This window comes from Chenopodium quinoa, unplaced genomic scaffold (genome assembly GCF_001683475.1).
Source record: "Chenopodium quinoa cultivar QQ74 unplaced genomic scaffold, ASM168347v1, whole genome shotgun sequence".
Classification (NCBI taxonomy): Eukaryota; Viridiplantae; Streptophyta; class Magnoliopsida; order Caryophyllales; family Amaranthaceae; genus Chenopodium; species Chenopodium quinoa.
Window position 1 is genome coordinate 775,006 of NW_018744718.1, and position 110,147 is coordinate 885,152.

General features: G+C 33.9%; 15 protein-coding genes across 17 annotated transcripts; 10 read left to right on the forward strand and 5 right to left on the reverse strand.

Moving 5' to 3' along the window:
- The first annotated feature begins 2,419 nt into the window (after nucleotides 1-2,419).
- Nucleotides 2,420-12,714, forward strand: LOC110703231 (pre-mRNA-processing-splicing factor 8A-like). Its single transcript, XM_021881001.1, has 12 exons — nucleotides 2,420-3,070; nucleotides 3,866-3,989; nucleotides 4,270-4,753; nucleotides 5,387-5,870; nucleotides 5,973-9,876; nucleotides 9,965-10,219; nucleotides 10,326-10,799; nucleotides 10,956-11,117; nucleotides 11,245-11,442; nucleotides 11,588-11,866; nucleotides 11,954-12,196; nucleotides 12,307-12,714. The coding sequence occupies exons 1-12, from the start codon at nucleotides 2,796-2,798 to the stop codon at nucleotides 12,496-12,498; spliced, it is 7,074 nt and encodes a 2,357-aa protein (XP_021736693.1). The 5' UTR covers nucleotides 2,420-2,795; the 3' UTR covers nucleotides 12,499-12,714.
- Nucleotides 12,715-13,230: 516 nt separating this feature from the next.
- On the forward strand, nucleotides 13,231-15,129 carry LOC110703083 (F-box/LRR-repeat protein At4g14103-like). Its single transcript, XM_021880840.1, has 3 exons — nucleotides 13,231-14,283; nucleotides 14,552-14,716; nucleotides 14,812-15,129. The coding sequence occupies exons 1-3, from the start codon at nucleotides 13,231-13,233 to the stop codon at nucleotides 15,127-15,129; spliced, it is 1,536 nt and encodes a 511-aa protein (XP_021736532.1).
- Nucleotides 15,130-15,562: 433 nt separating this feature from the next.
- LOC110703232 (PTI1-like tyrosine-protein kinase At3g15890) lies at nucleotides 15,563-21,493 on the reverse strand. The gene is made up of 4 exons (XM_021881002.1): nucleotides 21,372-21,493; nucleotides 19,886-20,033; nucleotides 16,874-17,136; nucleotides 15,563-16,767 (listed from the first exon to the last, which is right to left on the reverse strand). The coding sequence occupies exons 1-4, from the start codon at nucleotides 21,413-21,415 to the stop codon at nucleotides 15,996-15,998; spliced, it is 1,227 nt and encodes a 408-aa protein (XP_021736694.1). The 5' UTR covers nucleotides 21,416-21,493; the 3' UTR covers nucleotides 15,563-15,995.
- A 2,411-nt stretch (nucleotides 21,494-23,904) lies between these two features.
- LOC110703154 (protein TOO MANY MOUTHS-like) lies at nucleotides 23,905-25,945 on the reverse strand. The gene has a single exon (XM_021880898.1). It carries the CDS (start codon nucleotides 25,518-25,520, stop codon nucleotides 24,036-24,038), a length of 1,485 nt encoding a protein of 494 aa, XP_021736590.1. The 5' UTR covers nucleotides 25,521-25,945; the 3' UTR covers nucleotides 23,905-24,035.
- Nucleotides 25,946-27,250: 1,305 nt separating this feature from the next.
- On the forward strand, nucleotides 27,251-38,644 carry LOC110703234 (ATP-dependent DNA helicase Q-like 4A). Of its 2 annotated transcripts, none has more exons than XM_021881003.1 (26): nucleotides 27,251-27,671; nucleotides 27,782-27,851; nucleotides 27,942-28,103; nucleotides 29,441-29,489; nucleotides 29,971-30,396; nucleotides 30,814-30,987; nucleotides 31,158-31,285; nucleotides 31,453-31,903; nucleotides 31,983-32,114; nucleotides 32,322-32,408; nucleotides 33,334-33,461; nucleotides 33,710-33,830; nucleotides 33,923-34,074; nucleotides 34,197-34,332; nucleotides 34,607-34,730; nucleotides 34,808-34,878; nucleotides 35,396-35,464; nucleotides 35,612-35,740; nucleotides 35,844-36,002; nucleotides 36,085-36,165; nucleotides 36,274-36,435; nucleotides 36,575-36,630; nucleotides 36,962-37,097; nucleotides 37,202-37,296; nucleotides 37,573-37,650; nucleotides 38,026-38,644. In XM_021881003.1, the coding sequence occupies exons 2-26, from the start codon at nucleotides 27,847-27,849 to the stop codon at nucleotides 38,408-38,410; spliced, it is 3,696 nt and encodes a 1,231-aa protein (XP_021736695.1). In that variant the 5' UTR covers nucleotides 27,251-27,671; nucleotides 27,782-27,846; the 3' UTR covers nucleotides 38,411-38,644. The 2 variants fall into 2 exon arrangements, with proteins under 2 accessions (XP_021736695.1, XP_021736696.1); XM_021881004.1 differs by having other exon boundaries at nucleotides 27,785-27,851.
- Nucleotides 38,645-41,325: 2,681 nt separating this feature from the next.
- On the forward strand, nucleotides 41,326-44,072 carry LOC110703235 (SNF1-related protein kinase regulatory subunit gamma-like PV42a). The gene is made up of 3 exons (XM_021881005.1): nucleotides 41,326-41,935; nucleotides 42,953-43,307; nucleotides 43,473-44,072. Exons 1-3 carry the CDS (start codon nucleotides 41,484-41,486, stop codon nucleotides 43,809-43,811), a joined length of 1,146 nt encoding a protein of 381 aa, XP_021736697.1. The 5' UTR covers nucleotides 41,326-41,483; the 3' UTR covers nucleotides 43,812-44,072.
- A 105-nt stretch (nucleotides 44,073-44,177) lies between these two features.
- Nucleotides 44,178-48,434, reverse strand: LOC110703236 (protein KRTCAP2 homolog). Its single transcript, XM_021881007.1, has 5 exons — nucleotides 48,328-48,434; nucleotides 47,520-47,679; nucleotides 47,337-47,388; nucleotides 46,764-46,830; nucleotides 44,178-44,590 (listed from the first exon to the last, which is right to left on the reverse strand). The coding sequence occupies exons 2-5, from the start codon at nucleotides 47,673-47,675 to the stop codon at nucleotides 44,500-44,502; spliced, it is 366 nt and encodes a 121-aa protein (XP_021736699.1). The 5' UTR covers nucleotides 47,676-47,679; nucleotides 48,328-48,434; the 3' UTR covers nucleotides 44,178-44,499.
- Nucleotides 48,435-49,360: 926 nt separating this feature from the next.
- On the forward strand, nucleotides 49,361-53,047 carry LOC110703238 (phosphatidylcholine:diacylglycerol cholinephosphotransferase 1-like). Its single transcript, XM_021881009.1, is given in 4 exon segments — nucleotides 49,361-49,837; nucleotides 49,839-50,069; nucleotides 50,979-51,116; nucleotides 52,499-53,047. Coding segments are annotated over 4 exon segments (828 nt in total). The 5' UTR covers nucleotides 49,361-49,699; the 3' UTR covers nucleotides 52,820-53,047.
- A 318-nt stretch (nucleotides 53,048-53,365) lies between these two features.
- On the reverse strand, nucleotides 53,366-56,153 carry LOC110703237. The gene is made up of 8 exons (XM_021881008.1): nucleotides 55,916-56,153; nucleotides 55,616-55,751; nucleotides 55,373-55,457; nucleotides 55,213-55,291; nucleotides 55,013-55,126; nucleotides 54,805-54,917; nucleotides 53,781-53,891; nucleotides 53,366-53,664 (listed from the first exon to the last, which is right to left on the reverse strand). The coding sequence occupies exons 1-8, from the start codon at nucleotides 56,001-56,003 to the stop codon at nucleotides 53,539-53,541; spliced, it is 852 nt and encodes a 283-aa protein (XP_021736700.1). The 5' UTR covers nucleotides 56,004-56,153; the 3' UTR covers nucleotides 53,366-53,538.
- A 3,799-nt stretch (nucleotides 56,154-59,952) lies between these two features.
- LOC110703239 (palmitoyl-monogalactosyldiacylglycerol delta-7 desaturase, chloroplastic-like) lies at nucleotides 59,953-63,560 on the forward strand. The gene is made up of 5 exons (XM_021881010.1): nucleotides 59,953-60,584; nucleotides 60,804-60,944; nucleotides 62,114-62,254; nucleotides 62,880-62,986; nucleotides 63,123-63,560. The coding sequence occupies exons 1-5, from the start codon at nucleotides 60,120-60,122 to the stop codon at nucleotides 63,334-63,336; spliced, it is 1,068 nt and encodes a 355-aa protein (XP_021736702.1). The 5' UTR covers nucleotides 59,953-60,119; the 3' UTR covers nucleotides 63,337-63,560.
- Nucleotides 63,561-65,779: 2,219 nt separating this feature from the next.
- LOC110703240 (palmitoyl-monogalactosyldiacylglycerol delta-7 desaturase, chloroplastic-like) lies at nucleotides 65,780-68,384 on the forward strand. Its single transcript, XM_021881011.1, has 5 exons — nucleotides 65,780-66,337; nucleotides 66,613-66,753; nucleotides 67,214-67,354; nucleotides 67,916-68,022; nucleotides 68,145-68,384. The coding sequence occupies exons 1-5, from the start codon at nucleotides 65,780-65,782 to the stop codon at nucleotides 68,350-68,352; spliced, it is 1,155 nt and encodes a 384-aa protein (XP_021736703.1). The 3' UTR covers nucleotides 68,353-68,384.
- Nucleotides 68,385-76,582: 8,198 nt separating this feature from the next.
- LOC110703241 (pseudo histidine-containing phosphotransfer protein 6-like) lies at nucleotides 76,583-80,696 on the forward strand. The gene is made up of 5 exons (XM_021881012.1): nucleotides 76,583-77,231; nucleotides 77,416-77,546; nucleotides 78,417-78,560; nucleotides 78,758-78,830; nucleotides 79,770-80,696. The coding sequence occupies exons 1-5, from the start codon at nucleotides 77,163-77,165 to the stop codon at nucleotides 79,839-79,841; spliced, it is 489 nt and encodes a 162-aa protein (XP_021736704.1). The 5' UTR covers nucleotides 76,583-77,162; the 3' UTR covers nucleotides 79,842-80,696.
- Nucleotides 80,697-92,206: 11,510 nt separating this feature from the next.
- LOC110703242 (protein LURP-one-related 12-like) lies at nucleotides 92,207-95,261 on the forward strand. Its single transcript, XM_021881013.1, has 2 exons — nucleotides 92,207-92,609; nucleotides 94,286-95,261. The coding sequence occupies exons 1-2, from the start codon at nucleotides 92,394-92,396 to the stop codon at nucleotides 94,700-94,702; spliced, it is 633 nt and encodes a 210-aa protein (XP_021736705.1). The 5' UTR covers nucleotides 92,207-92,393; the 3' UTR covers nucleotides 94,703-95,261.
- Nucleotides 95,262-101,932: 6,671 nt separating this feature from the next.
- LOC110703155 (glucan endo-1,3-beta-glucosidase 14-like) lies at nucleotides 101,933-104,242 on the reverse strand. Of its 2 annotated transcripts, XM_021880900.1 has the most exons (3): nucleotides 103,997-104,242; nucleotides 102,663-103,684; nucleotides 101,933-102,245 (listed from the first exon to the last, which is right to left on the reverse strand). In XM_021880900.1, exons 1-3 carry the CDS (start codon nucleotides 104,091-104,093, stop codon nucleotides 102,156-102,158), a joined length of 1,209 nt encoding a protein of 402 aa, XP_021736592.1. In that variant the 5' UTR covers nucleotides 104,094-104,242; the 3' UTR covers nucleotides 101,933-102,155. The 2 variants fall into 2 exon arrangements, with proteins under 2 accessions (XP_021736592.1, XP_021736591.1); XM_021880899.1 differs by lacking the exon at nucleotides 101,933-102,245 and having other exon boundaries at nucleotides 102,382-103,684.
- Nucleotides 104,243-106,882: 2,640 nt separating this feature from the next.
- On the forward strand, nucleotides 106,883-109,354 carry LOC110703084 (G-type lectin S-receptor-like serine/threonine-protein kinase SD2-5). The gene has a single exon (XM_021880841.1). It carries the CDS (start codon nucleotides 106,883-106,885, stop codon nucleotides 109,352-109,354), a length of 2,472 nt encoding a protein of 823 aa, XP_021736533.1.
- The last annotated feature ends 793 nt before the right edge of the window (nucleotides 109,355-110,147 follow it).

A 110,147-nucleotide genomic window follows, 5' to 3' on the forward strand; every position in this document is an offset into this window, starting at 1 on the left:
CAAAGATCACTAATCCGTAGTTAGAAATCACTAATTAATCAGTTCAGTTCAGTTCAGTTCAGCTGAGTTCAGTCAATCGGAACAGGTTCATAGTATAGAAAATACAATAAAATAAACAGAGTAAAAATTACATCACTTTGACTTTATAGGTTATTCATATATAAATGTTGACTAAATAACAATGAAAATGAATATTAAATTGTGTTGTTGAATTGTAACACATAGTGATATTATACCAACAATATTTAGTTTGTGAACTCTTTATGTGAAATTAAAACTTAAATAATTTATGTTAAACTAGTATTGAATTATTGATAGCAGCTATTTTTTGTCTCTAACTGATATATTAGCTCTACAGATAGTCAAGTTGAATGGATAGAAATACCAAAAACATTCTTCTTTATGTAAGTTTCTCTATCATTAGTTCATTACCATGCCACAAGATATACAATCCTTAATTTTATCATCGAGGAAATTTGCACATATTTAATCTAACAAACAATATTTAAAGAGTGAAAAACCATTTTGGGACATTGTAAAATGAAGATAATTTGTTGAACTTTGAAGTAATATAATAGATGAGAGAAAGGATGGATCTAGGTATTTTATGTAGGCCGAACCAATTTTTGTAAAGCTTAAGTAATTGTTTGATAAATGTACTTAATGTTTGATTTTTATGACAAAGTATAAGAAAGATTAAAAGATTAGTAAAAAAAAAGAAATAAAAGGGGGGGGGGGGGGGCTAGCTGGCCAAGCTGGTTTCAAACTCGTAACAAACAATCTATTAGATGTGAGCAATAACCAAGTCAACCAAGTTACATTCCCTTTTATTAGTACGCAACTTAAATTTGTTATACTTCCTCCATTCTTTTATTATTGCACCACTTGCTTTTTTAGCAAGTTTCATAAATATTGCACCATTTCCTGTTTAGGAAAAAAATTATTTGTGTTCACACTACAAATACCCAACATACCCTTGCCTTTTCACACTTATTTTTTAGTTTATCAATATGTCACGTGGACAATTTTGTATTTTTTACCTTTCTCTCTCTTACTTTTTTCCACTATCAAAATATTTGTACTCAATTCCTATGGTGCAATAATAAAAAAAACGGAGGAAGTATGTTTTTTGGATCGGGGGGGGGGCGGTGGCTTGGGTTGGCCACCCCCTGAATTCGTCTCTGGATGAGAGAGGGGGGAGAAACTTATAAAAATTTATTCAATCCATTGAAAAATGTCTACGTATACAATATGATCCCATGACCATTAGATCATTCCCAACATAAATCCATTATTCTTATGACTCCACCAATAGAAACTAATCATGTAGGATATCAATATGTCATATTCCTATACATTAGGATGTACCACTAACAATTTGAAGCAAATACTCCAAGATAGTTTGATTTCTACAATTCCTCTTCTCAAGGTTCAATTGTCTTTTTTAATTTTTTTTATGCTTCGCTTATCCTATGATTTTACGATTTTTATCCCTTTAATTCCGAACTTATGGAGTATAGCATGATGTGATGGTTTTATAAATAAGATTAATAGTTTCTTTGACTTTTCTATTTATCAAATAAGATCCAAGAATAAGTCAAGTGAAAATCTAACAAATTAAAGGTTAAAACATATACAAATGGAGACATGTAACAAATGCTACATTGCACCTAAATTTTTTCACTGGAATTACAAAGATGTAGTTGAAGTGTACGCACCAAACTACTTCTCACTTGTTAATCAACATCCCGGGGTTATCATTAATGTAGTTAATTTATACTTCGTATTTGGCTTTTAATCATGTGACAAAATACCATGCTTAATGTTAGACATCCAAGTTGAATTTTGCATGTTTGCAGTGTATTTCATTACTCAGTAGTTTTGCATTTTCTTACAACATTTTCCTCCATTTCATTTAGGTTGTTTAAAGTTTACAATATCAAGCACGATTTTGATTCAAATTTGTTGACAAAACATGGGTGCAAGTTGTGGCATAACTTAAAACCGTCAAGTTTTGTACAATATTATTACATGGCAACATTAATATAGTAATAAATCATCATTCTTCACAATTATAATACCAGGTAATCATGATTTGAAGTCATAATATTCATAAACTCTATGCTCATTATCCTTGAGCTCACATCACACATCACATATATTTCAATTTTCAAATACTCATATATGCTCAACTAGTGCACACCCTACCAAAATATGAGTTTCAACGAATCACGAACTAGAGCTCTCAACTCGAGTCTACAATTAGTTAAAGTCGGGGCTAATTAGTTGAGGTCATATCATGTAATGCACCGTATTAACTCATTGTGCATTTATGAATTAGTTGTACTCCGTATAAAAATAACACATCATTACTTTAGTTAATCATCGCAGGTTGAGTCGTGCTAGTTTTCATTACAGAGTAACTCTAATCGTGACACTCCATGACCACCATCCTCGGCCCAACCCATCTCCTTTTAGCCCATATCAACGCCATTTCTCGAACACACACAAAGGTCGGTTTCTTGCTCATTCTACCGCCTTTCACTCTTCCTACTTATATTCTTCACTCTCCTCACTCACATCCTGTTACTTAATTTCTCTCCTCGAGAGAAAAAAAAAAAAAAAAAAGCAAAAATATCTTCCCTCTTATTTCTCCATTTTTACAATAAACCCTAACTCAAATTATCCCCAATTCATCTCTCTTTTCACCCCCAATTTCTCAATCTTCGTACTTTTCTCTCTCTTAGGGTTTTAAAATTTGCATCTGCTGAGGGTTTAGGGTTTTTGCGTGTGCGATGTGGAACGGGAACAATCCCATGGCGCCACCGCCGGCGCCGGGAACTTCGATTCCACCTCCGCCGGCGATGCAACCGTCGTATACAGTGCTGCAGCCGCCTCTGCAGCAGCCGCAGCAGCAGGAATCGGCGGAGGAAGCTGAGGCGAGGTTGGAGGAGAAGGCGAGGAAGTGGATGCAGCTTAATTCGAAGCGGTATGGCGATAAGCGGAAGTTCGGGTTTGTTGAGACGCAGAAGGAGGATATGCCGCCTGAGCATGTTCGGAAGATTATTCGGTGAGTTTCGATTGTTTCGAATTTATAGTGAGTTTGATTGTTTAGGTTTTGGTTGTAGTTTGTATTAGTATTTGTATGGTGATTATGATTATATGAATGTACTTAAGATGGAAAGAGGAATGGTAGTTGCTGTGTTTGGGGATTGCTGAGATCTTGTGGATTGGGTGTTGTGCTGCAATCGAGTCGAGTTTTGGCTGAGTAGTGGAATGCTCGATTAATTGATTTTGATATGAGTAGAGTTTTAGCTGAGCTATGAAATTCATAGGCTCAGATTTGTTCATTTGCTATTGCAAAACTTGATTGTTTTCAGGTTATTTAAATATTGGTTGAGTATGCTCTAAATTAAAGTTTTTATTAATTATATTTGTGAAATTGAAATTGGCACATTGAGGAGTTTTATTGTATTTAAAATGTTGCAAATATAAATGTGGATATCATATTATGTTTTTATGCTAAATACGAGTAATGTAGTAGAGTCTACTGGGAACATAATTCAGTGGAGCAGAGAAGCATTGGATGTCACCGTATCGGAGCTCAGCTTGTTTGCTTAAAGAGCTTGATTTTTTTTTGTTCATAAACAATCCATATTATGTTCCCGAGTCTTTATAGCTTCTACAGTAAAACTTTGGCTCATTTGCAGTCTCAACGAGCTAGGAGTGGGTTATATTAGGTGTGGGTTAAGAATCTTATAATGGTCGTCAGTTGTTGTCGTTGAATAATGTTCTGTTTCTCTAGGATTTTTGTTTTTTTTTTTTTAGTATTTGCTAAAATGGAGGTTTTGCTCCCTTGTTTCAGAGATCATGGTGATATGTCTTCTAAGAAATTCCGCCATGATAAACGTGTGTACCTTGGGGCTTTGAAGTTTGTTCCCCATGCTGTCTACAAGCTTCTTGAGAACATGCCAATGCCTTGGGAACAGGTAATTATATAACATTTTCAGCCATTTTGTAGCTTATTCATCTTTTCAATAAAGGGAATTTAGGACTGTTAATGGGTTGAATGAATATTAAGAAATATATCTGGGATACTTTTTACACTAGCTATAATATGTGTAAATTTTATGATGAGGGATCAATGATTTATAATGAATGTGATTTGAGCTTCTCTTGAAAAAGGCACGTTTGCTCTTAGCATTCTTGTTTATATGCATATTAATGGGATATCTGCTTGAAATTGACCCTTTATTTATTTGTTTTTAGGTCCGTGATGTCAAAGTTCTTTACCATATAACTGGAGCCATCACATTTGTAAATGAAATACCATGGGTGGTTGAACCAATCTATCTGGCTCAGTGGGGTACGATGTGGATTATGATGAGAAGAGAAAAGAGAGATCGACGGCATTTTAAACGAATGAGGTTTCCCCCTTTTGATGATGAGGAGCCTCCATTGGATTATGCTGATAATGTTTTAGATGTGGATCCACTGGAACCAATCCAACTAGAATTAGATGAAGAAGAAGATTCTGCTGTTTATACATGGTTCTATGACCATAAACCTCTTGTGAAGACAAAGCTTATCAATGGGCCAAGTTATAGAAGATGGCATCTTTCACTGCCAATTATGGCAACTCTTTATAGGTTTGCTGGACAATTGCTGTCTGACATGGTTGACAGGAATTACTTTTATTTGTTTGACATGGAATCATTTTTCACTGCAAAGGCACTGAACATGTGCATACCTGGTATGTCATAGCTATCACTTTTAATTTATTTGTATTCTTTGATTTCTGTAATTTCAAAAGTTTGTGTCTGTAATATAGCTATATCAGACTTTTTCTAATCCCATATGCTCCACATATATGGTAATTTGGTAAGATACTGATTCTGGTGGAATATATTTTACCATTTTTAAGCTTATAGTTATATCCTATGATAAGTTTTGAATAAACCAATGAGAAATGTTTTATATGGGACTAAGGCTTGGATTGATTGATTGAAGAAGAAATGTTTTGAGAATTTGTAAGGCCTGATAAATTTTTCGCTGGGGGGAGGGCTTGACGGGGTGGTGTGGTGTTATTTGGCCATTAAGTTTAGCACTGAGCAATGTCCAACAGCTCAAGTCCATGTTTGCCTTAAAGTTCGTTAAGGTGATTAGGGGAAACCATTTTGACTTCATGGAGTGCTTTTTGAAGCACGTTTGAACTCTAGCTCCGAGTCATGTAGCAATGTTGGCATGTCCTGTAAACAACTTTATTTTTTTATTGCACCACTATTCTATTGGACTGATGTTCATTGTTTTACTGCATGTGCTTTTGTCGTAGAAGTGTCAATAGTTATGTATTGTTTGTAATGAGTTTGCTTTTACACAATTGCAGGAGGCCCAAAGTTTGAGCCCCTGTATCGTGACATGGAGAAAGGAGATGAAGACTGGAATGAGTTCAATGACATCAACAAACTCATTATCCGGTCACCTCTTCGAACAGAATATCGGATTGCATTTCCACATCTGTACAATAATAGGCCTAGGAAAGTCAGGCTTTGTGTATACCACACTCCAATGGTGATGTATATAAAATCTGAGGATCCTGATCTTCCAGCATTTTATTATGATCCACTGATTCATCCTATTACCTCGTCTCATAAAGACCGACGTGATAAAAAAGTTTATGAAGAGGATGATGACGATTTTGAGCTGCCTGAAGGTGTTGAACCATTGCTTGGTGACACCCAATTGTACACCGACACAACGGCAGCTGGAATCTCATTGCTGTGTGCTCCACGACCGTTCAATATGAGGTCTGGTCGTACTCGACGTGCTGAAGATATACCACTGGTTTCAGAGTGGTACAAGGAGCATTGGTAAGCGAGCCTGTAACTCCTTTTTTGCTGCAGTTTCTTTAGCTTACTAATGTATGTCCTTTGTATTAAATGCTCACTCCTGACAAATTTTGTCTTTTGCAGCCCTCCTTCATATCCTGTGAAGGTTCGAGTCAGCTATCAGAAGTTGTTGAAATGTTTTGTGCTGAACGAGTTGCATCACAGGCCACCAAAAGCTCAGAAGAAGAAACATCTTTTCAGATCTCTTGCAGCTACTAAGTTTTTCCAGAGTACTGAACTGGATTGGGTTGAAGTTGGCCTCCAGGTCTGCAGGCAAGGTTACAACATGCTAAACTTGCTTATTCACAGGAAAAATCTGAACTATCTGCATCTGGATTATAATTTCAATCTGAAGCCAGTTAAGACACTTACTACCAAGGAGCGTAAGAAGTCGCGATTTGGTAATGCGTTTCATTTGTGTCGTGAAATTCTCCGTTTGACGAAACTTGTGGTTGATGCCAATGTTCAGTTCCGTTTGGGTAATGTGGATGCTTTTCAACTTGCTGATGGCCTGCAATACATATTTTCACATGTTGGACAATTGACTGGAATGTACCGTTATAAATATAGGCTCATGAGGCAGATTAGAATGTGCAAGGATCTGAAGCATTTAATTTATTACCGTTTCAACACTGGACCGGTTGGGAAGGGACCTGGATGTGGCTTCTGGGCACCAATGTGGAGGGTCTGGCTCTTCTTCCTTCGTGGTATAGTGCCGTTGCTGGAGAGGTGGTTGGGTAATCTACTTGCTAGACAATTTGAAGGTCGGCATTCTAAAGGAGTGGCAAAGACAGTTACCAAGCAACGTGTTGAAAGTCACTTTGACTTGGAGCTTCGAGCTGCTGTTATGCATGATGTCCTTGATGCTATGCCAGAGGGTATTAAGCAAAATAAGGCGAGAACCATCTTGCAGCATCTCAGTGAAGCTTGGCGTTGTTGGAAAGCAAATATCCCCTGGAAGGTTCCAGGATTGCCTGTTCCCATTGAAAATATGATCCTGCGTTATGTGAAAGCGAAAGCGGATTGGTGGACTAATGTTGCTCATTATAACCGTGAACGTATCAGAAGAGGAGCTACAGTTGATAAAACAGTTTGTCGTAAGAATCTTGGGAGGTTGACTCGTTTGTGGTTAAAAGCAGAGCAGGAACGCCAGCACAATTATCTGAAGGATGGGCCTTATGTTACACCTGAAGAAGCTGTGGCTATCTACACTACCACTGTGCATTGGCTAGAGTCAAGGAAGTTCTCCCCAATTCCGTTCCCACCCTTGTCATATAAGCATGACACCAAGCTTCTTATCCTTGCCTTGGAGAGGTTGAAGGAATCATACAGTGTTGCTGTCAGATTAAATCAACAGCAAAGAGAAGAATTAGGTCTGATTGAACAGGCTTATGATAACCCTCATGAGGCATTATCTAGAATTAAACGTCACTTGCTCACACAGCGGGCTTTTAAAGAAGTTGGCATTGAATTTATGGATCTATATAGCTATCTCATTCCTGTGTATGAGATTGAGCCACTTGAAAAAATTACAGATGCTTATCTTGATCAATATCTGTGGTATGAGGGGGACAAGAGGCACTTGTTCCCAAATTGGGTGAAGCCTGCAGATACTGAGCCACCTCCTCTCTTGGTGTATAAGTGGTGCCAAGGAATTAATAACCTGCAAGGTATATGGGATACAAGTGATGGACAATGTGTGGTGATGTTGCAGACCAAATTTGAGAAGTTCTTTGAGAAGATTGATTTGACTATGCTCAACAGACTTCTGCGGTTGATTCTGGATCACAACATTGCTGATTATGTTACTGCAAAGAATAATGTGGTTTTGTCTTACAAGGATATGAGTCACACCAACTCTTATGGGCTGATACGGGGTCTTCAGTTTGCCTCATTTGTTGTACAATACTATGGCCTTGTGCTTGATCTTCTTCTTCTGGGTTTGACCAGAGGTAGTGAAATTGCTGGTCCACCCCAAATGCCTAATGAGTTCATGACCTTTTGGGATACAAAGGTTGAAACCAGGCATCCTATTCGGCTGTATTCTCGTTATATTGATAAGGTGCATATATTACTCTGGTTTACTCATGAAGAGGCCCGAGATCTGATCCAGCGGTACCTTACTGAGCATCCTGACCCCAATAATGAGAATATGGTTGGATACAATAACAAAAAGTGTTGGCCCAGAGATGCTCGCATGAGGCTCATGAAACATGATGTCAACTTGGGTAGAAGTGTTTTCTGGGACATGAAAAATCGTCTACCACGGAGTATCACTACTTTAGAATGGGAGAATAGTTTTGTTTCGGTCTACAGCAAGGACAACCCCAATCTGCTATTCAGCATGTGTGGATTTGAGGTGCGGATAATGCCTAAGATTAGAATGACACAAGAAGCATTTAGTAACACCAAAGATGGGGTTTGGAACTTGCAAAATGAGCAGACCAAAGAGCGAACTGCTGTTGCTTTCTTAAGGGTTGATGATGAACATATGAAAGTCTTTGAGAATCGGGTGCGGCAGATTCTTATGTCTTCTGGCTCTACGACATTCACGAAAATAGTCAACAAATGGAACACTGCCCTTATCGGTCTCATGACTTACTTCCGTGAGGCGACTGTACATACTCAAGAGCTCTTAGACTTGCTGGTGAAGTGTGAGAACAAAATCCAAACTCGTATTAAGATTGGATTGAACTCCAAAATGCCTAGCAGGTTTCCTCCTGTCATCTTCTACACTCCAAAGGAAATCGGAGGGCTTGGAATGCTGTCAATGGGTCACATCTTGATTCCACAGAGTGACCTACGTTACAGTAGACAAACCGATGTGGGTGTAACCCACTTCAGGAGTGGTATGAGCCATGAAGAGGACCAGCTGATTCCGAATCTCTACCGATACATACAGCCGTGGGAGAGCGAGTTCATTGATTCGCAGCGTGTTTGGGCTGAGTATGCATTGAAGAGGCAAGAAGCACAGTCGCAGAATCGGCGTTTAACCCTGGAGGATCTGGAAGATTCTTGGGATCGTGGAATACCTCGAATAAATACCTTGTTTCAAAAGGATCGTCATACTTTAGCATATGATAAAGGTTGGAGAGTTCGTACTGATTTCAAGCAATATCAGGTTTTGAAGCAAAATCCTTTCTGGTGGACGCATCAGAGGCACGATGGAAAACTTTGGAACTTGAACAATTACAGAACTGATGTCATTCAGGCTCTAGGGGGAGTGGAAGGTATTCTGGAGCATACTCTGTTTAAGGGAACATACTTTCCAACATGGGAGGGTCTCTTCTGGGAGAAGGCATCTGGTTTTGAGGAGTCCATGAAGTATAAGAAGCTGACTAATGCACAACGATCTGGTTTGAACCAGATTCCCAATCGTAGATTTACACTCTGGTGGTCTCCTACAATAAATCGTGCTAATGTCTATGTGGGTTTCCAAGTTCAGCTTGATCTGACTGGAATTTTTATGCATGGAAAGATTCCAACTTTGAAGATATCTTTGATTCAGATATTCCGTGCACATTTATGGCAAAAGATCCATGAAAGTGTTGTCATGGATCTTTGTCAAGTTCTGGATCAGGAGCTAGATGCTTTAGAAATTGAGACGGTTCAGAAGGAGACAATCCATCCCAGAAAAAGTTATAAAATGAACAGTAGTTGTGCAGATATACTTCTGTTTGCTGCTCATAGGTGGCCGATGTCGAAACCCAGTTTGGTGGCAGAGACAAAAGATGTATTTGACCAGAAGGCAAGCAATAAATATTGGGTAGATGTGCAGCTTCGTTGGGGTGATTATGACTCTCATGATATTGAGCGATATACCCGAGCAAAGTTCTTGGACTACACAACTGATAACATGTCCATTTATCCATCGCCCATGGGAGTTATGATTGCTCTTGATTTGGCTTACAACTTGCATTCGGCTTTTGGTAACTGGTTCCCTGGTTCTAAACCTCTGATTGCACAAGCTATGAACAAGATCATGAAGGTTTGCACTTGCTATAATTTTTATTTGTGTATATTAGCATTTACTGTGAACCTTTTTGGAATTGTCTGATGATATTTTTTGTGTGCAGTCAAACCCCGCACTTTATGTCCTGAGAGAGCGTATAAGGAAGGGTCTTCAGCTGTACTCTTCTGAACCTACTGAGCCTTATCTGTCTTCCCAGAATTACGGGGAGATATTTAGTAATCAGATTATATGGTTTGTTGATGATACTAATGTCTATCGTGTGACAATTCATAAAACATTTGAAGGAAATCTTACCACAAAACCCATCAATGGTGCTATATTCATATTTAATCCCCGGACTGGACAGCTATTTTTGAAGGTAAGACCTGGCCCAGTGATTTTAATTATATCTACATCACTTGGCTTTATTTCGCTTTGCCTTTTCTTGCATCTGAGATTTTAACACTCTGTTGATCTCTTGGCAGGTTATTCACACTAGTGTATGGGCTGGACAGAAGCGTCTAGGTCAGCTGGCCAAGTGGAAAACAGCTGAAGAAGTTGCGGCCCTTGTCCGGTCTTTACCTGTTGAAGAACAGCCAAAGCAAATTATTGTGACCCGTAAAGGAATGTTGGATCCTTTGGAGGTCCATTTGCTTGATTTTCCCAATATAGTTATCAAAGGAAGTGAACTGCAACTTCCTTTCCAGGCTTGCTTAAAGATTGAGAAATTTGGTGATCTCATCTTAAAGGCTACAGAACCACAAATGGTTCTGTTCAACATATATGATGATTGGTTGAAAAGCATTTCATCATATACTGCTTTCTCTCGGCTTATCCTCATACTCCGGGCACTTCATGTCAACAATGAGAAGGCAAAGATGTTGCTGAAACCTGACAGGACTGTGGTCACTGAACCTCATCATATTTGGCCTTCTCTCACTGATGATCAATGGATGAAGGTACTTTGCTGAAATGATCCCTTTGATTATTGCATTTAGTATCTAGGAAAGTGCTTGCAAATTGTCACAGTTTGTTCAATCTTCATATGAGTTGTATACTTGTATGCAATTGCTCAAGTTAGCATGCAACTAAGTCCAATTTATCAATTTATGCAGGTTGAAGTTGCTTTGAGAGACCTCATACTTTCTGACTATGCCAAGAAGAACAATGTGAACACCTCGGCATTGACGCAGTCTGAAATACGTGATATCATCCTTGGGGCAGAGATTACCCCTCCGTCTCAGCAGAGACAGCAGATTGCTGAGATTGAGAAGCAGGTGTGTATACTGGTTTTGTTCCGTGTAGTTTCCATTAAAATCTGCCTGTCCCTCCCCCTTGTCTTCTACATTATAATATTTCTTAAATATTTTTTCTAATGTGCCCCTTCACTGATTCATTCTCCAGGCAAAGGCCTCTAGTCAATTGACAGCGGTTACAACAAAGACTTCCAATGTGCATGGTGAGGAATTAATTGTCACTACCACAAGTCCTTATGAGCAGGCAGCATTTAGCTCTAAGACTGATTGGCGTGTCAGAGCGATATCTGCAACAAATCTCTATCTGCGTGTGAATCATATTTATGTAAACTCGGAGGATATAAAGGTTAGTGTCCTTTTTCCTTATCCCATCTTCAGCCAAATAAATAGATGTATGCTTCTTTCTTTCAACCTGTGCTTGCACATCTGCACGTGGTTTGCTATTTTTGGATATGATCTGTGTTGACCAACCTGTTCTTTTTTCAAAATAGGAAACGGGATATACATATATCATGCCAAAGAACATTCTGAAGAAGTTCATATGCATAGCAGATCTGAGGACCCAGATTGCAGGTTACTTGTATGGTGTAAGCCCCCCAGATAATCCTCAGGTTAAAGAGATTCGCTGTGTTGCAATGCCACCACAATGGGGAACTCATCAACAGGTCAATCTTCCTTCTCAATTGCCTGAGCATGATTTCTTGAATGATTTGGAACCTTTGGGGTGGATGCATACACAGCCAAACGAACTTCCTCAGCTATCACCTCAGGTACTCTAATATTCGTAGGTTTCATCCCACGTAACATTATTTTTCTAAATTCCCAATTCTTATAACCTGACCCATTATCAAATGCAGGATGTAACTAGTCATGCTCGTATTTTGGAGAGCAACAAGCAGTGGGATGGGGAGCAGTGTATCATTCTTACTTGCAGTTTTACTCCTGGTTCTTGTTCACTGACTGCCTACAAGCTTACCCCGTCAGGATATGAGTGGGGACGTGCAAATAAAGATAATGGCTGCAATCCCCATGGCTATCTACCTACTCATTATGAGAAGGTTCAGATGCTGCTAAGTGATCGGTTCCTCGGCTTCTATATGGTAAGCTCTTGATAAGTTTGAAAAATCTTATTATAAGCAGATTGTTTTAATTGAATTCCTGTTAAGATTATTTTTTATGGTGCTTATTCTTTGAATCACTCTTTTTTCAGACTCCTGATACTGGTCCTTGGAACTATAATTTCATGGGGGTTAAGCACACCCCTAGCATGAAATACGGAATCAAGCTTGGGACTCCTAAAGAGTATTACCATGAAGAGCACCGCCCTACACACTACTTAGAGTTCAGCAACATGGAGGACGCTGATATTGCAGAAGGAGATAGAGAGGACACCTTTACTTAATTCTTCGCATTTACCCTCCAGAGTTAGTATGAGTTAGTTCACCATTTGTTTTGACAACTTTCTCTAGTATTAGCCCTTCAGACTTGTACCGTTTTGTTGAATACATGTAAAATACAGCATTTGTAGCACTTCTTGACTGGTTATAGTAGCTGTACATAAATGAATACGGAAAATTTTGAATTTGGTTTATAACCATATTTATGTTCGTATGGGAAATGAGGTGATATTCTCAAATTAAACAACTATAAAGTCCAAACAACAATCTTTTAGCAACAAGTGAAATTAGGCAATCAGGTACATTACATACAGTACTAAAAAAATAGAGTACTATTCCGGTACTACTAGAGCTCAGCTGGAAAACCAATATAAAATCTAAAATAAACTCAGGCACCAAAATCTATCAAGTTGCTTGTAAGAAATTAAAACTATGAGATATATACAATATCGGAAAATATATGTGTGATATATTTTCCATATTGATATTATCATTAGAATGTACAAGTATATCTTTTAGAAAGATGGTTTCTTATCTTATGATGTTAGGTTTTGTATAAATACTTTAATAATAACTCTTCCTTCAGAAAGGCAGTTGCTTTTATACAAATTCTTGCTAGCTTCGACCTTTTGGTATCGAGTTAGGTGGTAACAGAATTGCAATGCAATGGCTGTATGATCTGATATAATCATTTATTTATCGAGAGCAGGAATCGCTGCTCTTGAGGGTGAAGGTGCATGGATTGGAGCTTGAAACCATGTACTGCAACTTATACTACTGTGTGGGATGTCCAAAACCACAATGATAGAAAATCGTTGGTAGATAGGCTCACTTGTTTGCCTGATGAATTGTTAAATCAGATCCTCTCTTTGCTTCCCGCTAAGGATGCTGCTGCTACTTCCGTCTTGTCTAGGAGATTGAGGCGTGTTTTCTCATTAATTACGTGCCTTGACTTCAATGTTTCACCTATATCACTTTGTTTGCAACATCCTAATGCAATTCAACGTTTCCCCACTTTCGTGAGCTTTGTTGATGATGTACTCCAAGCACACCAATCGCGGTATCTCACCAAGTTTAGACTTAAAGTCAGCAGCGGGGACTTTGATAAAGTGTTCTTTGATGGTTGCTATTTTGGTAAGTGTAAGCAAGGTTGTCTCCCTGACTTAAAATCTGCGCGACTTAATGCGTGGATCTCTTATCCATTGACCCTTTGTGGCCTTAGGGAGCTTGACCTCTGTATTCTGGTGAGCGAACCTGGTGATTCTCAGCTACCTCCAGCTATTTTCACATGTGAAACGTTGGAAGTGCTGAAGCTTGAGTTCAACATTGGCCTTGATCATGTTTATAACATGCCATCTTACCGTCTTCCAAACTTGAAATTACTTCTCTTGTTCGCGTCTTTTATTTCTGTTGATAGATTCCTGCCGAGGCTAGTTTCAAGTTGCCCTGTACTTGAAGACCTTACATTCAAAGCCTTTACGAACTATGTCTACATCACAGATATTAGGTCGACTTCCCTTAGAAGAATGTGTTTAAGTATGCCTAAATGTGATGCTTTTGATGAACATAACACTGACTTGGTGATTATCGATACTCCCAGCCTGGAGTACCTTGATTACCGCGATAATTTAGCAATGTGTTACTACATCCGAGTAATGCATTGTCTTGTTGAAGCAGTTCTGGTGGTAACACAGTGCTTAGAATTTGGTGAATCTTTTCCGCAAATGATTGGCCTCATCAGACCTTTTTCTTATGTTCAACGTTTGTCGTTGCAAGGCCTTATATTGTGGGTATGACTCACTCTCTAATTTTTTCTTAGTTTTGTTGTGAAAGAAGAATGTACTACCTCGGTTAATTTTTGTTGCAACGAGGAATTTTTTATGTCTCCTAAATACTACCTCCGGTCCAATTTACTCGCAACAAGGGAATTTTTTATGTCTCACAAATAATACCCCTTTGTTACGAGTAAATTGAACTGGAGGTAGTAATAACCCTTTGTTGCAACTAAAAATTAACGGAAATGGTAGAATTAACCAGTTGGCTTACCTGTGGTTGTAGGAGTTAGACTCGGTGGATGAAAAGGTCTTAAAGGATCAGCTGCCGGTGTTTCCTAATCTGAAACATCTAGAGCTGAATGTTGCTGCTCGAAACAACTACTGGAATAAACTGTTGTTACCCTTTCTCAACTGTTCACCTGTATTAGAAGTTCTTGATTTTTCAGAGGTTTGTGGTTATAGTATTATGACTATTGTATCTTACTCTAAATGAGGTTTTTTTTTTACAAGAAATTAATTTTGTTATTGTTGTTTATGTTGTAGGGGTTCACTAAGGATTATGATGCCAGATTCGTTTCATCTAACAAAGAGGAACTGGAGTTGGAAAGAGAGTTTTATAGTACTGATCATGAAGTCCCTCTTTGTTGCAGGTTTCATCTCAGAAAAATACTGGTAAGGAAATACTATGGTTTAGAACGTGAAGTTGGAATGATCCAGTTTCTCCTAAGGCATGCAATAGTTTTGGAGGAACTGGTCATATGTTTAGCAGGAGATCCGATTCCAGATCAGATGTTGGTCGAGAACACATTGAAGAATTTACCCAAAGCTTCACTCACCTGTTCGATTCAAGTATTATGTTAATAGCTAATATACTACCTCCGTTACAGCTTATGTGCAACGATTTGACATAAATCAGAGAGGGAAAATGTCTAATTGTTGCACATAACCTATAACAGAGGTAAAATTATAAATTAGTTATATCACTTTTGTTATTAGTTAATAAACTCTTTTGGTTTTAGTTAATAAACTTTCTCTATCTCTCTTCCATCACATGAATTCACCTCTTTTTTTAAAAAAAAAATTGTTTATTTATTTATTTTTTATTTATTCTTTCTATCTCTATCATCTCCAAAAACTTGTCTAGAAGTTCGCTATTTGCAAAGTGATATAACTTTTTTTTAAAATGAAGTATGAGACATTTTGTTAGAATAAAACAAATGAGCAAAGTTGAGAAAAAGTGAGCAAAAACCATTTATACCAGAGTTGAGAAAAGTGAGCAAATGCAAATCACAAATTGGACATTCAAAAACACATTTATACCACAATTGAGAAAAAGTGAGCAAAAACAAAAATTGACACTCAGAAAAAATATTAACAAAGCTCATATACAGTTAGACTCAAAGTTTCTATCTCACCCCCAAAGACAAACACGCAGGATTAGTGTTGAAAGCTCCAGCACACGAAAGAAAAGAAGAGAGGAAGGCCCGAGAAGGATGAAGGAAAATGCATCAGGCAAACCCGTACAATAAGAGTATTAAACCAGAACAAAGATCTACGGCACAAACATACCTAGAGCATCAATATATCAACCCAGAGTAAAGCTACTATACTAGCAACCAGAAGTTGTGCTACTACTTTCTGTCAAGAGAGCCATATTCAACACCGTAGTCTGTTAAACACAAACTTTTGATGACATGACACCATGTATACTCACTCTAAAAGTTCCCTCAGCGCTCCTGTGCACTTTCGGATCCAGAATCAGATATTTTATATTCCGGTTTAGGAGTATCATCTTTCTCCTCTGATATAGACTCTGCAACTTTAAATTCTGATTTAGAAGCAACATCTTTCTCCTCTTGTACAGCTTCTGCAACTTTAGATTCAGTTTTAGGAGTATCGTCTTTCTTCTCTGATATAGAGTCTGTGTTATCTTCTTTAATCTCGTCCTTATCATCAGCAGATTTCCAACTATTAAACAGCTTGTTTTCTAGATTGGCTAATTTTTCTTTGGCTTCTCCCTTCAAAAGTTCCACCACCTCGAGCATCGTTGGTCTTCTCTCAGGCTTTTTGTGAGCACACACCAGAGCAACCACAATCAATCTTTTCAGCTCATCTTTAACAAAATTTCCATTCAGTTTCGGGTCTGCTAGTTCTCTGAAATTCTCCTCACGGGCCAATGGAAGAGCCCAGTCAGTGATTGAGCGGTTTGATGTCAAGTTCAGCTTCTGAAGAGCTCTTCTGCCACTTGCAATTTCCAGCAGCAAAATTCCATAGCTATATACATCACAACTCTCTGATGCCTTCCCTAACATGGCATATTCAGGGGCTAAGTATCCAAGTGTGCCCTTCACCCTTGTGGTTACATGCGTTGCACCATCCGGAATAAATTTGGCAAACCCAAAATCAGCAACTTTTGCCTGAAAATCAGAGTCTAGCAAAACATTGCTAGCTTTAATGTCTCGGTGGATTATATGTGGTGTTGCATGATTGTGCAAGTATCTGCAATAAGCCAAGCGTGAGGTTTCCTTAAAGAGAGGAAATCAGGGGAAAGGAGGACAGAATAGGACAATAGACATTAGTTTGAATAAACAATCGAGTGACATACACAATTGCCTCCGCAGATCCAATGGCAATGTTCATTCTTCTTTTCCAATCAATAAGACATTCTGCAGAATGCTGTCCATGCAAATGGGATAATACACTTGAATTAGGCATAAAATCATACACAATGAGTCGCTCTTGTCCTTCAGCACAATAGCCGCGCAGAGTCAGCAAATTTTTATGTCGTATTCTTGCTAAAACTTCAATCTCAACAACAAACTCCAATTCTGCTTTATCACTCCAAACTTTCAACCTTTTAACCGCAATCTGCAAACAACAATCATCACTCAGTAATATTGTAGTTATACTTTAGAAGTAAGGACAAAAGAACAGGCAGCAGAACCAACTAAATACAAGCCGCCAAGTAAATAAGAAGTCTCCCGCCATGTTAGATTGTTAGCTGTTATAAATGTTGAGTATAAATATTAAATTGAATCTAATCAACAGTATAGAAGAAAAATATACAAAGTATATGATAGGATAAAAATTGCACTCACTAACCAAAGAGGACAATAAACAGGGAAAAGTAAATAAAAAAAATTAAAAAAAAAGGGGGGGGGGGGGACAATATCTTTAGGACAGAGGGAGTACAAACATAAATGTGTTATATAAAACTATAAACATGACTCTCTAAACATGCCTGGAATCTGACAAGAGATCCCAATATTGATGTGATCAAACAACTGCAGCGTCAAAAAAAATTTAAAAACACCTATACTAGGTTGCAGCGACCATAGATAATAGGAAGAGTAAAAAAGCGGCATTGAAGCAACTCGTCAATTTTAGCTCATGTCTGACAACATGAGCAAGTTATTGCAATATATCTGTTTTCATATTAAAAGCATGACTTCATTTTTCTCATATCAAGCTTCAATAACTCAGTGAAGATAATTTTATTTTTCTAAGTGGATTAAAAGTTCGGGCTTCAGACAGTCATTCCAACACCTGCATCTTCAGGTTGGAATGACACATCAGGCCATATTATCAACATAACATCCATCAGCCACCGAAGTAGGTCCTCAAGTTAGCATGGTTGCTAAACAATACTATTTCCAGAACATCTTAAGTTCCTAATTCATAAGAATTTTGATTCAATGAAAAAGCTACACTACATACTGCTTTCCACACAGGAGACGTTTAAATTCTAATTCTAGAGTAATATCACTAACAAGTGACAACATCATATGAAACAGTACAAGTCTCCAACCTGCAATCTTCCATTAGTTACCTATTCTGACACACTGCCATGCCTGCTAGCCTATTAGTTATGGCCCCAAAACAAATTCATGGTCATGTAGGCAACACTGTAGAATTATTACCAAATTCCAAACTATGCAATTAGAAGATCAGGTGACTTATCTCACATTGAAAGAATGGGATGACTGTGCACTGTGTCTGCTTCATTAAGAGACACACTAAAATGGCTAGCAGATTTGATACTACAGCGTAGGCCCAATGACAGAAGGGGACTAAGTTTTGCAAAAACCATATATTTTATTCCAAGAGCATAGAGCACTAGACACTTGACCCATTATTCCAGCGTGGACCAAGTTCTCATATCTTCCAGCCTACAATTAAATATTCTCATGGAATTCTGCATTCAATCAACCTATGCAGAGTGCAGAGTGAATCATCCCCTAAACATACACAACAGTTCATCAGCATTCTCTACGGTAAGATTGTGCACAAGTAATCATTCCAAAGATTTTCATATTTATGTTTGATAATGCAGAAAATAATTCTCTCATTCAAATCTCAAACTAGCACAATTGCAAGACACTTTTCTTTAAAAGCTTCCTTTTATAATTATAATTTTCACCAAAAATGAGAACCAAATTCTGCACTGCCATTGAGCTCAAATAACCAGATAAGTGATTCTGTAAGTATAAGCAAGCAAAATGCTTACATATGAATTATTTGGTCTAAACAAAACTGATGAAAAAGTGAAAAAAAAATATTAATAAATGGCAAGTGGAGTACAATGGCTTTTGGATGGGCTTGAGAAAATTGAAAATTAGCCTGATTTGTGGAAAATATTCTATAGGAAGAAGTGAAAGACTTTCATGTTCTTCTGAATAACTCTGCAGCATCCTAGTGAAAAAGCACAGAAAAGCATACCATTCCATTTTTCCCAAAATATTCCACTAAAGACGAGGTGGTGTTGCTTATGGTTCTTCCCTCCTCAAATTCCCAAACCATTGAACTAACCCACTGTCTACACATTTAACCCAGAAACTCATTTCAAAGACCTGATTTCATACTAGTAAAGAGTCTAAAGACTACGAAAGCAGAAAGAGGGAGATTTGAGTGACTATATTTACTCGAGGGAAGAAACATAGAGTTTGTGACACTTTACATGTATATAATCATGAATACGTTTTCCCGCAGCCCGGATTGAGCATCACAAGACCAAGTCCTTCTTGTTTTAATGGAAAAATCACAAGAAAATGCACTGTCCAACATGCCAATTGAAACTGTCAACTACTAATTCTCTAGTTAGAAAGCCACCATGCCACCTTTCTTTCAATTTTAGTACACTTCATAGCTGTATGCTTTTCAAATAGAAGCAATATGAAAGTTTTCATACACACAGGGTTTTTTTTACCACCTTTCCTAATCATTCCCTTACATCACCCCAATATACAAGAGACAATCAGGTCAATTACTAACAAAATGTTGAATGATGCTGCAGGCTTGCAGCAGTAACAGGGGTTGGGCAGTAAGGCCTTATATAACATGGCTTATACAAGTATATTTTAGGTTTATAAATAAACTCACAAGACAGACTTTTAGACTGAAACACCAAAGCCAATAAGGGTTCAGTACAACCGGGTGCTAGCTAGCAATTTCAAAAACAAGACTGAAAACTAAAAATATTTAAACTTATATGCCAATATAACAGAATGCTGTAGGCTAAGTAACACTAGTAGATAGACTACCACAAATTCAACTCAAAACATCCCATTTGTGTTCTCAGCAAAGGAGCATAAGAGAAACTAGCAAAGTTCTTCAATACCTGTGAACCATCCCATAGCTGACCCCAGTACACACTTCCAAATCCACCCTCTCCAAGTTTATTGTCATAGTTAAAATTGTTTGTAGCTGCGTGCAATTCCTTTAAAGAAAATATCCTCCATGCTGCCTTATTTTCTTCCTTCTTTTTCCTGCAAAAGTTTTTACACCAGCATTTAACATTCAACGCCATTGCAAGCAGAAAACAAGCACAAGTATTTTTGGATAATACACTTTCAAGGGGCAGGGGAAGAAAGCAAGAAACCATAAAAGTTAGAGAATAAGAGCAGTTACTACCTACCAGATTTTAAATATATATACAGACAGAAAGGGAAGAAGCTTCTACAGAACATCTTAAGCTAAAATATCATCCCACACTGGTATGAACTGACATTTCTGGATAGATGATGTTGATTCAATGCGAAAAGATGGTGATTATGATTGAAGAATTGGAAATGTGAACAAGTAACAGATAAGCACAAACCGCATTCAAGAGGCTTGCACTCTCCCAAATTAAAAAATAAACCTAAATGAGAACTCTCATCCTAATGATCTCTCCCTAATCTTCTCTCATTATTAAAACAACTTCTAGCTGATCCTAACATACTTATTATACGCTACCTATAATACCCCTCGTCCCCTCTTAGGTCGATTCATTACACAAAGTCACACACACTTAAGATCATATTGACATGTTCATGTTTCACTTCATATGCAAAAATTTAATTTCAATAAAATGACCTTTTATCTAGAGAAATGCCTGGTTCATCCACCCACTCACTACCACCCCACTATTTTCCCACATTCCATAAACCCCTCATTCTTTCGTTAAGAGCGAATGGAATTTTTCTCTCTATCGAATATGGACTAAGCATCCTGTTTTAATCTGTATCATCTTAATCACACCAAATTCAACATCTTTAACCAAAAATTACTCAAACTTCCCAAAAACCACTATACTATTCAACAAAATGGAGCACAGGAGCAACAAGTTGTCAGGTTTAATTGAATAGACCAACAACAGACTTATTAAACAAGCTTTGTCACTAACTAAAATTATAACCCATATAGTTTTGTACAATTTTCTAAAGTATTTTAACAATTTGACAAAATATAATTGAATCCATCTACAAATAATAATTAACCTGTAAAGAAATTTATCACAATAATTATTTGTAACAATAATTACTTGCAAATTGAGCTTAAAAAAACATTGACTTAACAAGACCATCATGTAGAACAGTTAAATAAGCTAAATCAATTTAGCTACATTTAATAGTACTTGATTAAATAATTGCCAGAGCACATACATGTAACATATTAATTCAGTTCATGTAATTCAAAGTCTTAATTATTGATACAATATATAGCTCAGTTCATATGTTTTGCATATAACATCAATAATTTCGTATTATTTTTAGACAATTTTCCAAAATTAAAACTGACAAACACATTTTTAAAAAAAAAAATTAAATAAAAAATAAACATACCGATCGAAACCCTTGCCGCAACAAAATATAGACCCCAACGCCATAGCCCTCTTTCTCTCCTCTCAAAACTTACTCTTTTAAAAAAAAAAAAAAAAAAAAAAAAAAAAAAAAAAAAAAAAATCCCACAAAAAAGAATGAATTTTTTTTCATAAAAATTAAAGAAACCCAGAAAAGAAATTGAAACCCATTTCACACTACACGGAAAAAACCCAGAAAAATAATTTTTGATTATATATAGTGGTGGAAATTTCCTTTTTCTGGGTTTTCTTTTTTTTTTTTTATTCTGTAAAAAAGACAAATTCTTCTCTTAGAAGCAATTCTATACCTCTTTCTCTCTCTAACGACTTGCAGGCAGCTATTAAGCTGGAAGTGGAGAAGAAAGAGGATTTTTTTTTGTTTTTACAGAAAAAAAGTAATTTGGATTCGAATTCAATTGATTTGTTTATTTTAATTATTTTGTTTATTTGTTTAATTTTTGTCTCTCTTTCCTTTTGCGCTGTTGTTGGTCACTTGGTGCTATAATTTATTTATACTAATATATGCTGCCAAGAATGACAGCTTTCAATTTGAATTTGTATTATGTCCATAATTTGGTTTTACGTTGTTATTTTCTAACTTATTTATGTGATTTTTATTTTCGAACCTATGACCTTATGCTTAGTATTGAAGTATTTGTTATGCTTTGTATTGAACCTATGACCTTATGCTTAGGGCCTGTTTTCATACGTTTATTTTCAGTTCAGCTCCTAATTTTCTTCTCTTATAAAATATTCTGTTTAGTCCAGTTCAGCTCAGTTCAGTTCAACTGAGTTCAGTTAATGAGAACAGACCCTTATTACACTTCACCATTAATCACTACTTCAATGGTCTATCTCATGTTTACAATATTTAGTTAAAAATATTATGAGTAGCTCGTATTGAAGTATTTGTAACTAATTTAATCTATATTTATATTTTAGCACATAATTTTTATTATAAAAGTTCATTTATAATTATACATATAATGACCCTAGGCATTGCCGGGCCAAAAACTAGTTTTAATCTAAATCTATTTTAAGTCAACATTATTACATTAATATAGTTCTAACAACCTATTTGGTTACGTTGTTGGTAATAAACAATAGGTAATGATGGTTATGTTTTGATTTTATAAGTAGTTTTGTGATGAAAACTTCATGTCAATGTCCATGGTGACACTAATGCTAATCCCTCCCCAAATACCTCATTCTCTTCACAAATTACTACAATCCATACATTATCAAAATGGAGAGGCATTGTGCCATTTGTGTGGTAATAAAAATATGTGAATAATATCATGCGTTTGTTGGTAAAGTTCCATTAACATGATTACAACGGTGAGATCTTGTAAAATTACATAAAAAAAAAATTAAAAAAAAACATTATTATTTTGAAATTACATATAAGTCGGTAAGGCTTACTATAGAATTTAGAAAATACTTAGAAAGAAAAAAAAAAGTAAATGATAAATTACGCGTTCAATTAGTAATGTTTTAATTTATAGGGTAATGTTATATGTAGCCATAAGGGCTATGTATAAGCATTAAATATATTCTTGAAAATTATATAAAATTAGGAATTTCATGACAAAAACACTGGTAAATTAGTGTAATTAGTGTTTATATTGTGATGATTTCTTAACTTTTTATGATTTTCAAGTGTAAATTTAATGCTTATATATAGCCCTAAAGGCTATGTATAACATTTTCCTAATTTATATATATCTTCAGGGATTGCATGTAAATCAAAGTTATATCCTCAAGTATACAAAGATATGTATGATGTTTGGGGTAATACATTCCATTAATAGGGGTTGTTCTTATTGACTGAACTCAGCTAAAGTGAACTAAACTGAATTAAACTGAGTTGAACTGAACTGAATATTTTATAAGAGAAGGAAATTAAGAGCTGAACTGAACTGAACTGAGCTGAGCTGAGCTAAGCTGAATTGAGCTGAACTGAACTGAATTTTAACGTAAGAGAACAGACTCTTAGTTGTGATTTTGGTTTGAATATTTGATTTGGAATTTTGGATAGATAAGAACAAGATTTCTTGTTTTTTTATTGGGTTTGGTGTTGAATTCGTGACCTAGAAACCGTGTACAAATGATACTATATAAAAGGTGTAGACCAATTTCATACCAAAACTTGCCCGTTGAATTACTACAATAAAGTATCAATAATAAGCAAAATTCCAAATCATCTTCGACAAATGATGTTAATTATGAAATTCATAGCCCTTTTAGTCCATGGACTTCCTAGCTTAGAGACGACATTGACTAATTGTTCTATCCCACGCATTGTCCTAATATTATGATATCGTCTAACACGCCATCAAAAGTCTTAACTAACATACTCGGATTAATAGTAAGGAAAAATAATTCTATGTCAATAAAAATATTAGTAAATATGAATTAAGTTCAGTAAAAAGTCAGTAACTGATGAAAAGAAAGTTACAATAGTGAATCGGCTAAAATTATACACGTTCAGTTTAAAGGAATTAAGTGAGCAGTTAGACAAAAAGAACAAAGAATTACACAAATCTATTATAGAGCAAAGTAGATATTTTGATTCAACTATACTATATATACAAAGCATATACACACTATAAGTGGCTAAAAACATTTCTAAACCACTTCTATAAGACTATGACCACACAACAAATAGAAGACATAACAAGTGAAGCACCCAATATTTATGGACTATTGTTGATGAATTATTGACTAATGTTGGCATATTTTCCACAATATTGTTCCTACTTTTTAGTGTATGCTCTACTGATCTTGCCATGCCTGCTCTATGTACACTACAGCATCCAATGCCCCATTCCATCAACAAATCCGAATCACCCGCGAAATCGCCATTGTTTGCATACTTGAAGCAAAGCCCTGAGTTATTGTACAACCTAAGTTTCCTGCCCATTTTCCACAACATATCCTTGTCTAGAGGAAGCGGTCCACTTAATTGGTTATCATTTATTCTTAACTCACTAAGGGTTTTTAAGCCTTGAAAACTATCCGGTATCGACCCGTTTAGCCCGTTACCGTCTATGTGGATGACCCGAATTTTTGGGAGTCGGGCCAAGGAGCTAGGGATAGGGCCTTGCAACTTCATGTTGGATAGTATCAAAGTGACCAAATTTTTCATGCCTTCTAAAGCATTATTAGGAATTATAGTGGATATCATAGGGTTGCCCTTTAAAATTAGAGCTTGTAAAGAATCAAGGTTTTTGAAAGAATTTGGAAATGGGCCTGTAAGCCTGTTAAAGCTAAGGTCCATTAGAATAAGGTCTTTTAGGCCCGAGATTGAATCTGGAATTGGGCCAGAAAGCCTATTTCGGCTAAGGTCCATTTTGGTTAGAGATTGGCTAAGCCCAATATTTGAAGGAATTGGGCCGGATAATAGATTTTGGTTAAGGTCTAAGACATTCAAAGAAGGGAGCGTAAAATTGGGTATTTGGCCCATTAACCTATTCCCACTCAAATCCAATGACCTTAGCCCAATAACCCGACCCAAAGACCACGGTATCGACCCGTTGAGATTATTCCGGCTCAAGTCGAGTACCCTTAGCCGGGTCAAGTTACCCAACTCACTTGGAATTGGGCCAACAAGCCCATTTTCTCTTAACACTAATGTTTGTAAAGATGGGCCTAAACGGCCCAAAAAAGCTGGAATGGGCTGAGGGGTGTTGCTCAAGCAACGGTAAAAAAATAAGGTCCTAAGATAAGGCAACTTGGTGATGGACTTGGATATGTATGATCGGGTCGGGTCACACGTAGGGAAAGCGGTATCATCCGATAACGCCCCGAATGATAGGGAAACCACATGGTACACATTATTTTTATCAGGCATACACTCAATACCGTGCCAACGGCCACGACACACGTCGGGTATTTCAGTTGCCCATGGGTTCCCGGTAGCTATCATGATATCATATACCGCCTTTTGTTCATGAGTATCAGTACGAGCCCCGTTCTTGTTCATGGTAAAACCCAATTGAGGGGCATCGACTAAGGCCGATGGGGGAGTGGAATCGGACATTATAGCGGTAGATGGTAAAATGGATAAGGGAAAATTTAGGAGACAGAGAATGAGTAATGTAGTAGTGTGTAGTGTAGGAAAAAAGCCCATATTTTTTTAAGAGAGGGAGTATTTTAAATTTTTTGGTGAGTTTGAGGTTGAGAAATTGGTAATTTAGTAGGGTGTAACGTTTATATATATGTGGATGAAGGTGGAGTAAATGTGCATGCAGAAGTTTGAGAGGTAATAAAGGACTCACGAGAATGAAATGAAAATGAAATAAATTGGATACGAAGGACTAATTTTGCACTTGGGGCATTTAATTTCTTCACGAGATTTGAGTTTGGGCTATTTATCAATTATCATGGCAAAGGCCCAGGTAGGGCCCAGATAGTAGAAGTACGGAAGTGAGTTTATGATTGTGCTGAAAACTGTTAGAAAGAGAAAGAAGCATTTAAATAATGGTTCATTTGACTTTACTGTGGTTTTTATTTTATTTTTTTCAAAATCATACCATTATTGTCACTTAATAATTAAAAAAATCAGTCAAATTTATTAAACTTAGGGTAATTTTGAAAACTAAAATGAAAAGTGGAAACATTTTTTTTTCTTATTTTCCATTTTGGCCTTTTGTTTTTAAAAAAAACTAAAAACAATATTTCCTCTGTAATTTTATAAGAGTATCTTTAACGGTAAGTTACAAGGGCCAACATCAATTTTTAAGGTACACCACTTTTTTTGGCTATAAAGTGTCCCAATGATGAGTTACAAGAGGCAATTGCGTTAATTTTTTTTGCCACTTTCAAGCTAAAAAATAACCCCCTAAAACCTTAACACGTTTTTTTTTTGCACGCAAATCGAGGAAAAAATAGAATTGATTGACAATAGACAAGTTAGTACTAGCATACTTGGACTACAATTTGCAAAATACTCCCTCCGTTTTTAAATACTTGCTCTATTTCTATTTTTTACACTATTCATTTGTCCTACTTTGACTAATGTTTGTGATTTATACATAAGAAAAAATATAGTCTTGTGGGTACTTGTTGGAATCATCTCAATGAATAGATTATTAATTTTCAATTGTTAGAATTTATACTTATTGATAATTAAAGATATTAGTGATAAAAGATTAGCATCGACATGCATGTCCAAGAGAAATGGAGCAAGTATTTAAAAACGGAGGGAGTACATACTTTTAATGATTGTAATGACAATTTTTCCTACCATAAATTGTAGGAGTACATTTTTAAAAAATTAAAAAAATTCAAGTATGTATCCAGTACATATAGTACTAGAACAAGTAAAATACTATTGGAGAGAGTACTCTTACTTTTTAAGTTGTTAACTACAGATCTACAATATCTATTAAAGACATGTTCGATTCAAGGCCAAAATGATAGACTCCTCTATATAAAACCATACCTACGCTGTCAATGGATCGGAGGTGGATTGGGTAGAGCTCAATCCACCTCCATCCGTCATTCAACCCATCTGTCACCATTCAACTCTTCATTCACAATCAATCCATCCATCACCCGCGGATGAATCGGGGGAATGATGGGTGAAATAAAATATATCATTGTTTATTTATAATACTAATAAACATAAACTAAGAATTTGAAATATAATTAACAAAATCTTTAAATTTCTCAATATAAAATATATCCTTGTATAACATATAGGTAAATAAACTTTTGAAATTTCTTTTAAAAAATAAGAATGGATGGATGACACGGGTGGGACTGATGGACGATGCTCCATCTGAATCCGACTCCGATCCATCCACCATCTATATAATCAGATCGGGTGAAATTGCCGGCCCTAACCAAACTGAATATTTGGTCCATTTTCGGGTTTGGACCGGTTTGCCCATATTAGCGAGAGAGAATAACGTTTTTCGGGTCGTTCACACAAAACTGCCTAATTTCCAAATTCCAACGTTCTCAAAATTTTGCAGCTTCCCGCCCAATTCATTACACCCATTTTTACCTTCTATCTCCTCCATTTTCTTCCACCCCTTTCGCTGTTCTTCTCAAACCTTCACTTTCCACAATTCAATCTCACAAATTTAAACTGTATAAACCCTAATTTCTGCTCAAAATCCATATTTTTAACTTCAATTATTCCCCAAAAAAATCTAGGAATAAACTGAATTTATTCAAAAATCACGAATCATTGTAAACGATTCTGTTTCAACTATACCAGCAGCTGCATCAGATAACTCAATTTTATTTTATGAATTCGAGGCACTGCTAACAAGTAAGTATAATCATTTTATCCCCTCGATATTTAATTTATTGATATTGCAATTAGGGTTTTGAAATTGACGAATTCCCCATTATTCTGAATGTATTTGTTTATTCAATTAGTAGCAGTTTATGGTGGATTTTTGAATGGGTATGATAATTCATGACGAAATTGAAGCTTATAAATTATGAGGTAATGCTTAATCTTTGTGGGTACTGTGATTTTTGTGAAATTGGAGGAAAAATGGTGCTGAATTGCTGATTTAGGTTTTCTGTAATGCAGTGGGAAGAATATTTTTGCTGGGAAAGAATGCAGTAATAAGCTTCCTAAAGTTAATTGGGCTGAGCATGTGAAGTCACATAATAATTTTGCTACTCAAAATGAGTTCTTAGCCTCAAGTTTTCTTTTTTCGCTACCTTCACAGAAGCCGCCTCCTGAAGGAAGGTAAATTGCTGTCAACGTTGTTTTGTCGAATTGATCCGGTTGTTGTAGCGTAATTAGGGTTTGTTTTGTTGAATTTATTGTGCTTTGGATGTATCGGTGCTTGATAGTTTGAAAAGAAGAACTTAAGAAGTTTATAGTAAATGTTTAGTTCTAGCCTTCTAGGGTAAAATGGTACTGACATGGGGCGGGTTTTATGAGTGACATGGGCGAGTTTTAAAGTGATATGAGGTGACACTTTATGACCTTTGCCGTCTTATGTATGCATTCATTTAATTCTCGAGTTTGCTAGAAATTTCAGAAAGTATGATGTTCGATTCATTTATAAAATAATCAAATGCCCGCAGCATCAATAGTCTGCTAAATTTTGTTGCTTCAACTTTGGTGCTTTTATTGTGTGTTTGTGCGCTTGTGACAGTATAGTATGATGCCCTTAGATTGACTCGTATCTAAAGGTGGGCACGGGCCGTGCCGGCACGCGGGCGACACGGGCCCGGCACGACGCCAGCACGGCACGACCACCGGCACGACAAGGCACGGCGGCCCACCTGTGGGCCGTGGGCCGTGCCGTGAACAAAAAAAAATAGTTTTGGCACGGGCACGGCACGCGGCACGATGGGCGGCACGGTGGCCGTCACGTGGGCCGGCACGCCGGCACGTGGGCCGGCACGCCGGCACGGCCGGGCACGGCACGAGCCCGCCATATAATAAAATAATTTAATTATTTTGTATTATTAAATTATCGTACCGGCTACCGTCATATAATAAAATAAGTTATTCTTCAATTTTTTGTGTTTTCGGATTATCGCACTCGTATTTTTTTTTATTATATGCATTGTTGTTTTTTGCTAAATTAATAAAATTGTTTTTATTTGTTTATATAAACTTAAACATAATTATTAATTAGATAAATAATTTATATAACCTAAATTAAAATAAAGTTGTTCAAAAAATGTAAACAAATTATATTAACATTAACATAAATTAATCACATATATTAAGTTGTACTAAAAAATATATATATATCGTTTAATAAAAAATAAAAAGGGTGGCACGATTTGGCCCGCGGCCCGGCCCGCAAGGCACGTGGGCCGTGCCGTGGGCTGGGGTGTGCCAATTTCAGGCACGGCACGGCACGGCCCCCACCATGGCCCGCGGCGGCACGGCACGGCCCGTTGCCCATGTTTACTCGTATCTACTGTTATCTCGAATAAAGCTGCTGTTAGTCTGTAATATATTGGAATTATCCTTGTGTGCTACTACATTATATTGGTATTATACCTGTTAAAAATGATATATGCTCATCATATTCATGGGTTTTTTTTGATGTTCCTTCTTAGGATGATGAGCTTCCAAGTTCAGAGTATTGGCAAATCACAGGTCGAACAGGTAAATTTCTTCCTAACTAGAACTAGTGTCTGGACTAGGTGTCATTTTCCATTGATTATCAAGTCCTTATTATATCTTTTTTATCCCTCTTTGATTTGCTTACTAATGAATCATGTACTGGTGTCTGGATTAGATGTCATTTTCCATTGATTATCAAGTCTTTTATGTTAGAAATTTATTTCTCTTTGATTTGATCACTGATTATTCATGTTATGTATAATATACTTGTATAATTGATTTTCCATTCTTTCTCGTTTTTGGGAGCAACTTTTGCTCTGCTCTCTTACTATCTTATAGAAGTTTGGTTGTTTACCTTTACTGATCTTCATGGGAGTCTGATGCTTGATAGGTAAGAGGAGGGAGTGTAGGCTATGTTCTCTGCTCCAGGATTTCAGTTAATATTTACGGATTATAAACTATAAAGGTATATTATTCACAATTTGGGCACCATCCAAACTTCTTGTTTGATTTTTTTTGGCAGGCCTGGAAGGCCCTCTCAAGCCTTCAGCTTGGCTGCAGAAACTATGTCAAGCCTGGTAAAACTGTGCAGCCACTCAAAAATGTAAATGCCACTCAGTTTTCTGGAAGACGTGTGGTATCAGAGAAGTCCTATGATAGCAGCACAAAGCTCTCTGAAAATCAGCAATGGAATCACAAAGTTAGTGAAAGCAAAGACAAAGCTGGTAATCCCACAAGGTATTACGTTGCCTCAGCTCCAATGCACCATACAGCTGAAGCTGAGAAAGCTATTTATGGCCAAAAACAGAAAGAGGCAACAATAATGTTGCATAGTTCTCTTACACCAATTCCTGAAGGTTCACAACATCACAATGTCAATTCAACAAGTGATAGTAAACAGCTAGATGGGGCAGTTACTGATGGTATAAATGACGATGATATTCTCGGGGTAATCTAACGCATAACTTGATCTTGTTATATAAGAGGTGCTTTTGGAAGACCTTTTGCTTCTGTCTTCTTAATTTTAAATAATGAGGCATATTTTTTATTTTTTTTGGTGGTCTGTAGCTTAATTAATGTTAAAACAACATATAATGGCCATTAACTGCTAGCTGCTACCATCACATTTATTGTTGCATTATAAACCAGTCTGTATTTGTAACACATGGTATTTGGACTAGTGGTGAAAACAGTGCTAAAGGTAAAAAGAAAATCGTGAATAATCAAGTTTTACGGTGCCTAGTCAAATGGCTAAGCAGAATAATAGCCACCATGCGAAATCATAAGCTTTTGTTCATCGTTTCTCATCTAAGTTTCCGAATGATACTGCCTACTGATTTTCATTACATTGAATATGCCTGGCCAGAACATTGATGTTGATCAAATTGTCATGGAGCACTATCAATCAAATTGCACTCCTCAGTCTACTGGTTCTAAGTCTCTACAGGCAATTCCAATGGTTGCTAAAAAAGATAGCACGAGGCATGACGAAGCCTCCTTGCCTCCAGAATTGTGCTGTAATTGCAGTCATGGATATAAGGTGTTTTCTTCTGTTCTTTTCTTGCTTTAATTATTTTTCAGTTTAGAAAATTAATGGTGAGAAGATAGGCTTTGGTCTGAGCTTCTCCATGTGGATTGAATATAATGGGGGTTTATATATGAACTGATAACATTTCATCACTGTTAATGCCTAATTTCTGCATTCCGCAGTTAGGACTTTGTCCAGAAGGGATAAATCATCTGCAGGAGATGAAAGATATGTTAATTGTCATATCAAATGAATTGCTTGACAATATGGATCTAACTCCTGAGAGTATAGAAAAGCTTCGCCAGAAAAGGTTTGCAGAAAACACTTCTATTTCCCTCTGTTCCTCTGGCCTTCCTACCTAATGATTATAGTTGTTTTGGTTTATGACTTTATTCATTTTAGATAATTCTTTTCAACACCTTAACTTTAAAGAATTTCAGACAACTTGCTCGTACATTGAAAGATTCTCTTGTCTAGGTTGCAGCTAAATAAACAAATTCAGTTTCTGGAGGCTCATGTCCGCAGCTCACCTACTGATATAGAGATGCAGAACTCACAGTTATCTGCAACAGCAGCAAATGTAAGGGTCTTTAGTCATGAGACACCTCAGGCAACATTTAAGTCAAATGGATATGTAACACCTCAGGGAACTTTTAGGTCAAATGCATATGATACACCTCAGGCATCTGGCTTCATGGCAGTTCCAATGAGATTAGATAACCAATTTAATAATTTTGATGAGTCAAGTGGGTATAATCACTGTGACTTATCATCAGTTTCATTCTCTTCTACGGGGAGGTTTGAATTTTCATCAGCTCCTATGGATAGAGAGTCATATAAACCGAGGGTTGTTGATGTGAATTACATTGAAGGTTCCAATGATAGGAAATGGAGTAGCTGGGACTTTCCTTGGACCAAGAATTTGGAGGTGAATACTTGTGTTCATTTGAGAACTTTACTAGCATCATGGTTTTTTTTTTAATTGTTACATATAAATTCTATTTCAGGCTAACAACAAAAAGGTGTTTGGTAACCATTCTTTTCGACCCAATCAAAGGGAAATTATCAATGCAACCATGAGTGGTCATGATGTTTTTGTTTTAATGCCTACGGGAGGAGGAAAAAGTTTGACATATCAGGTACACAACCTCTATCCAATTTCTCCATGAAAATATCTTTGTTACTAGTTGGGTTTTGTAGTTCTTTTTTTTTCTTTTTTTTTTTTACCTACATATCATTCACACTCAATGAAGATGTAATGCACTTAAATTTTCCTTTTTCCCCTTTTTGTTTAGGGTTGAGATTGCCGTATGCTTAAGTTTTTGACGTGACCTGTTTTTCTGCAGCTTCCTGCTCTCGTTTGTCCAGGAGTAACTTTAGTTGTCTCACCACTTGTTTCTCTCATCCAAGATCAGATTATGCATCTTGTACAGGTGATTTTCTTACCTTCCTTTGCCTAAAAAATTGGGCACTCATATTGAGATAGATCACATCACAGAGTTATTGCTACTCTGTGGATGACCTGATTATTGACTAAAAATCACCATTGTCTACCAAGTTAACTATAATATCTGGAATTGATCGCAGTGTGCAAATAGGTGCTTTAATAATTATACTTTTTATCTTCAATTTTGTGACATGGTGGATGCTGTGGGCCTAACAGATGATCAAACTTGTCAGATAGATAAGTTTCGGATCCCCAAAATAATTGTTGTGTTCTAAAAAATCCTAGATCAGAGAACGCAACGCTAAACTCTTTTTCTTGGTTTGAGGAAGTATTTATGCTGGTTTCACATGATTTGTTTTGTGCTCATCTTACAAATGTGTTCCAGTGAGCTTGTGTTATGAATTAGCATAACTGGACAGTGGTAGAATCAAAAGAAGAAGATGCTGAACGTGAATGATATTTCTGGAAGTTAACAATTATAGGATCAGTTATCAAGCTTTTGAGTGGCCTGATTCACTCCCATGAGCTAAACAAAATTAAGTATTCAATTATTCATATCTTGATTTTGGTCTTCTGGATGCCCTTCTCTCTCCCTTTTTATTTTTATTTATTTATTTATTTTTTATCATTTCTGGTTCTTTTTTCTCTCTTTCTCTTCTAACTAACCATCTTCCACAGACCATAGTAGGCCAGCTCTTTACAGCTTGGTATCTCACACATACATTATATTATTAAGAGCACTAATATTCTAATATATTGAGCTATTAGTCTCCAGCCTCCACTTTTCAAAGCACTATTGAATGATCTTGGACTCCTGAGCCATCTGAACCTCTCTCTCTCTCTCTCTCTCTCTGCAGTTTTATTAGTTTAATCTTAGTTATCTATTGTATCTTGACATGATTTATTATTAGGCAAATATACCAGCTGCTTACTTGAGTGCCAACATGGAATGGAGTGAACAGCAAGAGATACTTAGAGAGCTTTGTACAGATAGTTGCAGATATAAGCTCTTATATGTCACGCCAGAAAAAATTGCCAAGTGAGTATCAACAGATTAAAAGTGTGACATGTGTATTCACTGCTGCTGAAAAAAGCTTTCATATGATTTGATTAATCCTGGTTCTTAATTGTCATTGTTCATGATTACAGACTTGATTTTCAAATCAATGCTGCAAGCATGAACAAGATTGGTTATGGCATTATGTGTTTTTTTTTTTTTTTTTTTTTTTTTTTTGAGGTTTGATTATGGACCCTGTTGACATTGTCTACTCTTTCACCTATGTGCAGAAGCGATGTTTTCCTGAGGCATTTAGAGAAGCTATATTCTCTTGATTTACTTGCCAGGATTGTTATTGATGAAGCTCATTGTGTCAGTCAGTGGGGACATGATTTTAGGCCAGACTATCAGGTATGTGCTCTAAATTTGAATGGATGTTTCTGATCGTAGTTTTTCCTTCATTCTAGTGTGAATGTTTACAAATCTTGTTGGATTATGCCCAGAGTCTTGGTATCTTGAAACAGAAGTTCCCGGCCACGCCAGTGCTGGCTTTAACTGCTACTGCAACAGCTGTTGTTAAGGAAGATGTTGTCCAAGCTCTTGGTCTTGCTAATTGCATTGTTTTCCGGCAAAGTTTTAACCGTCCAAATTTGTCGTAAGTCTTGCCAAATGTTTGTCTTTTTTGAAAACATGCCAACAACATTTAAATTTCTACTTTGTATTTGAATTATTTTTCTTTGTATGTTTAATGATGGTATATTGTGTAATTGTTTTCAGGTATTCTGTTATCCCTAAGACGAAAAAGTGTGTGGAGGAAATTAACAAGTTCATTAGAGAAAACCACTATGATGAATGTGGTATAATTTATTGCCTTTCAAGAATGGATTGTGAAAAAGTTGCTGAACAGTTACAGGTCTGCCTCTTTGTGGTTTATGGTTGCACTAGGATAGTTGAATTTGTTACAATTTAAGTAAAAAGGTTTTCTACTGCATTTAATTGCTCACTCTGAACATCATGTTTCTAACTTTCCAAGGACCATGGCACATCAAGTAATTGGTGCTGCTTCATTTTTTCTCTAAGTCACTGCAAGAAAGTTGCTTTATTGTTAGAAGCAAATAACTTTTGCTATTATAGTTGCTGCTTCAAACTTATTGTACAATTAAGCAGTTCATATCTTTGATTTTCAGGAGTGTGGGCATAAAGCAGCTTTTTACCATGGCAGCATGGACGCTGCTCAGCGTGCTTTTGTTCAGAAACAATGGAGCAAAGATGAAATTAATATAATATGTGCAACTGTGGCTTTTGGAATGGGTAACTTTTTATTTTCTGTTGTTTGGTGGCAGTTTCTTCCTGTCAACTTGTCATCTGACATGGATTCCAATTATTAGGTATCAATAAACCTGATGTTCGATTTGTAATTCATCATTCCATCCCAAAATCTGTTGAAGGCTACCATCAGGTGTCAATGTTCACTCTATTTTTTGCACTTCGTTCTCTTTCTCTCATGCTGTAGGATAATAGTGATTATATTAAAAGTTTAGTTCAGTGAGTTATTAGTTTATTCATCTAAAAGATTAGGACATCTAGTTTTGTTACTTTCAGACTGAAATTGATCATCTTATGTCATCCATAAACTACAGAGTTTGTTGCTATGGAAAGCATTTGTTATCACTTTACCTGTAGCTAGGGCAAAGCTGGTTATTTGATTGTTTATAGTCTGTATTGTGGATGCAATTATAGTAGTATTAAAAGTAGTGAATTTTGAAGCAATTGAACTCCAGTCAGATATTTATAATGTTTATACATAAGCTGTCCCTGTTTAGCTTCCAAACTAATGCAAAGGTGATAGGGCATTTGGGAAAAGGTGACAAAAAGAAAAGAAAAAAGGTGTCTGAATAGAAGCTTTGCTGTATTTGAGTTTGGCTATGATGCAAAATCATTTAAATCGTGACTTATTAAGTTTTTCCATGATGAAGGAATGTGGTCGTGCTGGTAGAGATGGTCTACGCTCATCTTGTGTGTTGTTCTACAGTTACAGCGATTATGTAAGCCATAATTTATGCTATAGTTTTACATGTTTATATACTCTTGTCACTGACAACTATAAATCCTTTGAATATAATACCAATCGATATATGTGTGTTTTCTCCACTTCCATATCTACTGATATTTGAATGTTTCACTTTTTCCAGATTCGTGTCAAGCACATGCTCAGTCAAGGGGTTATTGAGCAAAGTGCATTCACACCTGCACATAATCGTTTGAATATGCCAAATTCTGGGAGGATAATTGAAACGAACATGGAGAACCTTCAACGCATGGTATATGATTTGCTGATGCAACTTTTGGTTTACAGTTGTTTTGCTCATTTGTTTGTTTCTTTCCTTGTTGCAAAAATTTGATAAATTGATCTGATTTTACCAGGTTAGCTACTGTGAAAATGACGTTGACTGTCGACGACTTCTACAACTTGCTCACTTTGGAGAAAATTTTGATCCTGCACATTGTATAAAAACCTGTGACAATTGTTCCAAAACTAGATGTTCTATTGAGAAGGATATGACACTTGTAGCAACACAATTGGTTAGGGAAGCTAATTGGATTTGTTATATCTATGAATCATCAAGACAAATTTACCGAGTGATGTTGTTGATGTTCTGTGTAGGTGGAGCTGGTAAAGTCAACAGGGCAGCAACATTCATCAGCTCACATATTGGAAGTCTTCCGGGGTTCTTTAAGCCAATATGTAACAATTTTATACATCTAAACTACTTATCTCCTCCCTCCCCCCCCCCCCCCCCCCCCCCCCGCGGGTATGTGATGTCAGTCACATTTATTTTTGTGGAAATTCCAGGTCAAGAAATACAAGCATAATACTCTGAAACTTCATGGAGCTGGGAAAGGTTTGGCGAAGGGTGAAGCATCTCGAGTGCTTCGTCACCTTGTTGTTGAGAACATTCTTGTTGAGGAGGTCAAAAAAAGTGATATCTACGGATCTGTCTCATCAGTTCTGAAGGCATGGCCAATCAATTCAGATATCTAATTACTTGCTTTACTGTTGGAGTGTTGGGTACCTGGGTGAAAAAATTCCTCTGTTTAAAGCTGTGATTATTCTTGCCTAACTTGTTGTAGATGCATCCTTCACTTGTTTTCAGGCCAATGAAGGGAAATGTAGAAATCTTTTCTTTGGCGGTCAAAAGATAATTTTAAGGTCTGGCATCTAAATTCGTTTTTTAACTTCTTGACAACTACTAAAACACTATCAACTCAACCTTCTAGCACTTTTATGTTCACTTTTGTGGTGTGCTCTGAGTTGTGAATTAATCCTGTGCATTACGCAATATTCAGTATTGTTTAAGACTAAGTTAAGTTGGCTTTTTAAAAACCTGTTTCCAGCCAAGGCAGTCAAATTCAGTTTGTTTAACAACTGAAATCAGAAAAATGCAACAAGCGTTCTGAAAGTCTGTAGCTTGTATATTTAGCTGGGTAATACCTGTTTATTGGATAGTAGGTAACATCTGACATGTATGTATACTTTGCAGATTTCCTTCAACCGCCAAATCAGCATTGAAAGTAACCAAAGCTGAGGCAACACCAGGGAAGTCATCCTTGCTCTCCTTAGAGAAAACAAGTGCTCCTCAAAGCCGCACTTCTATGCCTGAATCAGAAGCTGACCAAGTATGGCTCAAATTCTCCCACTTTATTGTGAATATTTTGGCTCCATATTCTCAGCTTTAAATATGAATTTCTTCTGGTGATTGATTCCTTTTATTCTCAACCAGGCTGTCGCTGCCAAATTGTATCCTGCTCTTAGGTTGCTAAGAACCACCCTCATGAAAGAAGGTGGGGAAAGGCTCATGGCACATCACATATTCACGTAAGCATATCCATTTTAATGCAACATATGCTCTTACTTTATTTTAACTTTTAATTTATGACTCTTCATGTTCTATCAACTGCTAAATTTCATGATGCTTATATTCCTACTCAGAAACAAAGAATACTTTTACAGAATTAATTTCTTTAAATAATAGAAGTGGATGTGTAAACACAGTTAAGTTAATTGCTATTAATATAATGCAAGCCCTTCATTCCTAGGTACTGTAAATCCTGGGCAAAATCATCATAATGAATTTATCTGTGGTTGAATCAGGAATGCGACATTGCATGCGATCAGCAAGAGGATACCTCGAACCAAAGATGAACTGCTAGAGATAAGTGGCATCGGCAAGTAAGGGTTTTAAGTTGTGTTTTAAATATCCTATTTCTTTGGGAATATGTTGCGGTCCTTTAATTTGACACCTTACCACCAAAATTATATACTTATATAAGCCAGAAATGACCACCTTGACCACTTTGACCACTTGCTACATTTTAATATAGTGGGTGTCAACTAGCTTAGTCGGTCAAGTCTTAGGTTGTAGTCAAGATTTGTTATTAAATTTCATCCTCAACAGTTTGTGGCTCTCTATGCACTATACTAAGAATTTTAACAAAACCTTGCACAAGCCTTACTAATTTCTTGGTTATAGTATGAATTCTTTAGTCCCTCTGAGTGCCAAAATGGTATCACACTGCACAGGCTTAATTAATTTCTCAATTATAGTGTGAAGGTAAAAAAGTATGGTGATCTTATCCTGGAAACCATTGAAGCAACCATCAAACAGCACTATAAGAGTAGCAGCAGCAGTAATGACAGTGCAGATTCAATAAAAAGGAGAAGAGAGGCTGCCAAAGCTGCTAATGGAATCTCTAATGAAGATGAGGACATGATGGGAAGCACCGGGAGATCAAAGAAAAGAGCTGTCAAAACAGGAAAGGCTTCTGAAGTTAAACCGATAGAAGCTGATATGTTCCGTGACTGCCTAGATGTTGATCTTGATTTTGATGACTCGGTTTATGAGATGCAGGCTAATGGGATGAATCCAAAGAGTGAAACTAATGTTAATGGAAGAAAGCTACCTATGTGGTCTGGAAAAGAGAATATGTAAATCAGCTAGAAGTGTAAATTTTCCTTTAAATCGCGCTCCTTAATGTGTCGTGTACAGTGATTTTGATTTAGCTTAGGCAATGCCATTATAGGCAGAATGTGCAGTGGAAATGATGTTCTGCTCTTGTATTTAGCCAAAGTAGACAAAATTCATGTAATTTGATCCTGCATTTAGTTGAATTTTTGGTAAAGTGGACAATACATTTTATACAATACCCTACTACAAGGCATCTAAGAAATATGCTGATGATTTTTTCAAATGCAATTGCTGTCCACACAGGCACACACCAGTTAGGTGCATCACTCAACAATATTTTCTTTGTTTATTTTTTTAGTTGCAGCACTTTAAATTTAAATATATACAGATTTGTTTATTACTCCATAATATATAAGGTCATAAAAATATTAATAAGTTTACATAAGTTAAGATAAATAAACTCTAAAATATTAACATATAGGAGTACTTCGTAAAGTTAGAGAAGGAAATCCATGTAAATCAAATGTTCCTTTTAACATAAATCTGTGTTGTAAAAAAATGTGTAGACTCGTGTAAGAATTGAAAAAAATTAGATAAAATATGATATTTGTTACTCTCTCCCACTCTATTTTAAAATTATTTTTATACTTCGTATTTTATTTGGAATTGTTTTTTGTGAGGCAAAAACAGTCAAAAGTAAAAATAATACGGAGTGAGAATGTGAGATAGCTTAAGTGATTAGAGCTTCTCTCCAGAATTAAGATGATTTTAAAAATCGATTCTTACCCCTCCCCTTTGTGGCTTTGTAAACAACAAATAAACAACAACAAAATAATATATATATATATATATATATATATATATATATATATATATATATATATATATATATATATATATATATATATATATATATATATATATATATTCTGCAGTAATATATAAATTGAAAGGGGTTTTGGACTTTTGGGTGATAAATTTTACTTTCCCAAAACACCCCTCATTTAAGAAAATTACCATCCTTTTGTTAAAAAAAAAAAAAATGTAACTACTATCTTAAAAAACTACCATCTTTAGTTAAAAAAAAAACCTCCGTTATTTTTTTTACATAAATATTTTTCAAGAAAAATCAAAATACATAGTATATTATTTAGCCTACATGACATCATCAACATATATTTTTTTTAATTATATTTTATCAATAATTCTTAAAACTACTAATATATTTTTTTAAAAAATAATTAAGCGATAATATTGTTGAAAAAAAAAATCGAGCTTGGTAGATTACTTATATTGCACACGCACGCATTGTGCGCGTCTCTTAGCTTGTATATATATATATATATATAGAGAGAGAGAGAATCAAAAGTGTGTGTTTTTTTATTTTAAAAAAATTTATTTATTTATTTTAATCTATATTATAATTACAGAGATACTTTTCACGAGAATCCTCCAAAACCCCAATACTCAACTCTCATGCATTTAGTTTTTTTTTTTTTAATAATAATCATAATAATAAAATACTACTTATCCCACTATTTTATTTTTATTTATTTATTTTTATCATTTTTTTAAAAAAATCAATAACTACCCATCTAATATTTCCTTTTTGTTTCTATTTGTTTTTTTTTTCGAAGAACTACTACTAACATTTCACTTTGTGTTTTTTTTGGTACGTTGTATAATACATGACATGCTAATATAGCACTCAAAATCTCCAACAATATGTACTAACATTTCAATTTGTTTTACAAGTATTTTTTGGTACATAGTATAATATATGTCATGCATAGCACGAGTATACAATTCCTTTATCAATAATTCACTTTAGTACTCTAAGTCCCCAACCCTTCAATTATATGCATGTTTTAGGGACTACCATCTAAATAATTTCCCCTTCTCTAATCATCAAAAAAAAAAAAAAAATTTACAACACATTTTTGCGCAACTGGCCTCACCGAATAACTATTTGCAATAGATTAAAGTATATAACTCCTAAAGCAAGACACTAACACATATGACACTAACTGAGTAACCCGAGTATGTAACCCCTATAACACTAAACTGGTAACCACTATAACTTTGACAAAGTAAACCCCATAGTAGCTAGCTACATTATTGCGTGGCCACCGACATAAAAGAGTAAGACCCTATTTTTTGAGCTTCTAAGCAAAGCAAGGAATATCATATGCAGAGCAGGTGTTAGCACGACAGAACAAGTGTCAGCACATTATTAATACGGTATTAATACTCACTAGAAAAAAGCAAGCAGAGTTCAACAGAGTCAACCAGTTCTAAACCGACCATTGTAGCCCAATTAAGTATAAGGCCCCGTTCTCTTCTCCTTATTTTTTATTGAACTGAAATTATTTTTACTGAAACAAAATTATATTTGCTGAACTTAAATTATTTTTACTAAACTTAAATTAATTTTACTAAAATGAAATTATTTTTACTGATTTTTTTTGTTATAACTCTTCTTTAAGAAAACTGAATTTTACTGAATTGAACTTATTTTTACTGAACTGAAATTAATTTTACTAAACATAACTTATTTATACTGAATTGAAATTATTTTTACTTAATATTATTTCTTTAAGTTGAAGAGAACAGAGCCTAAGTTACGATATAAAAATCAACTTTTTATATTTAAAATATATTGTTTCTTATATATTCTGTGCATTTTACACGGATACACTCTAGTTATTTAGAAATTAGAAGATTGGGATTGACATAGTATGTCACCAGTCACCATGATATTGCACGTAAACCATCCACGTGCTAGATGATACATGCATTCACCCATGCACAATATACTAAGGACACGTCTTTGATCTCACCCCAAACTTTCATTATTTATCTTTCACATATATATATATATATATATATATATATATATATATATATATATATATATATATATATTTATTTATTTATTTATTTATTGAATAAATAACCAATGTAACAATTCTACTTATAAATTAGTAAGTGTACCCCTTATGTTAAATTTAGTGCCCAAAAAAAATCACAAATTAAAGAGATAGTGTAACAAACTTATTTTGAAAAAAAAAAGAGAAAAGCTTAGAATTAAGAAAAAATGCAAATAATCACACCACCACATGGGGAATATATGAGAGAATCAAAGGCTCATATAATGAGAAGTATATGTGAAAAAAAGGTGAGTGATTTAGTGTTAGAAAAGAGGAGGCTAGTAGAGGTGCCATATTCAGCCACCCTAGCAGACACCATGAACACCCTAGTGACGAACCATGTGATGGCGGTGCCGGTAGCGGCACCGCCAGGACACTGGATAGGGGCAGGAGGATCAATGATAATGGAGACGGATAAACACACCGGGGCGGTAAGAAAACATTACATAGGTATGGTAACTATGTTGGATATATTGGCTCATCTTGCTGGTGATGATGCTGTTAATGGTGGAGATTCTAGTTCTAATGATGTTAATAACAAGTTAAATGTTACTGTTTCTACTATTATTGGTCATTGTCTTGAGGGTTTGAGCTTGTGGACTCTCAATCCTAATACTAGGTAAATAAGCTACTTGTATATATATCTATATATTTATTTTAATTTTGTGCTATGCTCTCTTTGTATTTTTTTACTTGTAATGTTTTGATTTGATATGACTTTCACGCTTGAAAATGCATAATGTTCAGATTAATTAGTAATAAAATTGTATATAGTGATGAATATGATGATAGGAGCTCAAATTAATATAACGCTATTTGATTATTTGTATAAATCATCACGGATAAAGTCAGAGGTAAACTATGTAAATGGTAAAAAAGTCAAAATGTTACATAAGAAAAAAGTACTTCCTCCGCTCTATTAATATTGCAACAACGGACTTTTTACACTATTCATCACTCTTGTTTGACCATATTATATGATTTATACGTTAAGCAAAATATAGTCAAATGGGATCTTGTTGGATTCGTCTCATAAAATACTTTAACAATATTAATTTTTTTTATAATTTTTACTCTTATACAATTATAGATTTTTAGCATTTAAAATGTATTTTGGGATGCGTAATTTTCTCCTTGTTGCAATATTAACAGAACGGAGGAAGTATCATACAATATACACATTTTACAAGAGCTAAGCTAGTTTTATTACGTGTACTCTCTTTTGTGGATATTAGTTGTCATGTTGATGATGTAATATAAACGTTGTTCCACATCATGGTATTTAATTAGTGAATATTTTTAAAGTTCAATTGAAAAGTCTGTGACTAGTCTGTGAGAGGTGCAATTTCGGTCCAATATGCTAAATTGCTAGCCCAAAATGATAGTGAATATAGTATTCTTCAAAACTTATTTTGTGTTTCCTTTTAGGATTAGAAGGAAGCACAAATGATGGACGAGATTTGATCTTTTCTAGTTCTTATTTATTCATAATTTTATTGTTAAATGCTATGAGTATGCCATTTTATTTCGGTCCAATATGCTAAGTTGTTGCTACCCAAAATGACAGTGAATAAATATTTGATCTTTTCTAGCTCTTATGTATTCATAATTATATTGTTCACAACAATGAATGCAGTCTCCTAGATTGCATGGAAGTCTTCAGCAAGGGAGTTCATCGAGCGATGGTACCATTAGACAGCCATATGGATAACATCTCCGGTGTAGAGCTCGTAGAGTCATCATCATCTTACCGGATGTTAACCCAAATGGATGTCATAAAATTCCTGAAAGCACACGGCCAACAAGAGTTGCGCGATGCATTGGCACGCACCGTGAGTAGCACAGGTGCCATCACTGATACTGTACTTGCTGTGACTCGTCAAACTAGAGCTATGGACGCCATCAAGTGTTTGAGAAGTGCTGGTCTTCAAGCTGTGCCCATAATTGAGGCCCCTGATATTCCACCAGAAGGTCACAAACAGCTCATTAATGTAAGTGAAGTCACAAAATGTTCTGTTTAATGATCTAATGCCTAATATGATATAGATTTATATAATTATATATGCTAGTAATTCTGGTTCATCGTGTATATACTATCTTCGTTTCATATTATTTGCAATGATTGTAGGGATTCATATTATTTGCAATGATTGTAGGGATATGGCAGGAAACTCATGGGGACCTTTTCAGTTACCGATATAAGAGGATGCCCGGTTGATTTGATGCAGTCTTGGCTACCATTGCACGTAAGGGAATTCATGTCGAGAGTGTATCAAAACCCGTCCCACGGGGTACCAGACTTGGTGAACTCTCCCAAGTTGCTTGTGAGTTGTTATGCCGATTCTTCCTTATTGGAAGTGATTGACTTAATCACGAGTAGACATGTGCACAGGGTTTGGGTTGTCGATGAATTTGAGTATGGTACGATCCTCGGGGTTATCTCGCTCACAGACATAATCCGAGCTGTTAGAGCTGCTCTTATTTCGGCAACCTAGTTAGCACGATGGTTTTGAAGTGTTTCTAACAATGTATCGAGGTTTTCAGACTTTGGCTTTTTTTTGTCATCTGTATTCCAGTGTAATGTCTAATGGCTAGTTTGTTGCTGAGTGTGTGCTTCTGTAATGGCTAGTTTGTTGCTGAGAGTATGTTTTGGGCTCGCTACATTTTCTCTATTCTCGTGTTTGATGTAATGTTAAATTGGAGCTTGTTGTAAGGATACTAAGTTATCATATATAGTAGTATGTTCGTTTTTGCAAGAATATATTTAACGTTATACATATATGGGCGCATTAGGAAGAATCAGGAAGAGTATCTGACTGAAATTTAATTCCGAATAACAAGGTACGTAGTACTTAAAAAAAAAACACAATTCATGAGTCGAAGCATGAACAACTCTACATCTAAACATGTATGAGAACATCGCTTCCCATTAGTAACTCATGAAAACATTTGTTGCCATTGATTTTTTCACATTGTTCGTCATAAATTGTTGTGATAGACGAGACACAAGGGAAGCAACACCCATGCCATGGTACAAAAGGCGTATCTAACCAATAAACATAACAGATTACCCTGACTTGCAGTGAACGAAACTACAATAATCTAGTTGACACCAGAATCTATATCTAAATGTAGGCTTTGTAGACGCCAATGCTATAGGTGTCTGCCAAATGAAGTAGTGGCTCAGTGTCTCTTGGATTTCAGTTCGCTTCTAGATTGCATCATAGCTGAAAGCTTATTAACCTCGTATAACAATCCTGCGGAGAACAAGAAGCTGAAACGAAAATTTCACTGGTTAAGTTCATTCCAAAATTGAAGCGTTTCACACAGAAACAAAATCCTCAGGCAGAAAATAAATTATTATAAATTTAAAGATCATTACAAGACCCGTGGAGTAAAAATAAAATAAAATTGTAAACACATGCTAGATGCTACGGAGTATGAAGAAAGAACAGCAGAAATCCATGATAGAGAAAAGTTTTAATTAATGTGTTGATGATATTACAAAGCTAGAGTAATTGACCAATGAGAATACATCGTAATACAGAATAGTATGTTGCTCACTTGCTCTTATTGGTAGATTCACAAAAATCATAGGAGATTTTTTTTTTTTTTTTTTTTGGCATAGACTGTAATGCTGTATGCAGATAGGTTTTAGAGAAAAAGCATAGCGAACAGGACACAAAAGCCCTCATCATATGAAAACTATACTATTAAAATCTCCTGATAATATGTAAATAAATAAGATTCTACTCTATGGCTTTGGATTAAAATGGCCGAGATAGAAAATGGCTCAGTAAATTGTAATCTTAATATTTCCTAGTTCAACTAGGATTATTGCTTTAGGGATCAAAGGTAAATTGGAAACAGCCTTTCTATATGTAAACAAGAAAAAGGCTATGTCCCTAAACTCATTTGCTATTAATGGGAGTCTCTTTGATATTGGCCAATTGTTTGGCTCTTAAGTCTTCATAGACATTAGTCATTACCACACCATTGACTCCACTGCCCTTTCGACCCCCCCCCCCCCTTTTCCCCTTCCCAGTGACGGCTCTACCTTCCCTCTCCTTGGTCCATTGCATTCTCCTGGCTACTTCACCTTTCCCCCCACCCTCATCAAACCAATCACTAGTAAGTCTTTGCCTTCTAGTGGGTGCTCAAGCTCTCCCTTCTTGCCTCACTCTTTCCAAATTACCAAACTCAATCAAGAGTCAAAACCTCTTTCTTTACTTATAGTAAGCCTCTCAGTGGCTCAGTGCTATCCTAACAAGTCAGTGAAAATAGAAAACCAAAACCATTTCTTTTAATTAACATTGGCAGATTTTTGGACAAATGTGATGCAAAAAATAGACTAAAGCAGTGATCTTTTGCCTCAAAATCCTTAAAATTATTAGAACATGTTAGATCTGATTTTCATTAATCTAAAGTATTTTTTAATTGCAAATTGAAATTTTCAGGCCTTATTGGAACTTATCACCCTATTTAAAATTGGTTCAATCTAAATTTTCTCTGCTTATGTGAAAGAAAAGACATCCTCAGTTGAACATGTTCGACCTAGAAAATGTTACTGCTTATAAGAAAGTTCTAGCAATCCACTAAAAAGAAATTGGAGAATGAGGTAATCTAGTTTCATATTTTTTTGTATCATGCATAGGTTGCAAGAATGAATAAATGTACTAAAGAATCAACTCTAAATTTTGGACCAAGATCCTGCGCCAAATTTAGTTGCTAAAAGGAACCTTTGAAAGGTCTATAAGTGTAAAAAGGTCAATCTAATATTACATTATTGATGCCCAATCGACCTCATTTAACTAGAAAGCCAAGCTGATATCGAGATTCATTCTTTATCACTCTTTCAATTAAATCCGAAAGCTTACGCGAGAATTTATTTAGATGATAAAGATAAGTCTTACAAGTGTGAAAGCAATTAAGAGTTAAAAAAAAATATAAAAAAAACACTAGCAAACAGAAGTGTAAGGTTATAAATTTTGGATAACAAACATATTTATGTAGAATTTTTCATTGTTTATCTTGTATTGTCAAAGAAGCTTGGCCCAGAGGTGTGGTCAAACCGCACTCTCCTACCGCACTCTCTTGATACAGCTATGTAGCATATATCCCAACAGGTAGATCACCCTTTAAAAGGTTAACAATAAATCACACACCCAACTTTTGAAAGCACACTTGGAATATATGCTCATATATTAAGCATATTCACTATTACAGCTCAGACACTGGTATCGTGTCCAATTTAGCCATTTCAAGAATAATTTCCATGAATTTGGCCCAAAAGTATGGTCAAAGTATCCTATCCATGCCTAAGGATCCAACATGGGTACTAAAAATAAATTGAAGACTTCGAGTAAAATAGATTACACATATTTTAAATAAAATCAATGCACAAATCAAACAATCAATTATTAAAAATTTAGGATTCATTTGCATACCATGTTGTGATACAAACTCGGTGGACAGTACCAGCAACAACTAGAGCGACTAATTCAGCAACTATAACTGCAAAAAAGAAAAAAAATATATATTAAAGCCAAGCATCACAAAATAGTTCATATAATCAACTTTTTTTTCTTACACTAAGTTTGGATAGCAATTGTTAAAGGAAAGGGAGGGCAGGAAAGGAGAGGGGAATTGGGAAAGACAAGTAAGTGAGGTGAGGGAATGAAAGTGTGAAGAAAGGGAAGTGAGGAAATAAATGAGCTAAAAAATTCCTTCCAATTATTTACAACATTAGAAGAGCTTAGTTTATTTAAAGGGAAGGAAAATAGATCCTTCCAACTCCCTTCTCTTACAAACACGGGAAGTTGAATCCCCCACTTTGTATTTGGCCTCTAAATTACCCTAACCTGACACACTCTTGACGTGTACCTTCTGTATGATTTTTTTTGTTCAACATTTCTATATGTTCGACAAAGCTTCATAGGGATAACTTACTCCCCACAAAGATATATATTTTCTGTTCAAATAAGCAGAGCATAGCACAACAAAAGAAAGATTGAATTTACCAGCACCCCACCCAGTTTTGGTGCCACTGGACTCTTGAAAATTCGCAATGAACTGCAGTAGAAAATAAACAAACAGAAACACATATTACTAATAAAGCTAAACTTAAGTCACATGCAAAACCAAATATCTCATAGATTCAGAACTAGAGCTCAAACAAACGAAAAATTAGATGGCAAACTCACAATGAAGAAGAAAAGAAACAATAGAGAGCTAATGAACCCTCCAAGAATTGTGAATAACTCTGATGATGCTAGCTTCCCTCTATAGATCACTTCAAGTGAAAGAACCACAGTGAACATAAGAAATGAGAGCAGCATCGAATTTCCGGTGCTCGCCATTGCCCTTCATTCAAGAGGAGAAAATGGCAATCTTAATATTATGTAATTACAGAAATAACAACCACATCAATATAGCACAGACTCAAACCAACGCAATGTCACTAATCGGAACAAGACATCGTATTTAAGCAAGGTAGCAATCCAGTTTTATTTCGACTAATATATATATATCGATCATAGTAATAGATGAATTAACACACAATTGATTATAATGCCACTTTGAATATCCATACAACGTTTCGAGTGCGAAAATTACGGCCCATCTTCATTGCTTAAGTGCTAAATATCTAGGTCTACTAAAATTCAGATCAATTCCATAATACTGATATCAAATCATCAGAATTTCAACAGATTTATCAACCAAAACCTAAACATAAGAACAATAATTAATCAATAATGTCTCATACTAATTCAGCTAACAAATTGGTAAAATATGCATCAATATCACGGAATTAACAAGATAAGCAGCCATTATAGGGGAGAAATCTGGAAAATATGCGAGAAATTAAAGCAAGAAACTAAATAATTAGAAGCAATCAAACAAACATTCGAAAAATGAATCATATATAATTTGAACAGTAACACTAAATGGATCGAAGAATTTGAATATGAAAGCAGTGCGATTTTTGAAGAGAGGGATTGAAGAGCTTACCAATCAAATCGGCAGCACAAGACAAGAGAAATAGCGTGGAGATGTTGAAAGATGGAAAGTATGGAAATTAAAACCTCTCTCGTTGTGGATTTCTGGAAAAATAAGGAGTTCTTGAGGGTGATATAGTAATTTTAAACCGTACTTTTATTTTAACCGTGGAAAAAGGGCTTAGCACCGGTTCAAAACCAGACCGGAATGGATCGAGACAGGAATGGACCCAACCAATTAATTACGGTCCAGGTTTTGGTATAAATCATGATTCACGACACATGTCATGATATGAGTAATGACTAAAGGTCGTTTAAGTACGTTACTCATAAGGATTAAGTGTCTGTTCACTTCAACTTAATTTTAGTTTAGTTCAGCTCCAATCAGTTCAGTTCAATTTAGTTCATTTCGGTTCAGCTCCAATCAATTTAGTTCATTTCAGCTCTATTCGGTTCAGTTCAGATCCAATTAGATCAGTTCAGTTCAACTCAGCTCCAATCAGTTCAGTAAATGTGAACAGGCCCTAATTCATGACACATATCATGATATGATTAATGACTAACGACCGTTTAAGTCCTTAGTCATTAGGATTAAATCATGACACATGTCATGATATGATTGGTTTATTTTAATAATTTATTTTAATTAATAAAAAAAATCTCGATTTTCGCGACGAAAATTATTCGGCTAAAGTTTTGGTGGTTATTTTGAATTTTTATGTAATCAAATTAATCTCAGAATTGACAAAAAAATAACGTAAATGCCTCGCTTTGTATGGTAAAAGATATCTCAATTAGCGAGTCATTTTTTTAACCATGAAAATTGATCGGATTTTAGGTTTTGGAGATTATTTTGATCCTTTATGGAATCAAGTTTAACTCGAAATTGGCATTTACATTAATTATTAAAATATTCGGTGACATTTAATGAAAAAGTTGATTAAATAAATACAGAGTAAACATAAACGAGCTTTGATCGAGCTCAAACCCAAATAGTCTATTGATTGACTTGGTACATTTACAACCCCTATAGTGCTACACCTACCTACCCAAAGCATCAAACCTCTTCCTGTTTTTACAAACCCAAGACCAAAAATAGCAATTCTTTGCAAATCATCAAGTCATAAATTTTCTCTCTCCTCTGACCAGTGCAGTGCCCACAATTTCTGGGTTCCTAAATTCCCAGATCTAATTACATCTTTGACATTTCCCCATAAATCCCATCACAATCACACCCCATTCCCTCTTTCTCTCTCTTCCTCCTTCGATCTCTCCGTCATTCCCTTTCCCTTTCCCTTCCCCCCTTCTCATTATATATACACCTCCATTCTCCCTAAAATGTCTATCTTTTACCATTCCTCAAAACTCTTCCTTCCAATCCAAACATGAACTCCGATTCCCTCCGTAACAGAAAACCACCCCTCAACGGTATTAGTAACGGTAACGGTGTTTACTACAGTGACGGTGACAGAATGACGGTGATGAAAGGGAAGAAAGGAGGATTGAGTGGGTTTATGGAAACGGGCGTCGTTTATGAAGTGGGGGATTGATGACGTGGCTGGGGTGTTGAAGTATCATCCATTGCCCTGCTTTTTTGCGGTGGCGTTGCTTTTCTTTATGGGTGTTGAGTATACTTTACGCATGATTCCGAGCGATTCTCCACCGTTAGATGTTGGCTTTGTTGCCACTCGTTGGCTTAATCATGTCCTGTCTACTAGTCCATCTCTTAATACCCTCTTCGCCGCTCTTAATACGGTATCTAATCTATTTTCGTTTATATTTAATGTTTCTATTATAAACTCGAGTGTACCAATATTATATATATTTTTTTATGGATCGGGTTCAAATGAGCTGGATGCCTGGATGTAGTCGTTTGAATGGACGGTATCCGTGAACATAATAATAAGGTAAGTCTAATGGAACTAGAAAAATGTAACTACGTGAAAGTAGTAATTATGGTGATTTTAATTTAATGACTGATATTGTAACGAGTTAAATGATGATTTAAGTGATAATAAATAATAATCCATTGATTAAGAGAAGTTAGCTAAGTAATCAGATAATATTGAGTGGACTATTTAAAAAAATATATATATTGAGTGGATGACGTTTATACCCTCTCATTTCTTGATTAATATGGTATTTTATGATTATATCATTGATGAGTTGATGGATGAAAGTTAAAAAAAATTTTGTTTTTAGAATTTGAAAATTGGAGAATATTTATCTCAATGAGTTCAATGTATGGATTATGAAAAAGAATTAATCTTCTTGCCTAATCCATGCTTAAGAGAAGTTAGTTAAGTGATCAGATAATATGAAACGAGTTTAAGCTTTTGGGCTCTCATACCACGGAAAACATGGGGATTTTTATCTTTTTTGTAATTGATTGATGAAAAAATGTTGGAGTTTCAATATTATTTTTGCCTCATTAACCCAAGTATAGGTATTTTGGAAAAGCTTTAATCTTCTTACCTAATCACACTCTTTTTCTTTGTCATGTACTCAGTTTAGATAGAAAGAAGTATAGATAGGAAAATGGGGTTGAAGTTTTAAATTATTGGTTTAGGGGATTGGGGGGTTGAGATTAGTTGAATGTCATGTAATAGCTTAAATTTTGGGTTGTTCAGTAAATTAATTAATCGATTCATTTGACAATGATAGGTGTTTGTGGGGATGCAAACTACATACATTTTGTGGGTTTTCCTTGTAGAGGGACGAGTGAGACCTGGACTTGCTGCCTTGTTTATGTTCACTTGTAGAGGAATTCTCGGTTATTCTACTCAACTACCATTGCCTCAGGTATATTTCTTGTCATCAAACACTTCGTTGCACCTATTTTTCTTTAATTTCGACAAACAACCCCCTGAACTATTTTTGTTTAATTACCCATTTAATTTACTAGTGCTAATTTTTATCTCTTGTTCAACAATTCTGATGGTAACTACTCATGTTGGCTGCTTAGTCTTGTGGGTGCGTAAATATATACTACCTCCGTTACAGGTTATGTCAAATCGTTGCACATAACTTGTAACGGAGGTAGTATATGTTAACTGAAGATTGAAACATGTTTTTACTTGTCCCTCAATTATCTGTGCGTTTGCTTTTTACCACAAAGAGTAAAATTAGTGATTATGAATCAAATAATTGAAGGTTGGTATATGGAGACTTGTTGGAGAACAAGGATGGTTGATTTGATGAAGATGAAGTACATCATTGTGGCCTTGTGGGACAACATTATAACATTGAAATTATACGATTATTCTCTAGTAATAACTTTCAAGTTTTGCCATTCGACTTGTCTACGTATGACAGTACTTACTATTAAAAGTACTAGTAGTTACTAATTCCCTCTTTAAAGGCCGCCTTACTAGTTGTAGCATGAACTAACTACTCTATAAAGGCCGCCTTACTAGTTGTTGCATGAAAAACTCCCTCTTTAAAAGCCAACCTTTTTGGTTACAGTAGCATTTATTCGCTACCTTCCTCCTTAAGTGCCCCACCGTTTGGTAGTTTCTCTTGTTAAGTATGTTTCTTTTGTGTGGTAGTAGTACAGTACTATTTATAGAAAGTGATAGTATATTTATGAAATAGCAAACAGAGGATATGGTTCATTGAATATATTTCACAGAATTGTACTTCTTGTTACCTGTATTCATTGTCATAATTGGAAGATGAATGAAATTGCAATAAAGTTCATGTGGTTGCATTTTGCAAACCTCTAATTTTTTAGCTTCTCCCATGTTCCTTCGTGCTCGGTGAGAATTTTTTACCTACCCTAGTTGGCCATATTGGGACCATAGTTTTAGTTTTTTCGTTATGGTTGTTCTATCTTTTTTGGAGGGGGTAGTAGAATATTCAAATAGATCTATATGACCTACAACAGCAAGATGTTAAGCGTCCTGTTGCATTGCCAGCATTATTGGCTTTTGGCTCTTGTGTTTGTTATAGCCATACAACTTTCGTATCCCATACCATAGTCCGGATATTGCTTTCACATTCTTGACCACACGTAGCGATAGATGATTATGCTTAAGATTAAGACTAAATATGATTATGTTATTTTTATCCATGCCAATAATGCATCTTCTTGGCATGAGCTGATCTGGTCAGATGTTCCCACCCTAAAAAATTTAGCTGTTATGACGTGGATTGAACCTTATATTGTTGGCCTTTGTTGTCAGGACTTTGTGGGTTCAGGAGCAGATTTCCCGGTAGGAAATGTGTCTTTCTTTTTGTTCTACTCAGGGCATGTTGCGAGTGCTGTGATTGGATCTTTAGACATGAGGCGCATGCAAAGAAGGGGATTGGCATGGACATTTGATTTTCTTAATATCTTGCAAATAGTTAGACTGCTTGGAACAAGAGGTCACTACACAATTGATCTAGCTGTTGGGGTAGGAGCTGGCATGTTATTCGACACTCTTGCTGGAAAGTACGAGGAGAGCAGGAAAATTTCAGCGGCACCTTCCCCTACTAATGGAGTCTACTCTTCAATAAGGTAGTTTTACAAAGAGTATGAGGTATGGCTGGGCAGAGTAGGTCCAGGCAATGTATGCATAAAAATGTACTAAAGCTAGATGTACATTATTGAGTAATGGCTAATCTCAAAGGGTTCTTTCATAATTTTAACTGCATTTTGTTGAAATATTCTTGTTTTAGCTCACAATATACACATTTACTGTGACTTCAACCATTGCGATTTAAATTTACTAATTTCTTTAGTTCTCTATTCTGAAGTCTTCTGCTGTAAATCTAGCTGAAGAACCGAAAAAGGGCCTTTTTTTTTTTTTTTTTTTTGCATCCAATATGTTAGATCTAACAGAGTTTCAATTCTTTGTTGACTAAGAGGTATACCTGATCACCTGTTTTTGGTGACATTAAATGCTAAGTTTTTCTACTTTTTAACTACTTGTATTAGTCGTGTACGGAGTATTTTTCCCGTTTCACTAAAATTGCAACAACTGCTTAGGCAAGAAGAGAGAGAGGAAGCAAGTGGGTATTAAGAAAGGTTGTGTGATACATCCATGAGTATAGACTATAGACAGATATTTATCACACTGCTCGGTGCATCAAACGGTGTCATTACGATTTTAATTCTAAGAACAATCTTTTACAGTAAATTGGAGTTTCTATATCCAGTTGTAGTAATTTTTTGATATAACAAAAAGATAGGTGGGTTTATCTGCTTTGATATTTACAGTATATGAGATTGTACTCAAAATTATTGATCCTCTGAATCTGATGAATACGGGGGACATGACCCGTCGTCTACGTTGGCAAGTGGGTCAAACAAAGGCGAGCTTGGATCTAGGCATCCCGGTACAAGGTCCAAATTACAGCGATCACCCTTCATAAAATACAGTCATAGCTGATGTTAGAATATGCCTTCTTAAACAGCTTAAACAGAGTTCAAATTTCAATATTTTTAAAGGCTTGGACAAAGATATGTACTGCATCACTTACCCCTTCGGCGGTCAGATTGCCAACAATGGCACATCTTGTGATGACAATGTTTGCGTCTGGAAAGATTGCCTTGTCACAAGCACCCTCTTTGCTCAACTCTTCTGCTAGGCCCTGCATTGTTTCAAGAAACTGATCAGAAATCTAAAGTATCACACTTTGACGAACACAGCAGGTACCAGCCGTACCACCAAGCCAAACACTGACCATAATAAAATCTTTTGGTTTTTTTCTGTTATTGATTGAAATACGTTTTTGTTTTTCTAGCATTAAGGTTTATAGTTTTATACATCACTTTGGTGCTAATGGTGTTAAGCTGTGTGAACTTTGTTTGCTCTGAAACAGGCCGGGAAACTTGTCAGTTTGACCAGATACGATAGCCAGGCCGCTGCACTGACACATCTCAACTGACAGACGATTTCAGTTTTACAGAATTCAGAACTGTCATTTATCCCATTCTGTACAGTTACCTGAACTCATATCTATGTTCTATTAATGTTTACGTATATTCTTTCCAAAGTGGCCTATTATTTAGGGACGAAAGGAGTATGTATGCATGCATGTCCACTAGACTCTGTCTGTATCAGACAGACCTATGTGCTTGAATTTTTTCATGCCCAACAAAGTTTGTCAAGGAGCTTGCTAGTTTCATGGATTTTAGTCTTAAGTGTTAATGTACATTACTGTTAGCGCTTTCCTTATTTCAGCAACTATACATACAGTACTGCATATCTCTCAGTCAACATCTAGTGTATTGTACTCCATAAATAATCTAATATGAATTATACGAATTATAAGTTCGATGTTGTCAATAAGCTCTAGTCCACATTCCTTATCCTAGGTTGTGAGAAATTTAGTTTCTTGACTTTATTATGCAATTTGTTGAACATTTATACTACCTCCGGTTATGTGCAACGATTAGACATTTTCCTTCTCTACTTTATGTCAAATCGTTGCACATAACCTGTAACGGAGGTAGTACATTCAATGATGGCCAAACTGCAGCAAAAAAGATCCTTAAGCTTACCTCATTAAAGAAACTGACTGGTTTGTTTTGCAAACCCTTGGGAATTTGAAACTGCAGTCTGTAAGGACCATCCCACTCGGAACCATTGGTGAAGGAGAAGATCAAGTTCATAGCTGACATTATACATCACATCATTGTAATTAGCAAGAAATATTTAATATCCAAAGGTTACACAAAGACAGGTGAAGTGGTGAGATAAAATACATACCATGCTTAGGAATGCATATTTGAATGGTATAGATCGGAGCATCAGCTTTGCCTCTCGATTTTTTGAGCATCGCTCTAGGCTCACCACCACACATAATTGGCTGATTAAAACCACCTGTTGAATCAGATCAAGCATTAGCGTTATATGCCGGAAAATTATGATTGGAGCTGCACAAAGTTCTGAAAAGGGAAATACATTACCATTAAAGGCTATTCCGAATTCTTCATTAGGCTCAAGTTTGGCAGCAGCTGGATTGTAAAAAATTCTGAGTCTTTCTCCCTATCAGTTTAACAACTGTGTTTGTCAAGTGAATGATCTAATGTAGAATTAAGTAAAACGAGGCGATGAAGATATATATACCGCAGTTGGAGGAAGGCCGTTCATGGTTTTCCAAAACACAGGAGCCATTCCAAGCTCAAATTCAGCCCATTTAGGCAGCACAAACCTACAGAAAGCGAAAATTAAAACAGAGAAAATTCATAATGTCACATATAAACATAATATGCTGTAAAATCAAACGAACTTTGTTTATCAAAGGATTTTGTGTTATGTAATCTCCCAAAATTAATGTGTACTATAGCTAGCTAGAATTGGTGTACATACTCCTTTGTCTCATCTTTAGGACTTGTTGCGACAGCTGCTTCTGTCGCAACAGCTCTAACTTGCCGATCCTTGATGCTAACAACTCTGTTCCGTGTTATAGAACTCTCGCGCATTGGACTACCAATATAATTATTACCTGCATTAAGTAATAAAATCTTCATTTTCGGCATTTGAAGGTATGGAATTTTTTGTCTCATGTTATATTTTGAGCTGCTAACGCTCAAATACTGATTCAGATAAATAATCATGTTCAGAAATTTAGAAATACTTGGGTTATAAATTTATAAAATAGATGGTTACCTAGAAGTAGACTACCGGGGCTTCCATTACTAACCGGAGTAAGCTGTTTTGACACAGCAAAAATCGCGGTAGCTGCTGTTGCTGCCATTGATCAGTCGGTTACTTGGAGTTTCAGCTCGAATTTACTGGCTTTCTTTTGCTTACAAAATTCTGTACAAATTTTAGTTCATCACTTTGATGGGAGATATAAGAGGGTGTTAATAGCAAATAACACATTGATGTGTTGAATTTGGATAAGAGAACAAGAAAGAACCACACAAAATCAGGCAAAAATATCTGCCCAATGACAAACATGCAGACAAAGAAGTCAATGTATGTGTGTAAGTGTAACTGTCAAATTTGAACAATGTAAAAAATCTAACTTAAAATATCTAAACAAGTGTAGAATATCTGGGAAGATAATGGGTGGATTTAATTGATCTTATAATAGTCTAATCTCCATACTAAAAAAAACTTGTAATTCAAACCAAAAACACATGTTCATTTGTAAAAATAAAAAATAAAAAACTTGTGGACTTGTCATATAAAGTAAAACATAAAGTAATAAACATATGTTTCATAGTTCAAATATCAAAACTAAAGATCAAACACAGAATTCGATTGTTATTTGAACAAATGTACCATGACCACTGTGCACCCGAGCACACCAAATAATTTGTAGTGGCCACCAACTTGGCTTCCTACCGGTTCGTCGATACGGTCATACACAAACTTAATGGGTCCATGTTTATTGGGCCTTATGCTTAGATATTAATGGGCCTTAGGCCTGCATATTAATGGGCCTTACTATAATAGGGTACCAATATGATATCCTGCACACGGATCCAAATACAACGGAAGTTTGGAACTATTTTATATCATCCTCATGACCTCATCAATTGCCAGTTTGCCACTAACTTAGACGGAAATAATTCTCATTTCTAAAGTTTGCCACAAAATTAATTAACGTATAAGAAAGTTGGGAATTAGAGCAAATTTTCTCGAATGCAAAGAGTTTTTTCCTTGCAAGTTAGTGCATATTGATGATATCTGAGTAATTGGCTTTCAAATTCGCAGCAAATTTTATTTAGAATGCTGTTTGTCCAACACTAATTAATACTCCGTGAGACATTTAGACATTAATTAATAAATATAATATAGCATTACCCTTTTTAAAAACGTAAACAAACCTTTATAATAAGGAAAAAGATATATGCAGCCCTAAATCTTAAGGGCTGCATATAAGAAGCTAAAAATAGAAAGGAAAGACAATAAATAACCATTTATTACACCGATTTACTCGTGAATTGTCGATAAATTCCCAACTTAATACTAAAAAAGGAAGTATATTAAATGCTTATATGCTTAACATTACCCTTATAATAATTTGTCTTATTTGAAGTTTTATCGTTAAGTTGTTAACCAATCAAATTTAAACTCTTATGTCATCGTAAAATATTATATTTAGATCAAACGTCTAAGATTTGGCAGGAAAGAGTTCACTTTATAGACCTAGCGTTTTCCACCCTCAAATAACTTTGTATATATACACGTTTGTTCTATTTTGGCTAATTGTGTTAACTACTCTGTCCGTGTTTGAATAAATGAAACGTTTTGACTTTCACAGATTTAACAAGGTTAAATTAGTTGAATTTATTAAAATATAGGTTGTGGGCTATGGAGTACATTTTCATTTATTTAAATATGGTTGCAAAAGTAAACGTTTTATTTATTTAATACAGAGTTTATTAAAGCTAATGTGTGACTTGGATGAAGCAACTACTACATTTTATATGAAAGAAAATGCGTGTTTAAATTTTTTTAATAAAAATTATGCTATAAGTTTTTTTGTGAAATGGTAAATAAAATAAGGACTTTTGAATTATTTTAGGTAGACAACAAAGAACACTAGAGTGACTTATCTATTAACTATTACTAAAACAAAAGTTGCTGACATCACCATCTAGGATGCACGGAAACGGATACGAACACGGACACGGACACGATACGGACACGGGAAAACGGCAATCCTAAAATAGGGGACACGGGTACGGCGTATAACAAGGCATATAATATATTAAAAAAACGAGAATTTGACAACTAATTCAATAAAACACTAAATAATTAGCCTCAAAACACACAATTTTAATTAAACAAGTAAATGAACAAAGTGTACGGACATAGTCGGATACATATCAAGAAACCATCAAACCAGACATGTCTTAATAGTACTCTTCAAGTAATCAAACAAAACTAGAAACATAACACAAAATCAAACATCTCATCAAGTAATCAACAAAACTGTCAAAACACGGTGGTTGGCGGTGGTTGTCTGGCTGACGACGAACAACAAATTGAATTATTGAAGCAATTGAATTTCAGAAAATCAGAAGTTCTTACACACTTACACTGATTAAAACCCTAAAAAATTCCCCAAATTAGCATTACTCGAATTCACTTCAGAATCACAACAATTGTTGAATGGCAGAAATTGAGCTCCAGTAAAGATAACAATGGAGCTCAATTGTTGAATGGCAGAACACCAAGAAATAAGCACGAAAAGGCTGAAATTGAGCTCCATTAAAGACAACAATGGCGGAGACTCAGAAAATGAAGACCGATTAAGTTCTCTCCCAGACTCCATTCTCACCGACATTCTCTCACTTCTCGACATCCAAGGATGCATATTCAGAACTTTAATTGAATTTAAAAAAAAAAAGTAGAGAAGAACCATACCTGGTGGCTGACACGGACGACGGGCGACAAGGTGGGCGGTGGAGTGATAGGTGGTGGCTGAGGACGAGCAGGCGAACAGCAAGGGCCAGGCCAGCAACTCCAGCAACCCCCGCAACAATGAGAGATGAAGGCCACGAGCAGCAAGGGCCAGGCCAGCAACCCTGACAACCGGCAAGGAGGCGAGTGGCAGTGACGGAGACAGCAAGCCGGCGGTACGGTGAGACCTACAAGTCGGCGACTGAGCAAGTGAGCAGCAAGGGGTTCAGTTGAGACTTGAGAGGATGAGAGGATTGAGAGTTTGAGAACTGGAAACTTGGAAAGAGGTAGAGAGGCAAAGCATAGGAATTTAGGTATTTCGCGTGTCCATACCAAAACGGCCCGTGTCAGCCCAAGACACGGCCCGTGTCCAAAAATCAAAAACGGTTAAAAAAAATCGGACACGGTTTTCTGCGTGTCGGACACGTGTCGCCCCGTGTCTCATCCGTGTCCGTGTCCGACACGCGTGTCGACTCGGACTCTTCAGATTTTTGGTGTGTCCGTGCATCCTTGATCACCATTGCCCACGTGTCGCTTCCTCAATAAAAAATTTCCCGCCTAAATGCAATGATGATGTCAACTTCTTTTTTTTTGTTTTTTTGTGAGCTATCATATTTAACATTTTTGAAATTTAAATATTTGAAGTTTCTACATTACAACTAAAACCTTTAATTTATCGTAGGAAATTGAAACAATTTTAAATAGCACACTAATAAATGACCTCCTACATTGAACTATAAATTAGACAACGTTGAACATATACTATATCATAATTTTAATTAAAATAAAAAAATTTAAAATTACAAAAATATGTAAATCTCTTCACCAAAAAAAAAATGTAATTCTTATTTATATTCATATATAATAGCGATTTATTTTTAAAGTGTACAAATTAAAAATAGGCTTTATATACGCAAGGGTTTTAACCTGGTTTGTTAATAAAAATAATTATTTGTCCTCTCTTAAACGCTCTTCGTATCCAAATATATTACTTCCTGATTTCATTTTAATGGGTTTTATTTTTATTTTTATTATTGTTAATTTAAAAATATCTATTTCCGTCATTTATTTTTACTATGGACTATTACATAAACAAACAATACCACCTAAAACTAAGAGAAACAACGTGCATATAATTCATCACTTAGGCTAAAAAACTACTCCAAGTCTCCAAGTTTTAATTACAATATGTCAATATGAATGGAAAATATAAGGTTGAAAGAGACGACAAGTGACATACACATTTTACGAAATGTTACGTAATGTAAGTTACGCATGTAATCGTGTATTTCTTACCCCTTAATCTAGCTATCAATCCACGTTAGACAACTTACATTTCTCTATCAAATCTTTTGGCTATTCAAACGAACCTTATAATTGAATTAAAAATAACCTCTCTAAACTCCTTAAAAACCTATATAAATATAAATTCCATCAATACTCTTAAGTCACAATGACAATAACACCCATTTATTTCATAGCTATAATGTCATCAACTTCAAACTCCAAACTAAACCCGTCTCCCATTAGCCTTTCTTCCTCAAATGAGGCAAGAAGTGTAAGGAAAAGATCATCAACGAGTTTGGAACCGGATCTAGAACCGGAATTGAGATTGTATTCTCATAGAATATGGCGGTCTAATGTTGTAGTGAAGAACCCAAGGAATGTGTTTTCGGAATGGAAATGGGAATCCTTATCAGTTGGGACATTAAGCGCAGTTGTATTTATTCATGTGTTAGCTCTTTTTGCACCATTTACATTTAATTGGGGTGCATTTTGGGTGGCTATAGTTCTATCTTTGGTAACCGCGCTATTTGGTATCTGTCTCTCATATCACCGGAATTTGACTCACAAAAGTTTCAAGTTACCCAAATGGCTTGAGTATTTCTTTGCTTATTGCGGGGCCTTAGCACTCCAGGTTCATTACACTCAAAAATAATTGTCACATTGTCGGACTGTGAAGTATGATCAAATTGATAAGTAGAAGTACTTGATAATGTAGAAAAAGGGTTCATGAATAGTTAAATTAAATAGAGAAAAAGGACCACAATATTATGGTGACATTTTTTTTGTCTTCTTATTATTAAAGTTAATTAATATGGTTTGATTTAATTTGATTATTGGATTTTATTTTCAGGGGAGTCCAATTGATTGGGTGAGCACACACAGATTCCACCATCAATTTTGTGATACGGAGCAAGACCCGCATAGTCCTCTTGATGGATTTTGGTTCAGCCACATGAATTGGTTGTTTGATGCTAACGTAATTATTGAAAGGGTAATGTATTACTATAGGAAAATTAGTTTGAAAATGCATAATTATTTCACATTTTTATTAGTAAACAACTAAGAGTAAACTTAGCTAACAATATTTCAATTTATCAGCATTTTGTCAATTATTTAATATGAACAGATTATTGATAGTTATTACGTTCCAATATTGGTACGAAGAAATTTATAAATTTATATAATGATTATTAATTAAGAATTGTATTCACTTAAAAGGTAGTAAAACTTTTAATGAAATGCTGCGATTTCTGCTTTTTGGTTTTTTGTTTTTTAAAAGTATATGATGATTTTTAAAACTTATTAAAATCATGATAATTTTAAAAACGGGGAAATCTCATTTCATCAGGCCGATTTACATGGGATGTAAATCAGGGGTTATGAATGTCATTTTAGTTATTTAATTGGGGGTATTTTTGTATTTTCATCTCTTTCTTCCTCCACTCTCCACTCTCCAATTTCCCATCCACCTTCTTCCTCCAAGCCAGTAAATCTGCACACCAATGATACCACCACTTGTGACGGTTCAAAATGCCACTGTGATGGTAAGGCTTTTCCCTAAGGGGTTGATATGGCCCTAATTTACACGAATTGCTACTAGGGTGTCTTTTTGTAATCACCGCGAAGCGGTGTTGGGGTCATCGTTGCAAAGAGAATCACGGGGTTGTGATGGTGATGGACGCAAAGATGGTGGTGGTTGGGATGGACTGTGATGGTGATGGTGATTGAGAAGAAGATGGTGGTGGTGGTTATTCCGTTACTTGCCCCGTCACTAGTGGGAATTTTTCATTTGTTAAAAAAACCCATATAAATGAATATAATATTAATTGCAAGTACGGTGTATGGCCTACACCAGCGGCTGATTGACAAAATTTTGCCTATGCCTCTTTAAAAACTGACAACAAAAAAGTAGAAACACCTTTTTCTTGTTTCCTGTTTTTGGTTTTAAAAAAAAAGAAACTGAAAACCAAAAATGATGCCAAACAAACCCTTAGTTGTTCTTGACGTATGAAGCTAAGTTTCATCTCGATGCATAGAGTTGTATACGTGACTAATTGTTTCGTGTTTTATACATAGTAATTACTAAGCCAGAACCTCTCTTTGTTGTGAAACGAGTATGTTTTAGATTTTTAATATCAAGATAATTTGTTCATTTTGCAGTGTGGTGAGCCAAACAATGTAGGAGACCTAGAGAAGCAAGCATTCTACAGATTCATGAAAAGAACATACATTTTGCACCCAATAATTTTTGGAGGATTACTCTATGCTTTTGGAGGATTTCCCTACGTTGTTTGGGGAATGGTAATTAAGCATTCACACTTATATACTACGTATTATGTTGTGCAAATTAAAGTTTTTCTTGTCAGATAATCTTAGCTTAAAAGTTATGTATATGGAGTAGCCGCCATTTCTTTACTTAGTATGTGGCACATGATTGAAATGCGTAGCTTAATATGCATGGTTTAGGTCATTAGGTGTGTGATAAGTAATTAATTACATAATTTCAAATGATTGAAGACTTCGAGTTTAATTTTGACTTAGTCCATAATTAATATGAGTACGCCACATTTAATTAGGCTTCATCTTTAGAAAATTAAGTAACGTTGATAAATATCTTGTGTTTCAATCATATCATCATTATATATATGTTATATCATATTGCAATTATATATATGTTCATCTTTATAAAATTAAGTAACGTTTTAATAAATACTTTGTGTTTTAATCATATCGCAATTATATGTATGTTTATAAATACCTTACGTTTCAATCATATCATTATATGTATGTTATATGCTATCATATATATCGCATTTTATTAGGGTTCATCTTTAGAAAATTAAGTAACATTGATAAATACCTTGCGTTTCAATCATATCATTATAGCTAAATTAAAATTGTATGTTTCAATCATATTTTAATACAGGGAGTAAGGACTACATGGGTATATCACATTACATGGTTTGTGAACTCTGCTAGTCATATATGGGGAGAACAAGCTTGGGATACCGGTGATCTTTCAAAAAATAATTGGTAATACATTCGACTACTTTTAACGATTTCGTAATTATTATGCATTTCTATCATTTTATGTCTTAGAATGCATATAATTTGCTTTTACTAATTAATATTGTGTTTATAAAATAAAAAAAAAATGATATTTCATTAGGTGGGTAGCATTGCTTACATTCGGAGAAGGTTGGCACAACAATCATCATGCATTTAAATACTCGGCAAGGCATGGCTTTGAATGGTGGCAAATTGATGTGACTTGGTATGTCATAAGGCTTCTTGAAGTTGTTGGTTTGGCCAATGATATTAAGCTTCCTAGTGAGGCTCATAAACAACGCTTGGCATTTAAAAGTGAGGAAATAGCATCTTGAGTCTTAAAACAACCATGCATAAACATGTCTTGCTTATGATGGGATGCAATTTCTTAAAAGGTTTACTATTCGGGTTCGGTCAAATTTATTTGTCACATTGATAGCAGTTTCAATATCACTATTGTAAAACACGACAAATAATTCCAGATAGAGGGTGGATAATGTAAATCACATAGTTCATGCTACGATTCTTTCTAATTAATATATATACTATGTAGTACATACATCTTATGTGATTTATAAACTCAAGTACATAGCAAATTTCCATTATAATATTCGGATTATGTCATTGGCCGTGCCGAGGTGGGGCTCGTGCTGTGCCGGCTTGGCGGCGGGCCATGCCTTGGCACGGCACGGCACGACCCACATGCCTAATATATATATATATATATATATATATATATATATATATATATATATATATATATATATATATATATATATATATATATATATATATATGCTGGCTGGCCATGCCGGCTGGCTGACGATCGTGTCGTGCCAATTTTCAATATTTGTGTTCACGGCACAGCCCACAAGTGGGCCGCCGTGCCAGTGGCTGGAGCCGCTTGCGTGCCGGCACAGCCGCGCCCATCTTTAAATACAACTCAATTTTATCGGGTCTATATCGAAAAAGACAAACGTCTAGCTAGTATTGTTTTCATAACATTACAATACGTATTTTCAAACAAATTAATAAAAACATGTCACATATAATGCGGGGATAAGAACTTAAATTTGTTCTTTATAACTTATACTATAAAAACAGCTTAAAATCGTTCGTTACTCTAGCAAGAGATTGTAGATAGTATGAAAGTTTATGTATGAGTGTATGACTAGGAAACACTAAACTTGTAAAATTTTGGATAAGAGAACATGAAGAAAGAACCACACAAAATCAGCAAAAGATATCACTTTTCCAAAACTCCAATGACAAACATGTAGCCACATTAAAGATGTTGCTAATGTGTGAACTGCTAACAACGTAAAAGCTACGCCTCAAAATATCCAAAAACAAGTGTGGATTTTATTATTATAAGATATTAAGATTTACTGATTTAGTAAAGGTATAACTAAGAAAGTAGTGATATGCAAAGACACCCTCCCTATATCCAACTGATTTCCACCTTAAATTTAAGCATAAATTATATTACTCGAACTCTTTATCTTATGTTAAATACTCGTGTTGGATCCTCCGCTACAAAAAAGAGCTTTTAACGATTGATTTTACCAATATTGGTATTTAGCTATGTTTCTTAAGATGTTGCTAATTAGCATCTGGACTCTTTATTGGATCAAAATCGTGAAGTTTTTTCATATATGCATGGGATAGAGTCAAGTCAGACACTTAAACATATACTCATATCGTACATGAATACCTGTGTTTGAACAACTTAAGTTTATTACTGCAAGTCACCACACATGCATCATCCACGCAAGTACAAATCTAAAATTCATATTCATCCATACACAAACAAATCCAAGTGAATATCCACTATACGAATCTAGCCACCCCACCAACCAATTAAATTAAAGATCCACTACCCATAAGTCCATAACCTATCCACCAAATTGAATTAATTTGGGACCTTATTAAATTGGGAATTTTTGAATTAAATCCTTAATTAATTCAAATTCATTGTCTATCCATTATTTATGTAAAAAAAAATAGGCAAAAGTTATAGCAAGCACTGGATGTATAGTAAATTTAATGTACATTTGGTTATTGTATACCAAAAGTTACTCATATTATCACAAAAGATATTTTATTGCCATAAAAATTACCCTTATTACCTAGTTACTTTTATTACTCCTAAACTATCAACAGTTATTCATATTATCAGTTACTTTTATTATCACAAAATTACTCTTAGGGCATGTTCACTTCAACTTAATTTTAGTTCAGTTCAATTCAACTCCAATCAATTCAGTTCAGCTCCTAATTTCCTTCTCTCATAAAATATTTATTTCAGCTCAATTTAGTTCAGTTCAGTTCAGTTCAGATCAGCTTCAATCAAGTCAGTTCAGCTCAATTCGGTAAATATAAACAGTCCCTTAAACTATCAAAAATTACCCATAAACCATAGCATCACAAACTTTACCTATATAGCTTTCATTTCAGTAAATTATTGTATACCTAATTTTGTAAAACATTTATGAAAATAAAATAAGATACGTAATAATTACATTGATTAATATGGGACATAGAAATTGAATTCTATAAGCATGAGATGGTTATAAACTCTAGTCAAAAACAAAATATAATCCTTATCAATCCACGCCACTTGAGCTTTCACTCTCAAAAACTCCAACCACGAAAACGTTACCACAACCTCAATTCCCAATCAATAAAAAAAATAAAATAAAAATAAAAATCGCGCTATTTGGCCTTAAACCCTCATAAAACCCAACATAACCACAAACTCACAAGAACACCCTTTTCATGGCTCTCATTGCATCAACCCCTAACTCCAAACTAATCAACCAATCTTCCATTTACCTCAACAAACCACAAACTAGTACAACTCTACGTTACAACTTTAACCTAACAATTTCGAAAACTAACCTTTTTAAGCGTTTAACATTAACAACTCATACACCAATTTGCCAATATGGAGAGTCATCACCAAATAATGAGGCAACAAGAAGTGAAAGAACAACGAGGGTATCGGCCATTTCGACACCGGGGTTGGAGTCGTATTCCCATAGGATTTGGTGGTCGGACGTTGTCGTGAAGAGTCCGACGAATGTACTTGTTGATGGAAAATGGGATTCTATATCAGTTGGGAATTTAGGTGCGGTTGTTATGATGCATGGGTTAGCTCTTTTTGCACCATTTACGTTTAATTGGGGTGCATTTTGGGTTGCTGTGGTTCTCTATTTGGCTACGGGATTGTTGGGTATTTGTCTTTCGTTTCACCGGAATTTGGCTCATAAGAGCTTCAAGCTACCTAAATGGCTCGAGTACGTCTTTGCTTATTTCGGAGTATTAGCCCTTCAGGTTCGTTATGTTGTTACAGTAACAAAATTAGTTGTCACATTGTTACACAGTCTTTGAAAAATGACAAGTGTAGCTAGGATCAATCAATTTAGTATTACCTCTGGTAGACTTTCACAAGTCTCACTTGTCAGTTTCAATATATAACGTACGTGATTGATGAAATTTAGGAAAGAGTAACTTGCGACGTTAAAACTAGCTTGGTTGTTTTATTCTAGTACATAGTGATATTGGCATGGTTTGCTTTAATTTGATTATTGATATTTTTTTTTTTTCAGGGAAATCCAATTGATTGGGTGAGCACACACCGGTACCACCATCAATTTTGTGATTCGGAGCAAGATCCACATAGCCCACTTGAAGGATTTTGGTTCAGCCACATGAATTGGATGTTTGATGCCAAAATTGTTACCGAAAGGGTAATATATATTCTACTATACAAATTTTTAGTGATGTGGCCAGCTATAATGGGGTAATTGGCTAGTGTTATAGTGGTTAGTGAATTAGTTTGGAAGTGCATGTGATATACGTATATTTATGACTATTTTTATTTTAGATGTGTACTACCTCCGTTAATGATTATCTATAACTTTGGAATTTTTTATATCTTATAAATAAAACCTTAAAGTTGCAAATAATCGTTATCAGAGATAGTAGATAAATAAATAATAAATAAAAAATAAAAAGGCTAAAGTTCTTTTCAATGTATATATATGTTACAACTTATGACTTGTATTGTCGCATTAATTGGTTAATTAATTAGTTGTTTAGTACTACTTACTTCATGTGTAACAATTAACAGAATTTCTCTTAATTGTATGTTATTAAGATGACTAAAACTACAATTTAATATCAAGATTAATTTTCATTATTTTGCAGTGTGGTGAGCCGAACAATGTAGGAGATTTGGAGAAGCAGCCATTTTACAGATTTATGAGGAGCACATACATTTTTCACCCACTAATGTTGGCAGGATTACTTTATGCATTTGGGGGATTTCCCTACCTCGTTTGGGGAATGGTAAGCACATATTATGCGCAACTTTTCTTCTCTTCAATCAATTTTCAATCACAAATGATAATGCAAAGGTGGCCTCCCTTAGACCTTAGCTTATTAGTGGTAAGTACAAGTTGTTTTGGCACATGACTTTCATGGTTTAATCGCCTCAAGTGGTTGGTGACATGGTGCACGTAAAATCATAAATCACCGAGTGTACAAAAAAGGCTTTTGTTAGATTCAATAACGATTTAATTAACTTTAATGAGTTAAATGTTAATTTTACGAGACTATGAGGACACAAAAGTATATCTAATCATCATGATAGAGTATATAATATATTCCTGTACCTCAACCATCAGCTTAAGTTTTAAGTTGAATTGGTCCTTTAACATGGTATCAGAACCAACATGATATAAAAGTCACGGGTTCGAATCTCATCCACCCCTCCTTCAAAGTGGAATTAATTCGCGTCAGATACGAATGAGCCTGTATTGCATCCACATTTCTAGCCCAAAGGGCCTTTCATGTGAGGGGAAATGATAAAGTATATATAACATATTCCTGGCTTCAACCATCGTGCAGGGAGTAAGGACCGCATGGGTTTATCACATAACATGGTTCGTGAATTCTGCTAGTCATGTGTGGGGAACTCAAGCTTGGAATACTGGCGATTTATCAAGAAATAATTGGTAATTATTTAATTTAGTTACTACAATATTGCAGTTTATGAATTTATTATACATCTATATTGAGCATCATCTATCACTAGCTTTCATTAATTGAAAATTTGACCTATAATGTGAATTTTCAGGTGGGTGGCATTACTTTCATTTGGAGAAGGTTGGCACAACAATCATCATGCTTTTGAATACTCAGCTAGGCATGGTTTAGAATGGTGGCAATTTGATATGACTTGGTATACCATCAAATTTCTTCAAATTATTGGTTTAGCCAAGGATGTGAAGTTACCTACTGAGGTGCACAAACAACGTTTGGCATTTGAAAATGATGGAATATAAACTTGAGGGAAACAAAGAACACATTTTGACAATTGGATGTATTAATTTTGATATCATAATCACGTATTTTTTGTGTAATTTGTTATAGAGAGATTAAAATTGACCACAAAATTTTGATCATAATCTCCTTGATTTTATGGTAAGCTATATATGTAGTATGTATCTTATTTATACGATTTTATAGTAAGAAAAAATCTTTATAAAAATATTATTTATTTATATATATACGTTATACATAGTATATGAAATCGAAGATAAATCCAAACAACTAAATCCATAAACCCCACACAATCATATTAACTAGTTGTACCATCTTCAAATAATCAAATTTGTGAGTCTAAGCAAAATACACATAATTTCGTTTTACATTTGGTATTAGTTTGTGATGGAGCTTACACACCGTAACGTAATCTAACGGTTTGTTCCCGTTTAAATTTGAACGGAGGCAAAGAAACTTAGATATTTCCTCAACATGAAATATCTATTTAATCTTTAAATATCTATTACGAATTAGGGCATGTTCTTATAAACTAAACTGAAAATAAACATATGAGAACAGACCCTTAGTAAAACAAGAATTATTTTGTGTGACAGTGTGTCAAAACTAAATGTGGATACGGCTAGCTGAGTAATAAACGGGCCATTAATTAAATTCAAAAATCTAAGACACGGAACATAGAATTTGAAACAAAGAGTCTATAATCTACGAGTTATACATATAAATCAAAACTAATACGAGTATGAAGTATCCAAAATCTAAGAGTTCAAATTGAAAATATGAGACCCAAAGCCCAAAACCTGAGATTCGAAACCCAAAGTTTGAAACTTGAAGCCCAAAATTTGAGACCCTAAGCTTAAAATATGCGAATTGATTGAAATTCAAAATTTGACGCCAATACCCTATACCCCTCCGTTTCTTTTTAATTTATGCTGCATATTTCTCCTTTTTTTTGCGGAATTGAAATTATATTTATTGTGCTTAAATTACTTTTGTTGAAGTGAAATTTTTTTAATTAAACTTTAATTATTTTTACTGATTTTCTATTATACTTCCTCATTAAAGTTATTGATTTTTACTTAATTGAAATTATTTTTACTGAACTGAAATTATTTTAAATAAATTGAACTTATTTATACTGAACTAAAATTATTTTTTACTGGATACTCCCTCCGTCCCTTATTTACTACATGCCTATTTCTAACAATTATTACTCACATAATAAAGAGAAATAGACATATAAATAAGGGACGGAAGGTGTATTATTTTGTAAGGTGAAGAAAATAAGGTTTTACTATACATTTTTAACATTAAATTGACAAATTAAGGATCGAAAAATGGATTGTTAGGCTATTCGATTATAATAAATATGACAACCCTTTCCACCTTTAACCTTTTTTTTTTTGGATATTCCCACCTGGTTCACTCTTTAGGCTAATTCGTATTTGGGGTTCAGTTTTAGATGGTTAGTTTTTAATCCCCTTCCATTTATTATTGCAGGATCGAACACACAGTTCTTCTTATTAAATGCAGACCTAATTACCACTGTAACAACAATGAATTGGTACCTTAACTTTATTAATATATGAAATGCTAATCTTCAAAACTTTATCGTCAATAATAAACTTTTTTTTTAATACAGTACAAATTTGAATAAGGCCACCTTACTCTTGGTGGTTATCCATATTCCATCCATTGTCTTAATGAGGCTACTAGCTTTCCTAAATGCATGTGATTGAACCGACTCAATCACTCACCTATTCAAAATTTCAAATTGATGGAACAAGTACTTCAAGCAATTGAATGAAATTTATCTACTTCATCTATATATATTATGTTTAAGTGAAGGCTAAATTTAAGGTTAATTTTGCACACATTTGTAGTACATACATAGATTGATTGTTGGTTGTTACCGACTAAGATTGAGACTTGAATATAATAAAGTAAAAGTTACAAACTATTTACCAAATAAAACTTCCAAATTTATGCCATGTTTTAAGGATTATAAAGATGGGCTAGTAATATTCCTATTATTTACTACCCTACTAAGTGGAAGAGGTAATCATGCTCTCTCGAGCAATGAGTCCTCACGATCACTAATCAGCAATTAGACTAATCTAATTGATCAATTAATTTCTCACAAACAACAATTAAACCTACAAAAAAAATTATATATAATTTTATTTTTTTTTTTAAAAAAAAAAAAAAAAAACATAAACAATACTAATAATCGTGCATTATTAAAAAAAAAATTTAATAATAATAAAATTAGAAACCTATATGGGTTTTACTGCAAGATTTAGAAAATCAAGGTCCAAATAATAAGTCATCAAAAGTTAGTGGAAATAATGCCTACAGTACATAGGAAAGAAGGGGTTGAAAAAGAATGATTATGAAGTCTATGCTGTAATTAACTAAAATTAAGCTTGTTTATTCATGGATATTAACGCCTTAAAAGTGCTTTGCTTTACACTAAACATTCCCCATTTATTTTCCCAATAATTAGCTGACTTCATCTATTGCATGCTTGAATTTTTCTCCAATCCCTTTTTTCCCCTATCTAAATGAGTCAAAAAAAAAAAAAGGGCAAATTACTAATGGAGGAGAGAGATTTGAACCTGGCCTATAACAACTTTAGAAATGTTTCAATCTTTGTCACTAGGTCAAAACCTCACAATCAATTTGATAACCAATTATAAACAATAGTAATGAGAGTTAATTTGTATGTACATTTAGAAAGAAAAACACTCAAGATGATTCCTATATATTGTCTATTTTGACTTCAAAATTTTCATTCCCAGTTAATACCACTTTGATCTCAAGTAGTAATAATGGATCGGATGGTAATGAAAAACATGAAGAAAACACAAGCTTGGGGATGAGATTGGTTTTGTTTGTGATACGATATCCACATATTGTAAGTATCTAATAAACGAAAGAGAAAATATACAGTTGTGATATTTGCGTCCTGAGTGAGATTATTTCACGGTAACTAACCAATAGTGACATTAGAAAAAACTCAAATTAGTAGGCCAAAGAATCTTATTTGATTTTAAAAACCATGTATTGAGATAAACATTACACTAAATGACTAAATCATACCAAATCAAGTTCAATAAAATTAATAAAATAATTAGTAGAAATAGTAAGCACACAATTGTGGAGTAAAAATGAAGACTTTTTGTAACGTCAATACAAAGCATGCTTTTCAAATAAAGCACAATCTAGGAGTAAGTAAACAAATGAACATGCTTCCTTTTTAACTTGTGTACAAAATAAACCTACACCCATCATTTTTTACACTAGGGTTTTGTGCATGCTCTTCAACAATTTGCTCCGACAACCGGCCATATCATATGAAATTGCACTATATAATAATTATCAATCCATCTCTCTTTCATAAACTTAATTATTTTATCATATGATTGCTTAATTAATTACATGCTGATGCTCCCTTTTTAATTTGCTTGCTGAAGATAACATAACTGTTGTTTTTCATCATTGTATCATTACTGGATGGTGTATCATATTGTTGTTTTACATTAGGATTATTATTATTAATCAACAAGTTGATGTTTTCTGAATATCCAACATCATTCATTATATATAATTATGGTGGTGGTGTTTAATTTTATTTTGAAACTTATTCTGCAATATATAAGTTGATCGAATTTTACTCTACCACACGACAATACAACTACTGCTAAGATTAAATTAAATTTCAACTAGTGTGAACTTCAAACTGTTGATGAGCATGAGCTGGATATGACCCTTACTTGATAAAACTTTGTAGCACTCTGAGTTTTCAACCACGTTAGTAGGTATACCGAGTAATAGAAGTAACAACGTTCATAGTTTTAATATAAAAACGGTATTCTATTGTATCCTAAAAATTGAGTTTTGAAGTGTTCAACGTACTTGAACTTATATCCGGAGTACATTACATCATTATCATTATTTTGTTGCCGCTATTTTCATTCCTTTTTGTTATATGTGATTCTAAGCTATTTAACTATGTATGTTTGTTCTCTATGGATTTCAAAAATAATTATTACGTATTAAGAAAATTCAAATTTTTTCTTTAGTATATATATTGTCAATTAATTTTTTTTTTTATAAAAGTGAATATATATATTAAAAAAAAAAAAATAAATAAATTAAATTTTATAGTATGCATCATATCCAAATAGTCCTAATTATATAAGGTTCTTGTCAAAAAGTCCAATGCCCATTTGTTGTGAGCCGCATAAATATATTCTCCAATATTTCCTAATTTAAGCCTTTGAGGTAATGTCAATCACCCCAAAACATGCATATTTAATGATTGACACCTGGAATTTAGCTCCCATCACTAACTTCGATCAAGTCCCCCACAACACCGTCAAAATTTTAAAATTCAATTCTTTAAGGGTCTGTTTAACTGAACTGCACTGAATATTTTATAAGGGAAGGAAATTAAGAATTGAACTGAACTGAACTTATTGGAGCTGAATTGAACTAAACTAAACTAAAACGAAAATAAGCTAAAGAGATCAGGCCCTAAGTTTAATTTAAACTATGCTGATTTTAGAGGAAAGAATTTGTAAATAATGCACAATTAGTCCTATAAATTTTTAAAAATGGAATACCTTGTTCTTGTATAGCTTGGTACTGAGTATATGGAAAAAAATAAATAAAAAATCCTCTTCATGAAAAAATGAATCAAAAATAAATATGGAATTAGTACTCCACTAGTATAGTAGTATGTACTGTAGTGTTTATTATTTACTTATTCTAGGTTTATCTTGTTATAATATTTTGAATTCGTTTTTTCGTATTCTAATCATCTAATTGGTCATACGATTACTCAACAAGAACCCTAACTAATTAGATTAGTGAGTTAATTGCCACCCTTTTTGGTTAGAAAAAGACAAGAAGAAAAAGACACACGTCAATTCCAAAAATCCTGAACGATAAGTACAGAATTGTCAAGTAAAGGTAGACAACTTATAAACCATGACAGTCTGACTATCAACGAATGAAGCCTACTATTTCGGGGGATCAATAAAACTAATGCTAGGAATTGATTTAAAAAATTACTATATTATACTTTCTCGTTTCTATTACGGAGTAATGTTCTACGGAATAATAAGGATGAAATTACGCATTTCAAGTCACATTTTAAATGTTAAATATGTATAATTGTATAATAATAAAAATTATAAAAAGTTGATATTGTGAAAGAATATTATGAGACGATTCAAACAGACGAATTATATTATATGGTCAAACAATAGTGATAAATAGTATTCCATTATTGCAATATTAATAGAACGGAGGAAGTAGTATAGCAGTTGCTTTGTACTCCCTTTGTTTTGCAATAATTTGACTTTTGTGTGACTCAAATACTTACTATAAGTATATTTTTTTTTATCAATACTCATATATAATAAATATATATTTTTTGTATTATTCTGTACAATATTTTAAAACTAGCTAGTTTTTATGTATATTTTCATTAGATTAATCTTTTATGCGTCTAAATAATTATATAATTACAATTACTAATGGTCAAATTCACGTATTAGCTTATGCAGATTAAAGTGTTGCAATTATTATGAGACAAAGGTACGGGCCTGTTCTCATACGTTGAAATTCAGTTCAGTTTAGTTCAGCTCAGCTCCTAATTTCCTTCTCTTATAAAATATTCAGTTCATATCAGTTCAGTTTAGTTCAGCTGAGTTTGGTCAATGAGAACAGGCCCGTAGTAATATTTTGTTAAAACTAGTGTACTCTAAACAATTATATTTGACTCCTACAATGGTCCATGCATGATTTTCATTAACATTTCATCCCAATTTAATTGCCACGAATTTCTTTAAATTATTTCAAATTAATTGCAACAAAATTCTTTATGAGTTGTTTTGATTGGTTAATTGCAATCATTTTGACAAATAATTTCTTTCAAATTTTTATCTTGAGGTGAAACTCACTCATCCACTCTCAATCTATTTTTCATAATTCAATATCACTACACAAAATTTTATTCCAAAATGATTTATGATAGCTAAAATTATATCATAATGAGTAAGGTCATATTCTTTAGAGCTTCTCTGCTCTATCCAAAAGCTCAAAAGAATGCATGGAACCTCAGTAATAAATTTGATACTTGGCCTATTCCGTATAATAATATTATACAAAATGAAAAATACATTGATTAATCCAACAACATTTTACCTAAGGTATGTCGTATTTTATGATAACAATATAATTATTTGATCAAAATTTAACCAATAATATTATGTGCCCCATCCAATTTGACTTATACGTTTGTCAACACAAAACTTTAATCATTACTCCCTCATTCTTATTAGAAACCTATTTCTAATATTTATTATTAATATCTTTAATAAACAATAAATTTAGTTACAAAAAAATAAATACTCAATAACTATAACTATACATTCAAAAGATTCTAACAATTACAATTACCACAATATTTGATTCTACATAAACATTACTCCTTCAATTCCAAAATATTTGATATGTTTGACTTTTTTCACTATTTATATATTAGCTAGGTACTAATATAAAAGTTCATAATACTACCTCCGTTATAAGTTATGTGCAACGATTAGACATTTTCCCTCTCTACTTTATGTCAAATCGTTGCACATAACCTGTAACGGAGGTAGTATTATTTTTAAAAATAATTTTTATTATTATAATATTTAATTATATAAAAATAAAGTCAAATTAGTACATTAACAAATGTACAAAGTTGACCGTGTAAGATATTATGAGACCAGAGAGTGATACAGAAATTAATGTACGTGGTACACTTATCAAAACACGAAGAGAGTGCTGAAGTGATATAGGGCTATAGGCTATAACTCTATAAGCAATAAAAAGAAGGAAGTGAAAAGGAAGAATAGATTAGTGAAAAGACAGTAAATAAAGAAAAAGATAGAAGGCGTTGAGAAGAGAGGGGAGATAGGGCGCGCAGGTGCAGGGGTTGGTGCAGAAATGGGTTGCTACTTGTCATTACAATTCACTCGCACTTGGAAAACTCGCGTGCTGTCTAATTTATGTATTAAGTGCGGCGTTTTTCTTGTAACGTTTGGAGGCAATCAACAATCTGGGTGGTTTATGCACAAACACAATACACTTCTCTTACAACTTATTAAAAGTAGTTTTATGGTGTTTGGTTGATACCCCACATTTACCTCGATCTTTGCTCTTTTTGCCTCACGCTTCTTACTTCTCATTCTTTTTACCTTTCTTTCCTTTTTCTACCTTTCACATTTATGCAACACGGCCAACACCCCCTTCACCCCTAAGGTTATAGCCATTTCCTTTGGTTTACACCTTTTTTTTTTTTTTTTTTTTTTTTTTTTTTTTTTTTTTTTTAATTTTAGTACTTCTTGTTTTACTCATTTTGGAGTATTTGGACCATGTTTGATTGTTTGGAACGGAGTACTCTACGTATCGTAGAGTTTTGTGTTGTGTATACTTGGGGTATGTTCTGATTTAGTGAATTGAGTTGAAGTAAACTAATTGGAGCTGCACTGAACTAAATTCTTTATGAGAGAAGAAAATTAGAAACTAAACTGATTACAGTTGAATTGAAAATAAGTTGAAGAGAGCAGACTTTGGTATATAATAATATTTTTACATATATTTGTTTTAATTATTATATTACTCTGTAACATTTTTTACAAGGATCATTAAGACATTTCAAAGGTTAAACATACTGTATTACCTAGGCATGTTTTGCAATATATAATATGATGATTTGTAACACTACATATGCAGAGTAATTGAAGATTTACTCTTCACTTTTTCATAAATTTGCCGGACGCATATATAGTCTAATTAAGGGTAGATTATAATGTTAATTACTTTGATTTTGAGTTGGAAATTTTTTCATTTTCTTACTTGTCAATGCATAATTTCAAACACCATACATTTGCCTCAACTACACGAAGTAAAAGATTATCTTTATATATAAAAAAGGATATTAAGAAAGCACACTTTGAGATGTTCAACAAGATTTCACATATATAAGGTTTCTTTTTTCTCCTCTTTCATTAGTTATGTATATTAAAAAAAATAAAAATTATCATAGATAGTCATCAAAGCATAATATATGAATAGTATAGTCTCAAAACATTGAAATTAAAATTGGGCAATTTCAAATTGCTCTCCTTGAGAAACAAGAACCGTTTCTCATGAAGGTAAATTTGAAATTTGTCCATGAACAGGAAGGGTATGGGCGACTTTCTGCAAATTTTCTCTATTTGGTAGATAACAGGCGTTACCTCTACAATTTGAAAATAAATGTTTCATTTCATTAGAAAAAATAGTTATGGAAAGATAGGCTATTTTTAAGTATAAAAACTATTCAAAATTAATGTAAACCATCAATTTCAATCCAAAATCTTTTACCCTTGGTTGCACCTACACAAGAGGATGGTTAACTCAATAATCCACTCAAACAAACAATAATGAAAAAAAAGGGAATAATGAAAAGTTAATTAATGTAAAATAATTAAGGACCATCCCTCATTCACAAAAACATGGTCCACCCTATAAATAACACCTTCACTCTCCTCGCTCTTCCCGCTTCCATTCCATTCCATAATATCACACTTCTCTCAAAACCACACCCACTTACACTTAAACACATACAACCTTAAAAAGGCTCCAGAATTTAATCAAATCCATCCCCCAAAAATTCACACAATTATTTAACTTTTGTAATTTTATCATATATCCAAGTTTAATTTAATTAGCTTGTTATTCATCTTTCAAAACGGGTCTTCCGTTGTGGATGCTTGGCTTGGCCGCTGAACAGCTGCGCGCCGATATGAATCGCTTACTTTCCCTTCTTTTCCACCAAGTACGCCCTACATACTTTCTCCGTTTCTTTTTAATCCATCCATCTACACACAACACACTTTCCTTTTAAGTCCGTCATCAATTTTTGTCATACATATTTACGTACCACGTACAAAATTGGTACGTATGTACATATATTGCCGTTATAATATAATGTTTAATTTTACGTTTGTTTATATGTTTAGGGGGTGTTGGATGAACAATTCTTACAATTGCAACAACTACAAGATGAAAGCTCTCCAAATTTTGTTTCTGAAGTTGTCAATATTTACTTCCATGAATCTGAAAAACTTCTCCGAAATCTCAGAACTTTTCTGTAATTTTCTCTCCTTTTTTCTCTTTATATTATTAATTTAAATTGAAGAAATGTGTAATTACTAATTAGTAGTACATTTATTGTTTGGTTATTAAATGCACATACACCGACTGAATAAAAGCTAAGTTTAAGTCTACTACTATACTGTGAGAAATGAAAAATCTAATGATTTCACTAGCTAGTTTTAATAGTATCATAATATACAGTATTTTGACTGTATTTTGTAGGGTTATATTACAGTATAAGAATCAGTATGTATAATTTACTACTCCATAAGAATGAATGTTTATTAGAATTAGTAATTAAGGTAATTTTATTTTATGTTTTGATTTATATATATATATATTTAATAATAATAGTGATATTTGGGGTATTTCTAAAAGAGATGAATGAATAAAGCTATAAACCACATTTCGTGATTAGGTTGATGAATTTGTGCACACAAGCTAAACATTTTAATTAGATAATATAATTAATTAGTATCGTGTGTTTACATTAATTAACTAGATAATTCAGAAATCGGACAACATGCTTACGTTGAACATTTAGTTTTTTTTTTGTTTTTGACATGATCTTAATTAACGGAATAAAGGGTTACAAACTACATACGTTTTGTCTACTTGTAACAATAGTATGCATTATTGATTTATAATTTGCTAATTTCAAAAAAAAATAAATAAATAAAATTATTCTCTTACAATTGAGCTACCCGATATTGTTCATTATAAGCTAATGATATTTTATTTCTTTTTTGAATGAAATACATATTTTTTTTTTATTTTTTTTACATTGGACCTTCTATTATTGTTCATTATTAGCTAATGATTTTTTTGTTATTCTTTTTTGCATGAAATACGAAATTAAAAAAAGAATGGATAGAGAATTTTCAGATTACAAAAAAATAGGAATGCATTTGAATCAGTTTATGGGAAGCAGTTCAAGCATAGGTGCTAAAAGAGTTAGAAATGTATGCGTTGCCTTTCGTGCTGCTTCCGAACAAAATAACCGTGCTGGGTAATTTCTAATTCTCTCTCTCTCTCTTCCTTTTTACGAATGCCTTTAATTCATTTTCACCTTTTCATAATAGCATAGTAATAAAAAGATTAAAGTTATAAAATGTCATTATACTAGTAGAATTGTTTAGTACTTTAATTATTTAATTAATGATTGATGCATACTCTAATTATATTAATTAATGTGTTAATCTCTAGATGTTTAAGAGCATTGGAGGTATTGGAGCACGAGTACAGCTATCTCAAGAATAAACTGCATGAACTCTTTCAAGTATGTTGTACTACTACTTCATTATTTCTCTTGCTTCTATAATTTTATTGTCGATAAAAAAATTACGAGGAAATTGGAGTTTTAACCTCATTATTGAAGGGTTTTTTGCATCGAATAAAACCGATTATTGAAATTAGTTTGTGTATGTACTTTTTTTATTATTAAGGATGATTCATGCTTGTTTATCACATATTACTTCTCTAGAGAATATCTTTTAATATGAATAAAGCGGTGAAATATTTGTATTTGAATTATAAAATTCAGTAATTCACCCTCCTTCTAGAATCTCGATCTATATACTATATATTTCAAACAATACCTTAACAACCGTCCTCTATTCGACCGCTAAAAGCTATCCACAGTATCACTAACTTTGCCAAACAGGACCTAAGCAGTAGACGTGTTGTATCTTTAAAAAAAATGTTAACATGTAGTATAATCTTTTATAGAATTTTAAGGATTACTATTTTAGGAATTGAGAACTTCAATTCTTATCCAAAATGTTATGCATGCAATGTGAAGAAGCTTTTTTTTAAAAATAAATAAATAAAAAAATAAAATAAAATAAAAAAATTTTAACCTATGAAAAGATTAAGTATACCTAATTAATTTAGTGGTAGGTTAAAATTTATGAGGAGTTTAATGTATGGATACTATAAAGTCTATTACGTTCTATTATGTAATAGGTTGAAATAAATTACAACTAGTTCTATTCAGTTCAAATTAAACACGTCATTTGAATTATTGAAATAATATTAATATATTTTAACTAGATCAGTCGTAAATTTAACTTATGCAAACTTGTGAAATTAAATTATATTGAACTGACCTAGAATACTCAATCCAATAGTCAAACTCTTATATGTATATAGATTAAGGAAGCATTTAATTTTATTTAATTGGATATTAATTGAGTTTATTACTTTTAACATGATGCAGATAGAACAGCAAAGAGTACTAGCAGCTGGGGTGAGGTACCCAATACAACACAACAACAACAACAACAACTAGCTAAAACAAAAACAAAATTTGCATTAAAATCTCACTTATAATTTTGCTTACTAATTTTGATTCCTATGTTTTCAGAATTAGGTAGGGTTTGGTGGCATACCATTATTAGTAATTTTGTATGCTTAATTAGCTTAAAATGAAGATCTTTAATTGCTAATTATGTAATGGGATCGGATCAAATCAAATCAGCAGTAGTTTGTAAGTTTCAATGTTTGCTTTTTTTAGAGGCAATAATGAATGTGCAGTTAATTAATTTTGGGCGGCTATAGTTTTGATTGTTCTTCTGATTTTTGTGATCTTCTGAATCTCATTTGAATTGTGTATTTGACTTCTTTTGGCAAAGCAATTTAATGACTGGTACAATCAGTAGGTAAATGTGCTTTTTGACAATTTTTCACAAATCAATTAAAATTTGTAGAAATTTGAGATGATTTATTGAGGAAGCTTTTGTCAAATTTCTCATTTGAAATTAAGTACTTACTTTCTCTGTCTCCCAAAGTTCATTATGTTTTGATTTTTTTTTTCTTTTTTGGCGAAAAATCACTGTCCAAACAGAAGTAACATTAAGAGACAATGGGACTAGCAATTGAATCACGAAGTTGTTCAATGATTTGTGCATAATTTTGACATAAATTGATGTTTGAAATTTAAGCATGTTGTATTAAAGTGCATGATTTAACAATAGTAATCCGTAGTAATAAATGTAATAAACTAGCCGACCTTTAAGGACTTGATTCTTACCCTAAATTTAAGGGGTATCCTTGAAGCACAATGGTATATATTTTTTTTTCTACCCTCACTTAGCTTTATGAATAACAATTGTTTACACATGTGCGGTGCTTTTTTTTTTTTTTTTTTTTTTTTTTTTTTTTACCATTGTTAAGTGTTAGTGGACCAACTCAACCAAAAGCTTAAGCTGATAGCTATGTTGCACGGATACCGACACGGACACGGACACGGACACGATACGGACACGGGAAAACGGCAATCCTGAAATAGGGGACACGGGTACGGCATATAACAAGGCATATAATATATCAAAAAAACGAGAATTTGACAACCTATTCAATAAAACACTAAATAATTAGCCTCAAAACACACAATTTTGTTAAAACAAGTAAATAAACAAAGTGTACGAACGTAGTCTCATACATATCAAGAAACCATCAAACCAAATACATGTCTTAATAATAGTTTTACAAATCATAAATAAAATAAACAAAAGTACTAATAGTTTCATTCTTCACCATCACCAGAGAGATTAGAATTGGCAGTCATTGTATATGAACTAACATAGTAAGGGTTTCTAGCAAGATTAAAAGGCAACCCCCCTGTGTAAAACATTCTAGCAATTTCAGAATCCAAGTGGTCACGAGATTTCACATTAAAAGCATCGAAAATTGTATTTTTTGATTTCCTCTTCTTTACATTATCAAATGAACCTAGTCTCATTGATGTAGCTTCAGTTGATGTGTGAGAAGATATGGGTTCATTTGAAAAAGGTGGAACTTTTGGTAACAAAGATTTTTTATAATCCTCGGATTCACGATGAAGCGATCTTAGTTTAGCAAGGTCATCAATTTTCACTTTATTACAAGTTTGAATCCCTTTCCCTTGTTCACCTAGCAAATGAGCTTTCACTCTAGTGTATGAACCATTTTTAACTTCGCCGCAAAAGTTACATTTCCAATTATAATTTCCTCCACCACCCGATATTTTATCACCCTTAACAACAAACTTCCACAAAGGGTAGAGGTCTTTCATTGACTCAGATGAATTACTACTACCACTGACATTGCATGAAGCAGAGGAACTAGAAGACATTCCTGACAATTTCAGCAACACAACAGCACATTTCAGCAAGACAACACAGCAAAGTGAGCAAAACAACAATACAATTTCAGCAACCAGCAAGTCAGCAATACAATTTCAGCAACCAGCAAGTCAGCAACTCAGCAATACAATTTCAGCAACCAGCAAGTCAGCGAGTCAACAATACAATACAATTTCAGCAACCAGGGCACAATACAATTTGACAGCTGAACCCATCTCACAATTAACATCACAATTAACAATTAACATCACATTTAACAATTAACAATTGCGAATTACAGTGATACTGCCTCCACGGCTCCACCTCACAATTAACATCAGCATTCAGCAATTGAATTTCAGAAAACAAAGTACAGAAGACAGAAGTCAGATAACCCTTACCTGGTGGTGGACTGGTGGCTGGCGAGTGGCGACGGACGGTACTGGGTGGTGGACTGGTGGCTGAGGACGAACAACGACAGCCTGAAACCTAGGTTGAGCGAGTTAGCTACTGAATTAATTGAATTTAAAAAAAAAACAAAGTACAGAAGCCAGTCAAGCCACGACCTGAAACCTAGGTTGAGGGTTTTACATGGTGGTGGTCTGGTGGACTGGTGGCTGGCGACACTGGGGTGGTGGCTGAGGACGAACAACGAGCGGCGAGTGAAGTCTGTGTCTCTGTGAGAGTAGGTTGTAGGCGACGAAGCGACGGTGAACTGAGTGACGGTCTGGACCAGCAGCAGCAGGTGAAGCGACGGCGGTTATCGGCGCGACGGTGAGTGGCTGACGATCTGGGACTCAGGGAGCTTGAGTAAGGCAGTAGGTTTGTGAATTGTGAATGGAGGAATTGAGAATGTGAGAGAGTCAGAGAGAATGGAGGAAGTTGGGCTTGTAAAGCCGTAATTGCGTGTCCATCACAAAACGGACCGTGTCTGGGTGAGACACGGCCCGTGTCCGTACAGAAGAAATTCAAAAAAAAAAACGGACACGAATTTTCGCGTGTCCAAGACGTATCCCCCCGTGTCCCACGCGTGTCCGTGTCCGACACGCGTGTCGACTCGGACACACCACTTGGCAGGCGTGTCCGTGCATCATAGGCTGATAGTTGAGGCCCAGGAATATGGTTTATACTCTATCACTCCCCCTTACATGAAAGGCCCTTTGGGCTTGAAATGTGGATGCAACACAGGCCCACTCATACTTGGCGCAAATTAATTCCACTTTGAAGAAGGGGTGGATGAGATTCGAACCCGTGACCTTTATGTCACGCTGCCTCTGATACCATGTTAGTGGACCAACTCAACCAAAAGTTTAAGCTGATAGTTGAGGCTCAGGAATATGTTTTATACTCTATCATTAAGGATGCCATTTTAGCCTTGTGAGTAAAGTGAAAAGTTAAGGTGAGTAAAGTGAAATGTTAAGGATGCCATTTTAGCCTTGTTACAATGGTTGTGAGAAAGAAACAAGTAATAAATGTAGATAAACAAGAGACGGATAGATTTATGTGGTTCACGAACAACGTATTAGCTACATCCATAGGCTAATGAGAGACTTTATTAATCTTGAGGAATTTCATATCATAGATAAATAATGAATAAAATCATAGAAATAACTATGAATGAACCCTAAATCGAGTATTCTAAATCTTCAATATAACTCAATAACACATTTATAATGTGGAAATATTATTAATATTATTAGGTGCATAATTAGCCCAAATAGAATCTAGTAAGCAACGAAACTTACTTGACAGATAATGATTGAATACTTATTTAAGGAGTGTAATAAATCAATATATGAGTTTTGTATTTTTAGTTTTAGTTTTAAAACAATTAACAAATAATAGTGATGAAAGTTAATTATTCAACAACCATTAATTATTATGAAATTCCAACCTACACTAAATTATGATTATAATATAATTTCATTGAAAACCTATGTTATTTTTGTTCATCGTTATGTATTTTCTTGCTCGCCATCTTTTTAATTTTCTAAAATTTGGAAATACCAAGAATATATTATACTTTCAGCCTTTTGGGTGCAGCTAAAATATTGCTGCTATGTGCCTTATTTTGATCACCATCCACTTCTCGTTGACTTTCACGGTCATGGTGGCAATCCGGTGTAGATGGTGGTGGTTGATGTTTATGCTAAATTTCGTCAAGTAGGATTTGATGTGGGATACGGGCTACGGATCAACTAAATTAAAACAAGGAACATTGGATGCGGAAAGTAAATGACGGAAAAATAAAGAAAGAGAGGGGAGACACGATATGGTGACGCGGAAAACCCCAATGAAGGTGGGTAAAAACCGCGGGTGGCAATGAGGCCACCAATCCACTATAGTACGGGCATAAAGGCAATATTTACAAGTACAATATGTGTATATTAATTGATAACAATAAAGCATATATAGAAGTAAAAGTAATCAGCTAGTACGTGGTCTTTGTAGTATGATCAGGGGGATTGTTGGTTGTAGTCTTGTGTGTAGAATTATATCCTTGCAAGATTACATAAGAGATTAAAATATAGTAGCGAGCTGAGGTGGGAGTATTTATAGTGGAATGTCTATGTAGCGATAGGTCAAAGGGTTTGCTCTACATATTGTAGTTCTTGGGATTATCAGGAAGGTTTGAGATGAATAGAGTATATTATGCAATGGGATTAATCATGGATGAGTGTAGTGGAATCTAAAGGATTATATAGGGAAACGCTATACGTGCGTAATGACTTCTAATTAAAGGATTAAATATAGTAGCTTGGTTATGCATTTTGGTAATGGAAGATCTAGATGGATGGAAATACGGGTGTGAAAGAGCAGTATATGATATGGCTAGAGGAAGATTACATACGCCGGATTTTTCTCTTCATGGGAAGAGGGCTTTCCTATTTATAGAGATTCAAAGTAGCAGCATCGTGGTTGTGAGATACTTCGGGTGGTTGTTGCATGATTTCCTCCACCACTTCCTCAAATAGTGGGAGTAGCGGTTATCCCTTTTACTTGGTCTCCAATGAACTTGGACTTGCTTAGAGTGTAGATACGTAATAACAACCTTGAAGAATTATTCTTGTTGACCCATTGTCCCTCCTTGATTCTAGGAAGCACTCGTAACTATCTTGACCCGGTCTTGTAGCGTCAATCGTTGACTATCATTATCGGTCAACCATTGTACAAAATTACCCCATAACAGTTGACACGGTGGTTGTGGGTTGTGGTGGTCGACATGGTGGTGTGGGTTGTACTGGTGTCTTGATTTGAGGATGGACTTATGTTAAAAGAAAGAAAATGGAAAATATTTTTTTAGTAAGGACAAGGATGCCTCTTTATTTAAAATAATGGCAGTTTGATAATTCTTTATGACGGTATTTAGCATTTTAAATTTTGATTGGCTAAATGCCTAAGCCCACAACTCGGATTTATATTTTTAATAGTCATGTAATTTGGACCAAACTTGTGGTACTAGAATTGGAATTGTTTTGTAAAGGCAAGACCACATCCTTCTATAGGGCTTACAGCCATTGATCAAAATTGGCCTAAATCAGGCTTTGGCTTTTTTGGGCTATTCACTCGTACTGGCTAGCCCATTTCGTAAGATTCTTAAATTCGGTGACATTTTTTTTTTCCTCCAAAAGATGGAACATTTTTTAAGGTGATTGTGTAATGAATAGTTGATGATTTGCAAATCTTTATTCACACCCCACGTTCTAGTGCAAGTATCTTCTTCAATTTTTTGAAATTCCATCAAAGAACCTTTTTTTTTTGACAAAAGATAACATATATTGTTTTAATGCTATAAGTACTACTATCAACGTATCACAGCCAAGTTTGGGTTGGGTTGTAATTTGAGCCAATATTATGGACAACTCACATATGAAACCGAGTGTTGAGCCCATCATATGTGAATGAAAGTATTGTCTCATATTGAAAGAATATAAAAGTGAAGATGAGATGTGTATCGTATATTAAAGAAAAGATAAAGGTGTGTCCATTTTATAAGGCTAAGGAGCTATTTCTCTCATTTCCATATGATTTTAAGGTAAATCTCCTTGATTGAATATGATATTCTCTTTAATTTGTCATGCTATCGGAGCCAGTGTGACACAAAGGTCACGGGTTCGAATCTCATCCGCCCCTCCTTCAAAGTGGAATTAATTCGCACCAGGTATAAGTGGTCCTGTGTTGCATCCACATTTCAAGCCCAAAGGGCCTTTTATGTGAGAGGGAGTGATAGTTTATAAAACAGATTTTTGGGCCTCAACCATCAGCTTAAGTTTTTGGTTGAGTTGGTCCTTTAATAGAATAAAGTGGACAATTGTGACGGGTGTAGCCTAGACACGTTTATCAGTTATGCTTGATTTAAACAAATAATATGACCTTTGTTTAGTTTGGGCAGTGGCCTATTGCGCGGGTCTGTGATGCAAAGGAGAGAAAGATGACGGGTTTAATTGGGCTGCGATGGAAAAGGAGAGGTAGTGGGTTTGGGTTGCGAGCTGCTCCGTTGGTGCGGTTTGGTTGTGTGCGATTGTTGTTGGTAAAGGTGGAACGATGAAGGTGAAGGTGGGCAACTCAAGAGCAGTTGGTGATTGTGTGCGATTGTTTTGGTTTTTGTGTGCGAGCTGATTGCTGAAAGTGGAGGCTGCGAGCTACTGACTGTGTGCGATTGTTGTTGGTGATCGGTGGAACAGTGGCTGGTGGGTTGCAAAGTTGCTGCCGAATTTTGGAGGGGAAGGATTTTTTTAATTAATTTTTTTTATATAAATTAAATTTTTTAAAAAAGAAATATGTTAAAATTGAAATAAAAAAATATACCCAATCATAATGAGACATGTGTCCGTTCTTAACCTGTTAAACAAGTTACCGATTAATTATCCTATTTTTGAATGATCACGTGCAAAAGTCATTTTATTTGAGGATTATCAAAAAAGTGATTTTATTTATGGCGTATCGGACAAAGTCAAAAGGTCATAATATTCATGTTAATTTTTCCAAAAATAAAACCTTCTACTCTGTAATAGTCAACAACTCTAGAAGATATACAAATAATATCATCAAATGTTGAAAAATTAAATCTTTGGATGGTCAACTAGAAAGTAGAAACCACAACTTTAAACTACAAAGACAGAATATCTTGTCGAAAAAAAAATCTACAAAGAGAGTATTCAATCTTGCTCAAATATCCTTAAAATGAACCCTATTAGGCTATTAAAGAGGAAAATCAAACCAATTCATAATTAGCCTATTGTACTTTATATGAAGGACATTAGAACAATTTTTTAAAAGGCATGGAAAAAGACCCTAATCGTACTTTAACCCTTATAATTTTTTTAGACCGATAATTGAGGATCAGACACTTTAAAGTGAGGGTGGGGAGGATAAGGAATCCCCACCCACAAAATGTCTAGTGGGAATTGAACCCCCTAAGGGCCTGTTCGGTTGTTCTCATACGTTTATTTTCAGTTCAGTTCAGCTCTTAATTTCCTTCTCTTAATTATAAAATATTCATTTCAGCTCAGTTCAGTTAATAGTTCAGCTCAGTTTAGCTCAGTTCAGTTTATGAGAACAGACCCTAACTCAAAATTGGAAAATACAATCCTTGCCATAGAACAAAGCACCAAACTTAGCTTGGTACATTAGAACAAAATTGGGAAATAGATTTTTCATCACCACATTCTAAAATAAATACTCCGTATATTATTATTATTATTATTATTATTATTATATATTAAAATTTCCATTTTTTTTCCTGATAAAAGAAACAATCAATGACCAAAATAATTGTAAAACAAACTTTCCAAGTGTCCAATTCAAACCCACAGCTTATTGTGTACCATGCAAGATAGTCAGGCCCACCAATAACTTTGATTTATTGAGTCTTTCTCAGCATCTGCACGTATACTTTAGAGTACGTATAATTAATCATTCATTTGAAATTAATTATTTATTTTATCATGATTTTCATGCATATTTATGCCTAGATGATACGAGGTACATGAATTATATAGTACACATTTTTTTTATGCTTTAGAGAATAATTTGTATGAAAAGCTTAGCAAATTAAATAATAAGAAAGAATGCATAATTAAGTGGTCAAATTAAATCTTCTTGCAGAATATAATCTTGCTTAGCTTGGTCATTTCCTTTTAAAAATTATGATGCATGCATGTCCTTATTGCGCAAGATATATAATTGAGACATACAAAGTACTCTATTATTTAATGTAATATTGAAATTGACTATGTTTTATCATATGCAAAATCAACAAATAAGAGCAATAGTGATATACTTCATATATATAATGCGTGAGCGCGTGACTTACTAATGAAATACTACCTCCATTTTTTTATTAGTTAATACGTTATGACTTTAGCATTATTCACGTACCTCCCTTTGATCATGCATGTTTTGTGATTTACATATGAAGAAAAATATAATCAATTGGGATTTTGTTAAATTCGTCACAATGTATATTTTCAAAATATTAATGTTTGAATTTATGCATTGACAAACGTGACTAAAGAAACGTGTCAACTAAAAAAAAACGGAGAAAGTATAAGACATGGAGATATTAATTATCGATTTTCTTCCAAAGAAAACTAACTAAAGATTTTAAATTGAAATAGAGAGTTATGTATGCATATATAATTCAATAAAACAAAAGGAATATACCCATGGAAATACAAAATTGGCTGATATGATGATTAGGTTGAGTAATTGGGTCACTCGAAAAGACAATCTGATTGAAAACATATTCTAACATTTTTTTTCCTTCTATAGTGAGTGGTGTACCTTAAAATGATTAGAATTTCTTGAGAATGTTTACATTCATATAACAATTCCATGAAAAAAAAAAAAAACAATTCCATGAAATAGATAGATAGATGATACGGTGCGATTTTCCTACTTGGCAAATTGAAACAAGTTTATGGTAATGAATTTTTTCAATAGTTAGTACTAGTGGGTGTTGGATTTGTTGAATCTTGACATTTTAAAGTGAAAATAAACTTCAAAATTTCTAATTCGTATTATATTTCTGACTTTTATATACGAACTTAGGTAAGTTGCATGTAGTGATATACTTGATTTTTCGCATGGAATAGCAAGTGCATAGCAACTTGCTTTTTCGTTGAATTTAGAGTGCTGTCATTTTGTCATAAATCTATATTTATTCAAATTTTATGTCAATTTATTTTATGCATTTTGTGATGACATTAGTCATTACTCATTAAGCTTAGTTCAAGCTAGTATTCTTATTTATTTTGTTAAAGGACCAACTCAATCAAAAGTTTAAATTGATTTCACATAGTAGTGTAGTGTCTTCTCTCCGATGATGGTTTGATCCCTTAGCTTCTTCTTCTTCTTCTCTAGATCTGCAACTTAGCCCAAGTCTGTGTGCGGCTCTTCTCCTTCTCATCCGACCTAGCAGTGCTTATCTCTACTCTATGTAGGTCGTATCTGTTGCTTCCCAACGTCATCACCGGCACATGTCTACTACTTCCCTTTTGATCAGGGTTACCATACTATCCTTACCGCTCGATGCGTGATTCAAATCCAGTCTGAGCATCCGATTTTCTCCCGCTCCGACTGCGGGGGTGTGATAGAGAATATCCATAGAATATTCTCATCTTAGGTTTAGAATATATTTTGTATAAGATTATCTTTGATATCTGTACATATCTTATGTTACCTAATATGATTAGGTTTCTCATTGTAACCCTATAAATATTGATCAATGGAAATCACTCTAATCGAGGAGTTTATTTAGATTGCTTATAAAAATTAATAAATATAATGTTATGCTTTTTCCGTTCTTTTATTTGTAGCTGTTATGTTTCCATTAACACATTTGTCAATTTAATAATTCTACTAGTATATCAATACGCAAGTTCTTATATGTGGCTGGTCACATGATGTGCCCAACCATTGTAGGGGCTACTTCGTTAGTGTAATTGGGGCTATTTAGTTTGCGTTAAAGGGGTTACTGAGTTAGTGTTATAGGGTTAGGAGCTTAGGACGTGTTCTCTTCAGCTTAATTTCAGTTCAGTTTAGCTCAATTCGGTTTCTAATTTTCTTATCTTATAAACAGTCCAGTTTAGTTTAGTAAATCAGAGCAGACCCTTATTATTCAGTCATCAGTGTTATAGGGATTACATAGTCAGCATATAGGGGTTACTTTGTTCTTTTATAATTGGTCACGCAGTATGGCCGAGCACACACAAGTCGGACTGCTTCAATAAGAAATTTTTTAGAAAAGTTGACAAAATTTATACAGAGATAAATCTAACAAGATTTCATGTGATTATGCTTTTATTAAACTAGAAAGCACATATTAATAACCGTGTCAATTAAATTTAATGAATTGATATTGTTAAAAAAAAGCTTGTCAATTAAAAACAAATAAAGGTAAGCAGACCTTAGCTTTAAAAAATTTAGTAATGTTTTTTTTTTTTTATTAAAAAAAAAAGCTCAACTATTAATCTTTAATTTAAATAAAACACCAACTGAAAGATTTTATGAACAAAATTGTCCTATTTATTCCAACAAGTATAGTTCATTACTTCATTTCATGAACTACATGTGATTATCGACTTAAGGAATAAAATGAAAAAAAATAAGGCCTACTTGAAGGAATAAAGATCATCTTAAGGGACAATGTATATGTGTTCTAATTTCTAAGGTAGGAATAACAATTTTTTATTATTATTATTGTGAAATGATTTTAGCACCCCAAAGGTTGTTTATTGATTTTGACACACCCATTGTCGTGTGAGCATAGAGATTTGCTAAAACCAATTTTAGTGTGTCATCAAAATAAGTTTCCTATCAAAATTAGAGAAAGAATATATGTACCAAGGGACTGTTCTAATTTGCTGGATCGAGCTGAACTGAACTGATTGGAGCTGAACTAAACTGAACAACTGAACCGAACTGAATATTTTATGAGAGAAGGAAATTAAGAACTTAAACTGAACTGAACTGAATATTTTATGAGAGAAAAAAAATTAAGAACTAAATTAAATTAAACTTAAGCTGAAAAGAACAGGCCTTGAATATATTCATATATGTTTTGAAGATCCCCAGTTTTGAATTTAAATATAAGTTTTTTTACACTTCATATAAGTTTTTGAAATTTTCATAAAGTGCATGCATGCTATTAAATTAGACAATCCTTGTACATCAATTTTTGCTAGCTGGTAGGTGAACTAACAGTAAAATCGTAAAATAGACTAATCAAATTTTCTTTTTTTGCAAAGTATTAATTAAGTTTATAAAATAAGGTTTGCATGCTAATTAAAGTATTAAGTTTATTAGATGAGGTGAAGAATAAGCATTAAACATAAAGTTAGTATCACACTCCTTTTTCCTTTCAAAATAAAAGATATACTTCTTATAAAATATACATAATTTACTTGAAAATGTTTCTAAATTTTCATTTTAATTTCTTCTGGTTACAAATCTTTAGAAAATACTTCTTAAATCATGATATTGTTGAAAGGTGTATAAAAAGAGTGAGTATTCTCCTTAAATCTAGTTCTATATATTCTTTGATACTCGCTCCGTATATTAAGTAGTACAAGTATATGATTAGGAAAAAAAAAAAAATCTAGTTCACAATTCTATATTTATAGTGGAGTATTGTTAATTAAAAAGCAACGATAAAAAAAATAAAATAAAAAAGGGTATTCTCTAGTCTAACATACACATACACAAATGTTTTTGATTCCTCCACACACACTTTGTATCATATTATATGAAAAATAAAATATTCTACACCTCATAAAATCCTCAATGATAAAATTGTTAATGTATCCCTTTTTGATTAAAATAAATATACATTAGCCTTTTCTTTATTATATCAAAAAATTTATCAATAAAACTATGTGTCGTGATAAACGTTAATACAAGATCCGATCATTCGTGTGTATTATTATAAATTAAATATAAAATATTATCTTTTGAAATTTAAAATTTTATTAAAATATATAATGAATGAGAAGAAATTCACCATTTATTTTAAAATTAATATATTTAAATAATAAATTTTATCACATAAATACAAAAAATATTTATTTTAAAAAAATACAAATAAACCGTGTATTGCGTGGACGTCATTTAATTTACTCGTATCATATAATAAATTTACGTGTCGTGATAAACGTTAATAGAAGATACGGTCATTAGTGTGTACTATTAGACATGCTCCCATAATCCCATGAACAATCCAATCCATCTTTACATTCTTTAGTGAAAGTGTGAGGAATGAGCAAAGAAGAATGAACAAGTTTGAATGGGAAGATATTTGATGTTTGAATTAACGAGTTAAGTATAGTCGATTCAGCCAATAACGAAAAGAATCCTACTTTTGCATAGTTGTCTCCAATTCTCAAATAACTCTGCGTATTACAATTATTTTATTTTATTTTATTTTTTAAAAAAATAATAAATTATTTAACTCGCTTTTAATTTATTTTTCTTTAAATTGACGTAAAGCAAAAGTCCCTATTTTAGCGGGGTCCTCCAAATTTGTTGGTATTTATATGAGCAACTATCTTTCTTTGCACTTGTACATTTCTCATCACACATTCTCATTTACTAACGTATCAACCTTTGGCCCCCCTCAGATATTACACCATTCATCATCCCGCGTCCTTGGTGTAGACTTTAATATCCCGTATTTTCATTCTCGAGTTTATTATTTCAAAACGGAGTTTATTCGACGAAGAAATTTCAAAACAACAACAATGAAGGTGGGAGAAAGTGGTTTTATTTCTAAGGAAGAAACACATTTCACTGTTTGTAAAACATCTCTATTCTTTACGGGTGATGGTTTTACGGTCTATGATAACCACGGTGATCTCGTCTTTCGAGTCGACTCGTATGGTCCCGATTGGCGTGATCAAGATGAAATCGTTCTTATGGATGCCTCCGGTCATTGCCTTCTCACCGTTCGTCGTAAGGTTTGTTTTTTATATTTACTCATTCTTCGTATATTTAATCATATCATCATATCGTAACTTTACTTATACAATATTTTATTTACTACGTAGTACCAAATTTGTTTTAAACAACAAATTTTTATACCATATCTAATAACTCAAAATAAAGTTCGGGGGTTGGTTACCTACCCGCCTTCAACAAAGATCCACCCCTGAATGTATTAAGACTATTTAACCATTATTTTTTTAAAAAAAATTTATGATGAATATTGAGTTGAGTTAGTGGGTTAAGTACTTGTGATTATCTTTATTTTGACGGTTTTTATTTTGACTTTATAAAAATTAAAGAAAAGGGTAGTTCCAAATTGTGGTTTGGGTTAATGGGTATCAATTAGATTCTTGATTCTTTGAATAATTTAGTTGTGACTCGTTCAATTAGATCAGAGTCAACTCGTGAGTTAGAATAGTACAAAGTACAAATTAAGATCTAGATGTTTCAAGAATTTGTACCTCTACTTTTATTGTGGTACCAGTTTTAAATAATGATGTATTAGAATTTAGAAATATGCCTGGTTTTAATAATTTTGATATAATTTATCTTCAGCCTATCCACACAAATAATGAATATTCCAAATCCTATTTTTTTCCAGCCTCAATTTTAGTATAGTCAAGTTATGATCATTTTTGGTTCGTCTTTTAGTATGATGTTCTATTTGGATCTTAGGAAAAATTTGAAATTAGGAACATTATTCATTATCAATTTGTCGATTTATATTTCCGGTTTTGATATATGCGGTTCAGAAGTTATTACTTTGAATATACTCCGTACCTAAATTTATAAATCACGGGTTATATCATTATATGATGTTAGTCCGTAATAGTTATGGAGTACTACTAGTAGTGTTTGATGTTTCATCAAAATTTAGTGTATATCAATCTTTCACTCTCAAGTACATACTAATACTAGTATTATTGGACAAAATAAAGCAATTATTGAAACTTTCATAAGTGTTAAAAGCATAAAAAGTTTCAAACTCAATATAACACTTTTAGAAAGCAAGTGCGCATGATTAAGAAAAACTATGCATTTATGTAGTACAAAACTAGGGATTTATTCCATAATAGGAATAATTTAATAATGAGCATTTTGATTTAAGTTCGATTGTAGTATCAATCCCCATCCTAGGCCATTGTCTACTCTTTTAACTCGCATTTTTACATACCAAACACGTCCTCAAAGACCAGTATAGTTAGGTTACTTTGTACGGAGTATAATTTATGCTTGAAAATAGTATACTACCTCCGATTTTTTTTAGGTGTAATTTTGAAATACTATTTTAGAGATATAAAATATTTCAAAAATGCCAAAAAAAAAAAAAAAAAAACAACGGAGGTAGTATTATACTAGTAAGTTATGAGTACATTTTGAAAAGTTTCACGAATCACTAAGCTATGAAAATGAATTACAAGTTGAATTGGACTAATTACTACTACTTGCATTGACCAAATGAATTACAAGTTGTGAGGCATTGACCAATTCAATTTTCGTACGATACAAGTATTTTTTATGTAATGATGTCGGTCGATTTGATTACTTTGAGTACTTATGTAGTAGCTTAGCATGTTGATTTATTCTTTAATGTGTAGTTAATTAATTTCGGTGAAACCTTAATTAAAGCCTTATTAATTAATCACAGAGACCAAGCTTGCACAATAGATGGGAAGGTTACACCGGAGAAAGAACCGAAGGATCAAAGCCAATATTTAGTGTGAAAAGATCATCGATAATCGGACGGTCAGGAGTGACCGTAGAAGGGTACCAAAATCCAGGGGAAGAGTATTTAATAGACGGTTCATTTATACAAAGAAGTTGTACCATATATGATGCTACAACTAGGGAAGTTATGGCCGAAATACGAAGAAAAGTGGACACTTCATCTAACGTGGTGTTGGGTAAAGACGTCTTTTCGTTACTTGTAAAGCCCGGTTTTGATGCCGCCTTTGCTATGGGCCTTGTGTTGGTGTTGGACCAGATTAATTCCGAAGGGCTAGTCGATGCCATTTCTAGTTCCGAATCGGATGGTTCCAATGGTAGCGGTAATGACTCCGTGTAATAATATGTCTCTAGTTATTGGATCGTCTAGTTTGTTTAAAATGTGAGAAACGGACATTTAATCGTAAATCTCCGGTTACTAGACCATCTAATAACGTGAGAAGCTCATTTGTCATCGACTCTGGCCCGAACGGGCCCATGTTTTTTTTTTTTCAATTTCTTCTTCTCTTTTAGTTTTTTTTTTTTTTTTTTTTTTTTCAAATTTTGGGCTATGGTAGTTTTTTTTTTCCTTAATGTGGGCCTTATGACAACGTGTAATCTGGTTATCGATTAGGTGGTCCATTTGTTGCTGTCTTTGTGTTTGAGATATTTTTGATGTAAATTATAAATTCGCAAATTACTCAAAAAAAAAAAAAAAAAAAAAAAAAAAGAAAGAAAGAAAAATAATGCTAAACTACCTTTTTAAAGATTTATCCCTCCAAAAAAAAAAAAAAAAAAAGTTGATCTGTCTATTTCAAGGTTGGTTGGATTTTTGTTGATCTTTCCTGTTTTTGATTTGATGATTTTGATCATCGTCGGTATTGTTGATGTAATCTCAAGCGGTTTAAGAATGTTCACAATTCCTATTCCTTTGGTGACTCGGAGTATTTTATTTAAGGCCAATTTAAATATTGTGATCGAATTTTAGTTACTACCTCCATTTCTTATTTTGTGCAACAAATTTTAAAATCAGAAATCACACATCTTGTGCAACAAAGTAAAAATTTATACTTCCTCAACAAAAAAAAGTAAAGATTTAATTTTTATGGTATTTTTTGTGCAATTACTTTTCTGCCCTCACTTAAAATTTACTAAGTATAGTTAAGACAATTAAACAAAATTCATCAAATTAACAACACAATCTATTACACATAATCAAAATGGTATAAAACTTATTACCTTTTTATTACATTGTTATTACTACCTTTGTTTCATATTATTTGAAACAATTTCACATAAGATGTGAGTAGAAAATATCTAATTGTTCTAAATAGTATGTAACAGAGGTAGTATAATTAATGTTGTCAACCGTGACATAAATTAGTAAATTACCATATTTTGGTTTTACCAATTGGTTGTTGGTGTAGTGGTGATTGGGACTACACTTGGTAGGGAGGACTCGTGTTCGATCCCCCGCAACAACAATAGCTGGAGGGGACTGGAACCTAACCACCCAGAACTGATCCCCGAATCCGGATTAGCCCAAAGGGGTGAAACGGGTGGAACACCAAAAAAAAAAACCATTTTTGGTTTTGTCATAAGCTTAAAGAGAGGAAGCGTAAACATTGTAAGTTAACAAAAATATTGCAAATAGTGAAATCTCATAATCCGTGGTTTATACACACGGGTGTACAGTGCTCATCATACACCCGGATAAATAAAAAAAGGCGGAAAGAACATCCTGTGTTTCATAAAGAACATACATGTATTTAATAAAGAACATGTTTGTATTTGACAAAAACATGCATTACCAAAGAACATAAAGATATAATTAAAAGAACGAGATAAAAACTTAATTAAATTTTCTGAAAAATTACACATTATTAACGGAAAAAATTTAGAGGTGATAAAAAATCTAATAGGGCCGGGCCATATCATAATTTATCGTGCCCAAACCCGTAGAAAAGTAGCGGGTTTTCGGGCTTTTTTCTAACCCGATTTGAGTTTTAACTAAAAATGCATTTTTAGGTTTGCCCAAACCCACCCTATTTCGGGCCGGATCGGGTCGGGATGCGAGTCATGCCAATGTTGATCACCTCTTAAAAAATCCTTACCAAAGATATCATTTTTCCAAAAAATAGTTTTCTATCTCTCCAAAAAAAATTCAACTTCCCTTAATAATTTAGTTTTTTTTTACCCTAATATTATTTTCAATTAAAAATAATTTAAGATTCAATATCAAATTTCAAAATACCATATGTTAAAAGAACATAATTTATATTGTAAAGTACATATAGTTAATACCTAAATAACACACTAATCAAACTCAAAGAATGTACGATAATAAAAGTAATTTAAATATGACATATGATAATAAAAATAGAATTTGGGCGTCACTACGACCTTAAAGAACATACACGCCAAATTCAAAGAACATACTTTGTATTATTAAACCCCAAAAAACATATATGTTTATCAACATATGTTAAATAACATAAGTTATAATGTAAAGAACATATAATTTTACTCAAAGTACACACTGATCACACTCAAAGAACATATTAAAAGTATGTTCTTTGCCAAACATTGGTATGTTCTTTATCAAACACTATATGTTCTTTCCGCCTTTTTTTGTTTACCCGGGTGCACTATGAGCATGGTGCACCCGGGTGTATCATCTAATTTTCAAAATCTCAAACCACCCCCCCCTCAAATCTCATAAATATTTGAGTAAAGATAGTCTTCTCTTCACACTTGCACTTTAATTTAAAGAGAGTTTTATTAGGGAAAACTATTAAAAGGCCAAATAAATAAAAATATGGATGACGCAATTTTAGTGCTTACAAGTTACGACTGAATTATACTAGCTAGCTAACATCCACCCATAAGATAATTATTGATTAATTAGGCATTTTGATCAAATGGATGAAGGTATGGTAAATGTTAATAATCATTTAAGTACTTTTCAAAAATAAATAATAGATATGTACGTATCGATTTCCAAATCTGAATAGAAAAAGCAGTCATTTTTTTTTAATCATCTTTAGGTTTGTGCATGTTAATTAACTAAGTATTAAGTCGTGTACATGGAAAAGTATTTAGTTTGATACTAATTGATTATTGATTAACCTTTTTATTCAATAATGACTTTGTGGTAGGCCTCAAAGTTTTGGACATGCAAGTGAAATTAGGGCATGCATCATGCATGCTCAAAGCAATAAAAAAAATTACTCAAGCTTTATTTTTGTTATTAGTTAATCAAAAAGTGCTACTCCGTATAATTATAACACTAATAACAGTGCTTGATTTTTTTAGGGTGATTAAAGTGAAATTAATTAATTTATACAAAGTACTAAATAAAGTAATCTATCTATTCCGTATAAGTTTTATTAACATGTACATAAAAGATAAGCCAGAGCCGGGGGTCAAGCCGGCCCCTAGGGCCCTATATGAGGTTCAAAGCATGGAGGTCCTCTCTTTACTGAAAATTATTATTATCCACTTCATTCTCCATATGTGGGCTTTACATTTACAATGACATGAAAGTTTAGTGCATCTCACTAATATGACAATTGACAAAGATGTCACCTTTTAGTTTGCAGCTTCATGCTCTCGAGCTTCTTTTATGTTCAATTGTTCTAACGCAGTCCACATCCTATCTATATGTAGCCAATTATGTTAACAACTGGCATCTTCTGGCAACAACGTAACAACAACAAAAAGATAGACACCATTAGAGGATATAATAATTTAGCTAAAATTTTTAACACCAGCAGACAATAACAATATTTTGAATGGTACTGTATAAATTTTAAAAATGAATCTCTACACTAATCCTACGTGAATGGTAATATGATATATAAAAATCCAAATAGATAGACGAAATTAGTTTGGATTTAAACATTTTTCATATGTATAAATCGTCAATATCAACCGTTAGGATTGGTTAGCAATGTTTGACATAAATCTCCATGTCCAAGTCCACAACTCCACAAGAAGCTAGAAATCTTTGTTCTCTTAAAGTTTTACTCCGTAGTCCATACACAACAAGAGGTTACAACTTTATAGATTGTTCTTTTAGGATTATTAACTTTAGTTTACTTTTATTATAGCTTGTTTATTTGTATTGGTGTTGTTAGTCAATATCTACAAAGATATACTTGGTGCTTTTGTAGATCATCGGATCACATTGATAAAGTAATTAACTATATTAACCCAAACTTTATCATATACGGTTAACTAGTATGACTACTAATGGTCATTTGCGGCGTGTATGTTAATGCTTTTGTAGTAATAGTTTAGTACGAGTACTACAAAGAAATTTTGTTTTTAATAATTAAGCAAAAAAAAAAATACACTTGTTAGACAATTTGGGTTAAGCAATCTTTCCACTTCAAACCTACTTTCGGCTAAGGAGGACTTGTGCATCTGGTCCCGGCGAAAATTCAAACCCTTGATCCATTTTGTACATTATCTTTGCGCTTATACTTCGTTATTTCGAGGACAAAGATCCTACTAAATTAACGTTTTTCATATGTTAGTCGGTCTAGCTATATTAAGTCAGTTCAATACTTGAGAGTAGCTTAGCGAGAGGAGTGTATACATTATGTACTTCCTCGCTCATAAGTAAAAGATTATGATAATTGAACTGAACACAGTCATAAGGTGAGTTCCCCACCATCTATCTATATTAGCTATTGTGACATGCAAAAGTAACGATAGAATTGTTACTTATACCAAAAATATAATATATATGCTAATTAGAATACTAACAAAGCAAGTGACTAACATATGTAATATTTTAACAAAGTCAATATAGGTGATTTAAAAAAAAATTACTAATGAAAATGAATAATTCAATTTAACTACGTCAAAGACTTAGCTTCAAAACAAGAGATATTCTGATCTGTATCTACTATCTAAGGACGTGTTGGGCAAAATATAGTTGTGAAGGCACTGTGTAGGTTAATTTACGATCTAAAAACTTGGACTTTTCAAATTCAATCACCACTTATCCCTTCATTCATATTCTTTCACGTTTAATTTTCACCATTTATATGCATGTCTAATGTCTTGATCAATATTTAGGGTACCACCACCACTCATCGTACAGTCTTCCTCAATAACAACAACATCAAACATATCAACATCATATCATTAAAATTATTAAATCAAAGTGTGAGTCGTCTTCCCACCTCCTCTTTCTTTATGCATGTGTTTCGGTCCCATGCATGAACTACCTGGGCCTGATGGCCTAGGGCTAAATTTGAATATTTAAACATATCTTAATTACATTTTTAATTATACATAAATGAACTTTATTTTAATAAACTAGATGATTCTGAACCTTTATTTGACGTGATGGATTTTGATTTTTTTTTAAACTATAATTTTAATTTAGCAAAATAATTTAATTTCAATATATATCAAGTGAAGAGAACACGTCTTATTAGAATGGTTATGTTAGCACTTGTACATATCAGAGTGTCGGTATGTTGATGGATCGGATTGGATTATGGAAATAATCTTGTTATTATGTAAAAAATCATGATAACATTTCGAGAATTATTGTCATTATGTACATTCGAATTTTTTTTAAAAGTTTATCATTTAGCTTCATGTCCTTGATTTTTTTTTTTTTTTTTTTTTTTTTTGACGCGTCCTTGAGTTTGTTATTGGAGATCACCATAAATATCCTTGCATAGTTAGTTGCATGTCTCTTCTTAGAATATATCAGCTAATCAGCAATAATTACACTGTAATCATCATGTATATAACTAATACTCCGTATAAGCCAAATCATGCTAATGAGATCATAATTAAGAGAATATACGATCTTTCAGTTGTGAGCATATTTGACAAAAATATGATCAGATAATTTTAATAATTATAATTATAGAAAAGATTTGCTGCGCTTTAAACCAACCCAATATCCTATTATGTACGTGGCCATCTCTTGAACTATATTATTTAATGTTTCTAGAATGATTAAAAATTGCAAATAGCTCAATATATAATCTAAAAACTTGTTATTATACTTGGTATAACGTGGTATATAATCGTATATAATAGGCTATTATATGATCTTCCACTAGTCCAATATATGCATGTGCACAATAATAATGATCTATGATACTTTTGGAGTGCACATAATAATTTACCTTCCGTACTAAAAAAATATCAAATTCGATCTTCTTCAAAACAGATTAGTTTAATTAGTTCAAGGAATCACATGATTAAGAACAATGTTGATGTCAAATCTTCCCTCAAATTCCTTTCATTTTGTTACACACATATACTTAAGACAATTGGTCGATAATAAAGTGGTTCATTGGAATGTTAGGCCGGTGGAGAGTAAAAATCCATGAGTCTTTTTCTCAAAGTTCATCTTTCATTACATTCTCGATCTTCTTTTTTGTTAGCATACTTGGAATAGAAAAAGTTAATGATTCTTTAAGTCTAATCAATATTTAAAGCATTATGTAAGGTTGTTAATTAAGTGAACGAACCAACACAAATTATGAAATAGTAGTACATATGTTGCTTTATGTGGCCGACCAAACATGGCCATGAATCCCATGATTAGTCTTAACCAAATTTGAAGTTGATCGAGCATAATTGGTTGTTGGAGAATTGAAGAGACCTCTAGACTTTAATTTGTGAAGAGCTCATTTAGCAATCAAATGTTATAATTATTAGTTGTGGACTTTAGAGTCTAGAGTCTGTTTGTGAGGTGCAAATTCAAAACGTGTATGAAATATAAAATAAAGATGTATACGCATTACGAGATAATATCATATGTTTATTATGATAGAAGTCGGTGATAACATTCTACATTACGAATTGATCTTATATGGTGTTTAACATGCTTTATTACCAAACTTGTTTGAAGCAATAATGGATACGAGTATAACTTGTACTCCGTACAAAAGTTTGGTTTATATTACAAAGCTACTCACCATCCTTTTGTTGTCGATACCGAATTTATCTCACATATTACTGGGCCGATTCTAAAAAGTTTGATGACTTATATTTGGGAGTAAGGATTTGTAGAGGCCCAATAGGCCCAATAATAGAAAGAATGTTAGCAAAATAGGGCTGCCAACTAATAGGCCCGGTTCTCTTAATTTCGTTGGACTAGTTGGCATATTAGAAGACACAGTTAAACACTTCAACAAAAATTGACAATTTTGGGTAGTTTATTCATTGAGTTATTAGAAACAGAGAAGACAGAATGATGATTGAACTTTGTAATAAGAGAGTATCTTGATTAGAGTTGAGCATGAGCATGAACAGCCAGCCAGGTTCGAGCCGCCATTTCCTGATTTCCCTACTCATAATGTGGTCGTGCTCGATTTTGTGGTTATACATGTATGCCCGACCTAAATTTACTTTGATTTAATTTATGGCTAAATCGAAATTTTTTTAGGATATAGTCCGATTTAGCTCCAACACCTCTAATATACCTCCAGGAACGCATAGAGGTAGGTACACTTAAGGGTAGTTTTTTTTACACCTTGTACCCTTGTGTATATAAATTTTTTTAGTCTAGCTCGGCTCATGATGAATGTTACTTTGATCAATCCAATACGTTCTTTAGAAGTTGGGGAGGGGTATACACACAGAAATTTCTTTAATCAAAGTCAGCACTAGTCAGGCCGTTCAGAATTAAATTATGAAATTTGGTATATTTGTACAAAGAATTAATTTCATACACACTTTATAAAATTGCATTAGCTCTAAAGTTCTCCATGTACACATATATAACAGGCTACACAAATAATAATAAATAATAAAAAAAAATCCCCAAAAAATTAGGAGATTACATTCAAAAGTATTGATGCCGTGCATATTGTAATTAGAAACAAGTAGGAGCATCCAAACCACCCTTGTGCTCCAAGTGCCTGCATTTATAAGTTTTTCAAATATTAATTATATTCACAATAAAGTAATATATGTATGTACAAAGAAAACAATTTAATTTCATTTTACTAAAAAATTGAAATTTATTAATTAGATCCTAGTAAAAAAATCAAGTACTACATTATTTGTGGTACCAAATTTTATTTGAATTTATTAGTGTAATTTGTTGTTTTATACAGTAAGGTCGGATTTTGGTACAATTGTCAATTTTAAATTTCATACGTGGATCATTATATATTTATTTATTTGATATGTAGTATTATTTTTATATAATTTATATACGTAAACTATGTAAAAATTCAATAGTCAATACTAGCAACAATAACGAACAAGCTCTTATCAATTGTAATTACGCGAATAATGGATAAAAAAATAAAATAAAAAATAACGAATCGTACCTTTAATGAAGGAGCTGAATTAATCCCAGTAAAACCAATATGATAAGCAACGCTACCATCAGGCTTAAACAACCCAAAGTTTCTCTCAGAAGTAGGTCCAGGCTTCAAATTTTCATTAAACAAGGCAAAAATATATGCCTTAATAGGTGTATGAGGTTTGTAAGGAGTTCCTTTCTTCTTGTACAACAACTTCTTTAGATTATAATTGTACGTCCTAGCATTTTTCAACGTAGCTCCGACTTCATTCGGATCCCCCTTGGAAGCCCACCCGGTCTCGGACACGATCACCTCCATCTTGGTATACCCTACCTTCTCTAGTGCTGCATAAGCTGCATCGATTTGTGCCATGAACATGTTATCATAATGAAGTCTCGTCTTTGTGTCGAAAATCCCGGGGTTTTTCTTAAATAGGGCATAGTTAACATCAATATGTGTAGGATCACTAATGTAGGCTAAAAAAGGGTAGGCATTTATGTAAAAAGGGGAGCCAACTTGGGAGAAAAATTGTAAGAGTGGTCTCATGTAAGGCATAATTTCTTCCCTAAATGCCCCCGACGAGGGAGGGAAGGACGTGGCAAACACGGCCTCCGAGTGAGGGCTAGAGAGTTGTATTGAATTGGCTAGTTGAAGGCGTTCGAGGGCTAGGTACATGTTTTTTACCGCGGGTACTAAGGCTTCCCATAGGTCTTGCCCGCCCGTGCTGCCTAAAATTTCGTTACCTACCGCGATTCCAACGATTCTAGTCTTGGGAACAAATGGTTCTATGTTCTCTTTGATCCAATCTACGGCGCGTTCTCCATTTGCGGCTATGTCCTTCAAGAATTCGTTCCCTAGTCCTACTATTATTTCAATTCCACTATTTGCAAACGCGGTTAGGACACTATGATCAGCGTCGTAAATTCTTGTGTTCTTTATTTTCGCGGCTTTGAGGAGGGTTACTACACTTTCCGGTGGTGGTAGGTTATCGGCTATTCTTCCGTAGTTTACACCGTATGTTCCAGTGAATGCATTTGCCGTTAGAGCTGCAAGAAGTAAGAAAAAAAATGAGTTAGTATTTGAAAAATAATTAAGCTAGAACAAAAAACCTAGCAAAACATGCATATGCATGTAATTCATTGGTCCAATTCCAAAAACTAGTTTAGACTATTTTCATAAAGTGACATCTTAAAGAAAATCCAAGTTTATAGCTGTGATATGTATATTACCGCTCAAATAAATAATAACCTAAAATGTATACTCAATCAATTTATGTAATTGAATTGGCTACCCGTGTTATCTACTTTGATAAACGAAACTAATGATCCAAAAATGCAAATGAAGAATGCTATACATACCATGATGAGAAAAGAAAGCGAGGGAAAAGAGGAAGCAAGAAATGAACCCCATTTGATTGAAGGGCTTGTGATTAACACTATTGATAAACCATTCCATGTATAAATAGAAGAAGTGTTTATTTGTAACGTTTTAAAGGCATGTGGGAATAATCAAGGAAGTCTAAGTTATAATATTGAACATAGGAGCTAAGAAGAGGTTTCTTTGATGAAATGCAATTAAGAAGTTGGAACTTATGGATATTTTGTACAAAGATTCCATAAGTAAGAGAAAGAAATTAAGATTTTTTTTAGATCATTTGTTAAAGGAGACTTGGAATCTTGTATTAAGAGTAACAAAGGTATACCTTTTCAATGAGGCAAATTAAAGGTGAACTCATATTTGGGTTTAAGTTTATGTCCTCTTCATGAATATTCATTTTTCATGATTTCCAAATTAAACTTTCTAAGTTTGGAATTTTTATATTCTTATTCTTTCCTTGGGTATACTTTTAGAATTTATGTCAGGTCAAACTTGCTGAATTCCGCCTATGTTGTAGATCAGTAGATGTATGCAAAGAGTGAAATTTTTATATTGAAGCATTTGCAATGTTTATGTGGTGGCTTATAAAAGTTCAAGAAAAAAAAAATTGAATTCCCCCTCACAAAGATAAATATATAAAGTTAATAATACGGAGTAATATATTTATTGAAATTAACAAAACATTGACATGTTATCTTCATCTTAAAAAATAAATAATTAATAAATACAAATACATGCAGTTTTAATCGATTAAAATAACTTTTGAATAGTAAAAGCGAATAAATTCACATTATAATTGGTGAATAAAAGTACTCTATACTCCTTTTTCCAAACAAAAAAAGAAAGGAAAAACAAACCTTTAAACTCATCTTTTTCAAGAAAAGTTGCTACCCTTTATATATACTTAGCTTATTATTAGTTTCCATGTATTAAAACTGATTTTTTTTTTTAGTCCCTTGCTCACAAAGCCATTTAGAAGACAATATAAAGGTCCTTTATTAGAGTCATTTCTATTGATCAATATAAAACTCCTTGATATTTTCTATCAAAATTCTTTTTTTTTTTTTTCGTATAAGTGCATCAATTTCTTTGTTATTATAATTTTTGTTATAAATACTCCTAAGAGCAAGTTTAGCCCCAAGTCTTAAGACTTGAATGTGACATCATTTTTTATGGTCCCCATTGAAAATGATGTCATCAAATTCTTGTTAAGACTCACTAAGACTTACACAAATTTATCACTTTAGCCCTAAGACTTAAATATTTGACATATTAAATGTAGAAAAGTGTAAGAAAAAAAAAGGATAATAACAATAAAAGTGAGGTGGGAGTAGTGGATCCCAATCTCAAGTCTTAAGTTAAGTCTTGAAATTTCAAGACTCAATTTGAGACTTGCTTGAGATTTTTGAAGAAAAATGGGAAAAGTCTTAAGCATAAGTCTTAAGACTTAAAATGATGATGTCACCCCAAGTCTTAAAACTTGGGGCTAAACTTGCTCTTATATTCTTAAATGTTTGACTCATTTTTTTATTTTTGAAGTGGTCAGAAAATTCGAGTTCTCATTTTTACTTTTCATACGGAGATAAATATTATTAGATGGAAGCTATCAGGAGTATAATTTACTCCAAAATATTTATCTATTTTTCATATGGCTAATATTGTGTTCTAGTACCTCCTGGAGGGTGGAGCATGCAGTGAGTGAATCGAAGCACATTATTGAACAAATCTATGGTTAAATTTAGAGACATGATCTACTAATTAGGAAGATAAATCATCATGAATTAAATTTTATACTTCTATTCTGAGGAAATTACACGAAATTTGATTGTACGGCATCGATGAAAAATCCAAACTACGAGTATTATTTTAAAAGTATGCCATGCCTTACTATTGATAAAAATTATATATTGAAACTCATTTCAACCATGTGATTTCATTATCATTTACCATTTTGATGGTGAGTAATATTATTTATAGTCCCAATATGTGTGCAGCCTTAGATCTCTCGATAACATGGAAAAATATACTCCGTTAAAATATTAGTTCCTATACACTCCAGAGCATGATTTGAATAAGTTTTTGATAATTTGATTTGTTCATATCAACTGTGTAAAAATTAATATTTCTAATTATAGATACACTTCTATTTTACTCCTATGTTACTTGGACTCGAATATCCATGCCTGACAATCTGACATGGAAGAATGTCTAAATGTCCAACTTGGCTATTTTGAGAAGGAAAAAAAATTCATGATTTTGAACTAAAAATGAAGTGTCCAAGTGTCTTACCCATGTCTGAGTGTCGAAAGTCTAACACGGGTATAAAGGTGAAATGAAGAGTCCATGTAGCATAGGCTTATTCTTTATGATAATTAGGACTACGTTTAACATTTTTTTTTAATCTAAAATAGAGTTGATAAGCTTTCATATAAACTCTTCTGATCCCTAGGACAAGTTGCTCCGATAAGCTAGCTTACTTCTTGTGTTACTTCATGCTAGCTAAACACCTACACTCCATAACATAATCATTTCACAAATGCTTTTTAATTATTCTAATTTCCTATAATAAGTAATAACCCTTACTACTTGAGGAAATTTACCCTTTATTTGTTATTACAAAATAAAACTATCACCTTTTGGCTCTATTCTACTTCCCATAATAGAAAAAGGGTGGAACGTTATAAGAAAATCCTCAAGATTTTCCAGAATTTATTTTCCAAGTGTTTTCTTTTTCTTCTCCTTCTTTCTTACTTTTTTTAAAAATAAGCATATCACAATTATTTTACTAAAAAGAATATACTAATTCAACTAACTATTCTGTTTTTTGAAGTATGAAATTTCATGTTTTGTTCTCTTTGATTTTTACCATGTATTTTAGTCATACATTTAACTGTACAATTAGTGCAACCAATCAACAAGTTAATCAAATTAAGCCAGGTTTTCAAGCTACCCAAAAAGAATGGGATAATTTCAATGGAATGTTCTTAGTCTCAAAAAACTCCACATTTTCCTTTGGATTTTATACTAGTGTAGATGCACCATTTTTTGTCCTAGTAGTAATGCATGTATTTAGCTCCACAAATATATGGACCGCGAATAGAGGTGTTTTAGTTGATAATTCAGCTAAATTTGTACTTGACAAAAATGGAAATGCTTATTTACATAACACAACTTCTGTTGTTTGGTCTTCTAATACAACTGGCCTAGGAGTCCAAGCAATGGAGTTGATGGATAATGGAAATTTAGTCTTGCTTAGCAAAAATCAAACTGTTCTTTGGAAAAGTTTCGATTACCCTACTGATACACTTGTATTAGGCCAATCATTTTCCGAAAATATGAGACTTAAAAGTTTTCCTTATGAACTAAACCTGCATTATCATCTTATGTTTAAGTCTGGTGATCTGATTCTGTTTGCGGGTTATAGAACTCCACAAGTTTACTGGATCATGTCAAATGATACGCGAAAAGCTGTCTTAAAACCTGATGGGAAGGTCTCTTCTGCAACACTGATGGGAAACTCTTGGAATTTTTATGATCAGAGAGGTGGTTTAGTCTGGCAGTTCAACATCTCAGAGCAGTCTGATCCGAATGCATTATGGGCCGCGGTTTTAGGCTCAACTGGTACAATAGAGTTTTTCAATCTTCTGAAGGCAAAATCAGAAATTGCTGAGTCTTTTAAGATTCCTTCAGGTTCATGTACAACACCATCTTCTTGTTCGCCTTTTAAGTCCTGTTTTATGGAGAATTTATGTCAGTGTTCTGTAATGCTGTCATCTTTTAACGATTGCAAACCTCGAATTCCAGCCCTTTGTGATAATGCTACAGATAGTTCATCAGTTCGGCTTTTGGATGTAGGAACACGGTTTGATTATGTTGCTCTTGAGTTTACAAAACCACAGATGAAATCGAGTATTAGTGAATGCAAATCTGCTTGCCTTCAGAACTGTTCCTGTGTTACAATGTTTTATCAGAATGCTACTAGAAGTTGCTTCATGTTTGGCAATATAGGCAGTCTTCGACATCCTGGTATAGGGGATGCTGGATATTATCTGTCCCTTAAGGTCTCCAATCAAGTCGATTATATCCATAAGGAATTTATTCCTGCAAGAGGAAATGGTTTTGATGTCAGGTCTACAATCATAATAGTTATCATAGTTATCGGAACTATATTGATTGTCTCAGGTCTCCTAGGATGTGGTTACTGGTACTATCGCGAAAAGAGTAGATCATTTGTGTTAGAATCCTCAAGAGAAGCTCTAGAGGAGGACAACTTCTTCGAGAATATCACAGGAGTACCTGTTCGTTACAGTTATAATGATCTTGATGTTGCAACGAAAAACTTCAGTGTGAAGCTTGGTCAAGGGGGATTCGGGTCTGTTTACTTGGGGCTGTTAGATGAGGGGACTAAATTAGCTGTCAAAAAGCTCGAAGGTGTTGGGCAGGGGAAAAAGGAATTCAGGGCCGAGGTTAGCATCATTGGAAATGTACATCATGTCCATTTAGTAAAGCTTAAGGGCTTCTGTGCTGAGGGAAGTCATCATAGACTACTTGTATACGAGTACATGGAAAATGGATCATTAGACCGGTGGATCTTTAACAAGAACAATGATCGAGTTAAAAACAAGTTAGATTGGGAGAGTAGGTTCAACATTGCTCTAGGGACAGCCAAAGGTTTGGCCTATCTGCACGATATGTGTGATGTTAAGATTATACATTGCGACATTAAGCCTGAAAACGTTCTCCTTGATGAAAATTTTGTTGCAAAAGTTTCTGATTTTGGTTTAGCAAAGCTTATGAACAAAGAGCAAAGTCATATAGTTACTACATTAAGAGGTACAAGGGGTTACTTAGCGCCTGAATGGATTACAAACTGCAGCATTTCTGAAAAAAGCGATGTTTATAGTTATGGTATGGTCTTGCTAGAGATAATTGGTGGTAGGAAGAATTATGATCCAGACCATGAAGTTAAAGAGAAAGCACACTTACCATCATACGCTTTCAAAATGATGGAACAAGGGAGTATGAATCTGATTTTGGACCCGAGACTGAAGGTAGAAGATCAGCAAGATGGAAGAGTGAACACTGCAATAAAAGTCGCTCTGTGGTGCATACAGGATGATAAGTCCCTTAGACCGTCTATGACTCGAGTTGTGCAAATGCTTGAAGGACTTTGCCCTGTGCCTCAGCCTCCGATTCCTTCTCAATCAGCCTCGCGGATCTTTACAGGTTTGGTAAGGAGTTCGGGTGTTAAAAGTCAGATCATGTCATGGCGCCGTGCTAGTTACAGTTCCACAGGTCGTTCATCTGTTTCTGCAGTCCAACTTTCAGGGCCAAGGTAACCAAAAGACTGCTGTTATTGTTATAGATTTTGCTTGCTCATTCTTGTGTAATCTTTTCTGGTACGTTGTAATGTCAAGTGATGATTATTAATTACAATGTATGAAATAAATTCATTTGTCCCATGCACTTGTAACATTTGTAAAATGTGTTGAAAACATTATTCAAACCTCAAAATTCTCCGCTTTCTGAAAATTCACGGAAAAAAGAATTCACTTTGCATTCAATTTAGTCACTAGACATCCAGTCAAGTATTTGATATGTGGTCTTAATGAATTGTTCTTAATAATTTAATATTTTTTGACGGGTGGTCAAATATTACCATGAACATTAACACAAGATTTTCTTATAATATTTCAGTTTAATAATCAACCAAACATACTTTGTACGTATTTCCTGAGAAATCAAACTACACCGAACAAAGTATACTATTGTACGTTTATATTCAACTTTAAGACTAAAATTATAATCACTTTATCACTTGACTTTAGCTTACTCCCGACCAGCCAATATTTCGCCATAACTTAGCGGGTTTGCGCCAAAAATCTAGTCTATTTTTCATATTGTCCTTATTCAAGCAGAAATTATTCGTCCAACATAAACAACATCTTATTTGTCAAAAATTAAATTAAAAATAATAAAACCTAAACATCTTTTCTACAGATCATAAGCACTAAATCATCCTATGCCTAGTAAAATTGACTGATTTAGATCCAATTAAAGAGTGTGAAACTAGATAACTTGAGTTTGACGTGAACAAAATTAGTTTAATACAACCAAAAAATTTTAATTTCA

Excerpts from the sequence above, each read along its gene's own strand:
- LOC110703240 (XM_021881011.1), top strand. The coding sequence starts at position 65,780 with ATGGCTCTCATTGCATCAACCCCTAACTCCAAACTAATCAACCAATCT. Across the intron at positions 66,338-66,612 it reads TCGGAGTATTAGCCCTTCAG|GGAAATCCAATTGATTGGGT; the intron begins GTTCGTTATGTT and ends TTTTTTTTTCAG. Across the intron at positions 66,754-67,213 it reads CCAAAATTGTTACCGAAAGG|TGTGGTGAGCCGAACAATGT; the intron begins GTAATATATATT and ends ATTATTTTGCAG.
- LOC110703242 (XM_021881013.1), top strand. The coding sequence starts at position 92,394 with ATGAAGGTGGGAGAAAGTGGTTTTATTTCTAAGGAAGAAACACATTTC. Across the intron at positions 92,610-94,285 it reads TTCTCACCGTTCGTCGTAAG|AGACCAAGCTTGCACAATAG; the intron begins GTTTGTTTTTTA and ends AATTAATCACAG.
- LOC110703241 (XM_021881012.1), top strand. The coding sequence starts at position 77,163 with ATGCTTGGCTTGGCCGCTGAACAGCTGCGCGCCGATATGAATCGCTTA. Across the intron at positions 77,232-77,415 it reads TTTCCCTTCTTTTCCACCAA|GGGGTGTTGGATGAACAATT; the intron begins GTACGCCCTACA and ends TTATATGTTTAG. Across the intron at positions 77,547-78,416 it reads CGAAATCTCAGAACTTTTCT|AATGGATAGAGAATTTTCAG; the intron begins GTAATTTTCTCT and ends AATTAAAAAAAG.
- LOC110703236 (XM_021881007.1), bottom strand. The coding sequence starts at position 47,675 with ATGGCGAGCACCGGAAATTCGATGCTGCTCTCATTTCTTATGTTCACT. Across the intron at positions 47,389-47,519 it reads TGTTTCTTTTCTTCTTCATT|TTCATTGCGAATTTTCAAGA; the intron begins GTGAGTTTGCCA and ends TTTCTACTGCAG. Across the intron at positions 44,591-46,763 it reads CGAGTTTGTATCACAACATG|CTTCTTGTTCTCCGCAGGAT; the intron begins GTATGCAAATGA and ends TTTTCGTTTCAG.
- LOC110703231 (XM_021881001.1), top strand. The coding sequence starts at position 2,796 with ATGTGGAACGGGAACAATCCCATGGCGCCACCGCCGGCGCCGGGAACT. Across the intron at positions 4,754-5,386 it reads ACTGAACATGTGCATACCTG|GAGGCCCAAAGTTTGAGCCC; the intron begins GTATGTCATAGC and ends ACACAATTGCAG. Across the intron at positions 10,800-10,955 it reads CTGATGATCAATGGATGAAG|GTTGAAGTTGCTTTGAGAGA; the intron begins GTACTTTGCTGA and ends CAATTTATGCAG.
- LOC110703237 (XM_021881008.1), bottom strand. The coding sequence starts at position 56,003 with ATGGCAGCAACAGCAGCTACCGCGATTTTTGCTGTGTCAAAACAGCTT. Across the intron at positions 55,458-55,615 it reads CCTAAAGATGAGACAAAGGA|GTTTGTGCTGCCTAAATGGG; the intron begins GTATGTACACCA and ends CGCTTTCTGTAG. Across the intron at positions 55,127-55,212 it reads ATTCGGAATAGCCTTTAATG|GTGGTTTTAATCAGCCAATT; the intron begins GTAATGTATTTC and ends CTGATTCAACAG.
- LOC110703083 (XM_021880840.1), top strand. The coding sequence starts at position 13,231 with ATGGATTGGAGCTTGAAACCATGTACTGCAACTTATACTACTGTGTGG. Across the intron at positions 14,284-14,551 it reads TGCAAGGCCTTATATTGTGG|GAGTTAGACTCGGTGGATGA; the intron begins GTATGACTCACT and ends CTGTGGTTGTAG. Across the intron at positions 14,717-14,811 it reads AAGTTCTTGATTTTTCAGAG|GGGTTCACTAAGGATTATGA; the intron begins GTTTGTGGTTAT and ends TTTATGTTGTAG.
- LOC110703154 (XM_021880898.1), bottom strand. The coding sequence starts at position 25,520 with ATGGGCTTTTTTCCTACACTACACACTACTACATTACTCATTCTCTGT.
- LOC110703235 (XM_021881005.1), top strand. The coding sequence starts at position 41,484 with ATGCAAATAATCACACCACCACATGGGGAATATATGAGAGAATCAAAG. Across the intron at positions 41,936-42,952 it reads ACTCTCAATCCTAATACTAG|TCTCCTAGATTGCATGGAAG; the intron begins GTAAATAAGCTA and ends CAATGAATGCAG. Across the intron at positions 43,308-43,472 it reads GTCACAAACAGCTCATTAAT|GGATATGGCAGGAAACTCAT; the intron begins GTAAGTGAAGTC and ends CAATGATTGTAG.
- LOC110703234 (XM_021881003.1), top strand. Across the intron at positions 29,490-29,970 it reads GCAAATCACAGGTCGAACAG|GCCTGGAAGGCCCTCTCAAG; the intron begins GTAAATTTCTTC and ends TTTTTTTGGCAG. Across the intron at positions 30,988-31,157 it reads ATTGCAGTCATGGATATAAG|TTAGGACTTTGTCCAGAAGG; the intron begins GTGTTTTCTTCT and ends TGCATTCCGCAG.
- LOC110703084 (XM_021880841.1), top strand. The coding sequence starts at position 106,883 with ATGTATTTTAGTCATACATTTAACTGTACAATTAGTGCAACCAATCAA.
- LOC110703155 (XM_021880899.1), bottom strand. The coding sequence starts at position 104,093 with ATGGAATGGTTTATCAATAGTGTTAATCACAAGCCCTTCAATCAAATG. Across the intron at positions 103,685-103,996 it reads CGCTTTCTTTTCTCATCATG|CTCTAACGGCAAATGCATTC; the intron begins GTATGTATAGCA and ends TACTTCTTGCAG.
- LOC110703239 (XM_021881010.1), top strand. The coding sequence starts at position 60,120 with ATGACAATAACACCCATTTATTTCATAGCTATAATGTCATCAACTTCA. Across the intron at positions 60,585-60,803 it reads GCGGGGCCTTAGCACTCCAG|GGGAGTCCAATTGATTGGGT; the intron begins GTTCATTACACT and ends TTTTATTTTCAG. Across the intron at positions 60,945-62,113 it reads CTAACGTAATTATTGAAAGG|TGTGGTGAGCCAAACAATGT; the intron begins GTAATGTATTAC and ends TTCATTTTGCAG.
- LOC110703232 (XM_021881002.1), bottom strand. The coding sequence starts at position 21,415 with ATGGCGTTGGGGTCTATATTTTGTTGCGGCAAGGGTTTCGATCG. Across the intron at positions 20,034-21,371 it reads TGCGGCAAGGGTTTCGATCG|GAAAAAGAAGGAAGAAAATA; the intron begins GTATGTTTATTT and ends AAACTTTTGCAG. Across the intron at positions 16,768-16,873 it reads GGATCTGCGGAGGCAATTGT|ATACTTGCACAATCATGCAA; the intron begins GTATGTCACTCG and ends GGCTTATTGCAG.